Genomic DNA, 113,046 nt, shown 5'->3' on the forward strand with positions numbered 1-113,046 from the left:
CTTTTTAACTGTCATAGCGCCACCTATGGTCCGATCTTCATGAAACTTTGCACGCTTGTTATGGGTCATCTGGTACACATTTTCACCAATTTTTGTAAAGTTTTGAGCTTTTGTTTAATTTTCATAGGCTTTTGAGTATGTGTGGTCAAACCCCCTTTTCTAAATTAGCCCATTATAGCCAACCAAAGGACAAAATTCAACATTTTTTCGATAATTATTGATGAAGAGAGTCCAGAGAATATTACTGCAGTGGTTTGATCGAGATCGGGCGAAAAACCTAGGACTAGTTCGCAAAAGTAGGTTTTTAACATATTTGTGAATAATTAATGAACAATTTGATTGACAGCAATAGTTCTTGAGACAAAGTTTCTTGGCATGAGGAGATCTATCAAATGACATGAATAATGTGTGGATGTGTGAAACGCCACGCGATTACAGAGCCAAAAAAACTTGTTAGCGCCAACTAGTGGCCGATTTCTTTCAAAATTCTTACAGACCTTTAGGGGCATGAGTCGAACATGCCCACCGAGTTTCATTCCGATCGACCTCCGTTAACCTTGTCAAATAGGTGCTCAAACTTCATTGGCTAATTGCGGCCATGTTTTTTGAGATACGCCAATGTCCTCATAGACACTTGTGCCCCTTTGGTCCATGTCACTGCATACCAATTTTGAAGTCGATCGGACTAACGGCTGTGTATTTATAGTCAATAATATGCTTTTTCCGTTTTATAGCGCCACCAAGTGTTCAAGCTCTGCAGTTTTTTTGATTTGACCAAGGATTGAGCTTATACACATGTGTACCGAGTTTGGTGAAGATATCTCATTCCATTCAAAAGTTATAGCCATTTTAGTAAAAGTGGCCCTGTCAATATTGAACGTTTTGGTGGCCCTTTGCAACCGTGAGTCAAAAATTTTACTTTTTTTTGATAATTATTGATATTCAGTGTCCAGAGAATATTTCTGCACTGGTTTGGTTCCGATCGGGCGAAAAACCTAGGACTAGTTCGCAAAAGTAGGTTTCGGACAAACGTCCAGTTTTCGGGGTCAACCGTGCGTCGCAGCTCAAAAATTTCGCAATACACTTTTGTTCGGCCTGACCCAAGGAACGCAACGATGTAAAGTTTTTGAGTCTACGACAAACGGTTTACGAGATTATGGCCAAAATGTCAAAAAATTTGTTTTTTTGCGCTCTAGCGCCACCTATGGTCCGATTAGGCTCATTCTTTTTTCAGGATGTCCCCACAGGGAGCTCTACCTTCTGGCCAAGTTTCAAGTCTCTAGGTCTTACGGTTTGGGCTGCACGTTCAGTTTTAGGAAAAATAAAAAGATTATTTTAGCGATTACAAATAAACAATATAGCTGCAAGCAGCAATTAACGGGGTTCGAGTATTTAAGGGCTTTATGGCTTCTATACCGTTAGGGTGTTGGCCAACACGAAATATATGGCTGACACCAGAACATATCCATTATGAAGAATTCAATCACAAACAGGAACATACACAGAAATGAAATGGTTAAAGTATTGTGTTCATTAAGCATGATTACATACACAGACAGATGCACACATATTTTGTTGCACATAAGAGATTTGTACAATAAATGATAAGTGACAACATGCTTTAGACTTGTGTTTTTAAGATTTGATATATCATTGTCATGTTTCACTGTAATCATAATCATGTGTAATTGTCAAATATGATATATCTGTATAAATTAACTTTTAAACTTTGGCTAAATGTGATTTGAAAAGTAATATCAGTGATTTAGTATCATTTACATATAAATTCACAACTATATAAAGCCATTAAACCATACAAAGCACTGTTCTGGTAAATCTGTATGTGTAAGCCCATTAGTGGTATTCTACTGCCATCTAGTGGCTATAGTTGTAATTTTGTTGAAATAGAGGTTCATTGTTTTAAGCTTTATAATTATTAAATTGCTTTTTTTTGCTCAGTGTCCATAAACATATGCTTGTTTTGAATCATATGATACATAATTTTATTTAGGTTTGTGAATTTTTGTTTTATTTTAGTATTTGTAGACTTTAATCTACACTAGATAAAAAGCATATTATGAAATGGCTCTGTTATAGCTGTCCAAATGCAAATGTTCAACATTTTTTTGATAATTACTGACCAAGAGAGTCTGGAGAATTGTACTGCACTGATTTTATTGAGTATGGTTTGAAAACCCAGGACGAGTTCACCAAAGTATGTTTTTAAAATTATCTCACGTATTAAAAGAACAGTTTGATTTACAACAGTGGTCCTTGAGGCAAAGTTGTTCAGAATGAGCAGATCTATCATGTGATATGAAGATATAGTGTATATGTGAAGATATTGACGTTTAATTGAGTTTTTAGTTCTATATATAATAGAAATATCATGTTTTTGAAACCTTTTTAACTGTTACAGCGCCACCTATGTTCCGATGGTCATGAAACTTTGCATGCTTGTTAAAGATCATCTGCTACATGTTGTCACCCATTTTTGGAAAGTTTTGAGTTTTTGTTTAGGTTTTATTGGCTTTTGGATATATATTACCATGCCCCCTTCACTAAATGAGCCAATTATAGCCAACCAAAAGACAAAATTCAACATTTTTTTGATAATTATAGATCTAGAGAGTCCAGAGAATATTACTGCAGTGGTTTGATCCAGATCGGGCAAAAAACCTAGGACTAGTTCGCAAAAGTAGGTTTTTAACAAATGTGTGAATAATTAATGAATGATTTGATTGACAGCAATGGTTCTTGAAGCAAATTTTCTCGGCATGAGGAGATCTATCAAATGATATGCATATTGTGTGGATGTGTGAAACGCCGCGCAATTACAGAGCCAAAAAACTCGTTAGCGCCAACTAGTGGCCGATTTCTTTCAAAATTCTTGCAGACCTTTAGGGCCGTGAGTCGAACATGCTCACCGAGTTTCGTTCTGATTGACCTCCGTTAACCTTGTCAAATAGGTGCTCAAACTTCAATTGCCAATGGCGGCCATGTTTTTTGAGATACGCCAATGTCCTCATAGATACTTGTGGCCCTTTGGCCCAAGACACTGCATACCAATTTTCAAGTCGATCGGACTAACGGCTGTGTATTTATAGCTGTTTATATGTCTTATCCGCCTTATAGCGCCACCAAGTGGACAAGCTCCGCAATTTTTTTGATTTGACCAAAGATTCAGCTTATACACGTGTGTGTCGAGTTTGGTGAAGATATCTCATTCCATTCAAAAGTTATAGCCATTTTAGTAAAAGTGGCCCCGTCACTTTCGAACGTTTTTGTGGCCCTTTGCGACCGTGAGTCAAAAGTTCAACTTTTTTTTGATAATTATTGATATTCAGTGTCCAGAGAATATTTCTGCACTGGTTTGGTTCCGATCGGGCGAAAAACCTAGGACTAGTTCGCAAAAGTAGATTTTGGACAAATTTCAAAATGGCGGAAAAATTTGCATACCGGAAATGAAATCGGAGATAGCCATTTTGTTTTGATTGAGCCAAGGATTCCAGTGATATAAGACACTTGAGTCTAGGACAAACGGTTTAGGAGTTATGATAGGTTTCGCGTTTCGGTTCGCTATAGCGCCACCTATGGTCCGATTGGGCTGATTCTTTGTGAGGTTCTCCTCGATTTTTGCTCTATCATTTGACCAAGTTTCAAGTCTCTAGGCCTTACGGTTTGGGCTGCCCGTTCAGTTTTACGGCAGAAAAATAATAATAATAATAATAATAATAATAATAATAATAATAAAAATCCTAACAAAAACAATAGGGATTCAGTGCTACGCACTCGAACCCCTAATAATAATAATAAAAATCCTAACAAATACAATAGGGATTCAGTGCTACGCACTCGAACCCCTAAATATAGCTGCAAGCAGCAATTAACGGGGTTCGAGTATTTAAGGCCTTTACGGCTTCTATACCGTTAGGGTGTTGGCCAACACGAAATATATGGCTGACACCAGAACATATCCATTATGAAGAATTCACTCACAAACAGAAACATACACAGAAATTAAATGGTTAAACTATTTTGTTCATTAAGCATGATTACAGACACAGACAGACGCACACATATTTTGTTGCACATAAGAGATTTGTACAATAAATGATAAGTGACAACATGCTTAAAACTTGTGTTTTTAAGATTTGATATATCATTGTCATGTTTCACTGTAATCATAATCATGTGTAATTGTCAAATATGATATATCTGTATAAATTAAGTTTTAAATTTGGCTAAATGTGATTTGAAAAGCTATAACAGTGATTTAGTATCACTTACATATCAATTCAAAACTACATAAAGCCATTAAACCATACAAAGCACTGTTCTATTAAAATGTGTAAGCCCATTAGTGGTATTCTACTGCCATCTAGTGGCTATAGTTGTAATTTTGTTGAAATAGAGGTGCATTTTTTTTAAAGCTTTATAACTACTAAATTGCCTTTTTTTTGCTCAGTGTCCATGAACATATGCTTGTTTTGAATCATATGATACATAATTTTACTTAGGTTTGTGAATTTTTGTTTTATGTAAGTATTTGTAGACTTCTAATGTACACTAGATAAAAAGCATATTATGAAATGGCCCTGTTATAGCTGTCCAAATGCAAATGTTCAACATTTTTTTGATAATTACTGACCAAGAGAGTCTGGAGAATCGTACTGCACTGATTGTATTGAGTATGGGTGGAAAACCCAGGATGAGTTCACCAAAGTATGTTTTTTAAATGATCTCATATATTAAAAGAACAGTTTGATTTACAACAGTGGTCCTAGAGGCAAAGTTGTTCAGAATGAGGAGATCTATCATGTGATATGAAGATATAGTGTATATTTGAAGATATTGACGTTTAATTGGGTTTTAAGTTCTTTATACAATAGAAATATCATGTTTTTGACACCTTTTTAACTGTTATAGCGCCACCTATGGTCCGATCTTCATGAAACTTTGTATGCTTGTTCAGGGTCACTTGGTACATGTTGACACCCATTTTTGTAAAGTTTTGAGTTTTTGTTTAGTTTTTATAGGCTTTTGAGTATGTGTGGTCACACCCCCTTTTCTAAATTAGCCCATTATAGACAACCAAAAGACAAAATTCAACATTTTTTTGATAATTATTGATCTAGACAGTCCAGAGAATATTACTGCAGTGGTTTGATCCAGATCGGGCAAAAAACCTAGGACTAGTTCGCAAAAGTAGGTTTTTAACATATTTGTGAATAATTAATGAACGATTTGATTGACAGCAATGGTTCTTGAAGCAATTTTTCTCGACATGAGGAGATCTATCAAATGATATGCATATTGTGTGGATGTGTGAAACGCCGCGCGATTACAGAGCCAAAAACACTCGTTTGCGCCAACTAGTGGCCGATTTCTTTCAAAATTCTTACAGACCTTTAGGGCCGTGAGTCGAACATGCCCACCGAGTTTCGTTCTGATTGACCTCCGTTAACCTTGTCAAATAGGTGCTCAAAATTCATTGGCCAATGGCGGCCATGTTTTTTGAGATACGCCAATGTCCTCATAGACACTTGTGCCCCTTTGGTCCAAGAGACTGCATACCAATTTCGAAGTCGATCGGACTAACGGCTGTGTATTTATAGTCAATAATATGTTTTTTTCGTTTTATAGCGCCACCAAGTGTTCAAGCTCCGCAATTTTTTTGATTTGACCAAGGATCGAGCTTATACACATGTGTACCGAGTTTGGTGAAGATATCTCATTCCGTTCAAAAGTTATAGCCATTTTAGTAAAAGTGGCCCCGTCGGTTACGGACGTTTTGGTGGCCCTTTGCGACCATGAGTCAAAAATTCCACTTTTTTTTGATAATTATTGATATTCAGTGTGCAGAGAATATTCCTGCACTGGTTTGGTTCCGATCGGGCAAAAAACCTAGGACTAGTTCGCAAAAGTAGGTTTCGGACATACGTCCATTTTGCGGGAAAACGGTGCGTCCTAGAGAAAAAAAGTCGCCTTTGCACTTTTGTCCGGGCTGACCCAAGGATCACAAGGATGTAAAGTTTTTGAGTCTACGGCAAGCGGTTTACGAGAAAAAGCCAAAAAACTCAAAAAATTTAGTTTTTTGCGCTGTAGCGCCACCTTTAGTCCGATTGGGGCGAGTCTTTGGATTATCCATTCTGGCCGCAGTCACCACAATCTGACCAAGTTTCAAGTCTCTAGGCCTTACGGTTTGGGCTGCACATTCAGTTTTAGGGCAGAATAATAATAATAATAATAATAATAATAATAAAAATCCTAACAAAAACAATAGGGATTCAGTGCTACGCACTCGAACCCCTAATTAAAGCTGCAAGCAGCATTGAGCGGGGTTCGAGTATTTAAGGCCTTTACGGCTTCTATACCGTTAGGGTGTTGGCCAACACGAAATATATGGCTGACACCAGAACATATCCATTACAAAGAATACACTCACAAACAGAAACATACACAGAAATGAAATGGTTAAACTATTGTGTTCATTAAGCATGATTACAGAGACAGACAGATGAACACATATTGAGATTTATGCAATAAATAAGTGACAAAATGCTTAAAACTTGTGTTTTTAAGATTTGATATATCATTGTCACGTTTCACTGTAATCATAATCATGTGTAATTGTCAAATATGATATATCTGTATAAATTAAGTTTTGAACTTTGGCTAAATGTGATTTGAAGAGTTATAACAGTGATTTAGTATCACTTACATATAAATTCAAAACTACATAAAGCCATTAAACCCTACAAAGCACTGTTCTATTAACATGTGTAAGCCCATTAGTGGTATTCTACTGCCATCTAGTGGCTATAGTTGTAATTTTATTGAAATAGAGGTGCATTGTTTTTAAGCTTTATAACTATTAAATTGCCTTTTTTTGCCCAGTGTCCATAAACATCTGCTTGTTTTGAATCATATGATGCATAATTTTACTTGGGTTTGTTAATTTTTGTTTTATTTTAGTATTTGTAGACTTTAATCTACACTAGATAAAAAGCATATTATGAAATGGCCCTGTTATAGCTGTCCAAATGCAAATGTTCAACATTTTTTTGATAATTACTGACCAAGAGAGTCTGGAGAACTGAACTGCACTGATTTTATTGAGTATGGGTTGAAAACCAGGACGAGTTCACCAAAGTATGTTTTTTAAATGATCTCACGTTTTAAAAGAACAGTTTGATTGACAACATTGGTCCTAGAGGAAAAGTTGTTCAGAATGAGGAGATCTATCATATGATATGAAGATATAGTGTATATGTGAAGATATTGACGTTTAATTGGGTTTTTAGTTCTATATACAATAGAAATATCATGTTTTTGACACCTTTTTAACTGTTATAGCGCCACCTATGGTCCGATCGTCATGAAACTTTGCATGCTTGTTAACGGTCATCTGCTACATGTTGTCACCCATTTTTGGAAAGTTTTGAGTTTTTGTTTAGGTTTTATAGGCTTTTGGATATATATTGCCACGCCCCTTTATTAAATGAGCCCATTATAGCCAACCAAAGGACAAAATTCAACATTTTTTTGATAATTATTGATCTAGAGAGTCCAGAGAATATTACTGCAGTGGTTTGATCCAGATCGGGCGAAAAACCTAGGACTAGTTCGCAAAAGTAGGTTTTTAACATATTTGTGAATAATTAATGAAGGATTTGATTGACAGCAATGGTTCTTGAGTCAAATTTTCTCTGCATGAGGGGATCTATCAAATGATATGCATATTGTGTGGATGTGTGAAACACCGAGCGATTACAGAGCCAAAAAATCTCGTTAGCGCCAACTAGTGGCCGATTTCTTTCAAAATTCTTACAGACCTTTAGGGTCATGAGTTGAACATGCCCACCGAGTTTCATTCCGATCGACCTCCGTTAACCTTGTCAAATAGGTCCTCAAACTTCATTGGCCAATGGCGGCCATGTTTTTTGAGATAAGCCAATGTCCTCATAGACACTTGTGCCCCTTTGGTCCAAGTCACTGCATACCAATTTTCAAGTCGATCGGACTAATGGCTGTGTATTTATAGCCAAAAATATGTTTTTTCCGTCTTATAGCGCCACCAAGTGGTCAAACTCAGCAATTCTTTTGATTTGACCAAGGATAGAGGTTATACACATGTGTACCGAGTTTGGTGAAGATATCTCATTCCGTTCAAAAGTTATAGCCATTTTAGTAAAAGTGGCCCCGTCGGTATCGAACATTTGTGTGGCCCTTTGCGACCGTGAGTGAAAATTTTTACTTTTTTTTGATAATTATTGATATTCAGTGTCCAGTGAATATTCCTGCACTGGTTTGGTTCTGATCGGGCGAAAAACCTAGGACTAGTTCGCAAAAGTAGGTTTCGGATTCACGTCCATTTTTCGGGGTCAACCGTGCGTCGCAGCTCAAAAATTCCGTAATACACTTTTGTTCGGCCTGACCCAAGGATCGCAGCGATGTAAAGTTTTTGAGTCTACGACAAGCGGTTTACGAGATTATGGCCAAAATGTCAAAAAATTTTGTTTTTTGCGCTGTAGCGCCACCTATGGTCCGATTGGGCTGATTCTTTGTGAGGTTCTCCTCGATTTTTGCTCTATCTTTTGACCAAGTTTCAAGTCTCTAGGCCTTACGGTTTGGGCTGCCCGTTCAGTTTTACGGCGGAAAAATAATAAAAATAAAAATCCTAACAATTACAATAGGGATTCAGTGCTACGCACTCGAACCCCTAAATATAGCTGCAAGCAGCAATTAACGGGGTTCGAGTATTTAAGGCCTTTATGGCTTCTATATCGTTAGGGTGTTGGCCAACATGAAATATATGGCTGACACCAGAACATATCCATTATGAAGAATTCACTGACAAACAGAAACTTACATTGAAATGAAATGGTTAAACTGTTATGTTCATTAAGCATGATTACACACACAGACAGATGAACACACATTTTGTTGCACGTAAGAGATTTCTTTAATAATATAACAGGTCCTTTTAAGAGTTTATATCCCATTTTCAGGTCTCACTGTAACCAAAATCTGGCTTAACTGTAAAAACAAATATGTCTGTATGAAGAAAATGGTAAATTTTGATAGCAGTGATCCTAGAGACAAAGTTTTTTAGAAAGAGGCAATCTGTCATATAATATGAAGATATAATGTGTATGTGAGTATATAAACGTTTTCAAAATATCATGTTTTTGACACCTTTTTAACTGTTATAGCGCCACCTATGGTCCGATCTTCATGAAACTTCACATGCTTGTTAAGGGTCATCGGGTACATGTTGTCACTAATTTTTGTAAATTTTTGAGTTTTTGTTTAGGTTCTATAAGCTTTTGAGTATATGTGGCCACACCCATTTTCTAAATGACCCTGTTAAAGGCAACCAAAGGACAAAATTCAACATTTTTTTGATAATTATTCATCTAGAGAGTCCAGAGAATATTACTACAGTGGTTTGATGTAGATCGAGCAAAAAACCTAGGACTAGTTCGCAAAAGTAGGTTTTTAACATATTTGTAAATAATTAATGAACAATTTTATTGACAGCAATGGTTCTTGAGACAAAATTTCTTGGCATGAGGAGAGCTATCAAATGATATGAATAATGTGTGGATGTGTGAAATGCCACGCGATTACAGAGCCAAAAAAACTCGTTAGCGCCAACTAGTGGCCGATTTCTTTGAAAATTCTTACAGACCTTTAGGGCCGTGAGTCGAACATGCCCACTGAGTTTCGTCCCGATTGACCTCCGTTAACCTTTTCAAATAGGTGCTCAAATTTCATTGGCCAATGGCGGCCATGTTTTTTGAGATACGCCAATGTCCTCATAGACCCTTGTGCCCCTTTGGTCCAAGAGTCTGCATAGCAATTTTCAAGTTGATCGGACCAACGGCTGTGTATTTATAGTCAATAATATGCTTTTTCCGTTTTATAGCGCCACCAAGTGTTCAAGCTCTGCAATTTTTTTGATTTGACCAAGGATTGAGCTTATACACATTTGTACCGAGTTTGGTGAAGATATCTCATTCTGTTCAAAAGTTATAGCCATTTTAGTAAAAGTGGCCCCGTCAGTATTGAACGTTTTGGTGGCCCTTTGCGACCGTGAGTCAAAAATGTTACTTTTTTTTGATAATTATTGATATTCAGTGTCCACAGAATATTCCTGCACTGGTTTGGTTCCGATCGGGCGAAAAACCTAGGACTAGTTCGCAAAAGTAGGTTTCGGACAAACGTCCAGTTTTCGGGGTCAAGCGTACGTCGCAGCTCAAAAATTTTGCAATACACTTTTGTTTGGCCTGACCCAAGGAACGCAACGATGTAAAGTTTTTGAGTCTACGACAAGCGGTTTACGAGATTATGGCCAAAATGTCAAAAAATTTGTTTTTTTGCGCTGTAGCGCCACCTATGGTCCGATTAGGCTCATTCTCTTTTCAGGATGTCCCCACAGGGAGCTCTACGTTCTGGCCAAGTTTCAAGTCTCTAGGCCTTACGGTTTGGGCTGCACGTTCAGTTTTAGGAAAAAAAAAAAGATTAATATAGCGATTACAAATAAACAATATAGCTGCAAGCAGCAATTAACGGGGTTCGAGTGTTTAAGGCCTTTACGGCGTCTATACCGTTAAGGTGTTGGCCAACATGAAATATATGGCTGACACCAGAACATATCCATTACGAAGAATACACTCACAAACAGAAACATACACAGAAATGAAATGGTTAAACTATTGTGTTGATTAAGCATGATTACAGACACAGACAGATGCACACATATTGTGTTGCACATAAGAGATTTGTACAATAAATGATAAGTGACAACATGCTTAAAACTTGTGTTTTTAAGATTTGATATATCATTGTCATGTTTCACTATTATCATAATCATGTGTAATTGTCAATTTTGATATATCTGTATAAATTAAGTTTTAAACTTTGGCTAAATGTGATTTGAAAAGTTATAACAGTGATTTAGTATCACTTACATATCAATTCAAAACTATATAAAGCCATTAAACCATACAAAGCACTGTTCTGGTAAATCTGTATGTGTAAGCCCATTAGTGGTATTCTACTGCCATCTAGTGGCTATAGTTGTAATTTGGTTGAAATAGAGGTGCATTGTTTTAAGCTTTATAACTATTAAATTGCCTTTTTTTGCCCAGTGTCCATAAACATATGCTTGTTTTGAATCATATGATATATAATTTTACTTAGGTTTGTGAATTTTTGTTTTATTTTAGTATTTGTAGACTTTAATGTACACTAGATAAAAAGCATATTATGAAATGGCCCTGTTATAGCTGTCCAAATGCAAATGTTCAACAGTTTTTTGATAATTACTGACCAAAAGAGTCTGGAGAATTGTACTGCACTGATTTTTTTGAGTATGGGTTGAAAACCCAGGACGAGTTCACCAAAGTATGTTTTTTAAATGATCTCACGTTTTAAAAGAACAGTTTGATTGACAACATTGGTCCTAGAGGCAAAGTTGTTCAGAATGAGGAGATCTATCATATGATATGAAGATATAGTGTATATGTGAATATTGGACGTTTCATTGGGTTTTTAGTTCTTTATACAATAGAAATATCATGTTTTTGACACCTTTTTAACTGTTATAGCGCCACCTATGGTCCGATCTTCATGAAACTTTGCATGCTTGTTGAAGGTCACCTGGTACATATTGACACCCATTTTTGTAAAGTTTTGAGTTTTTGTTTAGTTTTTATAGGCTTTTGAGTATGTGTGGTCACACTCCCTTTTCTAAATTAGCCCATTATAGCCAACCAAAGGACAAAATTCAACATTTTTTTGATAATTATTGATCTAGAGAGTCCAGAGAATATTACTGCAGTGGTTTGATCCAGATCGGGCGAAAAACCTAGGACTAGTTCGCAAAAGTAGGTTTTTAACATATTTGTGAATAATTAATGAACGATTTGATTGACAGCAATGGTTCTTGAAGCAATTTTTCTCGGCATGAGGAGATCTATCAAATGATATGCATATTGTGTGGATGAGTGAAACGCCGCGCGATTACAGAGCCAAAAAACTCGTTAGCGCCAACTAGTGGCCGATTTCTTTCAAAATTCTTACAGACCATTAGGGGCGAGAGTCAAACATGGCCACCGAGTTTCGTTCTGATTGACCTCTGTTAACCTTGTCAAATAGGTGCTCAAACTTCATTGGCCAATGGCGGCCATGTTTTTTGAGATACGCCAATGTCCTCATAGATACTTGTGGCCCTTTGGCCCAAGACACTGCATACCAATTTTCAAGTTGATCGGACTAACGGCTGTGTATTTATAGCTGTTTATATGTCTTCTCCGCCTTATAGCGCCACCAAGTGGACAAGCTCCGCAATTTTTTTGATTTGGCCAAAGATTCAGCTTATACACGTGTGTGTCGAGTTTGGTGAAGATATCTCATTCCATTCAAAAGTTATAGCCATTTTAGTAAAAGTGGCCCCGTCACTTTCGAACGTTTTTGTGGCCCTTTGCGACCGTGAGTCAAAAGTTCAACTTTTTTTTGATAATTATTGATATTCAGTGTCCAGAGAATATTTCTGCACTGGTTTGGTTCCGATCGGGCGAAAAACCTAGGACTAGTTCGCAAAAGTAGGTTTTGGACAAATTTCAAAATGGCGGAAAAATTTGCATACCGGAAATGAAATCGGAGATAGCCATTTTGTTTTGATTGAGCCAAGGATTCCAATGATATAAGTCACTTGAGTCTAGGACAAACGGTTTAGGAGTTATGATAGGTTTCGCGTTTCGGTTCGTTATAGCGCCACCTATGGTCCGATTGGGCTCATACTTTGATAGGTTCTCCTCGATTTTTGCTCTATCTGCTGACCAAGTTTCAAGTCTCTAGGCCTTACGGTTTGGGCTGCCCGTTCAGTTTTACGGCAGAAAAATAATAATAATAATAATAATAATAATAATAAAAATCCTAACAAAAACAATAGGGATTCAGTGCTACGCACTCGAACCCCTAATAAAACAGTAAACAACACCAAATAGTAGGCTAAACCAAAACCTGTCTAACATGGAAAGGCAAATTATTCCAGTTTTGGGGCTGCAACTGCAAAAAACTTTAGCCCTAATGCTGCGTTCACACCAAACGCGAATATGCGTCTGGCGCGAGTGATTTCAATGTTAAGTCAATGGTAAGACGCGTCTACGCGCGTCTGGAGTTCTTGCGGCGCGAATTTGCGTTTAGCGCGGCGCGGTAGACGCGAATTCGCCTCATTCGCGCGTCTAGTTCGCGCGAATGGCGCGAATTGAGCGTCTGGCGCGTTACGCGCGATACGCGCGAATTGTGCTTTTTGTGCATCACGCGTTTGACGCGAATTCGCGTCTGCCGCCCGAGTTGAAAAATCTGAACTTCTGCGTCAATTCGCGCCGCGTTAACCAATCAGGAGCCTGCTTGATGCAGTGGCGGCAGGCCCGCCCGGAGTCACTCATTCAAATATGAAACATGAATACTAAATGCCGAGTGCGGTTCTAATGCACAACAAAGCAAGTGTTTTATATGACACATATTAATTTTGTATTGAATGCTATTTATTCCATATCTAAATCTTAATTATATGAATCATTATTATAGTGTAGTGTGTCTACACTATAATAACAGAACAATAATAACTATAATAGTGTATACTTTAGTGTGTCTGGACAGTGTTGTGTGAGGAAAATAAAGAAATCACAGGACAGGTTAAATACTCTTGGAGGCTGGCTCCATTTATCATCAAAACAAAAATAAATAACAGATTTTACAGTAATAGCCTGAACAAAAAAATGGCACAGACCTATAGAATTATTATACATCAAAAGAGGAATGACATAAACGAGTAGTTCACTTTTAAAATGAAAATTCTGTCATCATATACTGCTCCAACGCACAGAAGTAAGTTCCACCGCTCCTGAAATCCCCTCGCTCCGATGCGGGAAAGCAGGTCATCGAACTGGGCGCGGGATAGGCGGAAGTACCGCTGAAAGCGGCCGTCATCCAGGCGCAGCTCCTGGAGCAAGTGATGAAACTCGCCGAACTGAGTTCGCCTCCGAAGGGTCTGATGGACCCAAATACGGCGACGATGATCCCTACGCCGCTGTTCTCCTCTCCAAAGCAAATACAGAGCGGTGACTCTCTCGATAAATGACCGATCAACAACAGAATCTTGTAAAAAGATGGCCGCCAACGGGGTTTGAAACTTTCGCCTCTGACGCGCGTGACGCGCGTAAATTTCGCTTCAAACTTTTGTTTTTACGCGCGTCGATTTCGCTCTTGACGCGCGAATGAACACAAAGTGGTCACGCGAATAACTAGGCGCGGCAGGCGCGAATTTAGACGCATATTCGCGTTTGGTGTGAACGCAGCATAAGGCTGTATAAAATCAGAAAGATATCTTAGTGCTAGTCCATTTAACGATTTCTAATGCTAAAACTAAAATTTTAAATCAATTCAAAGGTGAGTATGAGGTCCGTAAATAGGCCAGTACGTTCCTGTTAAAGAGTTAGTTCACCCAAAAATGAAAATTCTGTCATTAATTACTCAGCCTCATGCTGTTCCAAACCCGTAAAACCTTTGTTCATCTTTGTAACACAAATTAAGATATTTTTGATGAAATCCGAGAGCTCTCTGACCCTCCATAGACAGCAATTTTTTTAAAACACAGAAAGTATTCTTGTAGCTTTGTAAAATCTTTGTTGAACCACTTATGTCACATGGACCATTTGAACAATGTCCTTAATACGTTTCTGTGCCTTAACCATGGTAGGACCCTTGCTCACTATGGAGGGTCAGAAAGCTCTCAGATTTCATCAAAAATATCCTAATTTGTGTTCCGAAGATAAACAAATGTCTTACGGGTTTGGAACAACATGAAGGTGAGTAATTAATGACAGAATTTTTTGGGTGAACTATCCCCTTAACAAACAAGCAGCAGCAAAAAAAAAAAAAGGTTAAAGGTTAAAGTCACTGTCCATAACAACACCCAGGTTTTTTTGTTTTGTTGTTGTTTGTTTGTTTGTTTGTTTGTTTGTTTTTTCCACTTTTTTTCTGGTTTTACATATGGTTTCATAGCGCCCAGATCTAGAAAGGAGGACATCTACATTAAGGCAATTCAGGCTTTAATATCCTTAAGTCAACCCAACAATGGTGCAATGGAATTTGCATGTTTCTGTTTCAAAGAAAGAAAGTTGTCATCTGCATAATAGGATATTAGGAGAACTGGATAGGTCCAAAAATGAAACCTTGAGGGACTCCACACAAGAGAGATGGCGAGGAGGACACAAAATCCCCAAGATGGACAGAAAAACTGATCTCAGGCAGATAAGATTGTAACCAATCCAAAGCAGTACCTTTAAAACCAATACAATGTTCCAAATCAGAAATAAAGATGTTATGATCTACGGTATTAAATGCAGCTGTAAGATCTAAGAGCATAAGAACAGCATAATCATCCAAGGCTAACAGATCATTAAAAACTTTTAGTGCTGTTTCAGTGCTGTGAAGGGATTTAAAACCAGACTGGAACACTTCTTGAATACCATGTAGTTCTAAGAAAAATTGCAGTTAACAGCTTAAATAATTCCACTTTTGCATGTATAAAATTCTGAGGTATAACAGGTATATAAGGCAAGACGGCTATTTATAATAATTAGAATTTTAGGCCCAGTGGTTTCATTAACTTTTTTTCTTTTAAATATCTCTATGACTATGAAACAAGCATATGATTTCTTTACCATCTCTCAAAGAAGAAAAAGACAATAAAAGTTTATGGTCCCCACTGTAATATTTTGTTATACTATGGAAGTCAATGGCTACCAGCAAATTCGAGGGTGAGTAAAATAATGACAATTTTACTCAGGTTTTTGCTGAATCATTCACTTCATCAGAATTAGGGTCAATAGACATCTCAGATGTCAATCATTAACTCTAGTATGATAATGATTCTAGCCTGACTGAGGTCAAGTGGAAACTGGATTACACAAGGACCAAAAAGAACAAACTTTTTTAATTTTCACAGTATGGGTTTTAAGCATGGTGACATTACATGATATTCTTTGACCTATGCTTTATTTGGTTATATGGTATGCAAATACAGTAATTATTTAATACACTGACATTAAGAACTATGTATTACTATGTAAAGTAGTGATCCTTGGAGATTATTTGAGCACTCAGTCCATCCCACTGTGTAAGAGGCCAATACAGAGACACATCCTCCATTTTATATACAGAAATATTGAATGTAAAAAATTGACCTCTAGGAAATTTGATTTTGCACTCTGTGAAGTCACGTTATAACATATTATGCAATATTTGACAAAATACTACAGAATCAAGAATTCCTTTATCCAGTCTGAATTACTGCCCAGACAAACACAGCCAGGTCAATAAACTTAGATACTCTTTTGATCGATAACTTGCAAGCCAATCATATTGTTAAATAAATGTCCTGGAAAAGTTATCTAAATCTGTCCTTGATTGTTTGATTGATGAGTTCCAGTCAGGGTTTATAAATGGTCACTGTATATCCACCAATAAAGTTAGTTCTTGATTTGACTGATTATTGTGACTTGGTTTTGGATCCTGCATTAATTATGTTCTTAGACTTCCAAAAGGCCTTCAATACTGTTATCCATAATCTAGTAATTTAACTGTATTATGTTTCTTTGATTTTAACAATTATCAATGCAGTTAAAACATTGTATGTAAAAGGAAATAGTTAGGCTAAACCTGTGGGACAACACCAACATTTCCTAGACGGCTGCCATATTTTCCCCTTTCTTTTCCCGCTAGTTACTAAGATTTAAAATTTCAATTAGAATAATCTGATATTAGAAATAAAGGTATTTAAGATAAAGAATAAAAATTGTCCCAATTCGCAGATTATACCACAGTTTTTTAAAAATATTAATCGGAAGTTCCTAAAACATTGGGGATTTTTCTAATGTCTATAAAATATTCAATGTGAAATTTTGCCTTTAAAAATATATTTGTGGAATTCAGCGTAAAGATGTAATTATTTGGGTGTTCTTGCTAAACAATTCACTTTCTGTGATACAGAAGAGACAGAAACGTACATCTTTTTTGTCAAAGTGTTTGTGTTTTGGAACTTTGGATGTATATGTAAGACCTATCTCTTAGAAAAAAAACAAAAACTAAACTAAACTAAATCAAAGAATATGTATAAATATTATATATACTTAATTGTACTTGGCAATTTTTTATACACATGCAAATGTTTGGGCTTTTGGTTTTGGTTATTTATTTGTTATTATTTGTCAAATGTCTCATTTTCTGTTGTACGTGTTGTTCTGTACTAAAGTTGATACAATTTATTGTTAGTCGTTTGACACGAATAACATTTTAAAAAGGTATTTTTTTATGATTTATGATATGACTTTATATGACACAGTCAGGTTTCATTCTATTTTGGTCCTTCTAGTCATAGCATTATATTTAAACTTGTATAATACAGCCACGTTTCATTTTATTTTGGTCCTTCTATTAATAGTATTATACTTTTTGGATTATAATATATATTCTTATAAAAACTCAGTGGTCACACAAAAACCTACAGTTGTACACATTTGTCATGTTTTTACTGATTTCAACAAATGCTTCTTAAATTGTGGAAACGGAAACTTTCGGTTCCACCCCCTTGCGTTTGTAATAACGCTATTGGTAGTCTGATCGCTGGCCTGCAATACAGTTGTGCTGAAATAAATAGCAACAGTGTCTGCTGAATCCTGCTTTCCTGCAGAGCAACAGCTCTAATCTGGACGCACAAAGGTATGATAAGTGTATTATCTAGATAGTGCATGTAGATTGCTTAAAAATCCACGCGTAATAGCAATAGTCACATATTAGTGTGTGCAATGACAAATTCATTTTGACAAAAGGACACATGCTTGTTTCGTGTCGTACAGTCGTAAATTAATCTTGTGTTTGCGAAAACTTTTAAAAAAAATAAACAAACGTGCATAAAAGCTTGTCGCGTAGATCATGTATGTCATAACATGGTTTGACTAATGTGTTGGCTAAACTCGATTTCATTATAGTAGCCTAAACGTTGTGGCATGCCAGATGTTGTTGTATAGATATATGAAATTGTTCCACATTATTTGCAGTAAAAGTCAGGTTAATTATTTAGACTTTTGTGGGCGTATCTCGCTGATCGAACTTTGTGTGACCCTGTAGTGCATTCTAGTTCAGCAACTATCCTTCAATAATGAGCCCTTTCTTTGGTGGGTTTCAGTACTTTTTGATAATAATTTATTTTTGCAGACTCATTTTAAGAACTTTTCTGTGTCCGGCTTGAAATGTTACTGCCTAGTGGTTCGTCTAGTGGTCTGGTGAACGAATCGAATCGTTCTCCTGAACCGGTTCTTTTCAGTAAACCAGTTGAACCAGTTGAGTCGTTTGGAACAGTTCAATCAGAGAACGTGCCGGTGTTGTGCCCATTTTCGACCCCTGCCAAATTATTACCCCCTCTCGTTGAAATCGCTACCTGATTGCCTAATCCTAACCCCACCCCTAATCCTAACCCCTCCCCCACACCTAACCCTAAACCTACCAATACTAGGGGGGTAGTAATCTGGCGGGGGTCAGAATTTGGCATAACAACGGACGTGTCAGACTTTCTGACTGAAAATCAGCCGAAGTCCGAGAGTAGCTATTGTCCTAGAACTGTAGGCCATGCCTACTTTTGCAAACAACTTTTTCGCAATTCGGATTGGCCAACATACGGTTTTCGATTAAGCAGTTATTCGGTAATACACTTTGAACATGTATGCGGTTCATCGCACAAATGGGACAACTGTTTGTAACTGTAGCTTGTATAACTTAGTTGTATTACACTTCTTTTACAGTGCCCTACTGTAGCTTGCTGTATCGTAGTACAGGTGATCTTATTAAATATATTTTATTTTAAATTAAATGTAATAATATAACATATTAAATACATAAGTTTCTTGTTTCCCGGTTTATTATTTGTATGTTTTTACAAACAATCAAAGATGATCAAACATGATAGATTTAATAATCTATATAGCTAATAGGCTAGTATAGGCTAATCTAGCATGCAGAGCAGGTAAAGAACCATTGAACCACTTTATTTACTGTTATAAGTAACATAAAAAGGCAGATAAAATCATAGTTAAGATGACATCATAAATCTAATTTATAGGTTTTCTAATTAGACACACATTAAAAACCCTTCAGTCAATGAAACTACAAGCTTAGACCTTTATGCAGGGGGGTGCAGTCACCCTTCTAGGCCTTGGACTGTTTGTGAATACAGTTCAGTTCAGTTCAAGTAGCTTTATTGGCATGACATTTGTTACAATATTGCCAGAGCATTTCAGATGTGTAAAATACAGAGTATAATAACATCAAAATAATAAAACAGACAATAAATGAGAGAAAATATAATAAATATATTAAATTAAATACAATAAATAAAAATAAAAACAGCAGACAGTATTTCTAATATTGATTATAATAATGACAAATATATAATGAACAATATGTGAAATTAAATATAATTAATTAACCATTTTGTATGGTGTGTATAGTATATACATATTTTGCAGCTAGTTTGACTGCCACATCATCCTCTCCGACTATATAATTTAGAGACAAAAATGAACAATTCAATGCTTCAAATTGTGGAAAGAAGATTTGCCTTGTAGTGGTGTATTTGGGGCAGACAAGAAGAAAGTGTTTCTCATCCTCTATTTGACTGAAGTTACAATGTTTACACATTTGCTGTTCTCTAGGAATCCATGTCTTCCTTTTTCTATTTCTAATTCATGGTCACTGAGTCAATATTTTGTAAGAATTTGCCTTTCTTTGACGTGTTTAACTGATAAGTAATCTGACAATTTGGTGGTTCTGTTTAGGGCCGAATAACACTGGAGTTTGGTTTGGAGATTAAATTCATTTTTTAATTTTTCATCATAATTATACTTTAGATTTTTGTCAATTTCTTTATGGATGTTAGGGTTGTGGTTGGAGTCAGACTCAGCTTGAATTTTATTTATTAGTTGGAGGATGAGTGTATTTAGAGGATGAGACACTGTGGGGGATTCATTGGCAAGAAGGGCTTTATATTGAAGAGATTTGGTGTCAGATTGAGTCAGGTGATGCCAGAATTGAATAGCTCTTTTTTATTTCAATGTGTAAGGGGTATAAGCCCAGTTCAGCTCTGCAGGCATTGTTAGAAGTGCTTCTGTTTACCAATAGTATGTTTTTTGCAAATTCCAATTGTGTTTTTTCTATTAGACTTTTATCCCAATTTTCAAACATTAATACTGGTCCCCAAATTTCACTCCCGTACAGTAGAATTGGTTTAATGATTGCTTGATATAATTTAATCCATGTTCTAACTGGTAGTTTTAATTGTCCAAATTGTGATTTTATGGCATAAAATGCCCTCCTGGCCCTCTCATGCAAGGCCTTCACAGAATACCTACTCAAATTAAATTAATAATAACACACACACACACACATACATATATACTGTATATATATATATATATATATATATATATATAGATAGATAGATAGATAGATAGATAGATAGATAGATAGTTTACTATTTGTAAAAGTCAGCTTATGGTATTATTCTTTTGAATCTCAATATAACCCCTGCTGAAAAGTTTTCCCAGCTGGTGGTTTTCCAGCCTGGCCAAAACCCCTCTAAAACCAGCCTGCTGACCAGCTATGACTAGTTAAAACCAGGCTGGTTGACCAGCTAAACCCAGCCAACCAGCCTGGGCTGCTTTTAGCTGTTTTTTTCACCAGATCAGCAGCCATCTTGGGAACACACTCAGGCAACTGTTTTCAGTCATGGAAGTACAGCCCCAGTCTAACTGAATGGGGACTGAATCTCATTTTGATTCACAAAAATTACTTTCCGAAATCACATTTTTTCACACTTTGAAATTCAGCAATAAAATCATGAACAACATGGATTGTATAACAAATGTTGCCTCTTAGCCTTATGTTCATTCACCCTTTTTCAAGGTTACTTCATTACACAAGAAAGTGGTGACGAGTAATTTTCTTTTGGAGCATAAAATAATTAAATGAATCATTAACAGTATCACAAGTTGTATACAAAGCATGAGATTCATAACAGATGTATTTCCCTATTTTTGACAACTAATCTTAATAGAAAAAGTTGGAGAAAAAGACAACAGTAATAGTCTTAATGAAATTGATTATGGGTTTCAATGACATTCTCATATAATTTTTAATAGTGTATGGCCATTAGTGTTTTTACACATTAATTAATACATCCTTCTACCTCTCTTTTACTCCTTGATTCTAGATAGAGAAGTGAACTGAATGACCCTTTTATCCAGTTACTGTTTCGGTCAGCAGGTTGTCTTTCACAAACAAATGCTATTTGTTTACCCTATAATCTGTCTTTGAAGGCAAGAAAAAGCCACACAGAATCAATAGAATCCTTTCCTAGCTGTGCTGTCTGTGGTGTGTGGGACTTTGAAAACAAATTCTCGATCTTTAATTACATAACAAACCGATGAGCAATGCTGGTTTTTAATCACTGCAAATGACGAAAAAAAAAAAACCAGATCCAATATTTATCATGGTTTCTGGTTAAAACCTGTTTTGTTCAGTTTTTCATTTGCTCCAAAGAATTTTTTTTTATTTCAGTAAAGTCAATTTAATTGTTTTTGGTAAAAGGTGTATGGACGCAGCCAATTTGTATGTTTGTAAATTGGGAATTGTGCTGTTTATGTGCATACCTGTACATTAGAGCTTGACTTGTTAACTCATTTGATTTGATCAAAATTTTGGTATAGATCTGCTGAACACAAACAGCAGGAGTTTGAAAATTCGAATGGTGAAAAATCTTGTCGGGACATTCTGTTTTAAAAAGTATATTCACAAGCAGTGATCACCCATTATGGGAAACATGCCTAAAACTTTGGCACATTTATAAAAATTACTTAAATGTCCTATTTTAACTATGGCCTAATCCTGGCTTAGTCTAAGCCCTGTCTGTTAAACCAGGTCATTATGTTTGACATGTTGCATGGGCTTCTAAATTGTGTACAAGATTAATTAAGCAATTAATATAATTAATTAAGAATTAACATATTACTCAAAATGAAAGTATAAAAACAGGCATTGGGTACATTACAGGTCCATATCATTTTGTAAAATTATTTCAGTTATTTTAAAGAGTTACTTTATTCACCTATTCATCAGTTTCCATTTTTTTCTCCACAAAAGTACCTCTTTTATAATTAAAGGATACATGCACACACAGACATTTACACTCACAGAAGCTTGTTGTCTTGGCACTATTTTGCTACTAGTTTAATAAAATAGGTACCTACAGGCTACAAGACATTTCTCTGTAGTAAGGTGGTAACCTAAAGATACTACAGCTACTTCAACACTTGTGTGTCAGATTTTCTGAAAAATAGGATGTATTATTTTTTACTGGGAGACTTCCCATTAATACCTGTATCACAATCCGAATTAGAATTAGCTTTATTCACCAAGTGTGTGCAAACACACAAGGATTTTGTTGTGGTTTTTAGGAGCTCTTGGTACATACACATTTGTGGATTATTAACTGTATATACAGCTGTATGAATAAAAATGTATATGTCTTTACATAATACTTGAGAGAGAGGCAATAATTACAGTAGAAATGGAGAAATTAATTACAGAAAATTGGTAATAATGTACAGATGTAGATAATCAGTGAATATAAGATCATTGAGTTGTAAAAAACGGGCATGGGCGACTTTTCTGTCAACTGGCTTGAAATGCTCACTTTGGCCTCTTTATCCAGTCCATCTTTATTATTGTGCCCTTGTAAAGTTAAGTGCCCTGCTCAAGGGCACAGTCATGATAGAGGTTGCTAAGTGAATTCCCTATTCACACTTTGCTCATGCTTACCAGTACAAACACTTATTCACTAAGCAACCGTTTAGAGGGTTCTTCTTTGAGCCCTTTTTTGAGTCAGTAGTAGGCCAGACTACCTTCCCTTGAACATGGTCTTGCATAACAAGCATAGGCTTGTAAATGCATTCCAAAGCAACTTGACAAGCAATTTATCATAAGAAACAACAATATCTGGAGTAAAAAATTCCAAGTTTTAATTTATTAAAGAAAAGTAAACAACCTAGAGAAGTGAAATGCAGAACGAGAGAAAACTTAATAGAGTTTGTCTTTCATTGTTATAAGTGCATTTGTTTACAGTTCAATTAATTACTTATAAAAGATGGCATCAAATTATTTCATACTTAATTTCGTAACTAATATGCTAGTAGTTGTATGTGTAGTCAATAATAGGTTGTGTTCCTTTCATTTCAGATGAAGATTGCTGTGATTGGCCAGAGTCTCTTTGGACAGGAAGTGTACAAAGAACTGAAGAAGGATGGCCACACAATTGTTGGTGTATTCACCATCCCTGATAAAGATGGAAAAGTGGACCCACTTGGTAAGTCTCTTATAGCTTTGTTTCTGTAAGGATCATTGACGTTACTCCTAAAGGTATAATTCTCTCATCGTTCACTTGTGTTATTCCAGGTTTATATGACTGTCTTTCTTCTGTGGAACACAATCAGAGAATTTTAGGGTGCTTTCACACCTGCCTTATTTAGTTCGGTTGAATCGCACTAGAGTTCGTTTTCCTTCTTGGTGCAGTTCGTTTGGGCAGGTGTGAATGTAGCAATCGCACTCGAGTGCGCACCAAAAGCGGACCAAAAAAGCGTACCGAGACCTCCTTGAAGAGGTGGTCTCGGTACGCTTTCAAACGAACACTGGAGTGGTTCGTTTGTGGTGAGAACATGAACTGAACTAGAACAGACCCAACCGCAAAAAGTACTGCGCCTTTTTGGACTAATCCAGCTGCCGTAGTCCGCTGTGCTGTTCATTATGGGATGAGGACAAGTATTTGTTGACAGTTAGCACTTTAGCAACATAGCCCCATGACAGCTCGCGGACAAAGTTGTGAGGAGGTGCGGAGCCTCATAAATTTGGTCTGATGATCTTATAGGTCCCAACTTTCTAAAACTCACAAGAAACGCGCCTAAAAACGCGTGGAAAACGCTAGGCGCGCCGCTTTCTCTTTCTTTCCAAACTGCTCTGTAGCTTGAGCTCCAGTGGCGTCTGCCGTTGCTAAGCAACCATGACCTGAGCTTTCCATAAATACGCAAAAGTTTCAGCAAAGGATAAATGAATTTTCAGCATTAAAAATTGCTTGCAGTAGCTCTGCTATTATATTTATTCAAAAATGTTTATTCCTGTACAGCTATGATAAGCTGTTTCTCCAACTTGCCAGTGCTTTCAATGTTATTAAAGGAGTAGTCCACTTTCAGAACAACAATTTACAGATAATTTACTCACCCCCCTGTCATCCAAGATATTTATGTCTTTTTTTCTTCAGTCGTCAAGAAATTATGTTTTTTGAGATAAACATTTCTGGAAATTTCTCCATATAATGGACTTAAATGGTGCCCCGATTTTTGAATCTTCAAAATGCCGTTTAAATGCAGTTTAAATGCTGCTTCAAATGGCTGTAAACAATCCCAGCCGACGAAGAAGGGTCTTGTCTACCGAAACGTTCGGTCATTTTCTTAGAAAAATATATTTTTACATACCTTTTAAGCACTGAAACTCGTCCAGCACTAGGGCTTGTAGTGCGCGTCTCCATTCTGAGCATGCATACCGCGCGTCTACATTTGAAATAACGAGCTTGAGCGTGCAAAAGACACTACATGTGAACGGCCCCTAACAGTTTAGAAAATACGTTCAATAATACACTGATCTATATAATTCTCTATTATAGATCAGTGGTTCAATGACACGATCTGGCCAACGAGTGATGTGGATGTTGTCACATGACTGCATTTTGGTTCATTTCAACTGGTTCGGACCAGAGCAATCAGTGTGGTGTGAAAAGGACCCAAAACTGCAGAAAAATGCTACAATGTATCATTTGTTGCCCTTGGTCCGGACCAAATGAACTGAACCACAGATGTGAAAGCACCCAGTCTTCTAAAGTGAAAAAATAGTTGTGTAAGAAAATATTGATAAACCATTAATGAACACTGTAAACGTCAACACGTGAAGCGCAGTGAAAGCGATTTGTGAAACTTATGCAAGATGTGCTTTCGCAGTATATAAGTATTCTTCTCACATGCCTTTTTGTTTCAGACACTGATTCATCAGCTGTTGTTCACTTTGTGTTTTTGAAGCATTAAGTTTGCTTCATACACTTATATAGACTCATGACAAGACAAGATTAGTTCAGGTTGTTAATTGTCTTGTTTTGGGACACCCCAAAATGTAATGAATTATGAATTAGTTGCACTATGAACCTTTGGCCAACATGGTTGAAATATATAATGTTATGAAACATGTTATTTACAGAAAGTTCTTTGATGGCAGTTGTGCTTTGGTGAATCTGATGGTTTGAGGAAAGTTAATGCGTACATAAACTGAAATAAATCTTTAAACTTTCCACAGCGACTGAGGCAGAGAAGGATGGCGTGCCAGTGTTCAAGTTTCCCCGCTGGAGGCTGAAAGGAAAGGCCATCACTGAGGTGGTTGATCAGTATAAGGCAGTTGGTGCTGAACTGAATGTTCTTCCTTTCTGCTCTCAATTCATTCCTATGGAAGTGATAGATCACCCAAAACACGGCTCTATCATTTATCATCCCTCCCTGCTGCCCAGACACAGAGGTGCCTCTGCAATTAACTGGTATGTATGTGTGTATGTGTTCTTTTTGTGTTTTATTAGTATGTGTGTGCGTATGTGTTATTTTTGTGTTTTATTAGTGAATGTGTGTATGCATGGTAATTAGAAATATGATAGTAAGATAAAGATTAGTGACATACTCGATTAGATTTAGAAATAGTTCACCTAAATGTATTTATTTATTTTTTGGTCATAATTTAGTCACCCTCCTGTTGTTTCAACCCCATATTATTTCCCTATTAAAAAAGTAATAGATTTAAAATGCATTTATTTAACACTATTAACATCGCTTGAGACTGATATAAAAACTGTAATTAAACTTTATTTAGAGTACAACTTATGCACAATGCACATTTCTTAATGTTAAGCCTAAAATATGTTTTAATGTCACTATTGATAACTGTTGTGAGGAAGGCACGGAAGCAGGAGTAGAATCCATTTGCGGATGTTTATTGGAGTTGTAGACAGACAGCATAAACGTTAAACAGGCAACGAGGTCCAAACCAGTAAAGCAGTCCCAATCAGCCAACGTACACAGGGATGATCCAGAGAGAGAAGTCGAAGAGCAGGCAAATGGTTAGTACACAGGTATCAGTCCAATCAAACAAACTTGGCAAAGGGGCAAATCCAAGAGACGTAGACGATAATTAACAGGCAGGTCGATACACAGATAAGCAGTCAGGATAACAATCAAAAACGCTCGGTAAGGCAGATGAACTGGCAATACTTTGCGATAAGCAGGTGCTCATGTGTAGCTTATATGGTGGCCAAACAGGAAGTGCTAGAGAAGAAGCAGAAGGAGGCTGAGCAAAGTCAGTATTCGGGTGAATCCCCCCCCCTAGGAGCGACTCCTGGAGCTCTATGAGGCCGCCCCCGTGGTCGTGGTGCTGGTCGGTCGGGTCTGGCTCTATGGAACTCCTCGATGAGAGAGGGATCAAGGATGTCTTGGGCGGCTACCCACGATCTCTCCTCAGGCCCATAGCCCTCCCAGTCCACCAAATATTGGAGCTGACCCCTTCTCCTTCTTGAGTCCAGCAACACATTCACCTTGTACGCGGGGTTACCGTCTATGTCCATGGGAGGTGGTGGCTCTAGGACCTCGGATCCAGGGTCAGCATCCAGGTGGACCGGTTTCAAGAGGGAGGCATGAAAGGAGGGAGAGATACGATAGTTAGCAGGAAGCTCTAGCTGGTACGTAACATCATTAATTTGTCTTATTATTTTGAAGGGGCCAACATACCTTGGGCTGAGCTTCCTGCTGGGCAGTCGCAGTTTGATGTCTCTCGTAGAGAGCCAGACCCGTTCTCCTGGTTGGTAGGGAGGGTGTGGGCGACGTCGCCGATTGGCCTGAATCTCCTGATTCCTGACGGCCCTTTGTAGATGGATGTGTGCACTGTCCCACACCCTCTCATCCGATTTCTTGGTTAAGGCGTTCCACCTGTCCATTTGATTGCGGATGGTATCCTGAAGTAAGACTGACGTTGATATCCAGATGCTGACAAAACGATTTCCAGACTTGGGAAATGAATTGGGTGCCCCTGTCACTGACGATGTCCTCGGGTAAGCCATAAACACGGAAGACGTGGTTAAATAAAGCAAGAGCAGTTTCCATGGCAGTGGGTAGGCCTTTGAGTGGGATGAGTCGGCATGATTTGGAGAAGCGATCAACAATAACCAGGATGGTGGTAAAGCTGTTGGATGGTGGTAAGTCGGTAATGAAGTCTATGGACAGGTGTGACCAAGGACGTTGTGGAATGCGTAGAGGTTTGAGGAGGCCTGAGGGGAGTTCTTTAGGAGTTTTGGACTGTGCACAAGCATGACAGGATTTCATGTAGTGGGTTACGTCGTTAGACATGGAGGGCCACCAGAATGAGTTTTGGAGAAGATGGAGGGTGCGTGAGATGCCGGGATGACCGGTGCTTATGGAAGTATGGACCCATTGGATAATTCTCTGCCTAAGTTTCTCTGGGACGTACTGTTTGTTGGGTGGACAGCTTGGAGGAGTGGGTTCTTCTTGTTGTGCCTGCTGTAGTTCATCCATGAAGTCCCAGACTACTGGGGCTAGGATTACGGAATGGGGGAGTATGGGTTCAGAGGTGAGTGTGTTTGAGAGTGGATCATGGCGTCGAGAAAGTGCATCAGCCTTACTGTTTTTACTACCAGGTCTGTAAGTGACAGTGAAGTTGAATTGAGTAAAGAACAATGACCAGCGGGCTTGACGGGGGTTAAGACGCTTAGCGCTCTTGATGTATTCTAAGTTCTTGTGATCAGTGATGACTTGGAATGGGTGAATGGCTCCCTCCAGCCAGTGTCTCCATTCCTCATTAGCAGCTTTCATTGAGAGTAATTCCTTGTTACCCACATCATAGTTTCTTTCAGCGGGAGTGAGTTTTCTAGAAAAGAATGCGCAGGGGAAAAGTTTACTGGGTTGACCATGACGTTGTGACAGCACAGCTCCAATTCCACAATCAGAAGCGTCTTACCTCCAGGATGAATGGCAGGTTGGGATCTGGATGTTTTAAGATAGGGGCTGTGGTGAATCTTTCTTTGAGGGAGATAAATGCGTTGTTAGCTTCCTGAGTCCTGTTCAATTTCTTAGGTTGTTTCTTGAGAAGTAAGGTTAAAGGTGCTGCTACCATACTATAATTACAGATAAATCGTCTGTAGAAGTTGGCAAATCCTAAGAAACGTTGTTCCTTGATGGTTGTGGGTCTTGGCCATTCGGTGACTGCTTTCACTTTGGCTTCATCCATTTTTATCCCCTGATGACTGATGTGATAACCAAGAAAGGATGTTTGTTTAACATGGAACTCACATTTTTCTGCTTTTACATACAGTTGGTTGTCCAGAAGTCTGGTGAGTACAGTGCGGACATGATATGTTCCTGTTCAGTCTTGGAATAAATCAAAATATCATCAATGTATGCAATGACGTAATGATTCAGGATGTCCTTGAAGATTTCATTGATGAAGGACTGAAAGACAGCTGATGAGTTGGCAAGGCCGTAGGGCATGACCTGATATTCGTAGTGCCCTCTAGTGGTGAGGAAGGCAGTCTTCCACTCATCTCCTTCCTTGATCCTGATCAAATTGTAGGCACTTCGTAGATCAAGTTTAGTGTAGATGGTGGCTTCCCTGAGTTGTTCGAGAGCTGCTGGTACTAGTGGAAGTGGGTAGCGAAATTTCACCGTAATGTTGTTGAGACCTCTATAGTCAATGCAAGGTCTGAGTCCTCCGTCCTTCTTTTCCACGAAAAAGAAGCCGGCTGCTGCTGGAGAGGTGGATGCTCGGATGAAACCAGAATCTAAAGCCTCTTGAATGTATTCTTCCATAGCTTGTGTTTCAGTACGGGATAGGGGATAGACTTTACTCTTGGGGGCATGGCGTTGGGTAACAGGTCTATGGCACAGTCCCAAGGTCTGTGAGGTGGTAGACAGGTTGCTTTAGTTTTGCTGAACACTTCGGAAAGATCTTGATAGCAAGGTGGGAGGTGAACTGTTCTTTCAGATTCAGGGCTTTCAATACTGGTAGTTAGACATGGTTGAGGGCTAGCAGAGAGACAGTGACAATAGCAGAAGGGTGACCAATGAATGAACTCACCAAGATGCCAGGAGATGTCGGGGTCATGTGCTGTCAACCATAGATGTCCGAGAATGATGTTGTGGCGGGGTGCGTTGACAATGTAGAGGGTGATAGATTCTTGGTGAAATAGTCCAATGGTCAAAGTTAGAGTGTTGGTGCGTTGGGAGATTCCTGTTCCTATGGAGGTGTTGTCAATGGCCTTGATTTCAATGGGGGGTATACAGGGTTGTGTAGGCAGGTTAAATTTCTCAACAAGGGTCAGGCTGATGAGATTTAGAGCGGCTCCGGAGTCAGTCATCGCTGTAGATTTAAAGATAGAGTGATCAGACTTAAGGAAGACAGGCAAAATGAGGGATTTATTCTGTAAAGTGGCAAAATGATCAATATTCTGTCATGATCTGGGCTGTGGGGTTTCCCTCAGCCACCTGAGGTCGAGCGGTAATCAGCGGCCGAGCGATCTCCCTGTGACTTCTGTAGGATTTGTGATGCTGCATTCTTGCCTCCGGCTGGATATTCAAACACCTCACGAATTTGTGCAGTAAAGTAATCGATAGAGGTTCGGAGTTTAAAATCATTGTCCCATAATGCTGCGGCCCAGTCAAGAGCTTTACCGGTTAATAAAGTCATCAAGAAAGCACATTTCTGCTCTTAGGATTTAAATTTATCTTCTTGATGATCAAAATATATCTTTACTTGACGTAAAAAGCCTCTGCATTGATCAGCAGAACCATCAAACTTATCCGGAAGTGCAAAGCTTACCGATTTCGGCGTTGCTTCAGGGAGAGATCGAATGTAGTGAGTCAGATGTTCATTTACCGCTTGTAAGTTGGTCAATTGTTCCTGATAACCTTTGAGGAGATCGCTTTGATAAGCGAACGCTGCTTGAAGGTTTGAAACGTCCGCTGGATTCATGGGTGGCGAAGTATTCTGTGAGGAAGGCACGGAAGCAGAAGTAGAATCCATTTGCGGCTTGGCATTACAACTGTATGATCTTTAAATAATATCTGTCTTTAAATGCAAAATATTTAAAGTGTACCTAAAGTATAGTTGCAATAGTTTAGTTTAATAGTAAATAGTAAATAGCAATAGTAAATAGTTTTTTTTCTTTTATTAGGATATGCAAGATGTACATAAATTGGGATCACAAACAGGGAAAACAAATAAAAAACAAACAAAAAAAAAAAACAGCCAGGCAAAACAAAACCAATACAATCAGGAACTGACAGATGCGTGCGTTTGTGTGTGTGCGTGTGTGCATGTGTGCATGTAAAGGTAACTGGGTGGACATGTCACAGTACATACTTTGGAAAACAAGAGATAGAGGGAAAAAAAGGAAGATATATATATGCAAATAAACATATATACATAAACATGTATAAGTCAGTATATGAAAACAAATATCATAGATATAAATAAAACATAAATATAAAGAAATCAATCAGTGGTAAGGAGTGACTACTAATGCTACTACTACTACAACGTCTACTACTACAACTACTACTTCAACAACCACAACTACTACTACAATCTCTACTTCTACAATAACTGCTACAACTACTTCAACCACAACTACTACTACAATCGCTACTACTACGATAACTGCTACTACTACTACATCAGCAACTTGAATAATGACAATGGTATAAATACTTGATAATAATGAGAATAAGATAACAGAAAGACAAATCAGAACAGTAATAATAGTAATGATAACAAAAGTATAAGTAATAATATTAATGATAGTAATGAAGAGGTGAGGGGAGGTTGGGAAATCAGGAAGAGGACAAATAATAATAATAATAATAATAATAATAATAATAATAATAATAATAATAATAATAATAATTAGAAGAAAAGGAAAGAGCAGAAATAAAAAAGAAGAGAAAAAAGGAGGAAATAGAAAAAAGGAATAAACAGTAGAAAAAGAAGTGGAAGAGGAGGAAGGGAAGGGGAAAAAATAATTGAGAGATAAGACGCAAAGGAAAATAATAATAATAATAATGATATTAATAATAATAATAAAAAAGTAAAAAAAATCAATATTACAATAATAATTTTTTTTTTCTTTTTTTTTAGCGCTTTTTACAATACAAATTGTTGCAGAGCAGCTGTACAAAAGTTTTAGGCTACTACAATATATTTAGTAGCTTATTAGTGGTGAATACTGTATGTTGAGTCGATGTACATATGATATAAATATTCAAATCAGTAACTGTGTAATCAAACAGATGATGAACACTAATTGCAATGGTTATGTGCTGTAATCAACTTGTAGGAAAATTATGTAGTGCTGTATGTTGTTTCAAGGCTGGCATCATCTGCGGTCCTCTGAGGGGTTGGCATCATCTCTTCTTCTGAATCCGGGCTGAATCTTGTGTAAACCCTAGTTACAATGGGATGGAAATCCCGTGGCAGAGACAGAGAAACAAAGAAATAATTAGCGTAGCTGCTGTTCCAACTTCCGACCAAACAAAAATGATGGTTTAGCCCAAGTATATTAATATACTTACTTATTAATGAATATTAATGTGCATTTGATCAGATGTAACTGAAATTACAACGTTATGAGATACATTATGTGAATGCTTGGCTAAAGAGATGAGTCTTTAATCTAGATTTAAACATAGAAAGTGTGTCTGAACCCCGAACGTTATCAGGAAGGCTATTCCAGAGTTTGGGAGCCAAATGAGAAAAGGCTCTCCCTCCTTTAGTGGACTTTGCTATCCTAGGTACTACCAAAAGTCCAGAGTTTTGCGACCTTAGGGAGCGTGAGGGATTGTAGCGTAGTAGGAGACTAGTTAGGTATGCAGGAGCTAAACAATTAAGGGCCTTATAGGTAAGAAGTAATATTTTGTAAGTGATACGGAACCTAATAGGTAGCCAGTGTAGAGACTGTAAAATTGAGGTAATATGATCATATTTTCTTGACCTGGTAAGGACTCTAGCAGCTGCATTTTGGACTACCTGTAGCTTATTTATTGAAGAAGCAGGACAACCACCTAGTAGTGCATTACAATAGTCCAGTCTAGACGTCATGAATGCATGAACTAACTTTTCTGCATCAGAAACAGGTAACATGTTCCGTAGCTTAGCAATGTTTCTAAGATGAAAGAATGCTGTTTTTGTAACATAGGAAATATGATTTTCAAAAGACAGGTTGCTGTCTAATATAACACCCAGATTTTTGACTGTAGAGGAAATAACAGTACATCCATCTAGTTGCAAGTTGCAGTTTAAGAGATTCTGTGTACTGTTTTTTGGTCCAATAAGTAATATCTCAGTCTTATCTGAATTTAACAGTAGAAAATTATTGGTCATCCAGTCTTTCACATTTTTAACACACTCTGTTAACTTTGCTAAGTTAGAAGTTTCATCTGGTCTTGTTGAAATATATAGTTGAGTGTCATCAGCATAACAATGGAAACTAATCCCATATTTCCTAATAATATTACCGAGGGGTAACATGTAAATTGAAAATAGTAGGGGACCTAGGACAGATCCTTGTGGCACTCCATACTTTACTGGTGTTAGCTGCGATGACTCCCCATTTAAATAAACAAAGTGGTAGAGATCGGACAGGTATGATCTGAACCATCCTAAAGCCTGCCCTTGAATACCTGTATAGTTTTGTAATCGATCTATGAGTATTTCATGATCTATAGTGTCGAACGCAGCACTAAGATCAAGTAAAACTAGCAATGAGACGCAGCCTTGATCTGACGCAAGTAGCAAGTCGTTTGTGATTTTTACAAGTGCAGTTTCTGTGCTATGATGGGGCCTGAAACCTGACTGAAATTCTTCAAAGATATTATTATTTTGCAAGAAGGAGCACAATTGAGCAGACACAACTTTTTCTAGAATTTTAGACATAAATGGAAGATTAGAAATGGGTCTGTAATTTGCCAATTCACCAGGGTCTAGCTGTGGTTTCTTAATAAGAGGTTTAATAACCGCTAGTTTGAATGGTTTTGGGACATGACCTAAAGATAACGATGAGTTAACAATATTAAGAAGCGGTACTTCTGCTACAGGTAACAACTCTTTTAGTAATTTAGTGGGTACAGGATAATAATAATAATAATAATAGTAATAATAAGATTGAAAAGAGGTAAATAGTGATAATTATAATATACTCATATTGATTATAATAATAAAACAACAACATTAATAATTATATGAGGAGGTGGAAGTTATATGATCAGCCTTGAAGGGCATAGTCAGTTGCTTTGTGATGCATTAAAAAGTTATGACGTTCAGCATGGATCAGTCCAGTGCAATGCCCAGGCTGCCATGCCCACGTCACCCTTACCCTGTGAATGAAGCTTTTTTTTTTTTTGTACTTCCCCCTCCCTCCTATTTATTTATTTTTTCTCTTTCAATCTGTTTTTTTCTCCCCCCCCTCCCCTTTTTGATCGAATCTGTTTTATAAAAAAAAAAAGAAAAAGAAAAAAGATAATAGATATAATAGATAATAGATAAATTGAGAGAAACAGCATTAGAGTATTAGATAAGTATTATAAGTATTATAAGTATAATAAGTATTAGACACATTTTCTATCTCTTCCTAACCCCCTCTCCCCCCACCTCTTGTTTAAGTACTGATGAAGGTGTTGTTGGGGAATGACTCCAGACAAAGAGGATCTTCAATAGAGATGTATTCTGTTAATAAGTTTTTCCAGGATGAAATGTAAATGGTATTTCTTGATTTCCAGTTCATGAGGATAGTTTTCTTGGCGATAGTTAGAAACACCAGTAGTAATTGACCATTTGAATTATTTATATCTATTGTGGATATGTCACCTAGTATGCAGAGGGTGGGAGACAGTGGGATGAGACATCCCATAAAGTTGGAGAGTGAGTCGGTAACCTTTTCCCAAAATGTTTTAATTGAAGTGCAATGCCATAAGGCGTGAAGATAGGTGTCAGGGGTGTTTTGTGTGCAATGTGAACATGTCTCTGAGGTGAAACCCATTTTAAATCATTTCTGCCCAGTTAGATGAGTTCTGTGAAGTACTTTATACTGTATGAGTTGTAAGTTAGCATTTTTAGTCATGGAGTATATGTTTTTGCAAATTTGAGTCCAAAAATCAGCATTGGGAGTAATGGATAAGTCTGATTCCCATTTGGTGGTTGGTAGAACTAATGCGTTGTCTGATTTTGATATCATTTTGTATATTTTGGAGAGTAATTTTTTGGATGAAGATATATTAATAAACTCTGAGATTTGAGGGGAAAGGTCTAGATTGATTGGTTGGTTAAGTAATTTTGATTTAATTGACGATTTGATTTGTAAATATTCCAAGAAGCAATTACTCCCAATGCTGTATGTCTGGGCTATATGGGAAAATGGTGCCTGGTATGCCAAAAGCATATAATTTAAAGCAGCTTGCTGTCAGGTGCTTTGAAGGATACCTGTTCTCTTTAATGCGTTTTCCCCAGCACATAACATTACATTTTGTAGTTGTATCCTTATCTTTAAATGTTCTAAAAAAAAGTATCATGTGTTTTAAAAAAGCAGGTCTTGGAGCTTGGCAGTATATTTTATGTTTCACTGTAAAATTACTTTGCTTTAGCATAATTTATCTTTGCTATTTTGTTTCTCTAAGGACTCTGATTCATGGTGATAAAAAGGGTGGGTTTACTATATTCTGGGCAGATGATGGACTGGACACAGGACCAATTCTTTTACAAAGAGAATGCGATGTTGAGCCAAACGACAACGTAAACAGCATCTACAAACGCTTCCTGTTCCCAGAGGGAGTCAAAGCCATGGTGTGGATCAATGCAGAAAATTCTACAGCTACATCATATTGCAAACTATTGTATACCATGCATTATATTTAAAACAGCATTCCATTCATTGTTTTAATGTAGAATCATTTGGAGTCCAGAACTAGTCTGATGTAGTTTGTGTGCATGAGAGCACCCTTGGATTCTTGTATGTGTGTTTTTGTTTTAGGTGGAGGCAGTCAAATTGATTGCAGCAGGCACAGCTCCAAGAATCAAGCAACCAGAGGAGGGAGCCACATATGAGTGTATTCAAAAGAAAGACAATTCGAAGGTGGAGTTCTCTAACACTGCACAACAGCCAATAAATAGATGTATAGCTTATACCTCATTGTTGTACACAAAATATAAACAATAACTATCTATGGTTGGTTGCATAGATTGACTGGAACCAGCCAGCAGAAGCCATTCATAACTGGATCAGAGGAAATGACAGAGTACCTGGAGCCTGGGCAGAGATTGATGGCAAAGTGAGTGTTTTAACTAACACACGTAACACATCACACATGCAGACAGCCTTAGTCAAATGCATTTGATTATGTGCAAAGAAACCTCTTTTGTTGCAACAGTATTGTTTTCGTTCTTTTGGTAGAATGTTTCATTTTATGGATCAACACTGTTGGAAAATGACCATTCTTCAAGTAATGGTCAACCTCTGGAAATCCCTGGGTCAAGTCGACCTGGCCTGGTTACCAAAAATGGCCTTGTTCTTTTTGGGAATGATGGCAAGATGGTAAGAACTCGAAGAAATGTTTCTAAATGATGCTATTAAAATTGTTAAACTTGATATTGATAAAACTGATATTGATATAGGCAAAAACTATACTTAATATAGCATTACCTAGTTTCAGCAGAATGTGTTTGTGCTGAGTAGTTGGGGGGAATTTATGACTATACCAACTATATTTAAAAGAATAGTTCACTCAAAAATTAAAAATTCTGTCATAATTAACTCATACTCATGTTTTTTAGAACCTGTTGGCATTTATTTCTACTACTAAAAACAAAAGATATTTTTAAAAACAGAGTAAAAAATGACATAGCACAGAAAGTCATACCCATTTGGAATGACATGAGGGTGAATAAATGATGACACAGCTTTAATTTTTGGGTGAACTGTCCTTTTAAGTGCAAGCTGCTATCATCATGGTTCAAGCACATGTAAAGAGTGTGACCAAAATATGAAAGAAAAGTTCCTGCTGATGCTGTAGATACAGTTGCTTTGGAGTGAAATCTCAACTTCCTTAGTCACAGTTAGCACAGTTAGGTTCTTCTTAAGTCATAGCCCCTAGCGACATACGCATTTTCAGTGGAAACATGCTAAACTGACGTCTTACTGTTTCAGTGTCACTATGAGCCACAGCTGAAAAAAATCAATTAGGACAAATCCTAAAAATGAGGTACCGAATCAAAATGTTTTTGTCATGAGGTCATGATAAATACCAAATTCTGTGTGAATTGGACAAACAGCATATGTATTACTGTAAAAATGTATAGATGGAAATGAAATCTAAGCTATACATTTCCTTTTGTCTCAAGGAGATTCCGCAGAATTCTAGCCCATATGGACAAAAACATAATTGTACTTGGGCCCTACTAAGGTTAAAGACTTTAAAATGAGTTCATTATTTACTTCTCACTAACCATGTTGTTCCAAACATGTCCAAATGTCCCCACAAGGATAGGAATACCAGTATATTTTGACCTTGTGGGGACATTTCTCAGGTCCCCATGAGGAAACAGGCTTATAAATCATGCACAATGAGTTTTTTTGAAGAAGTAAAAGTATGCACAATCTCCTGTGAGGGCTAGGTTTAGATGTAGGGTAGGTGTAGGGCGATAGAAAGTACGGTTTGTACAGTATAAAAACCATTACGCCTATGGAATGTCCCCATAAAACATGTAAACCCAACACGTGTGTGTGTGTGTGTGTGTGTGTGTGTGTGTGTGTGTGTGTGTGTGTGTGTGTACCTGGTATTCATCACGTTGTGGGGACCAAATGTCCCCACAAGGATAGGAATACCAGTAGATTTTGACCTTGTGGGGACATTTCTCAGGTCCCCTTGAGGAAACAGGCTTATAAATCATGCACAATGAGTTTTTTTGACGAAGTAAAAGTGTGCACAATCTCCTGTGAGGGCTAGGTTTAGGTGTAGGGTAGGTGTAGGGCAATAGAAAGTACGGTTTGTACAGTATAAAAACCATTACGCCTATGGAATGTCCCCATAAAACATGTAAACCCAACATGTGTGTGTGTGTGTGTGTGTGTGTGTGTGTGTGTGTGTGTGTGTGTGTGTGTGTGTGTGTGTGTATTTACACATAAAACATGTTTGTACTTGTATGTAGTTGCTTGTGAAGAACCTACAGTTTGAGGATGGGAAGATGATTGCTGCATCCCAATATTTTAAAGCTGCTGTCAGTTCCGCTGTGGAGCTCTCTGAGGATGAAAAACAGTTTGCTGAGCAGATGAGGGTGAAAATATATCACTTATTTCATTACTAGTCACCTTGATATTCTTTGTGTTGTCTGTATGTTACAAACCTATTATTATTAAATACTGTGTTTCTATGTTCTGAAAAATAAATTGTGTTGAAGGCAGAATGTGATAGATTATTAAAGTATTTATTACATTCTTGTCCAGGTGGTGTGGAAGAGTATTTTGACTAATGTGGAGAAGATTGAAGACACTACTGACTTCTTTAAATCTGGTGCTGCTTCAATGGATGTAGTCAGGTAATGTGTGAATGTATAATTTTCATCTTATATATATATATATATATATATATATATATATATATATATATGTACATACTATTTTTCCCATTTTTCCCGTTATATAATCCAAAAGAGTTTTTCTTATTTTTGTACTATAGGCTGGTGGAAGAGGTAAAGTTGAGGGCGGCACAGTTGCAGTTGCAGAATGAGGATGTTTACATGGCAACAACCTTTGAAGAGTTCATTCAAATGTGTGTGAGGAAGCTGAGAGGAGAGGATGAGGAAGAAGAGTTCATTGTAGACTATGTTAGTATTGCTTCTTTTAAATGAGTTGTAGCTTATACTTATTTTTGCACTGGCTTGATATATATAAGTAATATAATATATAAAATCTAATATATAATTCATATACAAAAATACAATGCTGAAACAAGCACTATTTTAACATTTTACAGATTATTAAAGATGATATCAGGAACTCTAGAAGTCCAAATATACACTCATTGTACATTTAATGCCTGCAATACATTAAAAAAACTGGGAGTGGAAAATGTCCCCAATATTACTATAAGAATTCTTTTTTCTTTTTCTGATTTTTAATTTGAGATGTGCATTTGTGGTAAACGTCCAAATGTCAAATTTTTGAATGTATTGCAAACAACTTAGAATTACCTGACTGTTGATTTTATATGTTTCTAATTTAGTATTTTCTAATTATGTATCCTCTTGTCTCTTGTAGGTAGAAAAGAATCTGAACAATATGACAATCCGAATCCCACACCAGCTTTTCATAAATGGGGAGTTTGTAGATGCTGAAGGGGGAAAAACCTATAAGACCATTAACCCCACTGATGGACAGGTACATAGTGAACACAAATTCCTTTACCACTCTCTGCATTTTTATTTTCTTCTTTTTCACATGCTCAATTTCAGATTTTGTTTTTTGTCTAGGCAATCTGTGATGTGTCCTTAGCTCAGATCTCGGATGTGGAAAAAGCAGTGGCTGCAGCTAAGGAAGCATTTGAGGAGGGAGAATGGGGCAAAATGAACCCCAGAGACCGTGGCAAACTTCTCTACAAGTACATGCATTTTACGCTGCAGTTATACATAGATTGCATTAACACTTTTATCATTTACAGATTTTTAATAATAGATGACATAATTTTAAATTAGGTTTGTCTCTTTGACAGAAATGGTAAACATATGGTCTTTCTCTTTCATTCAGTTTCTTTATTTATTATGTTTATGTATTGAACTGGTACAGTGCCTTGCGAAAGTATTCATATCCCTTAATTTTTTAACATTTTGTTATGTTTCCTTATGTTAAAGTGTTTTAAATGACTTTTTTGTACATCAATATACATGCACAATAATGACAAAGCAAAAACAGAATAGTCACAACTTCATAAATGTATTTAAAAAAAAACTGAAATAAGTACACTGCATTAGTATCCTCAGTACTTAGCTAAGTCACATTTACAGCCTCAAGTCTTTTTGGGTATGATGCAACAAGATTTGCACATCAACATTTGGCAATTATCTGCCATTCTTTGCCTCACCTCTTTACCTCTCAAGCTCTGTCAGCTTGGATGGGGTCTGGCAGATATTTTTAGGTTTCACCAGAAATGTTTGATTGGGTTCAAGCCCAAGCTATGGCTGGGCCACTCGAGGACATTCACAGAGTTGTCTATAATCCACTCTTGTTGTGTGCTTAGGGTCATTGCCCTGTTGGAAGGTGAACCTTTTGCCCAATTTGAGGTTCTGAATGCTCCAGACTGGGTTTTTATTAAGGCTATCTCGATATTTTGGTGCATTGAGCTTTTCTTCTACTCTGACGAGTCCCTCAGTCCTTTTGGGATGGTATTTTGCAAGTGATGAGCAGTGCTTGGTTTTCTTCAAACATAATGCTTGGAATAAAGGGTCCTTTAAATGCTTTTTTGCAAATTCCAAGTGTGTTTTCATGTGTCTTTACTGTGTCTTCTTCATCATAAAGCCCAGATCGGTGGAATGTTGCAGTGATGTTTGTCCTTCTGTACATTTCTCCTATCTGCATATATTATCATGGAGCTCAGCAAGAGTGACCATTAGGTTCTTGGTCACCAATCTAGCCAAGGCCCTTCTCCATCAATTGCTCAGTTTGGCCAGGAGGCCAGCTCTAGAAAGAGTTGTGTTTGTTTCAAACTTCTTTTATTAAGGGTAAAAGAGAATACATGCTTATGTGAAACTCAGATGTGTGGCTTTTTTTTTTTTTTACCTCAGGGCTTGGTGTTTGCTCTGATATGCATTTTCAGCTGTTAGACATTTGTGTGTGGCTTTCCAAATCATACCCATTTAATTGAACAGGTTAACTTCATTCCAAGTGTAGTAACATCTACAAGCAAAATTAATGCTCCTAAACTAAATTTAACCTGTCCCAGATAAGGGTGCAATGGAATAATTTAAGTGTTTTATTTTTAATAAATTTGCAAAGATGTTTAAAATCTGTTTTTTTTTAATTTGCCATTATGGTGTATGGAATGTAGACTGATGTGGGAAAAAAGTAATTTAAAGCAGTTTAACATAAGGCAGCAACATAACAAAACGTGAAAAATGAATGAAGGCACTGTAATTGTTTGAATAACATACCAAAATGTTGCTCTAATTTTCTCAGACCATACTGGCAAAAAGTTATGAATATGAGCTTTTTCTATTGACCAAACCATTCTCTTATAATGTATCAACAAATTTGACAAGTATGAAAACAGAATGGAAACATAAAGCTATATGTGGTGTATGATGCTTATTTGTAATGTAGCCTCTGCAGTGATACACATAATATTAAAGTTATTAAATTGTGATTGTGTATTTGTGTGTGTATTTTTCAGACTGGCTGATCTCATGGAGGCGCATCAGGAAGAGTTGGCCACTATTGAGACCATAGACTCAGGAGCAGTCTATACTCTTGCCCTCAAAACACACATCGGCATGTCTATTCAGACATTCAGATATTTTGCTGGCTGGTGTGACAAGATTCAGGTTTGTTTGTGTTTGTTATTTATCAGAATATTTATTTATCAGCCATCATTTGTGATGTACAATATGCCACAGTGTCATATTTAGGATATTCTGTTATTAAAGTATTCTGTGTTTTCAAGCTTCATTCACCTTATTTAAACTTTTTTCTTTGAAATACAACAAGGGACAAGTAAAATTTTGTGATAATTATTATGCACTGAATGTTGTTGATTGAGCTTAAAGAAGTAGTTCACTTCCAGAACAAAAATTTACAAATAATCTACTCACCCCCTTGTCATTCAAGATGTCCATGTCTTTCTTTTTTCAGTCATAAAGAAATTATTTTTTAGGAAAACATTTCAGGAATTCTCTCCATATAATAGACTTCTATGGTGCCCTCGAGTTCAAACTTGCAGTTTGAATCCAGCTTCAAACGGCTCTAAACGATCCCAGCCGAGGAAGAAGGGACTTATCTAGCGAAATGATTGGTTATTTTCTAAAAAAAAAAATGTACAATTTAATTACTTATGTCGAAAAACTCCCATCTCATTTTCTCTTCCAACTTCAAAATCATCCTACATCAGTGAAGAAGTACCAACCCAGTCTGTCATGAACCGCAATACACAGAGTTCACACATAGCTAGACAAGATGAGTGTTTGAGGTTAAAAAGTATATAAATTGTATTTTGTTTTAGAAAATAACCAGTCATTTTGCTAGATAAGCCCTTTGAAGCTGCATTTAAACTGCATTTTGGAAGTTTGAAACTGCACCATAGAAGTCCATTATATGGAGAGAAATCCTGAAATGTTTTCCTCAAAAAAACATTTCTTTACAAATGAAGAAAGAAAGACATGAACATCTTGAATGACAAGGGGGTAAGTACATGATCTGTAAATTTTTGTTGTGCAAGTGAACTGCTCCTTTAACTTGTATTGAACAGAGAAAATTCCTTTAAAGTTAATTTGACTGCATTATCTTGGAAAGTCTTAGTAATAAAAAAATGAAACTGTCCTTGTGTATGTCTGAAATATATATTAAATTATTCTCCACAGGGCTGCACTATCCCTATCAACCAGGCTCGACCTAATCGAAACCTTACTTTCACCAAGAAAGAACCAATTGGGTACAGTCAACTCTCCCCATACAAAAAATCCTCCAGTTTTTGTCCATAAAAAATCACATCAATTACTATCTATTTAGTTTATCTGGACAGAGTGTGGAACATTTAGCTCTTCTTTGTTTATGTTTAGTGTGTGTGGCATTGTCATTCCATGGAATTATCCACTGATGATGCTGGCATGGAAGACTGCAGCCTGCCTAGCAGCTGGAAACACTGTGGTGCTCAAACCTGCACAGGTAAAGAACTGCATTTAATATTAAAGCAGAAATGCACATGGGCATGGCATATTTAACCCAAACAATATGTACACAGAATTAAAGGACTGTGTTTCTGCATTGTAGGTGACACCTTTGACTGCACTCAAGTTTGCTGAATTAACTGCATTGGCAAAGTTTCCTAAAGGCGTGGTGAACATACTACCAGGATCTGGTACATATAACGCAAAACATACACAACAGAGTTTAGTCCAAATTTGTCAACTGGAAACTGATATGCTTTAACTATTTTCTGTACACAATTCAGTACAATTTTAATTTTTTAAAGCTATTTGCTTGTAGATTCATTGAAAATTTAAATTGTAAATTTCAGGGGCTCTGGTTGGTCAGCGGCTGTCGGACCACCCTGATGTTCGAAAACTTGGCTTCACCGGCTCCACTGAGATTGGCAAACACATAATGAAAAGGTGAATGAACATATTTTTAAAATCTAATCAATGCTGGGGTTTGAGCTAGGGCTGGTCCGAATACCATTTTTTGAGCTTCGAAGCTTCGGTAGTAATCAACACCAAATATTCGAAGCTTCGGTGAGAGGGGCTGAACATATTCTTCTCTCTAATAAAGGCAGGAATCTCTGTGTGTCTTTCTGTTTGCATTTTTTTGCATTTTTTTTTTTTGCATTTTTTGCTGTGGACCCAAGGGAGTGCAGTGTTGCATTTTGGTGCAATATGGACACAACACGTTCAGAATTAATAAATTGTAATAGAACATTGCGAGTTGGAAGCTGCACGCCTCATGCAGGCAGAGCTAATATGCGTCGAGAACGGACACTGCGCTAGTGATACAACACACACAGTTCTGTTTAAGAGCAATACTTTTAATAAGGTAGCCTAACATTTTTTAACAAACAAATCACTCCCAAATCAGAAATTAGCATCACAGTAATTACTGACACCGTAAAGGGTAGGCTATTTAAATAAAAGAAGAAAGAAAAAAATGGCACGGTGTTTATATATAAATAAATTATTTATATCTAAATTATTTATAAATATATATATATATATATATATATATATATATATATATATATATATATATACATTATATATAACGTTTGTGTATATAGGCCTATATATAAAATACATATGTATATTATTTTGAAACCCAAAATAAATGAGGCTCAAACATTAATAAAAAACGTGCGTGTTTATTTGAGCACTTCCGTCAGTGAACAAGCAGCCTACAAAGCGCTAAAATAAATCAAATAAATAATACATTTAAATATGAAACTAGCCTAAATAAGAATGTTAAATCGGCTATTAAACAAACTTTCTTTGCAAAAATTCCTAAAACCTTGCCCGGACCTTGTCCGACAGCTTATCAGAATTATTGGCCCGAGTCCGACTGAAACCGGTCTTTTTTTCCTCTTTCTCTTCCCCATTACACAGCTGCTGTTTTTAATAGCAAAGTGATTACATTTATTTTCGTTTATTTAGGTTATAAAGTTAATTTAGAAATATATTTGGAACAATTTTTATTTGTTAAATTTGAGTTTTTGTTTTTTAAAGTAACAACCAAGCGGTCAGTGGCAGACAGATCAATTTAGCCCTCTCAAGTTATCACGATTTCAATTAAAATCCGTAGATATAAAAAACTTAAAGCATATCACAATATTAGTTGAATCGTCTAACCTAGATAAATGTGTGCTATTAGGCGCATATCCAATCGTTTGTGCGGAGAGTAAAGCTGAAGCGCACTTTGCAGAACACGGAGGTGCCAGTGCGATGTGAAACTTTATTTTTGCTCATAAAGGTAAGACTAATATATCATCCAGAACTGTAAAGAAATAATTTAAATAATTCAAATCAAAAACAAAACTCTTTCATTAGCTGGCCTAATCCATAAATATGCATTTAGGCATTAAAGGCGCGTTCATGAGCAAATGGCGAGTCAGGATCGTCAACTTCATCTTTGTGCCAAATACTAGTTTATTAATAAATAATTCAAATATCTCCTTACTTTTTCCCCCGACACGTTCATGGTAATTATTTTTGCTGGGGCTTTGTGGTCAGGTTTAGCCTACTGCGTGCATTTAAACGCAGAGGCGCGGTTGTCATTGCGACAGTCACAGCCCTGTACTTTATAGTGTCTCTCAAATATTGCTCAATCTCTCTCTCTTTTTTTTTTTTTTTTTTGCTGTCTCTGTGTTAGTGGCACAGCAGTCTGATCTTCTTCATTTATATTTAAGTGCGAATGAGAACCGTTTCGCGGGGGATGCAAGGTGTATAAAAAAAAAAAAAAAGAATATTCGAATCTCAAAATTTAAAATCGAATGCCAACCCACCGAACGAATATTCAAATAATCGAATATTCTGGTCCAGCCCTAGTTTGAGCATTTCTTTATTTTAAGGTTTTCAGATTTCAGTTTTTGTAGTTAATTACAAATGGAATTTAAAAATAAGTTGGAAATCATCCAAATGCTTGTGTATCTTGTAGCTGTGCAGTCAGCAATGTGAAGAAGGTTTCTCTGGAGCTAGGAGGAAAGTCTCCTCTCATCATCTTTAATGACTGTGATCTGGACAAGGCTGTCAGAATGGTTTGTTTACCTCAGTACCATCACACTATTGTATTTGCAATGTAAATGATTGGCTGTTATCTCAGAAATGTTGATTATCCTCCACACACACTTCTTATATAGGGTATGAGCTCTGTGTTCTTCAATAAGGGAGAGAACTGCATTGCAGCAGGGAGACTTTTCATTGAGGAGTCTATCCATGACACTTTTTTGGAGAGAGTGGTAAGGAATAATATATATGGTTTCATAGATTCATCTCTATTTTTACATAATGATTACCTTTTAAGTATCTTTCAGTTATGATGATGCATAGCCATTACACATTCTTGTGAGTTATGGCCATATATCAGCTCAAGCATTTGTAAGCAACTTGCAGCTACTAAAAAAGGTGGTCATACTAATCTCTTAAAATAATTTAACTAAGCCCATTTGTAACAGGCATACTATGAAAACCTAGATGAGTTCATTTGTAACTCCAGTGTCTTAATTCAAGCTCATAACATACAAAAATACTTCTATGTAGGTGAGTGAAATAAAGAAGATGAAGATTGGTGATCCTCTAGACCGTTCCACAGACCACGGCCCCCAGAACCACAAAGCCCATCTGGACAAACTGGTGGAATACTGTGAACAAGGGGTCAAAGAAGGAGCAAAATTAGTCTGTGGAGGGAAACAAGTGAACCGTCCAGGTTAGAAGAGCATGTGAGCTTATGCATAACTCTTAGTGAGGGAAAACATACAATGTTGTTTACACTTTCTATCTCTATAGGTTTCTTCTTTGAACCAACTGTTTTCACTGACGTGCAGGATCAAATGTTTATTGCTATTGAGGAGTCCTTTGGGCCCGTCATGATCATCTCCAAATTCAGTAATGGGTTGGTAGAAATAAGCTACTTTACTGTACCTCTAAACTGCTGATTGTTTCACATGGTTTCGATCTGTATAAACTCCAGCAATGTTAAAATATTTTTAATAGATTTAACTGTACTGATTGTACTGATTTTTCAATAATATCAACTAATTTGATAAAACATGACCAACACTGTAAACTGTCTTTTCCTTAATCTCCCCCTTATTCAGAGATGTTGACAAAGTGCTGCAGAGGGCTAATGCTACAGAATATGGTTTAGCATCAGGTGTGTTTACACGTGACATCAGTAAGGCTCTGTATGTGAGTGAAAAACTGCAGGCCGGCACTGTGTTCATCAATACTTACAACAAGACTGATGTGGCTGCTCCTTTCGGTGGCTTCAAACAGTCTGGCTTTGGCAAAGATTTGGGTAAGACATAAATATGATTGAGTGAATGATATAATTAATGAAGTTAAATTAACACATATCTAATAGGCTGTTTTGAGTAGTCATTGCACTATATTTAAGTTATTATTTATTTTACAATAAATACTTTTTGTATATTGTTTTAACTGGATGAATTTCTCCCCAACAGGACAAGAAGCTCTGAATGAATATCTGAAGACTAAATGTGTCACTGTTGAATACTAATAAAATAATAAAATACTGGACATATAGTGCACAGCAAAAAAAAAAAAAAAAAAATTATTGTATTTTAGGGCTCTAAAGTGGCAGCTAAGGACCATTTCAGTTTAGCCTTCAAGTAAATTGTCATAACTACTTTTACATAATTACAGTTGTTTCGTTTGTAATAATGGATGGATTACATTTCATTTCAGGCAATTAAGAAAATTAAATCAAATCTCAAGTTCCCTGTAAGACCTTCCTAGTATTACATGGTTCCTGTAAATGTCTTACTGTATATAAGCTCAGAGAAATCAAGTTGTTGATTAAAGTTGAGATACTGTGAAATAATGCCTGACTAGCCACCAAAACAATTTTGGGTGAAATATTATAATATCAAGCCACCTATGGTCACAAAAAGGACTGTTCTACCCCAGGAAGAAAGGTCAAACCCACACCCACCTCAAATTTCATTGGTCACAAACTTGTCATCAGACTTTTAATGTGATATTTTATTTAAAAAATTTAAAGGGGTGTTGTGAGTGCCAAAAAAAGTGGTTTGTTGCCTTAGGGCAACACTATGCCATAGAGGGTTAACACACTGTTATTTACTGCACTGATACTGTCCGATTGTTTTAAAGATTTTGTATTAAACTTAGAAGATATCAGAATGTATTTTATGCTTTAGAAACAAGACTTCCAACATTGTTTTAAAGTCTTCTGTACAATCAGATTAACATATTCCAAGCATGTGCCACAAAAGAATAAAATCAGTCCAGTATTGTCTTTGTTACATTGTTTAGAGTGTTTGATTCATTGGTATTTGTGATTTGTAAAAAATATACCTGATTACATGAAATAACAACCTGTACTGTAACATTAACAACTTTAAATCTTAACTTCACAGCAACAGTTTACATTGTAACAGTATTTGACATGTATTTAGAATTATTCAGAGATTCATTATTTATCATTATTTATTTACCATTATCTTGGTTTGAAAACTGACACTAGAATAAATGGATTGTAGTAAACATAATTTAGAGTGAAACTACTTATTGTTAGAGTAATGAAACAGCTTTATTAAAGCACACATTTAGCAAAGTATTCAATTTACAGTAAATTATGCAAATGCAGTTTCTTATTCACTTATTAAATATAAAAGTAATTAATTTAAAGTAATTTCTGTCTCTAGCAACAGCACACAGATCAGAGCTGTTCAGACAGCAGTCCAAAAATCTGGAAGAGAATTAGTATTTTCGGGCCATAGGCAGAGAATCTTATATTAGAGTGTGGAAACTGCATTATATTCATAAAGTTAGTTTATATATAAAATATATTAAGTATAATTTATAAAAAAATGGTGGACTTCATTTTTTAGACTTGTCAATAAAACCTTAAAAAATAACCAGTTTATAGCAGATCAAAGACAAAATTTGGAATTTTATATTCAATTTTGTCTTTGATCTGCTTAGTGGCAGATTTAACGTTCATTTTTGTTAATGTATGATTATAAATTTAATGAAATTTTTAATTTCACTTTGTTTGTCCTGAACTTATGTTATCTTTGTGCCCACTGCTCTAGAACTTTTTACAATGCATTTACTACGAGTGAAATATCATGAAGAGTACTAACAATAAAGCTATTAAAACTATAAATTAATGCAGTGCTTTTAATTGGTTCTGAAAAAAGGTCTGTTTGGGTAGTTTTTTTAATTATATTGTTCTGGAAGAAGAAAAAAAAGCGAACCAGCAGTTAATTTATTATGTAATAAGTTGTTTACAAAAAAAATAAAATTTGTTCAGCATACTGAAGCATTCCATTTAAACAGAATATCTTCTGTCAAAATCCATCCATCTATTCTCATTCATCATCTGTAGGCTCACTGGGATGCTGGAACCTATCCCAGTGTCTTGGGCCACAGACAGGAAACACTCTGGGCAGATGGCCAGTCACACACAGACATAAACACATTCACACTCACATTCATATTTACAGACAATTTAGTGCCTCCAGTTTACCTGAATTCAGTGGAAAATAGAAAACGCAGAGAGAAATAGAAATTAAAAAACCTACACAGACACAGGGAAAACATGCAAACTCCACACAGAAATGCCTCATGCCTATGTCACAACTTGAACCAAAGGACCTTTTTGTTGTGAGGCACCATTGTGTCAGGATCCTGGTGCATTTCTTTTTAGCTAAATTCCTAGGGGAGGGTCTATGCCATGGGTTGGGTTCCCTCAGGAATTTCCCACGAGTCCCTGTATATTCATTATGCATTAGCTATTTCTAGCCATGCAAGTATATGGGGAAATGGGAAATATATGTAACTGTCTGTCAAGGTTTAGGTTTAAGTAATTTATGAAACCAGAAATATAATATGAAATCAAAGGTATCATAAATTGTGCTTTTTAGGTTAAAAAATGTTTAAAAAAGCAGACTGGAACTTCCATTAATCATTATGAATTCACAAATTCACAAACATCATATTGATATGAACATAATTGTATATTTGTATTGCCTTGGTATTGGTGTATACAACAAAAACAGTGCAAGTTGAGGTAAATGAAGAGACAAAACATAAAATGAATAACCTTACATTATAAAATATTTAGAGATAAAGGTAAAAAAAAAAAGAAAGGAGTACGGAAAAGAGTAAATAAAGTGTAATGTTGATAATGCGCAAAGACTAGAAAATGCTGCTCATTCATTTTGGGTGCAATCGTTTTATTATTATTATTATTATTAGTTTTTGTGTGGTTGTGTCCACTAAGTCTTTGGCATTGTGGTTTCCAGTTTACTATGGTTTACAGACAGTGTAGTCTCTTGTTGTAGTCAGATGTCTCTTGTACATCTCTCTTGCAGGACCACATACAATTGCATAATTGTGTTTTATTTGTATTTTAATTTCGTTAAATCAAAATGATGAACCTATTAGATGAATCTCTGAAATATCTTTTGCCTCTTTTGACGTGAGTGTACAAACGTTTTACTTGTTTGTGACACATGAACGTAAGGTCGCTCTCATATGGTACCTGTTACTTTTCTCTGCGCGGTTGACTGTTGACCAATAACAATCGTTTGTGGTTAAAAGATAAGAAAAATAATAGCAGTCTTATCTTTTGCAGTGACTGCTATAAAACAGTTTTGCAGTCGTTATATATGCATTTAAACGACAATGTTTAATGCACAGATTCGTCCAGTCATCCAATGCGCAATTAGTTTAATAGAGAGATTGAGAGATTGCGTTAGGTTCATCATTGTTTAAATTCAACCTCCGCTTTTTACGACCTCAAGTGAATTCATGACCACACTACGCGGTTTTCGTTGCGTTGTTTTTGTACTCTCAATAGAGCCCTACGTACAAAATGCTACGACATTAAACGGGGCGGGCCCAATTGCCTAGTTGTAGACGACATTTTACTAAACCGAGAACGCACGAAGATGTTGATTTTCTAACACTTAGTGCGTATTTTTCGCTGGTTTGTTTGTAAAAGTCGTGCTATAAGGATTTGCATGCAGAATCTGCACAATTTTGTCTGAAACACCCTCATTCAACATATAACCTCTTCACCGATTCCAGAAATACACATTTCCACAAACCAAGTAGGACCAGCGTTACTTCGTTTCGTTCTGGAGGAAACAGTCATTATTCTGCAGGGTTTTTTCTTTACTGCAAGGTAAAGGAGATGCGAGGAAGTTCCTCATATGGAGACCGAGACAGAGATCGAGGACGAGACAGAGGGTGGGCTTTTATATTTAATTGATATTTGTTTATGAATGTGTATCAAAACAAGATAAGATATTATGCAGTTTATTATTTGGTCCAAGTAACATATTTAGCTACTTGTCCATAGACTTTTAGCAAACAATGTTTATCACTGGCAGGATTTAAAGTTAAGGACATGAATCTTTTACAGGCCTCGCTTTGGATCCAGTCGAGTTGCTCCACCTCCACCCAAGAAGTTTGGGAATCCAGGAGATCGCCTGAGGAAGAAGAAATGGGACCTGGACCAGCTGCCCAAGTTTGAGAAGAACTTCTACAGTGAACACCCAGAGGTTCATCACATGAGTCAGGTAATAACCTAATTATATGCTAAAAAAACTTTGTTATTTTGGTAAATTATTTTAGTTAATTTTTCTGTTGTACCATTTTGTCTGTATTTTTCGCCTTGATTTTTATTTATACTTGTATACTTAATAGTATGACGTAGAAGAATATCGCCAGAAGAAAGAGATCACTGTCAGAGGATCCGGCTGTCCAAAGCCTGTCGCCAACTTCCATCAAGCTCAATTCCCTCGTGAGTTTAATTCACATGTGAATCACTGTGTTCTTTTAAAGCATCTTTCACACTAAACACAACAGTTTTTTTTTTCTTCTTTTTTCCTAATGAAAACACAGCTATTAATAAAAATTTCTTCTTCTACTTGTAGTATTTTCTGCCAGTAAAAATCATACTGGCCCCTACAGCTAATTATTAAACAGTCCACTGATGTCCGATTTTAAGTTTTTATTCTATGGAATTATGAAAAGATAGGAATGAAATTAGTCAGAGAAAAGATGGTTACACCGATCTTAAATAATTTACAGATAATTCCTTCCGATCTTGACCATATTTCAGTTGCACAAATAGAAATTTAGCACCCAGCATAATCTAGATTGTCTATCTATAACTACTGTGCTTTTTTTGGACACTTTTCCCCATTACTTCTGCTGCTTTATTCCCACAACTGAATTATTTAATTTAGTTCAGAGCTTTATTACCACTTTATAGAGCTGTCATAGGCCAAAGTTGCTGTTAAAAAACATCTCTAAGAAATAATCTGGTTTTGTAGAGCAGTGATTGCATATAAGAATATTAAAGTGATGTTTATGTGTTTGTTTAAGAATATGTGATGGACGTGCTACTGCAGCAGAACTTTAAGGAGCCCACTGCTATCCAGGCTCAAGGTTTTCCTTTGGCTCTCAGTGGCAGGGACATGGTGGGCATCGCTCAGACCGGCTCTGGAAAAACACTGGCTGTAAGAGACCCACATCAACAACCTACAGCCATAGAAAATGCACATACTCAAGTATCCATCCCAAGTAATCTTATGTTTACTCATTTCAATATCCTCAACAGTATCTGCTGCCTGCCATAGTGCATATTAACCATCAGCCCTACCTGGAGAGAGGAGATGGGCCCATTGTAAGTTGCCACACAACTTTTAACTCAGTAATTAGGCACTGATTAAGAACCAGAACAATGTACAATTGTTTTTTGATGTACTGTGGGACCAGAATAAATACAGTGCTATATTAGCATCTGTCAATATTCTTTAATTACGCCAATTTTTTCCTGCTCTTTGTTCTGTTTAGTGTCTTGTGTTGGCACCGACACGTGAATTAGCCCAGCAGGTGCAGCAAGTGGCTTATGACTATGGGAAATCATCCCGGATCAAGAGTACCTGTGTGTATGGTGGAGCCCCTAAGGGTCCACAGATCAGAGATTTAGAAAGAGGTATGGGAATTAACCCACATCTACAACTCATCAAAAAAGTGTTTTTTATACAGTAGACCTGTTGTTAGTGCATATTAATATTATCATTTTTTAGGGCTGGATGATAATGGATGAAATGATAATCAAGGCTATTTTGCTCGCAATTATAATCATTCTGAGAGCAGTTTATATTTTTTACTTACTGTCAGACTATAAATGTACATAATTAAATACTTTGCCAGTAAAAATAGCACACAGTAGCCCTGGACATTGAGCTGTAAATTTTCTGTCATGCTCTATTTTAATCCTTCTGGAAAATAAAGTAGAGCTTAGTCTGCCTTTCCAGTTTAATGAATGATATCCCATGAATAATTTACTGGAATGCACTAATATAGACTTAAATATATTACTACAGTAATATTTAAGGCATCTGTAATGTTCCTAAAAAAAACTAATCTGAGCTCTTAGGGTTAGTCTTTCTGTTTTTTTTTATATTTAGTGATAGAGAGTTGAGGAGAATAACATCACCTTATTGTACATCCATTTAGAAATTTCTATTTCAAAAATTATTGCATTCATAAAGCAAAACTTGAAACAAGTTCTTTGGCAGTCTCTGATTGTCAGCATTTCAATGGAAGTTACTCCCATATGTTGTGCAAGACATAATGGAATGTAGGACAAAGGTGGATAGAGATGTGGTTCTCAATCCTCATCATGTACAAGTTTAATAGTAACTGTGTTTTTTTCTGATTAATTGAGTAGCAATACTTAAGGACTTTTCTTTCAGTAAACATTGTTTGACTTCCTAAAGGTGTTGAAATCTGCATTGCCACACCGGGCCGCCTGATTGATTTCCTGGAGGCAGGAAAAACCAACCTGCGCCGTTGCACCTACCTAGTGCTGGATGAGGCTGATCGTATGTTGGACATGGGATTTGAACCCCAAATCCGCAAAATTGTTGACCAAATTAGAGTAAGTACAGTGTTCACTTGAAACATATACAGTATTTGACAGTACACAAATGAACATTATAAACACATTCTTCTAGATTTAATAATTTATTTTAGTTAATAATGCACATTAAGAATAGTGTTTAAGGATGTGTTCACACTTGTAGTATTCTTGGTTCACTTGAGACTCATTTGGTTCTGATCCGCTTAGCGTTCCCACTGGAATTTTTGACAGCGAACCTAAAGATACCAAAACTAAAAGCATAGTCATACGTTCACAACCTGATTGGTTGAGTTGAATGACAAATATTTCGTGACGGAATTTACAGAACACCCTAAGCAATAGGCGAGTTCGACTTACCCATTCACAAATCAGTCTGCTCATGCTTTCTTATAGTATATATATATTAGTGGTGGGCATAGAATAATCTAGATTAATCTCACTGTAATCTTGGAATTAATCTAGATTAATCTAGATTAAAATGGCTAATTTGAATTCTGCCGAAGGCATTCAGAATATGTGTGCTACCCAAATAATGACTAAAAGTAGGTCTTTGAGAACGGCTTTCTCAAGCCAGGTGGCGCATTAGACCAGGGGCTCATCTCCCGTTTCCAAAATGCATCACAAAATGCTTGACAATTGCATTTACAACACAATTAACTATACAAACTTGTGTAACCAACTATTCCTACACTGCGTGTACTTCTGCGTAAAAACCTGCGCGATGTGCGCGTTGCAGTTAAATACACAGACGCGCACGGGCATGGATATCTGTGTGCATAGTCTTCGGTTAAACTGCGTTGCTTTTAGAAGCGTCAATTCAGTTGTTGCATATAGTTTAATGTCTTTATTTCGGGATTATCAAAGTACATTATAACTCAAATTTGAGATTTTACTGGGGCACAGCAGATTTTCACTGGGGCACGTGCCCCAGTAAAAAGGGTCTAGCAATGCCCCTGCCCTGAAGCAAACCCGGCGGCTTCATAGCTGCATCCATGTTAGCACATCTCGTTTGATGTGGTAATTAAATTTCACAGTAGGCATACACACAGGTTCAAAGACTCGTTCTCACCCCTACAGTGCAATTCAGCTAGGTATACATCCGCGCTAAAATATCAAGGTGAAAGTCATCATAGCTTGCGTAGTATAGACCCAGCTCCCAACCCAACTTTGAGAATAGATTAACGGCGATATTTTTTTTATCGCCCAATAAGAGTCTCACGTTAACACAGCACGTTAACGCCGATAACGGCCCACCACTAATATATATATTATATATATATATATATATATATATATATATATATATATATATACGTGTATGTGTGTACTTATATACATATAAATATACATAGTGCACACACATAAATTATGTAAACACATACTTTTATTTTGGAAGCAGTTAATCGATTTTACAGCCTTATCATGTAGGTTTATTGCTATTCCTGTTTCCTTCAGCCTGACAGGCAGACTCTTATGTGGAGTGCTACCTGGCCAAAAGAAGTGCGTCAGTTGGCTGAAGATTTTCTCCATGACTATGTCCAAATCAATATAGGAGCTCTAGAACTGAGCGCAAACCACAACATCCTGCAGATAGTGGACGTCTGCATGGAGAATGAAAAAGACAACAAGTGAGATGATTTACCAGTCATTTCTTTAATGAAGTATCAGATATGACATTTAATAAGTTTTTTTTAAGTTATTCAGGTATTATGATTTGTGTTGGTTTACTTTGCTTTGTGCCTGTACAAGTCAAGATGAAAATCTTTTTTTTGTGCTTAAAGACTGATTCAGCTAATGGAGGAAATCATGGCTGAAAAGGAGAACAAAACCATCATCTTTGTTGAGACAAAGAAACGGTGTGATGAACTTACTCGGAGAATGCGAAGAGATGGGTGAGACAGATCTTTATCCCTCATATTTTAAAAAAAGGTTTTTATTAGTGGTCGCTGATATTGTTTTTTTTTTTTTTTGACAGCCAATGCCAATATCTTGGAAAGCACGGTGGCTGATAGCCGATGTAAAGCTGATAACATTTTATTTATTTTAAATTATATTTAAGAAATTTGAAATAATTTGAAAATATATTAAAAATAAATATAGGAAAATAAACACACTTATACTTTACTTTTTCACAAATAAATATTTAATAAAAATTAGGGGTGGGCATAGATTAATTTTTTTAATCTAGATTAATCTAGATTAAATCTTGGAATTAATCTAGATTAATCTAGATTAAAATGGCTAATTTGAATTCTGCTGAAGGCATTCAGAATATGTGTGCTACCCAAATAATGACTTAAAGTCTTTGAGAATGGATCATAAAGCTCATAAAGCTGTTCTATGATAATTTGTTTATGAAAATAAATTATGTTCAATTAGACGTACTTGTGTTTACTAACTAACTAACAATGAAATTATTTTTTCTACCTATTAGATTGTGTTTTTTTAACGTCAACACCTACCCAGCCCATTACATGTTACACCGTACTTTTATTTTGACAGGTTGCCGTGAAGTTTCTGTGTCATACAGTATGATATGATGCTAGTTTTCTCAAATGAAACGGTAAAAGTGACACTCACAGCAGTTTGGGAGATTGAGTTTATCTGTTCATGTAAGATGAAAATGCCAAAAATTACCGGGAGCGTCACGTGGGTTTCAGTATGCGTGTAGTAAAAGCGCGTCTCCGCAATGCATACATACAGCTAGGCAAACGGAACATATCGGATTCATCTTAAAACGGTCTTTTTGCATTTCAGTTTTCACATACACTAGTCCATATCGCGATTTGAATTAAGTGACTGACCAACATTCGATTTATGAATCCAAAAAACGACGAATTTACGTGGCATTTCGCGCTATAGTAGATTCGGTTTTTATGAATGGAGGACGACGCGACCCCGTCTGTGTTTTGGCGGAGGAGACATAAACGCGCGACCATATTCTATAGTCTTCGGTATACATCCGCGTTAAACTATCAAGGTGAAAGTCATCATAGCTTGCGTAGTTTATACCCACCTCCCAACCCAAATTTGAGAATAGATTAACGGCGATATTTTTTTTATCGCGCGATAAGAGTTTCACGTTAACGCAGCACGTTAACGCCGATAACGGCCCACCACTAATAAAAATACAATTAAAAAAAGAAGTAAACACTGTAACAAACTGGGTACTCGGTATTCTGGGAAGTTTGTGTGCATTGGGAATCATATTTTTTCAAATAAAGCCAAGGTGACACTCATTTTACATAAAACATTCAGTAAAAATGACATAAGACAGTGGGCAAATGCATAAAGCGCAGCATAATTTGAAATCACGAGTTTAAAGTTTGTTGATCCCACTTTGAACGCAATGGCCAAACAGAAAAACCTATCTGTATATCGGTCTTTGCAATATATCGGTCGACCACTATTTTTTATAAAAATCATATAGTATACTGATGTAATGTGTGTTGTGTCCAGGTGGCCTGCAATGTGTATTCATGGTGACAAGAGCCAACCAGAGAGGGACTGGGTACTCTCAGGTAAAGTTTTTAAGCTTCGTATTTTATTAAAGAAGGCTTTGAATTTGACCTGCCTGTTCTCAATGTGTTGCACCTTTTATTTCCAGAGTTCCGCAGTGGAAAAGCTCCAATTCTGATTGCTACTGACGTTGCCTCACGGGGTCTGGGTATGTTCTGATCAGAACCAGTTAAATTATTATTATTTTTTTTTAATTCTTAGTTTTAGAATGTTAGGTGACGTCTCAAACTTTTGTGCCAACAGAGAAACACACTAGTTACACAGATGTCATTTACACAAACACAGGAATGCAAACTGATCTTTTGGAAAGTTTGTTGTTTAAAGAGCAAATTTGGTCACTTTTAGTGCTATAAGGTTTTACTTTAAAGATGCCATAGAATGCATTGATACAATATTTTAAATTGTTCTTTGATATCTACATAGAAGGAATGTGGCATAAGAAAAGGGCAAAAATTCTCCAGAAACGGTTTTACAGGTCCATTTACAACCCTAGGATTTGTCCCTAGAATGAAATTATCTGTTATTACCTTATTGGGTAGGTTCATGAATAATAATGAAGAGCTCTGCTCTGATTGGCTGTTTCACAGAGCTGCTCATTTCAGTAGCTCGCACATGGAGGAAAATATATATTCAATCACAATGAAATTGACGTTTTGAATGCACGATCATTTTACTTTCACTTTTGTGATTGCATGTGCTCTGTGTAACGTTATACTACAGCAGCAGTACTTACCACATAAGTTTAGATGCTTGTTAGTGATGCTCAGGATCTGTAAATCATTTGCCATCGTCCACACAGTCATCTCTCCGTTTATGTGGTAAGTGAAATCTTATGTACTGCAATGTAACAGGCTACCGCTAGCAGTAAGCTAACCATGTCCCTTCAGTGGCTCGCCTTATTTTATTAGAACGCCTTATTTGTTTTCCTTGCCTTTCTGAGTAAGTTACAGACACCAACCATCCCTGCACTTAACATCTCCTGCACAACCTGGACCATAACATTTATTCCCCGTGATCTGCCATTTTCGCCATTGTCCTCGCTTTGTTTTTGTTTGTTTTTTCACAAAAGCCTAGCTGCAGAACTTCTGATGATTCGGCTATGCAAATGTTGGGGGCGTAACTATTAATGATCGCGACTCTTACGTAATAGTCACTGTTATGTTAGGATTAGCCTATTTTTCGGTGGTCTTTTGCAAACAACAGATTTATATAAGAAGGAGGAAATGATGGCGTTTCAGAGTCACGGTATGTCATGTCCATGTACAGAACTGTTATTATTCAACTATGCCAAGGTAAATACAGTTTTCCATTCTATGGCACCTTTAATAACTTTAACCTTACAATCATGAAATCATAAAAACTGATTGAAATGTGTGTTTGAAGTTTATTCTTTTACAAGAAATTCAGACTGAAGCACGTTCTCTGATATGTAATTGTCTTATCTTTTTGAGCGCTTATGAGTTTGCATCCCTGAAATTAACTAATCAAGCAGTGTTTTTGATTCAGTGTTGTATTTATTTTGTCACAGACACCTAAATGATCAAGTACTGTGATAAATATTGACAGTGCAAATAATCACCCCAACATCATATCATATGATTAACAATATATCAGTAACATATCAATTAAACATGGTCCATTCCTTACTCTGAGGGAACATTGAGGGAATTTAAAACCTACTTTCGCACAGGTTAAAGGGGTGTTCTCACTGAAAACTATTTGCAATGGCCATGCCATTTTTTTTTTTCAAAGTTGACAGTTTTCACCAATGTGATCTTTTGGTGACGCAACAAAGTTGAATGTTAAATAAACTTCATAAAAATTAGCTTTGATCCTCATTAAAAAAATTGCTGTGGTCCACCACCTGATACAGTTGGATAGTCAAGTAAGAACACTCACTAGCAGCCAACACCACAGAGACTCAGCAACATCCTGTTATTAATCGCTATCAGTGTGAACGCCCCTTTTATTTTTCACAGAGGCTGTCCACAATATAGTGCAGAATGTGGACAAGTGAAGTGTACTTTGGGCTTAAGATTTGTCTGACTTTAGTTAGTTTACTGTTTATACTGATTTTTTTTTTCGTCATAACTTGTAAAGGATAGACATTAGGAAAAGTTTTTAATGCATTTTATTTAATTTAAAATAGTCACCTGAATTTGACTTCTTGTTGTTTTGCATTCTCTTGGTTTTGGACCTTAATGCTTTCTTTCATTTACAGTTGGAAAACCGTCACGTTAAGTACATTTTGTAATCATTTGGTTGGATAATTTTACCTTCAGCAACTCTTCTTTCTCTCTCTACTCTCTCCACCCTGTTCTTTCCTCTCTTAGCTTTTCTTCCCAGCCTTCTCTTGTTTTGAGCAATAAACATATGTATTTATGAATTGTCAGGTTCACATTTAATTATAAAAATGACTCTGGGCTGAAGCTGACTGACCGGAGGGCTGCTTCGTCAGTTTCCACATCCACAAGCTGTTCCAAACATGTTAAACTTGTGCTGTCTGTTTCTTGTTACTGATGTAAAAACCCTCACGCACGTGGGGCTCACCGGCTCGCTGTTGACCCTAGCATGGATCTAGGGGAGCTGCTATCCTTCCCTCCTCTTCCCTGGGTCCTAATGTCAGTCTCCTTCCTGAACAAATGTGTGCACGTGTCCAGTTATTTAGCAAGGTGGTAATCAATAGTCATGGTCAGGATACAGTTGGTCAGATTTTTTTTATTTTATTTTTTTTATTCAGAAATATTTTACTTCAGTTTGTTCACTTTTTTAAATAATTCATATCTTTGTGAGATCGTTGTTAACCCAGATATTAGAAATATTTTGTTTTGTTTGGGTTACGCTAGAGGGTCTTACACTATTATTGTTCTTTTTCCCCTTCAGGATTTTTGACTTCCTAACTGGCAGCCCAGGCATGCTGTGCTAATTTGACACAGTGGCCTCCCTCTACCATGTAACCAGAGCTCTATCAGACACTAGCACAGGTCTTGATATGGATAGACTCCTTCAGCTGCTCCCCTGTCTATCTGTAGTCTTAAGGGCTAGTGGCATCAACTAGCTTACATTTCTTTTTTTACCTGTTAAAAAATCTTAAAGGATACTATGCCCCCTCAGAGCTCTGTTAGACTCCACCAAAGTCTGCCTGTAAGATAAATCTGGGGCCGAATGGCCACGGAGTGATTGAGAGAGAGGGAGAGAGAAAGTTAAGAGTGCTGGATACAGTCCGGTCCGGTTTGTGGAGGCCCTGCAACCCAGCGAGAGAGAGAGAACTGGGGCAGAGCCGGTTCTGCTCCCGCCTGGCGTTGCTGGGACAGGGCCGAGGGTGAAGGGGGGGCAGCTCAGCGCGTGAGCCCACATTAACCTCTTCCTCTTGGGCCGCTCCACGGGACCCAGGACTGATCCCAGCCAAGAATAACCTAACCTAGGGTAAGTACCTGATCATGCCCTAGTCACTGCCCTGTTCATGAGAACTGTTTCCATAGTGTGGCAAATGTCCTTTAAGTATGTTTAAACGTGTGTGGTAAGTGCCATGGTATATTAGATAATTATTGTACTGTATATGACTATATTTAGCACATTGCATTTTATTTAGATATCTAAAATAGTATTATATATCATTATTATTTTCTAAAAGGAGACTGTTTTCTTTTTAGGGTCAATAGCAGTGTTGTTAGAGCCCCTTTTGAACCGTAATGAGAAACAGACTTAAGGTGTTAGGTGTCCAGAATAATTTAAAAAAAGGTTCATCTTTGTTTAACAAACTCCTGACATTTCTTGTTTATCAAATTCCTGACATATTGTTTGTGATAGTTAATATAATACTTGACATTAGATAAGCTGTTTATCTGTGGAATAGGTAAGTAGCAAATCCTCAAAGTCTAAAGGTTTGTCATTCATTTATCTATAGTGTTTGTCTGCTTAAGGCAGTGTCTCTCTAGCTGACTGAAAACAGATTTTGGTCTCTTCTGTTAGGTTGCTGTTCATTTGGATGATGTGAACACTCTTTACGGTTTCTCAAATTGTGTGGGACGTATGCAGAATGATAAATGTAGAAAAAGAATTTCTGCAATACATTTGGTTCTAAAACAAAAGTAAAACATTAAGGAGAGTGGTTCTACTCTGTAGTCTTTACCAAGCAGCAGGAATAAACTGCTGTGGCTATTGAGGAAAAAGTTTGGATCAGATCCGAGCAGACTAAAGTGAACTTCAAGTCGTCAAGTTGCAGAAAGGACTTTATGCTCTTAATCACAGAGAGTTCCTCTATTGGAAATTGACTGAAAAATCGGCTAGTGAGACTCTTGTCTTTAAGTTGACTAAGTTTACCTGTTCTGAATGATTAATATTGTGATGCACCAATAATTTAGCAATCAAAAATATTTTATTTATTTATTCATTTATTTGTTTATTTAACAGGGACAGTGCATGGCCCTCAGCCATACCAGAATTAGCTACAAGCTAAATTTAATCTGTAGTCCCTGGGCAGGAAGAAGTAACACACAGTTAATCCAACAAACACATATAAATATACCATAAAAACATCATCACACAAGTAGCCTTCCAAACAACAACAAAGTTTCACACTCTTAAAAACACAATAAAACACAACAGCAGGACAAGTAAAATGCTATATTTTTGGAGGCCTAAAATCATTGACCAAAACTATGACATTTAATTAGCACTTCTTCGATGGCGCATTTCACTCTTAGTGTCTACTATGTGCACAACATAGATACAACATGTACACATGAGCTGTGTGGATGCTAAGGCTAGGTTGTTAATTTTTTTTTTTTTTTTTTTTTTTTAATCAATCTTCATTTTGATTAAATTTCAGTTAATGCATTAACAAAACTTTACCAAAAATAATTTGAAGTGTGCCTCTTATCCAATATTCGTAAAAGCTTTATGCTTTTAATATGAAACAAAAACTGATCTTTCAGATTTGATAAATTTTATAATGAAATTCAAACAATAAATGTCATATTGACACTTTTCAAGAAACAGCACAGTGTCTGTGTACCACTAGTTACTAGATATAGCAAAGAATAAATTTGACCATCAGAAGTTTCAGTTAGCTAACAATTCTTTTCTTTTTCTTTTTTAACCTTAAATTCTGGATTGGCTGTTACAAAGTAACTCGTAAAAACTCCAGAGGTGTATTTTGCTAAATACATACACTGCTGTCAGAAAAACAAGTTACAGCCACCGTTTAAATGATTATTTCAACAGTATTAAAGTAGAAATAATTATACCATTAAAAAAATTGATAAAACTGACAGTTTGATTAATTCATTGATTAACAAACATTGGTATTTGGCTACATTAAAACTTTGTTTCGTGTTTTAGTTAAAAAAAAAAAAAAAGAAGAAAAAATAATTTGGTGCATCACTATTTATTATACATTTAAGACCTGGATATGTCTGACTGCTGATGACACAGCATGCAAAAATACTTTTTCAAACATTTTAAAGTGTATTCATGTCACTGGAAACTTTACAATTAAAAGCCTATCCAGAGCTCCTAAAGTGATGAGATCCCAAACCCAGACGATTGAATAATTCCACTGTTGCTGTCATAGTGAACTAGGCAATGGTCCATTCCTTCTGTCCACCTCACTTTCTAATTAATTTTTTTTTCTTTCTCCATAAATTTCTTGGCCCCATGAAGATGTGGAGGATGTTAAATTTGTCATCAACTATGACTATCCAAACTCTTCGGAGGATTATGTTCACCGCATTGGGCGGACAGCCCGCAGCACCAACAAAGGAACAGCCTATACCTTCTTCACGCCTGGGAACCTTCGGCAGGCTCGTGATCTGGTCCGGGTTCTTGAAGAGGCTAGACAAGCCATTAACCCTAAACTACTGCAGCTGGTGGACACAGGCCGTGGGGGAGGCGGAGGTAAGAATTTTAAAATGAGCTAGTCGGACACATATTTCAGTTTGTATTATGTCCTAAAAAATGTAATGTAAAACTGTAAAAAACTACATTTCCAGACTAGACAGACATCTTTCAAAGGTAAGTTTTTTGGTACTTTTCAAATTTTCTTATCACTAGCCTAAGCCCTGGACTCTCATTGGCTACTTCCATAGGTGGAAGGATGCGTTATCGTGGCAACAACTCAGGCTCAAATAACCCCAACCTGATGTACCAGGATGAATGCGATCGTCGCATGCGCTCAGTAACCGGAAGTAACAAGGGCAGCCGCAGCAACAACATAAACCGTGATGGAAGGTCAGGTGGGAGCAGCCGTGACGACCATATGTCCTCTTCTTCATACAGAGACCGCAGCAGGGATGGACGAAATAACTACAACTCAGGACCGTCCTACAACAGTGGAGGAGGTGACCAATACCAGAGCTGTGGGGGTGGAGGAGGGGGACAGTATGGTTCCAGAGGGCCAGGCTCACATCCAGGTGGGGGTGCAGGAGGGCAAGATCAGGCTGGACCTCCCCAAGGTCTGTTTGGAGCACCTCCACCAGCTCCTCCTCAGCCTGGGTCAGGTCCAGGTCCACAACCACTCATGGCACAGCAGTTCCCTCCTCCACCACAGCCTATCATGGGGTTCATGGGTCCTGGGCCATACCAATTCGCCTCACCACCGCCACCGCTTCCTCCCCCTCCTAGAAAGTAACATCCAGAGGCTTTGCTGTCGTTTTAAATATTTTTTTCTTGTTATAATAGTAACCTGCCCTTTTTCCAGTCTAAACTTTTGAATATAGCTGTGTAACACATGGTGTGCTTTTTATTTTTTTGTGTTGTCGTAGAAAAGGATGGCTTTGCATTTAATCAAGCCAGTGGTCCAGGGTCTTGGGTGAAGGGCTTGTCATCCAATACATTGCTTTTTTAGATCTGTGGTTCTCAAATCTGGTCCCTAAAACGAAACCAGTTAGAAACAATCTTTAGATATCTTGACTTTTTTGTATATCTTCCCAAATAAAAGAGTTCATCTTTTGATTACAGTTGGTTAGTACTTATTAATGATTATTGATGTTTTAAATACTTCAGTGCCATCAGTCATCAGTGTTTTCAGAATTATTCGTATTTTGTTTTGTAGTTAACTTCCAGTTTGAAAGCTAACAGCTTTGCATCTTACCTTAGCATTCCACTAGGCACTTAGTATACCTTCTAACCTTCTATTGTATTATATGGGATCCTGAACAGACTCAGCGGAATCAAATTTGTTCACACCCCCACCTCTGATTGGAAGGGACCTGGAAATAAATATAAATTCTTTTTGTATAATCACTTTGTTTTACAGTTTTAATAAAGGGTTCAATCCAGATCGCTGTCATTGATGCCTTTGATTTATTACCTCGTTGAACTGATGATCAAAGATAAAAACACCACAAAATGAAAATACACATTTTAAACCCCAGAGAAAAAGAATAACTTTATTTCCCTTAAATACATATTTGCACTACATTCACTTCTCCATATGTTTAGTCTCTGTATTAGTTTTTGGCAAATGTACATAATAGCAATACCGATATTATTTACACTGTCAAGTTGGAAAGACATTAATGATCTGGAATGCAACTGACTTCACAGACCTTTAACTGTAAGGAGTGACACAAACTAGAATTAAGTTTAATTTGGGAACACAGTGATTTCAATTCCTTTCTACAGCATCCTGATTCCACTTGAATATAACCGTAGTACCATTATTTAAATTACCTTCATTATTATCTTGAGCACAGAATTCTTCAATTATCTTATATAGGAATGGTAAGGGTGAAAGTATTCATTAAACTACTGCATTGAGAGAGACCAGATTAGATGTGGAACCATCAGGGATTTCACAAAAACAGTCAACCAAAAAAGGGTTCTAACGTTTCTGTTACATTGCCAATTTAAAAACAAGCATCAACACAAAATGTCTATATTCACATTAGCATGAAAAAAATAATCTGATTAGGCACGTACGGTAAATATAAACAAGACATCAGCGTGATGTTCAAGAGCAGTACAGTGCACATGGGGCAATTTGAGGACAATCATAAATTAAGATGAAAAAATTACAGTGAATGACAAGGGGGGCTGTTTGATTTGTAATATATAGACCATTTGGATTGAAAGTATTTCTTGCTAAGAAATAGATTTTTTTAGTTGCCATTAAAACCACATGCAGCCTGACAATACAATCAAACACACAAAAAACAAATATGATCAAGAATGTGTGCAAGTGAACAAAACCTATTAATCAACACAATGAAAATGAAACAATTAGTGCAGAAAATTAACCTGCTCTATGCCATTACAGCTGACCGAGACTCCAGTATCTCATTTCACACACGGAAATAATGTCATAAATGACCACGAAACTCATCTCTCTCTAACTTTCAAACATTTAAAGCTTCATACAAAAAGGTCCTGACATACCAAAAAAAAAAAAAAAAAAAGCTGGAAAAGGTTGAACAGCTGGAATTAAAAAAAAAAAAACGAGTTCATTTATAGGCCTCCTCCCAGTACTCATTCAGACATTAAGGAAAAGACAGAAGGATGTGGATCAAAGGCAGAGCCATTGACATAGTCTGGATATGAACTGCCATAAGGAAGCAGATGGGCCACTAGCAGGAAATCAGTCTGTTCTTTTAAAGGTTTCCCCAGGACTCTGGTGGAGGGAACTGCTCTACATCTCCACTCTCGTCGTGTGAATCTTGTCCTAAATCAAATGTCAGTTTGTATCTCAACCGCACCTTTTCCTTAAAAAACAAAAAAAAGAACACTTGTATGACAGCATGAACTTGAAGAAATGCAGTGTAATCAGATAATATCTGCAAATCAGCAACAAATACAGCCACACGTGTCTGACAAAAGCCACAAACCATAAGCATCACAGTTATTTATTTATTTTATTTTAAGGTCCAATTCTCACTATTAAGGAAAGGAAAGGAGGTGATGTGAGGCCAAGTATGGTGACCCATACTAGGAATTTAACCCATCCAAGTGCACACACACACCGTGAACACACACCCGGAGCAGTGGGCAGCCATTGCTGCGGCGCCCGGGGAGCTGTTGGGGGTTCGGTGCCTTGGGCTTGGACTCACCTCAGTCGTGGTATTGAGGGTGGATAGAGTGCTGTGCATTCACTCCCCCCACCTACAATCCCTGCCGGACCCGAGACTCGAACCTGCAACCTTTGGGTTACAAGTCCGACTCTCTAACCATTAGGTCACGGCTGATCTGCACAGATTTTTGGCATAGGGCTGCAACAGTACACAGCATTTTAGTACATACCTCACTATTGGAGTCACAGTTTGGTACAGAAGAGAAAAAAATAATCTGTTTTGAGATTATTATTTATGTAAAAATAGTGGCACAGTTATAGGTCTTTTCACAACTAAATTAAAATTGTCTTTACATTTTTAGGGTTTACAGTTTACTTTTTAAACAACAATTTTGTTGTGGGTATGTCCACGTAGAAACTTTGAATAGTAATTAGGTTGATAACATAACATAACATGACTTTGGCCTTGATTTTTAATGCAGAATCTATATATATTCTATATCTTTATAGAATCTTATAAATATCTTATTTCCAGAATATTTGGGCTTGGCAGTTCTTGCTCCAAAATGTTTTTTTTCTTCTATTTGGTGCACTCTTTTTAGTACCATACTGAAAGCCCTATATCTGCATCTAATATATATATGTACCATTGCAGCCCAACTACTACAAAATATTTGCTGAATACGTCTGTTTATTTACCTTGTGAGGGTTGGCTAAAAGCAGGACCTGTGTAATGGCGGCAGGGGGCAATAAAGGATTGAAGGCAGGTAAATCTGATCCTGATGGTGGCTGCAGCCTTACTCTCATAGTCTGCACACACATACAATACAGTTCAATACAGATTTCTATAGAGATTAACTAAAGATGGATGATAAATATAGTTACCTTAGGAACAGCCGCCTGGAATCGTACATTTGTGATGGGCGCAGGGGCAGATGACAACATGGAGATTATCACCACTAAAACATCTGGCCGGGCTGGTGGAGAGTCTCTTGCAAAATGGAACAGAACTCGAAGGCTGTGTTTATCAAAGATTGTCACAGGTAACAAGCTACCTGTCACAGACAGGAAAAAACAAGTGGGTCAACATATCTTCATATTAAAACAAACAACAAAAACTGCATCCACAATGTCACCACAATTTACAAAGCAGAGACAGCTAAACATTTATTCAGGCTCATGCCACACCAAACCATTTAATTGTATTTCTTCCATTCCATTTCGTCCACTCTTTTTCATGCAATTAGTCTCTACGGTGACTAAGGTCTGCAAACATACAAAAAAAATAAAAGTACCATAAAAAGGTCAATACGACTTGTTTGCCATCTTCCAATCTTAAAATTCATGTTAGCTTTCTAGGGAACAGACTGAAAATATCTTTTTCAATGATATTGCTCTATTTTAAGCTGATAAATGCTGCAACCAGATTGAGTAAACCATACAATGATTCACCGCTACATCTCTAATGCTCTGTAGTAGCGGCATTCTCAGCTAATTCTCTAATGAGATGCTTTATGCTTTATGACCATAAAGAGCTACAGTGGCCATATTTTAAGTAAAAGAAGTGATCATGTGGCTCAGTCATTGTTTATACAGTGCCTTGCCAAAGTATTCATAATAGGGATGCACCGATACGAATCGGCCGATCATGCTTGCGCGTTTTGTCAGTAAAGCCGGTTCTGTAATCAGCGGTAAATGCCATCAGGTGCGTGATTTCACGTTGAGCCGTATATACTACACACAGCCGTTGTTTACCGACGAGCTGCGCAAATCAATGTTCATTATCAGTGTGAATGTGTGCATCGGCCGATACGGATCGGTGCATCCCTAATTCATAACCCTTAATTTTTTCACATTTTGTTGTGTTGCTGCCTTATGTTAAACTGCTTTAGATTATTTTATCTACACTCCAAACATCATAATAACAAAGCACAAAAAATGTTTTTTAACATCTTTGCAAATTTATTAAAAATTAAAAACATAAATGATTCCATTGCATGTAGTATTCATACTCTCATCTGGGACAGTTGAAATTTAGCTCAGAAGCATTCATATTGCATGTAGATGTTACTACACTTTGAGTGAAATTAACCTGTAACAAAATTAATTGAATGGGTATGATCTGGAAAGTCACACACATTTTAATAAAAGATCTAACAGATAAAAACCAAAAACCAAGCCCTGAGTTAAAAAAAAAGAAAAAACTGCCTGTGGAGCTCAGAGACAGGACTGTATCAAGCCACACATCTGGGGAAGATTTCAGAAAAAAACTCTGCTACATTGAAGGTTCACAGAAGCACGTAGTCTCTATTACCCTTAATTGAAGAAGTTTAGAACAACCACAACTCTTCCTAGAGCTGGCCTCCTGGCCAAACTGAGCAATTGATGGAGAAGGCCTTGGCTACAGTGGTGAACTCAATCCTTTCTTCAGTGAAGACACATGAAAACACACTTTGAATTTGCAAAAAAAAGCACCTAAAGGACCCTCAGACTGTGAGAAACAAGATTCTGTAGTCTGATGAATCTCAATTCCAAGTATCATCAGAGTACCATCCCAAAAGTAAAGTGTGCTGGTAGCAGATTTTGAGATGAAGAGTCAAGGAGAAGAATGGCAGATAATTGCCAAATGCAGATGTGCAAATGATGTGCCGCATCATACCCAAAAAGACTGTAAGAGACTGTAAAGGTGATTCAACTAAATACCACAGTAAGGGTATGAATACTTATGCAATGTACTTAATTCAGGTTTTTTTATTATTATTATAAATTTGCAATGTTGTTACAAACCAGTTTTTTTTTGTCATTATAGTGTATGGAGTGATGTGGGGAAAAAAGTTATTTAATGCAGTTTAACATAAGGCAGCAACATAAAACGTGACAAAAATGTTGTCGGGTATGAACACTTTTGCAAGGCACTGTATTTAAAAAGTTGCTTTACAAACCAATTTAGAACATTTAGATTTTTTCATTTGTATTTTTAAGTTTAGAACTTAATAAAGCACCCTTTACATAGAGAAAAAGACCTTTAACTCTGCAACTTTAACTCTGATGTGTAAACTCTATGCTGTCTATCTTTTCCCAAATGTGAGATATTTGCAAACTATAATTTTTTATAAGAATAAGACGTTTTGTTGTAATTGCATGAAAAAGAGCAACCACCCCATGTCTTTCCATTTTTGACAAGTTTGCTCCAAGTCTTACTAGGTTTGATAGACTCCAGGGGCACAGTCACATTCACCAATGATATGTCATCCTGAGGGGTAGATGCTGGAGTGATGCCTGCTGTGAGCTGTGAATTCAGAAGAGTGCCTGGCTCAGAGGAGAAAGCCAACACAGGGCTGGGTGTTGTAGCAGTGTTGGTTCCAGACTTGATCTGAAGGTCTCGTAGTGTGGGTTTGGACTGAGACTGAAGTTTGTCCCTGTTCAAGAGGTTTCAATGTATGAATATTAACAAGACACTTTTCCATAATTTTGCATTTATTTTATAGGTATTTTCAATGATGTTTGGTATGCTTTGCTAAATTAATGGAAAAATGGAAATAAGTATTGCATTTACCATTTGACCTGAAGATTTTCTGGGGGTAGGGACTGCTGCAGGAGGGTCTTACCCAACAGGTCTAACTCATCTAGGGATTTAGTGGATGCCACAGGCACAGTAACAGGCGTTTTGGTAGCACTGGCCACTGGCAACAGCACTGCAGGAGCCGGCGTAACAGCTACATCCACAGACTCTGATGACTAACAAATCAGTACTGTGTTATGGTAAGCAGGGATCCATATGACATTTACCCAAGCCATCATCACACCAGTGATGTGAAAATTACACATCTTTATAACTGAATAGTCATGGGTTGTCGACTAGTCAGTCTTTAGAAAGAGCTATATTTCATGTCATGTTCACCACACTTTTTTCACATAGGGTGTTCACACTGACACGCAAAATTCTTTCGTTAATTAACTTCATTTAAATAAGCAAATAATTTAATATTTTATGAGCCCAAATATTTGAATACAATATATTACTACTTTTGCTTTAACTAAAGCAAAAGTCCCATGATCACAACAAACAAATGTAACTGATTATTATTGTGCTCACCTGAAAAGTATTCCATGTCATAGCATCTCCAGATTGAGAAGTTGACATATTTGAATTGACTTCAGTCAAGCCTGAAACAGTTACAAACAAACATGATAATGTTAAGTCACACATATATGCATAGTTTCTGTATGAAAAGTTTATGCCATTGGGCTTAGAGTCTCCTTCAGCCAGTGCCATCCAGACAACAGTCAGTTGTCTGAATGCATTTGTTGATCGTTACATACTACATAAAAATTTCATTGCTTAAATTAGAACATTACATGGAGTTTGTCCCCACAAAATCCATTTAATGTAAAATCCATTAATAATCACAATTACAATACTAAGGGAAGTATCTAAAATTATGATTTTTGTCCCCTAGGGGCCAGCTCTCACAGGATGCAAACCTGCATCAAAACACATCTTAAGACCTCTCTGTGTTGTTAAGTTTCATTGATTCAGTCTAGCTGAATTTAGTTTTTTACCGGAGAACAGGAACTGGCAGAAACCTCCTTAGAAATTTATCTTAACTGATCATTCATCTGATGTTATCATCTTTACCTTAAAAGCTAAATACAATGCACTTAACCTTAGTTTTGATGTGATATAATGTGGACATGTTGCGATAGTCTGTGTTGACAGTATTACCTGTGTTAACATTGGTTACTTCACTTGCCCACTGTGACACTGTTGTTTTTTTTATAGTATTAAAAATCATTTGATTTAGTTAGAGAACAGACAGACAGACTGACATGCCTCCACGTCACTGTGTGGAAATATTTGCATAACACCGCCCAAATGTATACGCAAAGAAAGAAGGCCTAACATTTCTCACTGTAGTACTGTTGTAGCCACAGCTATGTCGTGGAGATGCTGTGTTGCAAAAGCAAAAGTACTTTGTTTGGCCTTCCAAATGAGCACACAACTAGAAATCAGTGGTTAAGTTATATTTACAACACTGTTCCAGACCAGTACAATGCAAATATTTAAGTGTGTTTACGGAGGACTATTTCCTGAACCTGGGAGAGCAGCCTACAATGATGGCTGTTTCTATAAAGTGGGGCAATTCTAACTTTGCAAGGACAGTCTGCCACTTTTGACTCAAAGCCTGCAAGTACGTTTTCATATTTAAAGAATTTGCTACTGACTATTCAAATGCGAGTTATGAGCAGTGCAGAGTAGTGGTTGTTGTCATTTCTACGATCACAAATGCAGGCAAATGGTTTTGTTTACGTGGCACGAGGCATCGCGTAAAAACACAGTATAAGTCATTATAATCAGTAATTATGTTCTCACTGGAGGCAACAAATGCCTCATTTATAATGGGTTTTTGTCTCGTCGAGCCAGGACACGGCATCACAGTAAGTGGCATAACATTTCCATCACACACTTGAGGTTTTCAACCAATCACAATGCACTGAATAGCGGTCTAATCAGAGCACAACACGCTTTTCAGAACGATAAGCTTCGTAAAAATCGTCATGTGTTTGTTGAACCTTAAACCAAGTAAACACATTGCATTACACCGAAAACACAAAATAAATTCTATTTATCAACATCATATCACTCCCTCAACATCCATTTCTTACTCACCATGTTTGATGATTTTTATTTATTTTTTTGTTTGTTTTATTTAAACTTTGTGTACATTATTCATTATTTTTAGGGCTGCAACTAACAATTATTTGATAATCGATTAGTTGGTCGATTTTTTTTTTCTTTTTTTTGATTAATCGATTAATTGGCTTTAAAAATCTGATTTTTTTAATTTTATTGACAAAAATCACACTATTCCACATTCTGCCCAATGTCCTTCAAACAAACGTGCCAACTGAATGTTATGAAAACAGCGCTTAATTTATTAGACCACCGGTCGTAATAAAGTGAAAAGAGAAATATCTGAAGAAAAACGATATAAAGCACTTGACTTTTTTTTTTTTTTTTTACATAGATAACAGCAATAATTATAGCATTAGAAATAGCCTACTGTTACTAAAGAGCTTATGCATATTGGAGGACTAACCAATACAGAAAGCTAAAAAAATGATTTTGGAATCACCAATACTGTTAGTTTTGAGCAGCAACCTTACCTTACATAATTTTTTAAACACCTTACATAAATTTGTTTTATTAAATTTGTTAAGCACTTTATAAAGTGAACAAAGTTTAAATCTCTACATTAAAAATTAAAAGAATAGCCTAATGCAGATAAAGACAAATAAAAACAAACTCAGTGTTAACCAAAGTCATGTTTACTGTCATTTATCAGTCACTTTGAAGCGTCTGATATTTATATATCAGATAATTACACGCTGTTATCCCTTTACAGTTCATTCTGTGCACAAATATGTGCACTACATGTTGTTTTTTAAACCTAATTTTAACATTCTACAACATATATTTCAGCAGATTGAATGTTTTTGCGCTGAGTATTACTTGTCTCCCTCTCTGTGTTCCGGCTGTCTGACACGCTCATTCAGTAAAGATTTACTGAACACATTTAACACAGAATGTCAGGATGGACTTCTATGCAAAAATGGAAAAGCTTGTGTGAATTTGTGACATTTACAGATAAGGATATGACAAAATGCATCGTAAAATGAAAGTTTTCATGCTGAGGATGCAATCAAATCTGTCAAACCGCCTCACAGGGCAAGACATTACGCTATTAGCTTAAAGTTTAAAATAAAGAATTCTCATGTTTTGGGTAGCTTGGATCCAGTAACTCTCCTGCAGCATCTCATTCTGTTTCCTCCACTATTTTTTGATGCATTTTGTCCATAGAAATGTGTCATTCAGTGCTGTAATTTGACATGACCCTCTGAAGTTGTACGTGCACTGTGGGCAGATCTGATTAATCGATAATGAAAATCGTTGTCGATGATTTTCATTATCGATAATAATCAATTTTATCGATTAGTTGTTGCAACCCTAATTATTTTATCTGAATGTGTATGCTTGTGCTGAACAAAGAAGGTTTTAAATAGATTTCTTCTCTGCAGGGATTAATCTACATTCCCCTGACTCACCATTGCGTTCATGCGTGCAACAGACATGATTGTAATTGGCCACAATGCTAAACACAACGTAAGTAGTAATCTTGGATGCAATGTAAGTAAATATAAATATAATGCTTTAATATCAGGGGCGGCTGTAATTGTGATTATTTTTCAGAGAAATTGTAAAGCATTAGTATAAGTTTGTTAAATGATTTCATTACACTGACAGAAATTTATACAATTTAAAATAGGATGTCTTTTCTTAAAAGAAAAATCACTTAAACCAAGATAGCTAATTTCAACCTCCTTTCTGCATTCATTTAGTATTTTTCATGCATTCTAGGGTTTTATGCAACCCTTCATATGCCCCAATTCACAATTCATATTATACCAAGAGAATTACATGGCTAAGTGTCATAACAGATTTCTTACCCAGGGACATGAGCTCATCATCCAATAGGCTGATGCCCAGCTCTTGTGAAGATGGTGTCTTGGAGGAAAATTCAGAGAAAGACAGAGAGGTGTCCAGTCCTGTCAAGTCCAAGAGAGCAGTACTGCGGCCTATGAACACCAAGAGTGTCCAATCAGAAGTAATGTAGAAATTAGTGGAAATTATCTACTACACAAGAATTTCCCAAGAGCTAAAAACCACAGAATAAAGTTTACACCAAACTGAGACACTTCATATTACAACAAGGCTAAACATCTCTAGACATCACTGAGCTCACAGATGACATCACTGCTGTACCTGGGAGTGTGGCTGTGCTGCTGGTGTCTCCATTCACCTCCTCACCTTTCACCAGCTGCCTGTACAGATTTATCACCTGTGTTAGGCTGTCATTCGCCTGTAAGATCTCAGCTGAAGACAAACACATAAAGAAACTGTCAGATACTGGCCAACCCATGGATTCAAGTCACCAATCAAAGCAGCTTGACAAAGATATACAGGAAAATGGCAGAATCAACTATGGAAACTAAAATATGGAGACAAATCAGATTCTGCTATAAAACAGTTCTAAAAGACAACAGTGGTATTATTTAGTTCAAGTAATTTGAGTGTTGGTTCAGTTCAGATCAATAACAATGTGAAATTAATTTGAAAATGAGCTATAACCAGATCTATAAAAGGAAATAAAGTTATTATTCAGTTTGAATCAATTAAATGTTTATTCAATTCAGTATAATACCACCGTCAAGATGCAAGAAGGCATAGCTATAAAGCAGCACTACAGAAGACGACTAGTGCAATCATCCAGCTAAATTCAGCTCTAGTTTTGTTTTCTTTGCAGTCATATGGATCAATTACTGAAAGTTAAGTGTCTTTCAGGGTGCTAAGCAAACCATAACTAAGCAAACCAGTGTTCAGTTCAGATCAATAACAGTGTGAACTTCATCAGTTTAAAATGAGCTATTAGCAGATCTGCAAAAAGCAGCAATGTCATTATTCAACTCGAGTCAGTTCAATATTGATTAAATGCAGGTCAATACAAGTGTTGCTGTTGCAAAATGTGAATTTAACACTATTTGTGGAAAAACAGGTTTTGCTCTTCAGCCTGTATGCCTTACCAAGAGCTTCATCGTTGTCCTCAGTATCACTGGCCAGTCTGAACAAAGTAGGTCTCATTTTCTCACAGCGCTGGTACAGATCCTAGAAAGACCATACAGAATTATTTAACAAAAATAAATACTCAATTTGCATTATGTGAAAAATGTAATTGCTGTGCTGATTGTGTTGAGTGACGTAGTAGTTCTAAGTCCACTACCGCCATGTCATAGGCTGTTTCGCAGATATGTGTTACAAACCTTAATAAGCTCCTCATTGTTATGTGAGCCACTCTCTTTGCTGTAATCTCCCAGTAACTGTGTGAGAAGCCCAACACTCTCCTTTACTTCCTGAATAGCATTCACTCTCTTCGACACCTTCTCCATACGCTTCTGATCCTGAAAACAAGAGTGTATGATTTACGCACAGCATATTAGAGGTCGACCGATGTATCTTTTTTTAATCGGCACCAATAGTTATCGGTTATCGGCAAAAATCCTTGCCGATAGTTTTTCCGGGTTGCGTTCTTTGCTGAAGCGGCACACGCTCTGCTCCGCTGTCATAGAGTATGAGAGGTTAAGTCCGACAACAATGTTTAATGTCAGGATTGTTACCATATATTTGCGTTGGTTTATGTCAAGCTGGTCATATTGTTAGCCAGCAAAGTTGCAGATTTAAAGACATGATGTGAGAAAGCAAACTGTGTTCATTTAGCCGACTGAAATCCTGCTGCGCCACAGCGCGCCATTCATAGTTTTACATTACATCAAATCTGTCCCAAAATCGTTGTTAATGTTCGTAAAGACTTGACCCTGGGCTGGAAGATTAAGTATTGTGCATTTAAGCAAAACGTTTGTATTTCTGTAGCTCTAATAAAGTCTGTATGCTTCATAGAGCTATAATTTATGTTTTAGCCTTTTCTTCAGGCTGTGGAAGCATGGCAGTTCTCTTACGAGAGGTCTCTCGTACTGCGTAAGATATCTTACGCTAGGGGAAAATCCTTTTCCACGAGATACTGAAGCCAAAAATTATCCTTAATTTTGTAATAATGTAAAACGCGTTGCAGCAGCATACAGACATAGGCGAAACAGCTCGCGCGCCTATTGGCTGCTCTGCGGCAACTGCAGCAGCCTATCGAGCGAGGCCTGGAGCGACGCCAGATCCAATGGGGGCATTTCGCGCCCACTGCATCGCGTCCCGCCAAAAAGGGTGTGGTCTAGGCCTATAAATACCGCTAGCAGGCAGCTATTATCTGATTTTTCATCCTTCAAGCGAAGCACACGCATCGCTGGAGCTGGAGAAGAAGCCGCCGTCGACTGCAAGCATCTCAGCGGGACGAGTCACTGAAGCTGCTGGCCAGGCCGCCTTACGTGCCTTCCTGCTGCGCTTTCCGGCGCCAATATCCTTTAAATCTCAAGTGTGTGTCACCGCTGCGATACACACTTATCAATAAAAGAGCAAAGCGTCTTTATAAAGATGCCTTCTTGCGGCTTGTGCAGAGCCACACTCAGTGACGGGGACCGCCATGTCGTCTGCGTTTCCTGCCTGGGTGAGGAGCACGCGGTGATCGCGCTCGCTGAGGGCGACTGCCCTCATTGCAAACCGTTGCCAATAGCGACTCTGAGGACTCGCCTGGCTTTCTTCACCGAATCTGCTCCCCCGCACCGCCGCGGTGTCGCGCCGTAAGAAGCTTCCGTTTCGGACGTTAAATGGCCGCTGTCTGCCGCCGCTTGCGTCGACGCTGCTGATGAGGGGGCCGTCATGGAGGAGGAGGAGGATTCCTGCTCTATCCTGGCATCATGCAGTGAGGATTGGGAGAGCTCTGCGGACCTCGCTCCCCCCGCCCACGCTCCATCAGGCACGAGAGCTTCGATTGAGGCAGAACTAATGAGGATTCTCACACAGGCCACGGCGAGCCTGGGCCTCGAGTGGTCCTCACCAGAGCAGCCCGCTCACAACCGGCTGGATGGCTGTTTTCTGCCGAAAGGGGAATGCGCTTCAAGCGCGTCTAAACCGGCGCCTTTTCTTCCTGAGCTTCATGAAGAACTGGCTAAGTCCTGGAGCGCCCCCCACTCAGCGAGAGTGCGCCCATCCTCTTCCTTGGCGTTCTCTACTGTGGACGGCGCCGAGAACAGAGGATACCTCTCTATGCCGCCGGTCGAAGAGGCGATTGCAGCCCACTTGTGCCCGCCCTCCGCTGGACGGCGTGCTAAGTCGGGGCTGCCTTCAAAAGCCTGCCGCCAAATGTCAAACCTGCTCCGCCGCGCGTACACCGCCGCTGGGCAGGCCGCGTCAGCGCTGCACACTAAGGCCACGCTGCAGATCTTCCAGGCCGACCTCCTCCGAAGGCTGGATGAGGAAGGGCCTGAAGCGATCTGCGTGCCGGATCTAAGAAGCGCCACGGACCTCGCCCTCCGCGCTACAAAGTCCGCAGCACAGGCCATGGGACGCAACATGGCCGCGCTTACGGTAACCGAGAGGCATTTGTGGCTGACGCTTTCTGAGATGGCCGAGTCCGAACGCACCGCGTTCCTCGACGCTCCGCTCTCTCCCGCTGGCCTGTTTGGATCCTCTGTCAAGGACTTTGCAGAGAGATTAACAGAGGTACAGAAAGCGTCCCAGGCGATGAGGCACTTCCTGCCAAAGCGCTCCAGTTCTGCAGCCGGCCGTGGGAAACCGCCTGCGCAGAGCTCACGACCCCAGCCACAGCCCGCTGCCGCCGCTTCGCAACGTCACCGAGCGCAGGGCGCGAGACCGCCTTCCCGCTCTTCCGGCCGCCGTCCCGCTGGGCGTGGCCTGAGGCCTAGGATTGAATTAAAGCCTGAGCCTTCGAAGCTGTCCTAGCAAAGCTATGAAAACGACGGTGCGCGAGTCCCGCTGTCGCCGGACCCCCACCAAAGTTATTCGCTCGCCAGTTCCAAAAAATGTGACTGTTCCAGTGTCCTATGCAGCCAACAAACCGGCACTGTCGCCCGTTTGCCTGTACTCAAAAGCCGTTCTCACGGCTACCCAGATAAATCCAAAAAAGAGTGTATTTTCTGGTGTCCCGGCCACGGCCGATGGTGTCTCATGTGTAGTAAGCATGCCCACTTCCCAGTGCCCATCACTACACACAAGCACAGCCTGTCACACAGGTCCCGCGCACATAAAATCGACTCAGATCGATTACGCTTCACAACCGGCCACGGCCGATGGTGTCTCATGTGTAGTAAGCATGCCCACTTCCCAGTGCCCATCACTACACACAAGCACAGCCTGTCACACAGGTCCCGCGCACATAAAATCAACTCAGATCGATTGCGCTTCACATGTGGTAAACGTGCCCACTTCACAGTGCCCACAGACATCACATTATGCACGTCCCAAGGTTTCTGTAAAAACGAAACCAAAGTGCATTCCCTCTATGCAGGCGAACGTTGTTTGCAGTGTGTTAAATGTGCCTGTTGCCACACAACCACATCCACACACAGACATAATAGTTCCCGCTATCAGCGCCCGCGCCTCGAATGTCACGAGCACGTCTCTTGTGCCACAGCACACCGAAACCACTCCGTTACTGAACAAACGGAGCGCGCTTCGTATTCAACCTCTAGCTATTCATGCAGATGCATGGGAAAAGCTTCCAGGGGTTTCAAAATGGGTGCTGGACATTATAAAAGGAGGCTATTCGCTACAGTTTCACCAACGCCCGCGCCGCTATACAGCGCGCGTCGAGACCATGATGCAGACAGAAGTAGCACACCTACTTCGAGCCGAAGTGGCGAAACTATTGAGCAAAGGGGCCATAGAGCCCCTTTCTCAAGCTCAAAGCGAAGGAGGGCTGTACAGCAGATATTTCCTGGTACCGAAAAAAGACAGGGGTCTCAGACCCATACTAGATCTAAGGCAACTGAACAAAGCGCTGGTGAAGCGTCGGTTCAGGATGCTCACGACCAGAAAAATCTTCGCGCAAGTTCGCCAAGGAGACTGGTTCGTGTCAGTGGATCTGAAAGACGTGTATTTTCAAATACAGATAGCATCACGTCACAGGCGGTTTTTGAGATTCGCCTTCGAGGACCAGGCATATCAGTACACAGTCCTGCCGTTCGGTTTGTCCCAGGCACCCCGTACATTTACGAAGTGCATGGACGCAGCGCTCGTTCCCCTCAGACTGAAAGGCGTGCGCATACTGAACTATTTGGACGATTGGCTGATTCTAGCGCAATCTCGCTCAGTGCTCGTAGAGCACACGAACATGTTACTCGATCACCTCGAGAATTTGGGTCTCAGGGTCAATTGGGCGAAGAGCTCTCTGTCTCCCAGTCAGAAGACTTCCTTCCTGGGCACAGAATTGGACTCGCTGTCAATGATAGCGCGGCTATCACCACAGCGCGCGGCAGACATTCTGCGCACAGCGGGCTCGTTCCGCTGAGGCGCGTCCGTCCCGCTCAAGAAATTCAAGAAAATGCTGGGTCTCATGGCCTCAGCGTCATCAGTTCTCCAGCTGGGTCTGCTCCGCATGCGCCCACTGCAGTTCTGGTTGAAAGCGCGCGTACCGCGCCAAGCATGGGCGTCCGGTCGACTTCGTCTCACGGTCAATCAGAAGTGTGTCACAGCCCTGAAACCGTGGAAAGCAGTCGACTGGTACCAGTCAGGTGTAAGCCTGGGGACTTCCTCGAGAATAAAAGTGGTGTCTACGGACGCGTCCACCTCGGGATGGGGGGCTCTGCTGGAGGGCAGACCGTCTTTTGGCCAGTGGTCAGAACGGGAAAAGCTCCTGCATATCAACTGCCTCGAAATGCTGGCAGTAGAGAACTTCTGTCCTCAAATAAAGGAAAACCACGTACTAGTCTGCTCGGACAACATGTCAGTGGTGTCCTACATAAATCGCCAGGGCGGTCTCAGGTCCAGAAAGCTGTACAGGCTTGCAGAACGCCTCCTGGTATGGGCTCAGCGCAACCTGCGCTAGCTGAAAGCAGCGCATGTGCCGGGGCTCTTAAACATAGGGCCAGACAGACTGTCCAGGAACAACGTTCCGGCAGGCGAATGGTCTCTACACCCACAGACAGTACAACTACTGTGGAAGAAATTCGGCAGAGCGGAAGTAGACCTGTTCGCGTCTCAGAACAACGCTCACTGTCTGGAATTTTTCTCCAAAAGCAGGGACGCGCTGGCCCACGTATGGCCCCGCCGTCATCTCTATGCTTTTCCCCCCGTCTCTCTCCTACCTCAGGTGATAGAGAGGGTCAAGGAAAAAGGATGTTCAATACTGCTGGTAGCGCCGTTTTGGGAAAACCAGCCCTGGTTGCCAGCGCTGATGCAGCTGACGAGCACTGCCCCGTGGCCGATATTAGTGAGGAGAGACCTTCTCTCTCAGGCCAGCGGCTCGATTTGGCATCCTCACCCAGAGCTGTGGTCCCTTCATGTCTGGGCCACCAGCGAATATATGATGAACTCCCTAAAGGAGTATTAAACACGATCACGCAGGCTAGAGCCCCGTCTACGAGACGGCTCTATTCCTCAAAATGGTCTGTGTTTTCAGGTTGGTGCACAGCCCGCGCCTCGTCACCCACTGACTGTGGTGTGACCGAGGTGCTTTCCTTTTTACAAGAGCTGCTGGACAAGGGCAGAACCCCGTCCACGCTCAAAGTCTATGTGGCGGCCATAGCAGCGTTCTCGAGGACAACGCTAGGTCAGTCAATAGGAAGGAACGATTTAGTCATCCGCTTCCTGAGGGGAGCTAGGAGACTGAATCCCCCCAGACCTCCCTCAGTCCCCATATGGGACCTTTCTGTGGTACTAGAGGCCATGAAAGGTGGACCATTCGAGCCTCTGCAGACGATTGATCTGAAATACCTGTCTCTTAAGACTGTGTTTCTGCTGGCTCTCGCTTCAGTGAAGCGCATAGGGGACTTGCACGCGCTCTCCAAAATCCCTCAACACACGGTTTAGGGCACAGGTCATTGCTCTGTCAGCCCTACCGGTCACTGACGAGGAAATGGACGCGAGCCTCCTATGCCCAGTCAGGGCATTACGAGCTTACGTGTCTCGCTCGTCTGCTTTTAGGCAGACAGAACAGCTTTTTGTTTCGTTCTATGGGCGTCCCAAGGGACTGGCCGCGTCGAAACAGAGACTATCCAGATAGATAGTTGATGCTATTGCACTGGCATATGCTTCCAAGGGCATGCAGTGCCCGCTGGGTGTCAGAGCACATTCCACGAGGGGCGTGGCCTCATCGTGGGCCTGGTCGAGTGGGATTGCCTTGCAAGATATTTGTACGGCGGCGGGCTGGGCCTCTCCGTCTACATTTATAAGGTTTTACAACCTGGAGGTTCCCGCCTTACAGGCCAGGCTGCTGTCAGTCTAGATAATCAGTGTTGTCTGACCTGATGCTATCAGCTCGGAATGCTGCGTCTACTGAGCACAGCTCTAGGGTCGACAGAGAAAGTAGTAGCACAAGATGTGCCTGGGCAAACTGTGTAAAGACCCACATTTCCACGTCAGTTCAGGCCGTAACCCAACCCTGTATGTACGATAAACTTAGCGTCTGAGCGACGCTGCACTATGTGGAAGAGTGCGGCTTTGCCCCTCCCTCTTCCCCGGACTCCCTGTGAGTTCTCTAGGTGATTGTGAACTATATAAACCCCGGGTTTTCACCCTTGGGTCTTTGGTGTCAGATCTCAACATGCACGGCGTTTTACATTGGGTCCCCTAGCGTAAGATATCTTACGCAGTACGAGAGACCTCTCGTAAGAGAACGTACTCGGTTACTAACGTAACCTCGGTTCTCTCTAGAGAGGGAACGAGTACTGCGTATCTTGCCGTGCACGCGCACACTCTGGTTGCTTCGATGATGAAAAACCTGATAATAGCTGCCTGCGAGCGGTATTTATAGGCCTAGACCATGCCCTTTTTGGCGGGACGCGACGCAGTGGGCCAGGCCTCATTCGATAGGCTGCTGCAGTTGCCGCAGAGCAGCCAATAGACGCGCGAGCTGTTTCGCCTATGTATGCTGCTGCAACGCGTTTTACATTATTACAAAATTAAGGATAATTTTTGGCTTCAATATCTCGCGGAAAAGGATTTTCCCCTAGCATAAGATATCTTACGCAGTACTCGTTCCCTCTCTAGAGAGAACCGAGGTTACATTAGTAACCGAGTACTTTACGCACTTTATTTAACAATGCCAGTTTTCCTTGTTCTTATTTGATTTTAATAACTGATCAACAAAAATATGTATTAAAAATTAAGATAAAAATTATACAAAACAAAATTCGTTTAAGAAGGGATTTTTCCACAAATAAAAACGTACGAAATTGTCAAAAAATTGTGTATGACCCTCTCAAACTCTCCCGGCGTCTTGCCGTCCAATTCATACCACGTCCTTTATATGACATTTACAAATTACACAAACTTCTTTCGTCATAAACAGATTGAACTGAAACAAAACACAAACAAATAATATTTAAACAATGTAAAACAGAAAAAAATCTTAAATGGCTACAACAATATATATCGCTCTTTCTCTTTTCGTTTGATCTGTTGTTTTTAAACTAATCTTTGCCGCTTTTTTTATCATTCTTGAAGTAAACATTTGCCCGTTTGGGGGATTAAATAAACTGTGTTAGACTTCCCCTTGAACTACACACGATGAGTCCTGTGTGTGTGTGTGATGCCTGCGAGTTGTCCACGCAACGCAGCGCTGCACTTTTGTCCGGTTTCATTAAGGGTGGGTGAAAAATGGATTCTCCGACGCATCGCAATCCTCTCTTCAATGAGCTTGTGTTTTTCCCCGCATATGGCACGTGTGCGCGCTAGAGACGCGGTGGGCTTCATCGCACAGAATTTGCACTATGAGACACGTGTGTGCTTCCAGTGTTTCACTTTAGATATGGCTTCATTTCTGTCGTTTGTAAGGGAGTACTATTAGATGCACAAAACTCGCGCACTGGAAGACTTTCACTTGCTCTTTGTGTTTGTTCGTACTAAAAAGCTCAGTTGCAAATGTGGTTAAATGCACTTGCATTTTCGAATACTTTTATACGAAACTGATGTACAGTACACACAGTCAGTTATGTTTTCAGAGCAGGAAAAAACATCTGATATATCTAAATAGATCTGTACATTCATTGAAGCCTGTTAAAGCAGCCACTGTCTATGTCACTGTCTATTGTTTTAAAAAGTAGCCTGCTTATATAAAAAAAAATAAGTAAATTCTGCACGAAATAAATTTGATATAAAATCTAATTATATTGAATCTTAAGATGGCAGTACTGAAAACTGCAATTTTACATATTGTTAAAATGTAAAGATTCCCACTCCTTTACAATGAGCCCATTTGTAACATCAACTAAGATTGATGAAAGCTGGAGAATAAAAGAGTTGTTCCTTGTTAGAGTATTAATTTCAACATTTACTGATATATTGTTAAATTTTGAAGTTTATTTTGTTAACATTAATGAACTATGAAATAACTTTAATGATCAATATATAATTATATTAATATTTGTATTCATTTACAAAGTATGGTTTAGTACTTAAAAAAAAAAATAGTTGCCTATCAGTGTCCATTTTCAAAAACTATCGGTTAATTAATCGGTATCGGCAAGTGTGGTCCAACCTAGCTATCGGTAAAAACTAGGGATGCACCGATCCGGATCGGCCGATCTTGCTTGCGCGTTTTGTCAGTAAAGTCGGTTCTGTAATCAGCGGTAAATGCCATCAGGTGCGTGATTTCACGTTGAGCCATATATACTACACACAGCCGTTGTTTACCGACGAGCTGCGCACATTCACACTGATAATGAACATGGATTTGCGCATCTTGTCTGTGAACAACGGCTGTGTGTAGTATATATGGCTCAATGTGAAATCACGCACCTGACGGCATTTACCGCTGATTACAGAACCGGCTTTATTGACAAAACGCGCAAGCGGATCGGCCGATCCGGATCGGTGCATCCCTAGTAAAAACCAATATCGGTCGACCTCTACAGCATATCCTCAGAGCTCACACAGAAAAAGCACCACAGTTCATGGACTTACTCTCACTTAAAGGATTAGTTCTCTTCCAGAACAATTTACAGATAAGTTACTCACCCCCTTGTCATCAAAGATGTTCATGTCTTTCTTTCGTCAGTCGTAAAGAAATTATGTTTTTTGAGGAAAACATTTCAGGAATTTTCTCCATATAGTGGACTTCTATGGTGCCCACGAGTTTGAACTTTCAAAATGCAGTTAAATGCAGCTTCAAAGGACTCTAAATGATCCCAACCAAGGAGGAAGGGTCTTATCTAGTGAAATTATAGGTTACTTTCTAAAAAAACAATTACAATTTATATTTTTTAACCTTAAATGCTCGTCTTATCTAGGTCTGCGATGCGCATGCGGACTCTGTGTAATCTGGGTCAATACAGTTAGGGTATGTCGAAAAACTCCCATCTTTTTTTCTCCTCCAACTTCACAATCAATCATCCTACATTGCAGTTTTACCTTTTTTTAAGGGTGTTTGATATTCTTTGCACTTTGACTTTGCAAACACTGAGTCGGTTTTTCTGCAGCGATGTAGGACGCAGTCTTGACCCAGATTACACAGAGTACGCATGCAAATCGCAGACCTAGACAGGACAAACATTTGAGGTTAAAAAGTATATAAATTGTAATTTAGAAAATAACTGATAGTTTTGCTATATAAGAAACTTCTTCCTCGGCTGAGATCATTTAGAGCCCTTTGAAGCTGCATTTAAATTTTGGAAGTTCAAACTCATGGGCACCATGAAGAAAGAAAGACATTAACATCTTGGATGACAAGGGGGTGAGTAAATTATCTGTAAATTGTTGTTCTGAAAGTAAACTAATGCTTTAATGCATACACTTTAGCTGCTCTGAATTTCACCATACCCCCCCAAAAACCCTGAAAAGACGTTAAATCAGTTAAAAAAGGAATGTTGAACTTGTATTTCCTGCTTCTGTATTTCTGACAGCTGGATGAAAAAGCAGCTGAAAGGTGAACTGTGTGCTGTGGGATCTATTGTTCCCATGTAAATTTGTTTTTTGTTCAGACAGATACTTTTTGTTTTGGTGTAAATAGATCATTCTTTGTCCTTTCATATAGTTTTTTTCACATTGCTGTGCTGAGAAATAGACTCTAAAACACACTAGTCAATCTAATATCTAAGACAGACACACACAAATACACATCTACACACCTCCTGAACCATTTCTTTAATGAGTTTGTTTGCCGCCCGCAGGTCCTCAGGGTGAGAGCTATTCAGAAGACGAGACAACATCTATTGAATCAGAGAGAGAGAAAAAAAATAAGAGAGTGCACAGACATGTAATTTAAGTGCTAATTATTTCTCTTTTATTTCTGGACTCATCTTATAATGCTTCATAGGCTCATGGTTTACAAACATCTAGTAATAGTTTTGTGTCTGTCACACAAGTCAAATGGATCAACCTGAATACCGAATCCTTCTTAGGTTTCAATCACAGTACACAAAGTTAAGAAACAGACTAGGGAAATAAAACATAAATCATTATCTAATCAGCATATCAACTACCTTTGATTTCTCCTCATCCTCAAAAATGGCGTTTTTGGGCCTTGGCGCTGGAGGAGGGCAGGGCTTGTCATCAGGAAGGTCTGGGTCCTGTTTAATAATACCTAAAACGAGATGCAGACCATAAACATAATGGAGCAATCACAAAACCAACACAGGGCAAACAGCAAGTCCCACAAGAGAGCTTTATCATTTTACATAAGCATATCATGTGTGTTTACCATAACTTTTAACAGCATTTACAAAAGTACAAATGTCAGTCTAGCTATAGACCACACATGAATTTACTGTGAGATGTAGCTAAATACATGTTAGTTATGAGAAATCAGGACCCTGCATGTCAGGTTACCTTGTTTTTTAAGCATCTGATAAGCATCAGAAATCTTTGTCTCTTCTGGTAAACTCACAGTCCAGCTGTACATCATTTCTAAAACTTTTTTCTTCACAGGTTCTGGGGCTCGAGAACCAAGATACTGTAACAGAAATAGGGTACTGGTACAGTTACTGAATATACATTAAAGGAAATACATAAAAATCAAAGATACTGACTACTAGCAGTCCCATTCTAAGGAGCAACAGACATTCTCCTCAGTATTAAGGTAACAGCAGAGTGTCTGCAACTACATCACCAGATAATTCCTTTTCTGACACCTCTTCCTTCGTCTTGCTTTAGTGCTTCACTCAAGTCAAGACACCTTTATTTACACCTTTATTTATATAGTGCTTTGATAGTGTAATCTTCATAGTAATAAACAGGAAAACATTGTGTTGAAAAAGCAACTCTTTCCTTTTGCTTTCTGTTTTTCCTGTTCTTTGGGTTCCTCGTGCAATACATTCAGGCTTGCACAAATAAGGATGTGCAGTAAACGCAAACATTTGAATTTGGATTGGCTGGATTTAACTTTGTCATACAGGCCACTGCTCAGTTCATGCACACTTCGTAAACACAGAAGTTGTTATCTCTGTCAGTGCTGCATATCCTTGTGCGTACAAGTTTTACAAATTGTGTATAACTCGACAGAAAATATTAGTAACCAATTTTTTCCAAGGTATCTGCAGGTTTTCTTAAATAAAATTTAAGATGCTTTTTAAAGGCAGGACAAATTAATTTAATAATGTTCGTCCATTCAGAACAAACCAATACAATCTCAAAATGTTTTACTGTTAATTAACCAGACTGGGGCACAGATTAATGAGGACTTCATACTGCTTATCAGCAAAACAGGGTAACTGCAAGTATAAAATACTTTATTCAGTGTGTATGAAAATTGGTATAATGGAAGTCAACCGGGACCTGAAACTGTTTTTGATGAATTACCCACATTTTTCAAAATATCTTCTTTTGTTTTCATCAGAAGAAAGAAACTCTTACAGGTGTGGAAGCACTTGATGGTGAGTAAATGCGGACTGAATTTTAATTTTTTGGTAAACTATCCCTGTAGTCTCTTTTCTGTGGTAGGGCAGCCCAAAGAGTTTGTTGAATTAAATGCCAAATACAGTTTATTGTGCAACCAAAATACCAATAATAACAAAAAAAGGATTTTATACATAATGTAGGACTTTTAATTACAAACAAAAATAGATAGAGATAAAATATGCACTCTAACAACAATCTACACCATATAACAATATAACCACCATAAAGTCAAAACCAAAAATCATAATTCATCAACAGCAGATCAATATGTAAACGCTCAGGCAAAAATGTGTGCTATTCATTGACTGTAAACTGCTCTGAAACCGCAACACTGCCACTTTTAATTTGAATGTGCAATGGTGATGTTTTTTTGAAAGGATAATTCACCCCAAAATTGTCATTAATTTCTCATGTAGTTCCAAACCCGCAAGACCTTCATTCATCTTCGGAACACAAACTAAAGATATTTTTCATGAAATCCAAGAGCTCTCTGACCGTTCATAGACAGCAAGTGAAGTTGGTCAAGGCACAGAAATGCAGTAAGAACATCAGTAAAACAGTCCATGTTACATAAGTGGTTCAACCGGAATTTTTTTTACGAAGCCACGAGAATACTTTGTGCGCAAAGAAAACAAATATAATAACTTTATTCAACAATTCTTCTCCACATTACCCTAGTGTGCCATGATACGCTCCACAATGGCACCCTAGGGTGATGCGGAGAAGAAGAATAGGCTGTTTTTCCTTACTGTATTTCTGTACCTTGACTGTGGTAGTACCCTTGCTGTCTATCTTAATTAGTGTTCTGAAGATAAACAAAGGTCTTATGGGTTTGGAACAACATGAGGGTGAGTAATTAATGACAGAATTTTCATTTTTGGGTGAATTATCCCTTTAAATAAATCATAGCCTTCTGAAGATATAATTGCATTAATCCATATGGTCTTACATTTAGGACTTTAAATATAAAAATTCTTACATTTATAATTTATTCCTTTTGTGGAACAACTATGAATAATTTACACAGAAAAAACCATACCTTAGGCGAAACCACTTTGATAAGCTCATTCAAGAAACGGAACTTCCCCACTTCATTATGGAACCTTTTCCCACAGTTCTTCACACAGGTTTCTAGAACCTTAGGACACAAACACACAGCTTACACACAGTTTACATGGCACTACATTATACAGAAAGTATAATGTAGGTAGACCATTTCTCAATATCAGCTATATGATTCATACAGAAAATTTATTCACAATACCATTTATTCTAGGACTGTCACAATTCCTCAAATCAGTTTGATTACTCAATTTAAAAAAAAATCATCAACTGCAATTTGCCCGTGTCGAGTAACGGGCAAAATACCGGAATTCCACAGACAAGAATCCATGAAATGCATTATTAGACTGTTTTTTTTACAGCTGCATAATATATTAAACCCATTTAATAATCAAAAAGCATAATGTTCGCCATTCATGATTTGTAAGGTATATTATTTGTAACCCTACGCCAACACAGGAGAATACATCATTATCTTTCTCAATATGCTAACTGTTCATCATGATTGAAAAAAAAAGGTAAAATCCTTATTTTGAGTTTACACGTTTTGATGTCCACATATTCAAGAAATTACAGTGGCTGTAGCATTTCTGTCATAAAGGAAATGGCCAAATAGTAAAGAGTAAGTGGACATTTGAATTAAATGTTGTTTAGTAAACATTAACATTAAACAAGGAGTAGATCGTGCAGTAAAATGTAAAAACAATTGACAGGCTGTTGGTGGTTGACTTTTCAGCATCATTACAGGTACCTAAAGACATTTGTCATTAAGGAACACTAAAATATTTTGCTGTTACAATAAAATGTCAATTAGGGCTGTCGTGATTCGTCATTTCTAATCTACTTCATTTTGCCTGGTTCGAGTAACTGGCAAAGTACTGGAAGTGGTGCATTTCATGGAAAAGAATCCATGAAACGCATTATTAAACTGTTTTCCAAGGCTGCATTATATATTAAACCCATTTAAAAATCATAATTAAACATAACTGTCAATTTACAAACGCTATCATTCAGATAAATAAATAAATGCGAAGTAGGGTTAATATATGTGCGTCAATTATTAATATGGGTTGTGCGTCTCACAGCAGCTCTGTTCACAGTACGCTGTTCCACAATAACTGTTATTATTTACATGTAAGGAGCATCTCAAACTCCTATGCAAACTCAGGACAATACATCAATATCTTTCTCATTATGCCAAGCGTTCATCATGATTTCAAAATAAAAGTTTTAACCCTCACTGTGAGTTTACACATTTTGATGTCCACATATTCATTCAATTACTGTGGCAAAGATATGGCCAAATACTAAAGATTAAAGTGGGCATTTGACTTAAATGTTGTTTAGTCAATATTAAACATTAGATCTAGGGATGCTCATATTGACCGTTTAACCGTTAACCGACAGTAAGAATTTTAACCGATTATTACTATCAGTTAAACTGTTTAAAAGGGTTTTTTTTCTATTTTTTATGTTTGCTGCATGGTGAAAAAATAATGCTATATGCAAGTAATCCGTTTACTCACGAGCGTGTGTCGACACAGCAGTGCTTCGCTTCACCTTCACTTAGTTAACTGATGTAGTATATGCAACACAATGGCAAGTGGCGATACTGGGTTATCAGAGAGTGAATCCGTAAGTGAATGTATTCAACAGGCTCTCCTGTTACAGTCACTGGAAAGCTGTCACTCATCTTAGAGTACTTCATCGCAATCTCATAAAGTTATTAAAAAAAGTAATAAATTAACATTTACACTGCACACTTAATCTCTTATTTATATAATGCCTACACTTTCTTAGTCTTAATGAGAGAGTTCGCGAACGTGTTTAAATCAGCAGAACTGAAACCAGCACATTGGGTGGTGAGTGGATTGTAACATAGCCGCCTCCGATTGGCCAATGCGACCATTAAATTAACATATATGTCTGTGATTGGCTATTGCTGAATGCTGTAAAACAGCGCTTCTCCACACTCATATGACAGTGGATAAAAAGTCACAAACCGCAAATTGAAAGGATTTTCATGATGGTGTTTTTGTCGCGGATCTAACAGTTACCAGGCAGCGGTCCAGTCTATCCGTACAGCATGTCGACATGTTAAAAACTAGGTACACTGAGGTATAGGCTGGCCTGCTATATATTTTTATGTCCGACGGGAAGAACAAGACTCGGAAGCGCATAGAAGGATTCAGTGTGTTTTATTTTTGTCATCTTAATTAGATAGTTATTTCATTTATATATATTTAGTGTAGGCCTATTTATTATTCTTTTTTTTATTTTATTCTGGTTTTCTCTTTTCTCAGAAGCTGATGCGTGATAATTTGAGTATATGTGAATACAGTTTTTGTTGTTGCTCTATTGCTCTGTATGCTGCTGTTTGCACGTTAAAATAAAAAATTTTCTTGTATTTTTAATGTATCATCACAGACACTCATGCATTCTATTTTTATTTTAAACTAATTTATTATTCTAATTTTATCAGTTAACGGTTAATGTTCGGATAACGAGCAGCAGTTGTCGGTCAGGAAAAATTACCGAAATGAGCATCCCTAATTAGATCGCACAGTGAAGTGTAAAAACAATTTGCCCTTTGTTGTAATGTACATTAGCTCTATTGTTTATAATACATTATGTATTTCAAGAGTTTTGTGCAATAAAACCATATGATTTCTTGCTTTTGATTCTTTATTTGAACTAATTATTATTAACTCATTGCTATTATATATGTATGTTAAGTCATTTTAAAGGCGATTGTTCACTTACATCTATTTTTATTACCCCACACACACAAAAAAATATAATTATAGGGCCCTATAAAATAATTTTATTTTCAATTCTTTTTTCGTTAGAATTTTTTTAAACTTAATTTTTTTAATCAAAAAGTCTGTCTAATTAATTGAGTTTTACAGTTTTATTTTTACCAAATTCTTTTCCATTACTTTTCTAGATTCCATTTGAACAGTTTCATTAAATTTTAATAATGAAAAGCATCTCCAATTAATTAATTTTATTAAAAAGAAAATGTTCTTAAGTAAAGTCGTTTAGAATAATTGATTAATCAACAAATTAGTCGACAGATTAATCGATATAAAATTAGTTGTTAGTGGCAGCCCAATACTAATTTACTCCATACTAAAAAACTCAAATTAAAAAAAGAAAAATGAATAGAAATATTAATAAAATACGTCATAAAAATACACAGATGTTCTATTGTTTATAACACATTATATATTTTCAGTTTTGTTTAATACAACCGTATGGTTACTTGCTTTTGATATTTTACTTAAACCAGTTATTAATGCCTCATTTTTATAAAAAATACATTTTAAGTCATTTTAAAGTCTATTGTTAGCTTAGGTCTATTTTAATTAAAATTTTCCGATTACTCAATTATTCGTCTGAATAATCGACCAATTACTCAACTAACAAAATAATTGTTAGTGGGAGCCCTATTTTTTTCTAGAAGAAATTTTGTGTTTTGAATTATGACTAATTTGTAATTGATATCTCTTAGAAAACAAAAAATTTCTCTCCACAATTTTATTATACCAAAGTTTGTGTTCATTCTCAGAATATCCTGTTGTCTGTGTGTTCAAGTTTCATTAAGTCTGGCATTCAGCAGTTCTAAATCAATAAGTCGAAATGGGTGTAACCAGACCATTTAATGGGTTTATATCTCAGCATAGTAGGGTTACAGCATATTATAGTGCTGGGACCCCTAATTACTTTTTGACTACATCCACATCCCTGAATGCTAATCTTACCATGAGTGCCTGCATGGCCTCCCACTCCTGAGGGGACTGAATCTTGTGAGCAAGAAGCCTAGTGGCCAACTGTGGACTAAAGACAAAATGTATTTAGCACAACAACAAAAAAAAAAATCTGTAAAACAAGACCCCTGAACATTCACACTAACAAAGTTAAAAGACATAAGCAATTTATTTTTATGTTCCTCACTGAGACTTGACTTTCTCTACACTTCCTGGTCACATGAAGCTCTCCTAAATAAGGACAGGTAACTTTACTCTATGATTGTGTGTTTCTCCCTTTGGGACTGTTATATGAACATATGGCCACAATGACAAAACAATCACATTCCATAAACCCTACAAAAAGCCTTAGGAAAACTTAAATACAACTAAGGCAATGGCTTATCAGTTCTTCAGAAGCTCAGTGGTCACTGTAACGAGAGCTTGCTCAATTGCCCCTAAAAGAACAGAAGTTAATTTGTAGTATGTAAGACCCATGTCTCACTAAGGTACTGGGCCACTCCTTGAGGTTTAAAATGACAGAAAACAAACTAGTGAGACATCAGCATTCTGTGTGAAGGAGAAACTTTAAAGTTTAAAAATGACTGAAATGCGGACGCACCCTTCAGGTTCATTGCTGAGTTGGTCACAGAACAGTTGAATACTCTCCCAGTCAGTTTCTCGATTTAAAGGGTTGGTTGCTTTGTCTACAGGTGACAAAAAAGAAAAAAAGTTAGAAACAGTTACAAAAAAAACATACCTACAATAACTATAGCAAGCATATCTACAGTTTTGCATAAAGATTACAAAAGCTGTAAAGAATAAAAAAGCTATAAAGATAAAGATATAAAAGAACAGTAAGAAATCCTTTCAAAATATTTTTAAACAACAATAACCATGAACGGTTATTAAAATCAGACATCTGAATCTGATACATATCAACAAGAAATAGTTTGAAAACACTTATATCATGTACAAATGTACATTAGTCTTGTTCTTTTTAGAGGTTCATTGCAGCATATTATTATCTTCCTATCCAAAAATCAAATGACTTTCAAAGTCAAATTTCCCTCTCCAGTAAACCAAAACCAGACTAGCTACATTGGTTGAGACTGCATTGTGAAAAGTGGCCATTGTATACTGAAATGGAGGCAGATCTGAATGTGATTAAAGAACAGGAGATCAATAAAAAATGCATATAAAATTAAATACATGGACAAATTAATCACAATAATCCAATGACACAATTCAAAAACATATAGAAAACAAATTTCATTTTATACTGACATTAAAAATATTTCATAAATATTATTAAGAGACACAAATATTACTGGAGAAACGGGTCGCCAAACCAAGTGATGACTGTGACTTTAGCATTACAAGTAGACGACATAAAACTGACAAAAGTGTAGATCGGATATGGCCCCTTTAAGGAAACAGGCGAATGAATCATCTTTTCTTGACTGACATGTTGGATGACAGTACGGAACTATGGTGTAAATGGGGACTTTACATTATAGAAGCGTAACAAATATTTTGTTATTGAATGACTACATTCAATATTTTATTTATCATGTGATTCTGCTTACAGAGACTCCTCCCTTTTGACTCATGGACAGATAGCTTGCAATTTTACAACTCTTCTCACCTGTCCAGTACAGAACACACACTCCCACAACAGTAAAGATACACACACAAAATACACTAAAAACAAAAGTGTGTCAGAAACTCAACTATATCGGCGTTAGCATGCTAATAACTCAACTGCCAACAACACCATGACACTCCGCATCTGCGTTCAGCAAAGCGCTTGTGCTAAGGTGTCATCTTAGGCGTATGCAATTCCTTGTTATTCGCATTGTCACATTAAAATGTAATTAATTTGTAGTTTAAATGTGTTTGACTTACTGATGCGAGACTCTAAGCTCTGCTCGTCTGGCGGAGCCGCCATCTTCACCCGAGATCACAAGACTAAAATCTCGCGATAAAACACGTGACGTCTCTAACTACAGAAGTACTTCTGCATTTTTATATTCATATAATGAAACCATATACATATATAATATTTATTTGAATATGACCTTGAAATATTTCATATGGTGCATCTAACTAACCTTAAAGAAGTAGAGTAGTGACACTAGTATGTTTCATGATGCCTGAAAGTTGTATGTAGCCTATTTGTATGTGGAAACCTTTTTATAATAATAAGAAGGAAGAAAGAAAGAAAGAAAGAAAGAAAGAAAGAAAGAAAGAAAGAAAGAAAGAAAGAAAGAAAGAAAGAAAAACTAGGGGTTTTCCTCCTTTACCTCTAGGGGTTCCTCTATTAAATTACATACATTTAATGTGTTCATTAATTTCAGCAAAACAATGATGCAGTTCCTTTTGAAATGTGTCTTAGTGTAGAAAGCAATATATTCTTATGTAATAAGAATTTTGCAAGAATAATAAATGTGTTAATTGCTAAATCATGTACGAAACATCAATTTGTTATGAAATGAAAACAAATACAATCCTCCCAAAAAGCACAAGCAAATACAGTCATTAAACAAATGTTTGGTGTTTCAAACAATTTGAATTTGTCTTACCACTAGGAGTCCTCATAAGGGGACGTTCTAAAACGCTTAACGTGAAAAATGCTTAACGTGGCTTAACTAGGGTGACCATATTCTGAGAATCCAAAAAGAGGACCCAAAAATTTTTTTTTTAATTTTTTTGCAATTCGTCTGTGAAACTACATTTGCGTTTCGGCATTTTAGTGAAACACAGCTCTTGCAGCGCAGCTCCTCGTTTGGTTTGTTTTGACAATTGGGTCTTTCACGTCATCAGACAGGTATCCAGGGCTGGACTGGGGTTAAAATTCGGCCCTGGACAAATTCAGCCCATCCGGCCCACAAGTTCCACATGAAAGTTTTCTTGGGTTCCCTGGTGAAAAAAACCCCCAGCTAAAACCAGCCTGTGCTGGTTGGCTGGTTTTAGCTGGTCAGCAGGCTGGTTTTAGAAGGATTTTTCCAGCTTGGCCAGGCTGGTCTTAGCTGGTCAGGCTGGGAAACCACCAACTAAAAGACCAGTTAAAACCAGCTACTTCCAGCCTAAACTGGCCAACCAACCTAGGCTGGTTTTAGCTGTTTATTTCAGCAGGGTTATAGGGTCTTTTATTGGAGTACATGAATGAATGAATAAAACAGGACATAAACAAATAATGATAAATACTGCTGAATTCAAATGCAACAAACTTAATTGCATTTTTGTCACAGAGAAATGCATGCAGTAAAGCATTGATTTTGAGCTATGCAGGAAATTTGTTGCTAATAAATTATGTAATAAAAAAATAAAAAAAACATTCAGTAATAAAAATCATCACCCTCATGTCATTCCAAAACTGTATGGCTTATTTCTTCTGTGGAACACAAAAGATATTTTGTAGAATGTAACCAAACATATTTGGTTACCCTTGATTTCTACTCTATAGACAAAAAAGTTTTGAATTTCTCAAAGTATCTTCCTTTATGTTACACAGAAGAAAAAAGTTCATACAGGATTGAAATTACATGATGTTGAGTAAATGATGACAACATTTTTATTTATTTTTTGGGTGAACTGTCCCTTTAAGAACTTTATTATGTGTAGTAAACACCTAATTTATTTAAGACTCATATTTAATTCTTTAATCAGGCTCTTATTGAATTAACATTTTACTTCAATTAAAACAAATTACAACTAAACATTTAAAAGAAAGAAATTATTGCTTAGAGTAAGACGGTGGTCACAAGAAAACATTAGTTATATGGTTTTTAAAATAAATAGTAATAATAAACTATGAAATTTGTAATAATTTTGTTTTGACAGTAATTATTTATTGGCGTTTTCCACTTTACTTGATCATGCAGTATCCAATGTCGTGGCTGTTTTCAGCCAGCCCAGCAGAACTTACAGAACCTTTAATGTTCTCATATCACATGACTGTATAACACAATTCTGTGTTATCTGAATGGATCAAGCAACTTGCGCTGTTTATCGCTGTACATCGTGGCAGAAGCGCAGCGTGCCTTCGTCAGCACTGTGCGGGTGATTGATCCCACCGCTTCACACTTTTCGGCTATTTGCGGTTTTGAATGCGCTATAATTTAAAATAGCGCCTAATATGGGGGAGGTCTCCCTCGCTTCGGTGATCGGCCCACTGGGAATGTCCCGGTGCTCCCAATAGCCAGTACATCCCTGCAGTTACTTCAGAATAATGCCTATGTCAGTGAAATGAGGTGTAAAAAAAAACGGACATTTTATGATATTTTACAAAATCCCCCCGGACATAATTTTATAGCCCAAAAGGAGTCCGGGTAAAAGAGGACGTATGGTCACCCTAGGCTTAACGTACGTAAAAAACGACCAGGAAACCCCAAATTTCTGTCAAACCTTACTTGGAACAAACACTTACTACTATCAAAAGAACGAGCCCTTATTCCACAGAGAAAGTTAATAATATCAGGTTAAGCGTTAACGTGCTTAACGTGGTTTTACTTACCTCAACAGAGACCAGGGAAGACCAAACTTCTGTTAAATTTTACTTATAATAAATAACGAGCTCTTAAGTGATCGCCCCCCATAGAAGTCCATTATAAAAAACTTGTTAAGCTTTTTCCTTAATGGAGTTCTATAGGGAGAACACGCTTAACGTGATATTATTCACATTATGTGCTGAATGAGATCTCATTCTTTTGACAGCAGCAAGTATTTATTATAAGTAATATTTGACAGAAGTTTGTTTGTCCCCAGTCTTTGTTAAGATACGTTAAACCACGTTAAGCTGTTTCCTTATGGATTTCTGTGGGGGACGCTTAACCGTGATGTTATTCCTTTTATATGCTGAATAAGAGCTCATTCTTTTGACAGCAGAAAGTGTTTATTATAAGTAAAATTTTACAGAAGGTTGGTTTTCCCCGGTCGTTGTTACGATACGTTAAGCCACATTAAGCGTTTTTCACGTTAAGCGTTTTAGAACGTCCCCTCATAAGAGTTCCTAGCTAGAGTATTTAAAAGAAAACCTATTTACAAAACTCCTAAGAGCAAGTTTTACTAAGAAACTCTTAATATAAGAGTATGGATGCTATAGACGAAGCGTGTATGGCCTGGTATTCCCTACATTATGGGAACCAAATGTCCTCATAATACCAGTAAATGTTGACCTCATGATGACATTGGTTCCCATGAGGAAAAACGTTTATAAATCATATAGAGTGATGTTTTTATAAAATCTAAAATAGCAGAAAGTTTTGTTTGAGATCCAATCAGCTCCAAAACACCTGCTTAGAAAATTATAGTTTAGGTGTGATTTGTTAGGGTTGGAGCTAAACTTTGCAGGACATTGTTCCTTCAAGAACTGAGTTTTACACACCTGATCTAGATTTAAACTGACAGAGTATGTCCCGAACAATGCTAAGAAGAGAGTTTGGTTTCACAGGTCATGAGCTGGTTTAAGCTGGTCCTTAGTTTAAACCAGCTCATGACCAGCACATGACCAGTTTAGACCAGTTTAAACCAGCTCATGACCAGCTAAGGACCAGCTTAAATCAGCAGCCATGCTTCAAAACATAACTAACTAGCCAGCATATGCTGTTTTTTTCAACATCCCTGCAAACAAACTTTTTGCAGACACAGTGGGTTAGGGCCAGACCACATCAAACCTAAACAGGCCCAGTGCAGACTTGCCCAGGTGGGTCCCGCAGCATTGGGCTCACTGCAGACTCTCTGACTCTCTCAGCAGCCCACACTAGCAGACTGCTCACAATAATCCCATGATGGTCCACTGTGGGCCAGCCCGTTCGGGCCCAGAGAAACTTTTCATCCTTTGGGCTCATGCAGATTTTGTAAAGGAGAATAACATTGCAACATTGACTGGCTATTCTTTTGCCACTCAATTGAACTGGAATGGGTCAAACCAAAAGAGACCTTTTCAGAACCTGTTATTTCATATAGGCTAGGGATCCTTAAATCTGGCTCGCGAGAGCCACTTTCCTTCAGAGTTTAGCTCTAACCCTAATCAAACAAACGACAGCATGCTAATCAATGTCTTCATGATCAGTAGAAAATCACAAGTGGGTGAGTTTGATCAAAGTTGGAGCTAAACTCTGCAGGAAGGTGGATCTCACAAGCCAGATTTAGGGGATCCTTATATGCCTATTTGCTTTTCAGAGGCTGATTGAAAATGCTCCTTTTAGCGTCCTCCTGATTGTGAAGTTAGAAGTGAGTTTTATTTCCTGTTTATTTAGACGCTGTATCAAATAAACACCTTGGGTTTTTACTCATTTAGCTTTCGGAAATAAGGAATATATTTGTTTTTTTTCTCCTAGACAGAAATTAGTTTATTTTAACATCAAATAGTGACTTTTGTTTCAGTCTCCTGCTTCTCATATTTGTCTCACATTTGTCACTCTTGTCTCATGTTGACAAAACACTCTCACAATGATCTACTTTGAAGTCTACTTTGAAGAAATTCTCTGATTTTTTCCTTAGAAACACTGGATGTGTCCTTTAAAACTTTTTCAGCAACATCACACAGCATGCTCAGATCTTTTCTCTTAAACTATTGACTCTGGTTGTCTCACATTGTCTCTTTCAAAGCTTTCAAATGTGCTCTCATCAACACACTTTGCTCAAATTTTTTTCCTAACCTCAATATTCTGGTGGTCTCATATTTGCCTCATTTAAAGATTTAAAACAGATCTCAAAACTACTTTTTTATCTCAGGAGACGTGTGAGAAGAAGGAATAGCATCTATTTTTAGCTTGCTAGCTTTCTTTTTCTTTTTTTATTCTATTTTCTTTTTGTTTATTATATAATTTATTTATTATATAATTTTAAAAACTGATACGTGTACTGTGTTAGGCTAAATGAGATTTGTCATAGCACTCAGATGTTATTGCTCTTTTGATGATTTTGATTGCTTCCACTGTTCTCTTTTGTAAGTCGCTTTAGATAAAAGCGTCTGCTAAATGTCTAAATGTAAATGTAGTATCCTAAGCTTACAGTGACCTCTGTCAGAGCCGTATGGCTTGTGGGCAGCACATTGGCATGAAGGCACGCACCTCAGACAGCATAAGTTTGAGTCCAAGCTAAAGGTACTTTCCTGCTCCTGTTCCCTCCTCATCTGTCACATTGTTCCCTGCCTCTCCTCCTACTGTCCTGACCATTAAAGGTGAAAAACTCCAATGTAACAAAAGAAAGAAAGAACAACCCTTTGTGTCAACTGAATAAGATGTGCCAGAATTTCTATTTGGTATTTTTTTGTTGTGGACACTTTGTATATAAACATGAAACTTGCATATAAACATATGACTGCAGATTGGATACTTGTTGAATAGTACATCTTTGGGAGCTAATCCTCCTGTGGAATTTATTCTACAATTAACTAAGTAGAAAAATTAATTCAAGCTATTAAATGGGATGTTATGCACCAAATTATACCAAGTTTATGGGAAAATAATTATGTTTATCAGTCAATATATAGTATCAAAATGTTATAGTGGGGGTGCTACATAAAATTTATTTTAAAAGAACATGTCCCTAAAGGGTAAATTAGTACAAAGTAGCCAGTCGAGCAATATGCACCACCTGGCTTTACCAGTCTTTAAAGGGCATTCAAAAATGTGCTTTTGCAATCATTGCAGAGAAATAAAGTTCATGGCTTTAAGATTGATAGAACATTTCAGTTTGGTGCAACTCAGACAGTCTCACAGTGAAAGCAACACCACAGCATTTTTGTATTTTTGTGTTGCACCCTGAAGATTTTCGTAGTAAATATACTACTGAATATCTCAATATGCCTATTTGTTTTTTCATGTTCTTTGTTCTCGACAGAAATGTTGTAATGTTATATATATATAAATAAAATAAAAATTCGTATGTAAAAACCTATGGTAAAAACCAATCGATGACGTCATCAAAGCACGTCCTCAATAACTGAGCGACGGAAGTGCCTATTGCAGTGCGTGTGTGTGTGTATCGTTTCAGCAGCGGGAACCGGGTTTATGGGAATAACCAAATATTTCCACAGAATTTAGTGAGTTTAGTTGATTAAGATATTTTGATAGATCATTGTATTTTATTTGGAGGGCGCCCGGGCCTATAATTGATTTGTATTTGCTGAAGACTACTAAAACCCGATTTTACGGTTTGTGGTTGTATGCATGTAAACGTGAAGTACATTTAAATATTTCACTTCATAATCTGACTACCAGATTAATTTAAGAGGCTTTAAGTATAGCAGTGGTTGATTAATATTAACATTAAAACCAGCTGAATCAGTGTAGGTATTGTAGTCGTCACGTGTTAATGTTATTTTGTATGTGACGTTGATGCGGTCTGACCCATTCTTCTTTGATCAGCTTGTAACAGATTGAAATGAGTTTATTCGGGACGAACACGGGCTTTGGGTCCGGGGGAACAGGTGTATTTGGCACCACCACTACAGACAGTCATAATCCAATGAAGGTATATACAGAATATAATATACCTACAAATAAGCTTTTGTGTATGTTAATTTATTTGGGGTGTCGTTGATAACAGGATGTTGAAGTAACATCGCCACCCGATGACAGCATAAGCTGCTTGGCATTCAGTCCTCCTACGATGCCTGGAAACTTTCTCATCGGAGGCTCGTGGGCCAATGACGTAAGCCGTTGGCATCGCCATTTCTCTTGTCTTAAATATAAATTTTCATATGGTTTCTGTGTCACTATTTCTATATTTGTACATCTTCTAAATTTCACTTAGATATATGTAATTGCATCTCATTTATACTTAATGAAATATCTCTTGTTAAAAGAACCTTTCTGTCAGTTTGTAATCGATACATTTTTATGTATTGTATATACCTAGGTGCGGTGTTGGGAGGTTCAAGATAATGGTCAGACTGTCCCTAAAGCCCAGCAGATGCACACAGGCCCAGTGCTGGATGTGTGCTGGAGTGATGTAAGCTTATTCATGCATTATACATTTTAGTAACCTATTTTATAAACTTCAGCCAACCAACAGTCTGTTTTAATGAAAATATATGTATTTGCTTACAGTGGCGCCTCCAAGGGGGGGCCAGGGGGGGCCGCGGCCACCCCTAAAATGACACTGGCCACCCCATTGGCCCCCCCAACCAGCAAGAGTGGAGTTTTTTAGAATAATAATTTTATTTTATAAATTAACACGGACATTGACAAAACACAATATTAGAAATAAATATAATAAACTTCTATGATGTGTAATGTAGAGTACGCTCTCAACCCCTCCACCTCTTGAGTTGCGGCGAATTCAAGCACTCTCACAAGCGCAGCCGCACCGCGAAGCATGCATAAATAGTTCAGTTTTGTATGCAATGACAAAGAGATTATATTATATTTCGTTTCGTTATTATTTTAAGTTAATTTAGAAAAGCGTTTGGAGCATTTTTTGTTTTGTTTTGTTCGTTAAATGTTAGTTTTTGATTTTCAAAACGACCAGCGAGTCGATCATAGCCTATGTTTGATTTAGCCTTCTCAAATAATCACGACTTGCCTAAAATAAAATCTCTGGATATCAAACTGTTCAATCATATTATACATGTTAGTATAAACATTTAACCTATATAAATGTACGCTGATAGACCCAATCGTTTGTGCATGCGGAAAGTGAAAGCTAATTTTGGGCTTTAAACTTTTTGACTTTATAAAAAAAGAAAACATAGAAGACCACGTTCAGTGGGAGGGGAGGGGTTCGCGATGGGCTCCTCCTCGCCAAGGGCCTCTGTTACTCTGTTCCACTATTACCCCCTGTCCGAGTCCGACGCCCCTGCATAGAAGATGCGCTTCTGTCCACGGCCATAGCCAGTATGAGGTCACCGAGGTCCGGAATTCGGTCATTTTTTTTATATTCAAAAATAAAATATCAAGCTCTCTGAATGATTATTTAGCCGTTTAATTAACCGATTATTTAGCCACCTCATACCACATGAGTGTTTGCAATTCATCTTGCTGCGAGAAGTCAGCGCAGTGAACGGGGCTTGAGAGCGCGGGTGCAGCCTCTGTTTGTTGCCAGATCCACCTATTATACGTGTTTTTTGACTGTTTTTCCAATTTAGTGTGACACTTTGGGACGTTGATAAAGTGGAAAGTTGACGTTAGTGTTAGTGATATTTTAATCATATTTACAAAACACAAGCTTTGAACTTATTTCGGATATATATATATATTTTTTTTTTTTGTAATTGCTAGTTTTTCGTAGCAATATCTGGCAACATTGTACATTCATAAAAAAAAAGCTTATAGACTATCTGTAACTTAATTGCTGACAGGAAGATACCACAATCGGTAAGACAAACGCAGTGATCATCGTTATTATCTGAAAGAAATGTATAACACTATCAAAAACAATAGCATAATACAAATCTGTTTGTTACAGAATGAAATAGGCTACTGGCCAGCAGGAAAACGTCTCCTGCTCTTTAGTTTATTTTCAAACCCTGGTTACGGCCTTGATTCTGTCATCTTGGTCTTGAACAGAAGCGTTTTACAATAATTAACCGAAACCGAAAGCAAAATCTTTTATTAGGCTATGAAATCCTTAAAAATGCAATTCTCTCTAAAGACGCGTCCAATGAGGAAATGGCGTGTCAGGATCGTCAGCTTATTTTTTTTATTTTTTTAAATATTACCTTACTATTTACCCCGACATATTCATTGTAATTAATTACCTCTGCCTGTGCTTCGTGGCAAGCTTTAGGCTATTGCATGCGCTTGATCGCGCAACTCTTCAAACTGCCCTGAAGGCAAGCTCGATGCTGCCTGTCGGGCTCGGGCTGCACTTGTATTAAGCTTGTCTATTTTGATGAATATGCCGATTAAATATCTATGATTTCTTGTTTATTATTAATCTTATTTTAAATTAATTTGCACTCCAAATAAAGACGAGGTTATTTGCAGTTAAATTGCAGAGCGACTTTTCTATTTTGCTCTGTACAGAGCATAGTAATACTTAAGTTTTGAAGCCTATAACTTTATATGCTACCAGAAATAATGCCAAAAATTATTGTCTTCAATCAGATTTAGGCATTTAATTTTTTGTATTGTATTGTGCCACCCTAACATTTTTACTGGCCCCTTTCGGCCACCCTATGAAAAAAATCCTGGAGGCACCACTGTTTGCTTAAGAATCACAATCACTGGACACAATTTTGCATATTCTCAAAGGCCACGTACACACTGCAGCAAAATTCGGTTGTCAGTTCACTAATAATGCTAAATGTGGATGGAGACAAGTCACAAACCTGGTTTATTGGAAAGGTCAGATTCATATGTGTGATGGATAAAAATCATTTTATTAGTGGCGTTGTCTTTTCTGCTGTGTTTTAGCAAAAGTATCAATCTATTTTGCTACTCTGTGTTTCTGCTACTGTTGTTAAAATAACTGCATCATCTGTTGCTCTTTTAGTGCTTTTCCAGGGGAGAGAATGTACACGCATGAAGGGCTTGAAGCATGTTTGGCTCTAGATAAAAATATTAGCAGATATAGCACTGAAAGGTCATGACCATAACAGCCCTGAGCATTTGGTGTGATACAATTCAAAATCAGATTGTGGAGACACTTTAATTTTCAAAGATCAAAAATTGTGATATTGCACACTCCTAGTTACAAGTAGGTATTCTGGTCAGAATATTTGTACTACACAAACAATAGTAGAACCGAATATACCAGAGTCCTATGTTCTGTATTCATTTTGAATTACTACACCCTGACATCTGGTGTCTTTTTTTTTTTTTTTTTTACCTGATTTTGCTTATTTTGTTAACAGGATGGCAGTAAAGTCTTTACAGCCTCCTGTGACAAAACTGCCAAGATGTGGGATCTGAACAGCAATCAGACCATTCAGATAGCACAAGTAAGCAGTTAATTTGCTTTTCTAATATGTTCTTATGCTTATACTTTTAGTATATGTATTTCAGTTGTTTTGGTTTACAGTATGATTAATGTCCTACAATTTTTTTCCTTTGACAAGCATGAAGGCCCAATCAGGACAATTCACTGGATTAAAGCACCAAACTACAGCTGTGTTATGACTGGCAGTTGGGACAAAACACTAAAGGTACTAGAACCCATCTTCACCACCTTTAGGGCTGCACAATTGAACTGAAATCTAAATCCTAAAATGGCCTAGTGCTTATTAATGTTTATTAGTGTTGAACATTTATTGTGTCACAGTTTAGTGTGCAATATTAGATAAAATAATTACAATATTTATTTAACCAAATATTGCAAATATTGGTCTAGAATAAATTAACAACTGTTTCATTGTCTCTCATTGTTTTTTGTTGACAGTTTTGGGATACACGTTCCCCAAACCCCATGATGTCCCTGCAGATGCCAGAGAGGTGTTACTGTGCTGATGTGGTAAAGGATTTGATTTGAATTTAATTAAATTTTTTTGTAGTATCAGTTTGGACAGCTCTTGTAATCTTACAGTGTAATTGACTGCTGGTGGTGTGTGTGTGTGTGTGTGTGTGTGTGTGTGTGTGTATTAGCAGTGAACAACTGACCTCTAACGTTGTCTTAATGTGGCGTTGTCTTTTCTGCTGTGTTTTAGCAAAAGTATCAATCTATTTTGCTACTCTGTGTTTCTGCTACTGTTGTTAAAATAACTGCATCATCTGTTGCTCTTTTAGTGCTTTTCCAGGGGAGAGAATGTACATGCATGAAGGGCTTGAAGCATGTTTGGCTCTAGATAAAAATATTAACAGATATAGCACTTTTTTGTAGTATCAGTTTGGACAGCTCTTGTAATCTTACAGTGTAATTGACTGCTGGTGGTGTGTGTGTGTGTGTGTGTGTGTGTGTGTGTGTGTGTGTGTATTAGCAGTGAACAACTGATCTCTAACGTCTTAATGTGGTGCATAAAATAGTTTTTACCTAAATCATATACTGAAAGCATTTGATGGATATCTTGATGTTCTTTTATAGGTATATCCTATGGCTGTTGTAGCCACTGCAGAACGTGGTCTTATTGTTTACCAGTTGGAAAATCAGCCTTCAGAGTTTCGACGTATAGAGTCACCTCTGAAGCATCAGGTCAGTCTTGGTTGAATTTCAAAATACTCAGCATTACTTAGCATTTTACATAAAATATTGGATTACAGCATTTTATTACTGTAGCATACAAATTAGGATAATAATGCCACTTTTTATATACTTTTATTTATTTGACTATTGTCACAATGTATGTGGTAACACTTTACAGTAAGGTTACATTTGTTAAAGTAAACTAACAATGAAAAATACTAAAGCATTTATTAATTGTAGTTAATCTCAACATTTACTAATACACTTTTTTTTTTTTTTTTTTTTTTTTGAAAGTAACGAAGACTAATAAATACTGTAACAAATGCTTTGCTAATTGTTAAGTAAGGAATAATTGATGATGGGCCGTTGAATTATTAGAAAATAATGCATCCCGGGGTGGTGATGCAGCCACAAAGCGAAGGTTGGTTGTGTATTATTTTTAGGGATGCACGATATGTATCGGTCGATAACTTGCGCGTTTTGTCAGTAAAGCCGGTTCTGTAATCAGCGGTAAATGCCATCAGGTGCGTGATTTCACGTTGAGCCGTATATACTACACACAGCCGTTGTTCACTGATGAGCTGCGCACATTCACACTGATAATGAACATTGCTATGCGCAGCTCGTCGGTAAACAACGGCTGTGTGTAGTATATACAGCTCAACGTGAAATCACGCACCTGATGGCATTTACCGCTGATTACAGAACCGGCTTTACTGACAAAACGCGCAAGCTTTATCGACCGATTGGTATCGGTGCATCCCTAATTATTTTCAATGGGCTGGAGTCATTTCTTATACTTGTTTTATGGTTACCACACCTCAAATATTGTTCAGGCGTTATATTTTAAAGACATTCGCCGCTATGTGTCATTTGAAATCTCATATAGATTTATTTTTATTTATTTTTTTGTTGCTAAACTATTTGACCAATTAAAAAAAGCAGCACTGACAACACATTGCGAGTGTGTGTGTGTGTGTGTGTGTGTGTGTGTGTGTGTGTGTGTTTGTAAAAGAGGTAGGAGACGGAGAGTATGCACTTTGAATACATTATAAACCAGAATTTTGTGGAAAAAACATGGAAATAATTTGTTTTTATCTTGTTTACTATATTTATTTGCTTAAGTTATTAAGTGATCTAGACATAGAATGTTTGTTTCTTTCTTCTTTTTTCCTTTTTGTTTTGGAGTTTACTCATGACCAGTGTGGGAATGTTTCATTTTACCAGTGACTATAGTGTATATTTCAGATAGAACTACTCGCTATGTAAAATTGCACAAATGCACAAAATGCTATCCTGAAAGCTATATTTTATAGTCTGTGTCATTTAATAATCCAGTTCTTTTTGTAGTCAAACTATTGTAATTTTTTTTTAGATGGAGGATCTTATTCTGCCATTGATTTTGGCAAGCCAGAAAATTTTAAAATTAGTATTTTTGGTTTGGACTATTATACATTACTAAAACAAATTACAATTAGTTCAATATTTCGCATTCTAAATAGATTATTAGGCAACACAAACTCATGAAAAAAATGCGACTCTTAAGTGTATGAATTGGCAGGAATTTTAAGTGATTCTCATTGAAAATGAGTGAATCTTTGCTCACCTCCACTGAACTTTTAGGCCTGGTTTCACAGACTTGGACAAAGTTAGGATAAGGCCATAGTTCATTAAGGACATATAAGTACATTTGATAAATGTGCCTTAGAAAAAAAACACATTACTGGTGTCCATCTTGAGACAGAACAATGGCACTGATATATTTTAAGATCTGTCGGTGCAAGTTTCTTTCAGTTGAAACAGCTCATATTTACATAGTCTGGGACTAGGCTTGTCTTTTCTTTGAAACTGGGGGGTTAGTTTGTTAACATTTTTGTAGTTGTTCTGTGTAAGTTCTCAACTTTTGTGTTGATTCTGAGTCCATTTTCACCATTACTTGTGTGTTTTGTTTAACAGCACCGCTGTGTGGCTATCTTTAAGGACAAGCAGAGTAAACCTACTGGATTTGCACTGGGCAGCATCGAGGGACGAGTTGCCATTCATTACATAAACCCACCTAACCCGTGAGTCTGTATCTGATTTTCTTTCCAATCCACAAAAAATTCATTGCTGGTTTGTAAATTTAACAGCTAATACAGTACATAAACAAAAAACAACAACAACAACATAAATTGTTGTATTCCCCAATTGTAAGTCTCTTTGGATAAAAGCGTCTGCTAAATGAATAAATGTAAATGTAAATTAAGGATCCTTTTTCACACCAATTAGTTTAGGTCCGTACAATGAGACATAAACTAGTTTAAATAAAAGATGTTAACTAATAAACCAAGTTATTGTGTTAGATAACAACTAAGAATAGCACGTTTAAAACGATCACATTCTGTAAAAAGAGTCTCTGAAAAACATAAAATTAAATTTCAACATCTACGTTTCTGGTGCAGTTCCATGTAAAGTATGCTGGGAACTACAGATCTACTGCCTAGTTATTTCAACAAATTATTAATGTAATAATTAACTTAAATGTTATAAATTTAAGTGCATTATGAAATGAAGTTGTGACAGAAATGTTAAATTACTTCCGCTCATTTTAACTACTTGAAAAAGCAGCATTTTTTTTTAGGGTGATTTTGATTATGTATGCTATCTTACTGTCTTACTGATACTTCTATTTTAATCCAGAGCCAAGGACAATTTTACCTTTAAGTGCCACAGGTCCAATGGAACCAATACTGCCACACCCCAAGATATTTATGCTGTGAGTGTTCTAGGTTTTGTGTATCTTTGAAGTGCAATAGGTTACTTAAGCATTTAGCCTAGTCTGAAGTTATGAAAGAAAATATTCAGTAAATGAAAGTTGTATAATAAACAGAGACTGTGGTCTTGCTGTTTGTTTCTCTGTTGTAGGTGAATGCTATCTCCTTTCACCCCGTCCATGGCACTCTGGCGACAGTAGGCTCTGATGGGCGCTTCAGTTTCTGGGATAAAGATGCCCGCACTAAGCTGAAGACCTCTGAACAACTAGATCAACCAATAACGGCTTGTTGCTTCAATAACAATGGGAACATATTTGCCTATGCTTCCAGCTATGACTGGTCTAAGGTACAATCTTAATACATATGTAACATTTGAATGTCATTTGTTAAAGGATTATTTTACTTCTAGAACAAAAATTTACAGATTAATTTACTCACCCCCTTGTCATCCAAGATGTTCATGTCTTTCTTTCTTCAGTCATAAAGAAATTTTTTTTTTTTTTTAATGGAAAACATTTTAGGAATTTTCTCCATATAGTGGATTTATATGGTGCCCGTGAGTATGAACTTCCAAAATGCAGATTAAATTCAGCTTCAAAGGGCTCTAAACATCCCAGCTCATGTGCGCATGTGCATGCGTATTTTGTGAATGCTGGGTTGGTACTTCTGCAGCGATGTAGGATGATTTTGAAGTTGGAGGAGAAAATGAGATGGGAGTTTTTCAACATACCCTAACTGGATTGAACCGGAGTGCACAGAGTATGCATGTGCATCGGAGAGCTAGACAAGATACATTATCTGTAAATTTTTGTTCTGGAAGTGAACTAATCCTTTTTAGTTAGGGTATTTGATAGATTAGGCTTTAGTTAAGCTCCTATGGTAAATTTCATAGGAATGTATTTTAAATATAAAGAGAATATTTATATTTGCAATATTAAACATGCATTAAAAACATTTATTTAGGCTTTATCCAGCTTAGGTTTGCTCTAGATTCTCTTGGTGTCAAATAGAGTTGAAGGTTTAACATTGAAACAAGTATTGCAATATCAAATTCAGCAGCAGAAAGCAGACATTAGTCCTTGAGGGGAAAGCACAATAATGCTAAAGTGACCAGAAAATATCATATGGATAATAATAGAAAAAGGAAAGGCTTTGCTTTTAGAAATGCATTCAGAACAGACTAGTATATGGGGTGCTTGATTGACTAGTCAACTAATTATGACAGAAGCCCTGTTTATTATGCTGGATTCAGATCCAGTTGACACACCAATCAGACACATTTTATAGGGAGAGCTTACATAATGCTGAGTTCAGACTGCACGATTTTCAAAGCAATCGCGTCACAGATGTTTTCACACTGCATGACTATCTGGGGTAGCATTCCGTCGCTGCTGTGTTCACACTGCACGATGGATCGGCGACAGGGGGTTTCACACTGCATGACTTCACAATAGGAAGAATCGCCGACAACTTTGTCCCGGTCCGCAAACTACGTCTCACAACCAAACACACGCGAGAAGTGACATGGAAACAACGCGAGGTCAGGCGTGCAAGTTCTCACGTGAGACTGGGATTATTGTAAAAAAATGATAGCCCGCAAGAAGCTTGTCATACAAATTGCATGTGCACTCATTTGCAGCGAAAAAAAAGAAGCCGAAACTATGCTTGTTGATATTGTGGTCTATACCTTCGTAACTCCTCCCAACTTCCCGCTGGCCTGGATGTTGCTGTCTCATTGGCTGTAGGTAATCGCCGATGTGATTTTCACACGGCATGATTTTGAATCGCCGACAGGTCCAGATATTTAGCATGCCAAATATCTCACGGGTGGCGATTCTCTCAGATCGCGTCTTTGGTAGTTCACACTGTATGATTGTCACTCACGTGAACAAGCACCGATTTGCCTGTGATTTCGGGCATTTGTCGGCCATTTCTCAAAACTTGTCGGTGAGTCAAAATCGGGGCTAAAATCGTGCAGTCTGAACTCGGCATAAGATGCATTCTTGTTCAAAAATAGCCAGACATATTGGAGCAAAATAAAACCGAATCCAGGGGTCTTGAACCATGTTCTCTTATGAGAGGTCTCTCGTACTGCGTAAGATATCTTACGCTAGGGGAAAATCCTTTTCCGCGAGATATTGAAGCCAAAAATTATCCTTAATTTTGTAATGTAAAACGCGTTGCAGCAGCATACAGACATAGGCGATACAGCTCGCGCGCCTATTGGCTGCTCTGCGGCAACTGCAGCAGCCTATCGAGCGAGGCCTGGCGTGACGCCAGATCCAATAAGGGCACTTCGCGCCCACTGCGTCACGTCCCGCCAAAATGGGCGTGGTCTAGGCCTATAAATACCGCTCGCAGGCAGCTATTATCTGATTTTTCATCCTTCAAGCGAAGCAAACGCATCGCTGGAGCTGGAGAAGAAGCTGCGCCGTCGATTGAAAGCATCTCAGCGGGACGAGTCACCGAAGCTGCTGGCCGCGCCGCCTTCCTTGCCTTCCTGCTGCGCTTTCTGGCGCCCATATCCTTTACACACTACAGTGTATGTCGCCGCTGCGATACACACTTTTCACAAAAGAGCAAAGCGTCTTTCTAAAGATGCGTTCACTTAGTGACGGGGACCGCCATGTCATCTGCGTTTCCTGCCTGGGTGAGGAGCACGCAGTGATCGCGCTCGCTGAGGGCGGCTGCCCTCACTGTGAGGCGTTGCCTATGGCGACTCTGAGGACTCGCCTGGCTTTCTTCGCAGAGACTGCTCCCTCGCCCGCCGCGGTGTCGCGCCGTAAAAAGCGCCGTGCCCAGCGGGCCCCCGGAACCTCCCCCCAGCCAACAAAGCTCGCTGGTTCGCTCGCCTGCTTCACCGATCTCGTCAGCCTCCGTCCCGGACGTGAAGTGGCCGCTGTCTGCCGCCGCTGCCATCGACGCCGCTGACAAGGGGGCCATGATGGAGGAGGAGGATTCCTGCTCTATCCTGGCGTCAGGCAGTGAGGATTGGGCGAGCTCTGTGGACCTCGCTCCCCCTGCCCACGCTCCGTCAGGCACGAGAGCTTCGATTGAGGCAGAACTGATGCGGATTCTCACGCAGGCCACGGCGAGCCTGGGCCTCGAGTGGTCTTCACCAGAGCAGCCCGCTCGCGACCGGCTGTTTCCTGCCTAAAGGGGAACGCGCTTCGCATGCGTCTAAACCGGTGCCTTTTCTTCCTGAGCTTCACGAAGAACTGGCTAAGTCCTGGAGCGCCCCCTACTCAGCGAGAGTGCGCCCATCCTCTTCCTTGGCGTTCTCTACTGTGGACGGCGCCGAGAACGGAGGATACCTCTCTCTGCCTCCGGTCGAAGAGGCAATAGCAGCCCACTTATGTCCGCCCACCGCTGGACGGCGTGCTAAGTCGGCGCTGCCCTCCAAAGCTTGCCGCCAAACGTCGAATCTGCTCCGCCGCGCTTTCGCCGCCGGGCAGGCCGCGTCAGCGCTGCACACTATGGCCACGCTGCAGATCTTCCAGGCCGACCTCCTCCGAAGGCTGGATGAGGAAGGGCCCGACGCGATCTGCGTGCCGGATTTAAGGAGCGCCACGGACCTCGCCCTCCGCGCTACTAAGTCCGCAGCACAGGCCATTGGACACAACATGGCCTCGCTCACGGTAACCGAGAGGCATTTGTGGCTGACGCTTTCAGAGATGGCCGAGTCTGAGCGCACCGCGTTCCTCGATGCTCCTCTCTCCCGCTGGCCTGTTCGGATCCTCTGTCAAAGACTTCGCAGAGAGATTCGCTGAGGTGCAGAAAGCGTCTCGGGCAATGAAGCACTTCCTCCCGAAGCGCTCCAGCTCTGCAGCCGGTCGTGTGAAACTGCCTGCGCAGAGCTCACGGCCCCAGCCACAGTCCGCTGCTGCCGCTTCGCAGCGCCACCGAGCTCAAGGCGCGAGACTGCGTTCCCGCTCTTCCGGCCGCCGTCCCGCCGGGCGCGGCCCGAGGCCTAGGATTGAGCTAAAGCCTGAGCCTCCGAAGCCGTCCTAGCAAAGCTAGGAAAACGACGGTGCGTGAGTCCCGCTGTCGCCGGACCCCCACCAAAGTTATTCACTCGTCCAGTTGCAGAGAATGTGACTGTTCCAGTGTCCTATGCAGCCAACAAACCGGCTCTGTCGCCCATTTGCCTGTACTCAAAAGCCATTCTCACGGCTATCCAGATAAATCCCCAAAAGAGTGTATTTTCTGGTGTCCCGGCCACAGCCGATTGTGTCTCATGTGTAGTAAGCATGCCCACTGCCCAGTGCCCATCACTACACACAAGTACAGCCTATCACACAGGTCCCGCGCACATAAAATCGACTCAGATCGATTGCGCTTCACACGTGGTAAATGTGCCCGCTTCACAGTGCCCACAGACACCACATTATGCACGTCCCACGGTTTCTGTAAAATCGAAAACAACGTGCATTCGCTCTATGCAGGCGAACGTTGTTTGGAGTGTGTTAAATGTGCCCGCTGCCCCACATCCACACACAGACATAACAGTTCCCGCTATCAGCGTGCCCCATGCCTCAAATGTCACGAGCACGTCTTTTGTGCCACAGCACACCGAAACCACTCCGTTACTGAACGAACGGAGCGCGCTTCGTATTCAACCTCTAGCTATTCATGCAGACGCATGGGAAAAGCTTCCCGGGGTTTCAAAATGGGTGCTGGACATTATAAAAAGAGGCTATTCACTAGTTTCACCGACGCCCGCGCCGCTATACAGCGCGCGTCGAGACCACAATACAAGCAGAAGTAGCACACCTACTTTGAGCCGAAGTGGCGAAACTATTGAGCAAAGGGGTCATAGAGCCCCTCTCTCAAGCTCAGAGCGAAGGAGGGCTATACAGCAGATACTTCCTGGTACCGAAAAAAGACGGGGGTCTCAGACCCATACTAGATCTAAGGCAACTGAACAGAGTGCTTGTGAAGCGACAGTTCAGGATGCTCACGACCAGAAAAATCCTCGCGCAAGTTCGCCAAGGAGACTGGTTCGTGTCAGTGGATCTGAAAGACGCGTATTTTCAAATACAGATAGCGTCATGTCACAGGCGGTTTTTGAGATTCGCCTTCGAGGGCCAGGCATATCAGTACACAGTCCTGCCGTTCGGTTTATCCCTGGCACCCCGTACATTTACGAAGTGCATGGATGCAGCACTCGTTCCCCTCAATTTGGGTCAGAAGACTTCCTTCCTGGGCACAGAATTGGACTCGCTGTCCATGATAGCACGACTATCACCACAGTGCACGGTAGACATTCAGCGCACAGCGGGCTCATTCCGCTGCGGCGCGTCCGTCCCGCTCAAGAGATTCCAGAAAATGCTGGGTCTCGTGGCCTCAGCGTCATCAGTTCTCCAGCTGGGTCTGCTCCGCATGTGCCCACTGCAGTTCTGGCTGAAAGCGCGTGTACCGCGCCAAGCGTGGGCGTGCGGTCGACTTCGTCTCACGGTCAATCAGAAGTGCGTCACAGCCCTGAAACCGTGGAAAGCAGTCGACTGGTACCAATCAGGTGTAAGCCTAGGGACTTCCTCGAGGATAAAAGTGGTGTCTACGGACGCATCCACCTCGGGATGGGGGGCTCTGCTCGAGTGCAGACCGTCTTTTGGCCAGTGGTCAGAACGGGAAAAGCTCCTGCACATCAACTGCCTCGAAATGCTGGCAGTAGAGAACGCGCTGACGCGCTTCTGTCCCCAAATAAAAGGGAGCCACGTACTAGTCCGCTAGACTGAATCCTCCCAGACCTCCCTCAGTCCCCGTGGGACCTTTCTATGGTGCTAGAGGCCATGAAAGGTGGACCATTCGAGCCTCTGCAGACGATTGATGTGAAATACCTGTCTCTTAAGACTGTGTTTCTGCTGGCTCTCGCTTCGGTGAAGCGCATAGGGGACTTGCACGCGCTCTCCGTGGGCGCGACGTGCATGGAGTTTGGACCTAATGACTCTAAAGTCATACTCAAACCCAAGCATGGTTACGTTCCGAAATCCCTCAACACACCATTTAGGGCACAAGTCATCGCTCTGTCAGCCCTACCGGTCGCTGATGAGGAAATGGACGCGAGCCTCCTATGCCCAGTCAGGGCATTACGAGCTTACGTGTCTCGCTCGTCTGCTTTTAGGCAGACGGAACAGCTTTTTGTTTCGTTCTATGGGCGTTCTAAGGGACTGGCCGTGTCGAAACAGAGCCTATCCAGGTGGATAGTTGATGCTATTGCGCTGGCATATGCTTCCAAGGGCATGCAGTGCCCGCTGGGTGTCAGAGCACATTCCACGAGGGGCGTGGCCTCATCGTGGGCCTGGTCGAGTGGGATTGCCTTGCAAGACATTTGTACGGCGGCGGGCTGGGCCTCTCCGTCTACATTTATAAGGTTTTACAACCTGGAGGTTCCCGCCTTGCAGGCCAGGCTACTGTCGGTCTAGTTAACCAGCGAACTGGGTAAGAGACCTATATTTCCCCATCAGTTCAGGCTGTGCCCCGCCCTGTCTGTATGACGAACTCAGCGTCTCAGCGACGCTGCACTACATGGAAGAGTGCGGCTTTGCCCCGCCCTCTTCCCGGACTCCCTGTGAGTTCCCTAGGTGATTGTGCACTATATGAACCCCTGGTGTCAGATCTCAGCATGCACGGCGTTTTGCATTGGGTCCCCT

At 38.3% G+C, this 113,046-nt stretch overlaps 4 protein-coding genes across 4 annotated transcripts; 3 read left to right on the forward strand and 1 right to left on the reverse strand.

The window, feature by feature from the left end:
• The first annotated feature begins 17,683 nt into the window (after positions 1-17,683).
• aldh1l1 (aldehyde dehydrogenase 1 family, member L1) lies at positions 17,684-47,012 on the forward strand. The gene is made up of 23 exons (XM_073851301.1): positions 17,684-17,799; positions 23,368-23,494; positions 25,525-25,759; positions 34,944-35,109; positions 35,297-35,398; positions 35,505-35,594; positions 35,717-35,857; positions 37,471-37,596; positions 37,766-37,857; positions 37,998-38,145; positions 38,579-38,698; positions 38,791-38,918; positions 40,704-40,854; positions 41,887-41,957; positions 42,085-42,190; positions 42,296-42,383; positions 42,543-42,636; positions 44,666-44,765; positions 44,868-44,966; positions 45,268-45,433; positions 45,514-45,619; positions 45,825-46,024; positions 46,191-47,012. The coding sequence occupies exons 2-23, from the start codon at positions 23,368-23,370 to the stop codon at positions 46,244-46,246; spliced, it is 2,712 nt and encodes a 903-aa protein (XP_073707402.1). The 5' UTR covers positions 17,684-17,799; the 3' UTR covers positions 46,247-47,012.
• Positions 47,013-49,621: 2,609 nt separating this feature from the next.
• Positions 49,622-63,458, forward strand: ddx17 (DEAD-box helicase 17). The gene is made up of 13 exons (XM_073852481.1): positions 49,622-49,968; positions 50,144-50,300; positions 50,428-50,524; positions 51,112-51,245; positions 51,347-51,412; positions 51,583-51,724; positions 52,515-52,675; positions 54,113-54,285; positions 54,439-54,549; positions 56,117-56,178; positions 56,265-56,324; positions 61,841-62,074; positions 62,266-63,458. The coding sequence occupies exons 1-13, from the start codon at positions 49,913-49,915 to the stop codon at positions 62,805-62,807; spliced, it is 1,995 nt and encodes a 664-aa protein (XP_073708582.1). The 5' UTR covers positions 49,622-49,912; the 3' UTR covers positions 62,808-63,458.
• Positions 63,459-63,539: 81 nt separating this feature from the next.
• gga1 (golgi-associated, gamma adaptin ear containing, ARF binding protein 1) lies at positions 63,540-92,530 on the reverse strand. Its single transcript, XM_073851374.1, has 17 exons — positions 92,478-92,530; positions 91,192-91,276; positions 90,585-90,660; positions 86,798-86,896; positions 84,691-84,814; positions 84,345-84,445; positions 83,991-84,071; positions 74,064-74,201; positions 73,827-73,908; positions 73,009-73,119; positions 72,693-72,821; positions 69,280-69,350; positions 68,740-68,921; positions 68,385-68,602; positions 66,069-66,238; positions 65,883-65,993; positions 63,540-64,878 (listed from the first exon to the last, which is right to left on the reverse strand). The coding sequence occupies exons 1-17, from the start codon at positions 92,518-92,520 to the stop codon at positions 64,768-64,770; spliced, it is 1,932 nt and encodes a 643-aa protein (XP_073707475.1). The 5' UTR covers positions 92,521-92,530; the 3' UTR covers positions 63,540-64,767.
• Positions 92,531-98,526: 5,996 nt separating this feature from the next.
• Positions 98,527-106,772, forward strand: rae1 (ribonucleic acid export 1). The gene is made up of 11 exons (XM_073852412.1): positions 98,527-98,622; positions 98,948-99,053; positions 99,129-99,233; positions 99,441-99,533; positions 102,379-102,465; positions 102,583-102,669; positions 102,903-102,974; positions 103,542-103,649; positions 105,597-105,703; positions 106,320-106,395; positions 106,545-106,772. The coding sequence occupies exons 2-11, from the start codon at positions 98,964-98,966 to the stop codon at positions 106,749-106,751; spliced, it is 1,032 nt and encodes a 343-aa protein (XP_073708513.1). The 5' UTR covers positions 98,527-98,622; positions 98,948-98,963; the 3' UTR covers positions 106,752-106,772.
• Positions 106,773-113,046: the final 6,274 nt, after the last annotated feature.

Source organism: Garra rufa, chromosome 12 (assembly GCF_049309525.1).
Source record: "Garra rufa chromosome 12, GarRuf1.0, whole genome shotgun sequence".
In the NCBI taxonomy this organism is placed as follows: Eukaryota; Metazoa; Chordata; class Actinopteri; order Cypriniformes; family Cyprinidae; genus Garra; species Garra rufa.

Excerpts from the sequence above, each read along its gene's own strand:
- aldh1l1 (XM_073851301.1), top strand. The coding sequence starts at position 23,368 with ATGAAGATTGCTGTGATTGGCCAGAGTCTCTTTGGACAGGAAGTGTAC. Across the intron at positions 35,399-35,504 it reads AAAAGAAAGACAATTCGAAG|ATTGACTGGAACCAGCCAGC; the intron begins GTGGAGTTCTCT and ends TTGGTTGCATAG. Across the intron at positions 45,434-45,513 it reads GAAACAAGTGAACCGTCCAG|GTTTCTTCTTTGAACCAACT; the intron begins GTTAGAAGAGCA and ends CTATCTCTATAG.
- ddx17 (XM_073852481.1), top strand. The coding sequence starts at position 49,913 with ATGCGAGGAAGTTCCTCATATGGAGACCGAGACAGAGATCGAGGACGA. Across the intron at positions 50,525-51,111 it reads CCATCAAGCTCAATTCCCTC|AATATGTGATGGACGTGCTA; the intron begins GTGAGTTTAATT and ends TGTTTGTTTAAG. Across the intron at positions 62,075-62,265 it reads AGGCCGTGGGGGAGGCGGAG|GTGGAAGGATGCGTTATCGT; the intron begins GTAAGAATTTTA and ends CTACTTCCATAG.
- gga1 (XM_073851374.1), bottom strand. The coding sequence starts at position 92,520 with ATGGCGGCTCCGCCAGACGAGCAGAGCTTAGAGTCTCGCATCA. Across the intron at positions 66,239-68,384 it reads CCTGGAGTCTATCAAACCTA|GTAGCTTGTTACCTGTGACA; the intron begins GTAAGACTTGGA and ends TGTCTGTGACAG. Across the intron at positions 64,879-65,882 it reads TTTTAGCCAACCCTCACAAG|GAAAAGGTGCGGTTGAGATA; the intron begins GTAAATAAACAG and ends TTGTTTTTTAAG.
- rae1 (XM_073852412.1), top strand. The coding sequence starts at position 98,964 with ATGAGTTTATTCGGGACGAACACGGGCTTTGGGTCCGGGGGAACAGGT. Across the intron at positions 102,670-102,902 it reads GTTGGGACAAAACACTAAAG|TTTTGGGATACACGTTCCCC; the intron begins GTACTAGAACCC and ends TTTTGTTGACAG. Across the intron at positions 102,975-103,541 it reads GGTGTTACTGTGCTGATGTG|GTATATCCTATGGCTGTTGT; the intron begins GTAAAGGATTTG and ends GTTCTTTTATAG.